The sequence below is a fragment of the Chelonoidis abingdonii genome, chromosome 2 (genome assembly GCF_003597395.2).
Source record: "Chelonoidis abingdonii isolate Lonesome George chromosome 2, CheloAbing_2.0, whole genome shotgun sequence".
Lineage (NCBI taxonomy): Eukaryota > Metazoa > Chordata > Testudines > Testudinidae > Chelonoidis > Chelonoidis abingdonii.
The window spans coordinates 152,319,523-152,459,747 of NC_133770.1; the positions used below are offsets into that span (position 1 = coordinate 152,319,523).

The 140,225-nt window shown below is 51.7% G+C and overlaps 5 protein-coding genes across 14 annotated transcripts in view; all 5 read left to right on the plus strand.

Moving 5' to 3' along the window:
* The first annotated feature begins 11,751 nt into the window (after positions 1-11,751).
* On the plus strand, positions 11,752-16,649 carry DUSP2 (dual specificity phosphatase 2). The gene is made up of 4 exons (XM_032763468.2): positions 11,752-12,214; positions 13,140-13,273; positions 13,959-14,178; positions 14,972-16,649. The coding sequence occupies exons 1-4, from the start codon at positions 11,827-11,829 to the stop codon at positions 15,184-15,186; spliced, it is 957 nt and encodes a 318-aa protein (XP_032619359.1). The 5' UTR covers positions 11,752-11,826; the 3' UTR covers positions 15,187-16,649.
* Positions 16,650-30,902: 14,253 nt separating this feature from the next.
* On the plus strand, positions 30,903-40,440 carry ASTL (astacin like metalloendopeptidase). Its single transcript, XM_032763428.2, has 7 exons — positions 30,903-30,951; positions 31,701-31,762; positions 35,602-35,692; positions 36,261-36,378; positions 37,495-37,676; positions 39,025-39,106; positions 40,263-40,440. The coding sequence occupies exons 1-7, from the start codon at positions 30,903-30,905 to the stop codon at positions 40,438-40,440; spliced, it is 762 nt and encodes a 253-aa protein (XP_032619319.2).
* An 8,779-nt stretch (positions 40,441-49,219) lies between these two features.
* Positions 49,220-50,669, plus strand: LOC142046217 (MAM domain-containing glycosylphosphatidylinositol anchor protein 2-like). The gene is made up of 3 exons (XM_075061954.1): positions 49,220-49,337; positions 50,121-50,248; positions 50,517-50,669. The coding sequence occupies exons 1-3, from the start codon at positions 49,334-49,336 to the stop codon at positions 50,637-50,639; spliced, it is 255 nt and encodes an 84-aa protein (XP_074918055.1). The 5' UTR covers positions 49,220-49,333; the 3' UTR covers positions 50,640-50,669.
* Positions 50,670-56,855: 6,186 nt separating this feature from the next.
* On the plus strand, positions 56,856-117,902 carry NUDCD3 (NudC domain containing 3). The gene is made up of 6 exons (XM_032763319.2): positions 56,856-57,255; positions 62,525-62,829; positions 93,292-93,424; positions 101,126-101,269; positions 115,677-115,865; positions 117,371-117,902. The coding sequence occupies exons 1-6, from the start codon at positions 57,058-57,060 to the stop codon at positions 117,479-117,481; spliced, it is 1,080 nt and encodes a 359-aa protein (XP_032619210.1). The 5' UTR covers positions 56,856-57,057; the 3' UTR covers positions 117,482-117,902.
* Positions 117,903-129,352: 11,450 nt separating this feature from the next.
* Positions 129,353-140,225, plus strand: part of CAMK2B (calcium/calmodulin dependent protein kinase II beta) — a 140,205-nt gene continuing 129,332 nt past the window's right edge. For 6 of the 10 annotated variants that reach the window (XM_032763266.2, XM_075062711.1, XM_075062712.1 and 3 more), the window contains exon 1: positions 129,356-129,473. In XM_032763266.2, coding sequence (XP_032619157.1) covers positions 129,409-129,473 — 65 coding nt within the window. In that variant the 5' untranslated portion in view covers positions 129,356-129,408. Of the gene's footprint in view, positions 129,474-140,225 lie in introns of all 10 variants that reach the window. The other 4 variants (XM_032763275.1, XM_032763300.1, XM_032763214.1 and 1 more) reach the window with 3 other exon arrangements.

A 140,225-nucleotide genomic window follows, 5' to 3' on the forward strand; every position in this document is an offset into this window, starting at 1 on the left:
GTTAATTCAAAGTGCTGTGCCCAGGGCTGCCATGAAAGCTTCCCTCTAGAGAGGGGTGAACTTGCTCCAGCTTGGGCTTGGCTGAGTCACAGGCAGAAAACAGGGTTCAGAAAAGAGTTTGGATCTTGGGGAAGTCACAGCAAGAAGGTCCCCATTTTGGCAGGGAGGAGTTACAATATTTGGGTTCCTTCTATCAGGAAGTCACTAATGGGGTCCCCTTCATAAGGGAATGAGATCCCATCCATCTGGCATGTCAGGGGCCATCTCCATTCCAGGCTCCCGTCTCTCAGGGGAAGCCCACAGATAGGCCCTTCCATAGGCTACAGTTCTTAGGGCACTGGCTCTTCCCCCTAGACACCAGGGATGGCATCACCTGTCAAACAGACAAAGCTTCTCTGCTGCCCTGGCCTGGTGCCCCCTCTGGTGCTCTTGCTCTTCTTGTTGGTAGGAGGGACCCAGCATGGGAGGATGCTGTGGGGTTCCCACCTCTTCCATGTGACCTGTGAGTAGCCTCAGCCACCCCTTCCTGGTGGGTGAAAAGCATCCTGGCCGCATCAGGCAGAGTCTCCCTGTCTTGTTTGCATCCCTGGGGCAGGTGAGGGCTTTTCGGCCTTTTCACCTCCATAGCTCAGACAGGGTTGCTAGGGAATGCAGAGCCCCTGGGGAGCAGGGAGGCGGTATGTGCAAAGCAACACGGGCTCATGTCCTCTTTGCAGCGGGGACATGGCCACCTGTCTGTCCTCTCCTCCCTCATAGACATGGAAACTCTGCAGTTTGCACAGAGGCGGGGACAGGAACACAGTGTGAAGCTGCTGCGACCGCAGCTGCTTAGATCCAGCCTCTGCACTCTGCCATTCCACGCACTAGGTGTGCATTATGCACCCACACGAGCAGTACGATGGTTCCTGCTCCCTTCAGTGCCGGGGCTAGGGCTAAGAGCGCTGGCTTCCTGCTGCCGACTCACCTCAGCAGGGAGGGCTTTGTTGGCTGCTACCAGGGAACGGGCAAACAGGAGCGAGCCATGAGACGCGGAGCACGGTGCCTTCATCACTGGCCACAGGAATCATTCCCCCAGAGGTTCTAGTGATGGGAAAGGGCTGCTAGGCCAGCAGCAGACCTGCGAAGAGGCTGAGTGCCTGCAGCTCCCTAGGCCCCTGGGCCTGCATACCAGGTGAAGAGCATCTTCTAAAGGAGATTAGTGGTTTTCAGCCTGTCCGATACCAGCCCTCCCCTCATGTCTTGCAGGGCCCTGCCTCCTTTGGGGGAAGTTCAGGGTGGGGGCCACTAGATCTGGGCCAACAACTGACTTTTTGGCTCACCTACAGTTCTGAAAAATTAAAAAAAACAAAAATGGTTCTGGTCAGAGAGGACCCAGGGTTCAGGGCCTCATACAGAAGCTGTTCCACATCCCTGATCATTTGTCACCTTTTTCTGAACGTTTTTCCACTTCCAGTATGTCTTTTTTTTTGAGATGGGGTGGCCACAGCTGCACACTATTCCAGAGGCGGGCGTACCATGTGTGACAAGTTGGACCCCCTTCTGGGGTGCCACCTCATAGACTTTAAGGTCAGAAGGGACCGATATGATCATCTAGTCTGACCTCCTGCACAATGCAGGCCACAGAATCTCACCCATCCACTTCTTTAACAAACCCCTAACCTATGTCTGAGTTATTATTGAAGTCTTCAAATTGTGGTTTGAAAACCTCAAGCTGCAGAGAATCCACCAGCAAGTGACCCATGCCCCACGCTGCAGAGGAAGGTGAAAAACCTCCAGGGCCTCTGCCAATTTGCCCTGGAGGAAAATTCCTTCCTGACCCCAAATATGGCAATCAGCGAAACCCTGAGCATGTGGGCAAGACTCACCAGCCAGCACTCAGGAAAGAATTCTCTGCAGTAACTCAAATCCCATCCCATCACAGACCACTGGGCATACTTACCTGCTGATAAGCAAAGATCAATTACCAAAATTAAGCTATTAAGATTCCACCACCCTTAGACATGGAATCCCACCAGCCTGGGTCCCCCTCACTCTGTGCTGCTGTGACAGGCTTTCAAGCCCCCTTCCAGCACAAACACAAGTAGTTTTTCCACAATGGCCTTAACTGTCCTTGAGTGATCCCTTAGCACCTCGATGGTCCAGTGGCCCCACTGGTTGTTTAGCTACTTCCTGCTTCTGATGTTCTTAAACATTTTTTTGCTATTTCTTTTTGAGTCGTTGGCTAGCTGTTCGCATTCTTTTTGGCCTTCCCAATTACATTTTTACACAAAGGAGTTTATGCTCCTTTCTATTTTCCTCACTAGGATTTAACTTCCACTTTTTAAAGGATGCCTTTTTTTCCCATCACTGCTTCTTTTACTTTGTTGTTTAGCCATGGTGGCACTTTTTGGTTCTCTTACTAGTTTTTTAATTTGGGGCCTACATTTAAGTCGAACCTCTATTATGGTGTCTTTTTAAAAAAGTTTCCATGCAGCTTGCAGAGATTTCACTTTTTGCACTGTACCTTTTTAATTTCTCTTTAACTAACTTTCTCATTTTAGTGTAGTCTAGGGTGACCATATTTCTTAAAGTAAAAATAGGACGGCCGGGCCCCCACCCCACCTTCAAGGCAAGCCAGAACCACTTCCACCACCCATGGCTGAGGCTAATCCCTCCCGAGCTGCCTGTGGCTAGGACCGGGGCTGACCCCCCCCGAGCACCCTGCCACTTGCAGCTGAGGATGCCTCCTGCCCCCCAAACTCCATGTCCCTGCTGCTTGAAAATGGGACATCTGGTCACTCTCATGTATTCCCCTTTTTGAAATTAAATGTTACAGTGTGAGGCTGCTGTGGTGATTTCCCCACCACAGGGGTGTTAAATGTAATTATATTATAATCACTGTTACCAAGCAGTCAAGATCTAGTCATCTCTTGGACCAGATCCTGTGCTCCACTTAGGACTAAATCAAGAATTGCCTCTCCCCTTGTGGGTTCCAAGACTAGCTTCTCCAAGAAGCAAGCATTTAAGGTGTCAAGAAACTTTAGCCCTTGCTGAGGTGACATGTACCCAGTCAACATGGGGATAGTCGAAATCCCCCATTATTGAGTTTTTTATTTTAATAGCCTCTCTAATCTCCCTGAGCATTTCAGTCACTATCACCATCCTGGTCAGGTGGTCGGTAATATATCCCTCCTGCGCATGGAATTACTGTCCATAGAGATTCTGTGGTACCGTTTGGTTCATTTAAGATTTTTACTTCATTTGATTCTACACTTTCTTTCACATATAGTGCCCCTCTCCCACCAGCAGGACCTGTTCTGTCCTTCTGATATATTTTGTACCCTGGTATTAGTGTGTCCCATTGAGTATCCTCATTCCACCAGGTTTCTGTGATGCCTATTACATCAATATCCTCATTTAATAGGAGGCACTTTAGTTCACTCATCTTATTATTTAGACTTCTAGCATTTGTATATAAGCACGTAGCAGACAGCTAAAAAGTGACAATTTTTCTATTACATGATGTAATTGAATTGGAGTCTCTTTCATTTGACTGTTTCTCATCAGATCCTACCTGTATTTCATCATCTTCCTCCTTATTATGACACAGAGAATCTCCATTAATAGATTCCCCCCTAAGGGATGTCTCTGTCCAAACCACATGCTCCTCTGCACCTGTCGGCTTTCCCCCAGCCCTTAGTTTAAAAACTGCTCTACGACCTTTTTAATTTTAGGTGCCAGCAATCTGGTTCCATTTCGGTTTAGGTGGAGCCCATCCTTCCTGTATAGGCTCCTCCTTTCCCAAAAGTTTCCCCAGTTCCTAATAAACCTAACCCCCTCCTCCCTACACCATCGTCTTGTCCACACATTTAAACCTTGCAGTTCTGCCTAACTGGGCTTGTGTGTGGAATTAGTATGAATTACTCTGTAAATAAAATGTATTAAAAATAAAAAACATGAAAAACTTTAAAGTGTGTTAAATCTGTCCCAATTTCATGTAACAATGTAATTCAAGCCCTGGTAATTCATAGGAGTAATGTGAAGGTGGGACGGTTCCCTTTTTGTGGGAGCAGCACAGGGCTGGAGTTTTGGCCACTTTGCCGTTCCATAGCTGTTTTTAACCAGTACATTTTATTTGATGTACACAGGGGTGGACCTTTTTGCCTTAGGGCTGCCATTGCAGGTACCCTTGTGCAGCCACCTCCATCTGCAACTTAAACTTGTAAATGTTGTCAGTAAAAGCTGTGCGCTTTGTCAAAGACAACTCCTGTGTCAATCTCCTGTCTTTTACAATCGTTCCCCAGGAGTGGGGAGGCCCACAAATATGTTTGGGGTCGGGCCCACAAAAGGTTAATCCAGCCCTGGCCAGGCATCAAGGGAGCTAAGCTCTTTGAACATCTGGCCCCTCTCTCTCCAACCCGCCATTCCCCAGCTGTAAATTGGGGCTAATACTTCTGTTCTCTCACCTCTGTCTGCTGTGTCTCTTTGGGCTAGGTTCTATCTCTTACTTTGTGCCTGTGCAGCACCTGGCACAATGGAGCCCCAGCAGGGTTGGCCTGTAGGTGTTACCGTTGTATAAATGTGAACTAATCCTAAAAATAATGGGCCCACAGACTTGCTTTGGCACTATTGGAATTCAGACAATGCTAATGATGTGCTCAGACCCTCCCCCACTGCCCCTGGGTGCACCAGGATAGCCAAGTGCTTTTCTGCAGCAACCAGATATCAACATGCTCCCCAGAGACAGCCAGGTAAAGTGCTTCTGTACCACAGCAAGGCATACTGGCTGGGTTATGCAAACACCCTTCCTGAGTGCATCTGGGTAGAGCAGGTGCATCCCAGGAATGGGTTTCTTCTCCACACCAGGAAGCGTGAGGCACATTGCGCAAACACATTTGTTCACCTCCCAGTGATGTTGTGTCTGTATTTCATGCAGTGGAATGGCCGTTCCATCAGCATTGGCCAAGCCCAGGCAGCAGCAGCTCAGCAAAGGTGATAACCCTGCATACTAGCTGTGCTTACCCAGAGAAGGTGCAGTCCCCAGCAAGCTTGTTCCATTATTAGTTCATGCCAGTTTCTGCAATTAACTGCAGCGCTATTTGCTAATGTGAAAAGCAATTATCTCAGGGTGATATTTTCATGGACACTGTCATTATCATTTCCAGCCTGCGGTTGCACAAGTCATGTTCATTCTGGGACCTGCACACTTCACCTGGGGTTTGTGTTTCCATCAGGTGCATGGAGTGGCTCCAGCATGGACCTTCTACTAACTCTGTCTTCCTGTGTGACTAGCTGGCCAAGACATTGAGACTAGGCCATAGAGCTGTTCTCCCCTAGACTATGGTTTGAATCCAGCCCAAACTGATGGGCACTGTTGAAAAGACATGTTCAAGGTCTGAGTAGGCCACGGGGTCTGAACTCCCCTCATGCCTAGGGAGGTCCCTCTCACTCAGGCTAGAGGTAGGGAGACCATATGGGGGGCAGCTATCCCTGCCTGTGCGCCACCTCCTTTGGGGCTAGGGGGCTTCAGGGTGGATAAAAAGTGAGTGTCATTTCTCTGCTTACTCTCCCCGTGCCTCCAGCAGCACACCGATGCCCAGCAGACCAGAATGGATTCCCGTGGACAGGCCAGCCTAGGTTGTGGTCCCCACTGACCCAGTCCTGCCCTGCGAGGGAACAGTTCATTCTCACAGCTGAGAGAAAGGGGCTTTCCCTGACTCCCTCCTGTCAGTTGCTTCCTTCCACTTTCTGGCACTATATTTACCCTAACACCCAGAGCTGCATCAGCCGTTAGCCCCTGTGCTCAAAGCCAGCCTACATCACCTGCGTCACTTGTGGAAAGGAAGGTGTGAAACCTGGGACAGCCCGGAGACCTTCTTCCTGACAAAAGGCCACTGGAGTCAGGGGGAGCCGCCGATGCCCAGCATCTTTAAGCCCTTAAAACGTTGGCTATTTGGCTACTGAAATGTGGCTCCTGTTATTCTGTGGCAAGGGGGCTGTGCCTGGTATTTGCCACCATGATGCCCAGCAACATGAACGGGTGGGCTCAGCCCACTGCTCCTCAGGCTGCCTTACCTTGGCTCCTAGTTCCCTGCATCCCTCAGTCCGTCTGTCTGTGCCCAGCTCTTGTCTCTTGGCTTCTGCTTGGAGCATGAGCTCTTTGGGGGCAGGGCCTGGCTCTCTGTTTGTCGGTGGGTGGGCAGCACTATCCCACTGATGTCCCACTAGCTCTCTGATACTTGACACCATGCAAGGCACTGCATTCAGCCGTATGGAGTGGAAATCCATCAGCCTCATGATATATACCTGCTCCTGGAAATTTCCACTACATGCATCCGACGAAGTGGGTATTCACCCACAAAAGCTCATGCTCCAATATGTGCGTTAGTCTATAAGGTGCCACAGGACTCTTTGCTGCTTTTACAGATCCAGACTAACATGGCTACCCCTCTGATACTAGGGGTAGCCATGTTAGCTCCTGAGAGCTACCTCAGCTAATGAGGCTTGCCAGGTGTCCAGTTTTTGGCTCTGGTCAGCACCGCTGACAATGCATCCCCACCTGCCACTCTCAGCAGAGCGGCCAGTGACTGCGCGGGCCGGGGGAGTGCATATCCAGAGAAAGCCACCTCTGCTCTGCCCTGGGGCCTGCACACGCTGAGAGATAACTAGAGCTCTTCAGTCTCCGGGGCTGCTGAGCCAGTGGTTTCAGGAAACTGAAATTAATATGATGGCAAATTCCATCCCAGGCCACCTGGGCAGCTGGAGGGACTGTTTGGAGACATCGCATTTCACAAGGTAGCGCCTGCAGGTGTTATGCACTTTCTAAGCGCAGAGAGGGGCTGGAGGAGATGGGAAGAGAGAGGCTTTATTCACTCCTAAATTTCAAGTCTGCTTGGCACAAAGGAGTGGGTCTGTTAGGAAACTAGCTACAACTTTCTGATGCTGTGCTGGCTCTGCCCTGATTTGAGTTAGAGCGGCCCAAGACCACAGGGCTAAGGTCTTCAAGTTCCACCCTACCGCTGTCCAGCCCTTGGCATGCTCCCTCCCTCCTTCCCCTGGCAGGGCCTCTGTGCTGGAAAGGTGAAGGCTGTTGGTGGGGGCATTAGTTCCACTACCAAGGGAATTCTGTGCTGGCCACATATGGCCAGAATCTGGCCCCTCCGTGTCAACTAAGCAGTGTCTGGGCCTGTGGGTGCAGACCATGGTGGTACCCAGGGATGTCTTTGCCCCTGTGTGGAGTGGGACAGCACTTGGAAGCCCTGTTCGTGCCATGTGGATACCCATGCTGTGCCTCCAGCATCAGTACGGCTCACTAGTGAGTCTCGTAGCCCTTGCCCCAGCCATCAAGGAATCACGAGACCAGGGTCCCAGGCATCAGGAAGCTGCCTCCTATTTCACTGCCTCCTGTGGTGCATACGGTAGCTAAATGCAAGGGGCTCTTGGCCTCTCCAGACCCAGAGTGTAACTGGGACATTGAAGCAAGAGGTGCCTGGGGCAGGCAGCAGCCACGCAGGGCATTAGCCCCCTGGACTCTGTGTGGCGATTCTAAAGGTAGCAGACAGACACAGATCCTCACTATGGGCCCGATTTGGCGCTACACACCACAGATTCACACGGGGGTCACTGAGAGCAGGTGGACACAGAGACTAATCCTGATTCATCAGCCTGACTCTTCCCTTTTTGTAGCGGTTAAGGCACCAGAAATATATGGCTCCCTGCTATAATTAGCACTCACTAGATGACCAGAAAACAGGGCATATGGTTCCAGTGACTGTCACTGCTGCAGGGGAAATCTTCTGTAGATTCCCCCTTCCCCTGGGCTGGCTGGGACTTTCCTTCCCCAAGAAGTGAAACTTCAGGAGGTGAAGACCTGCCAGAGGATCACACTGGGGTGTATAGGCAGCAAAGATTAGGGTGGGGGGGTGTGATTTGCATTTTGCAATCCGTGGTCAGTGGCGGATGGAGCAATGCTCTGGGGATGGGATGGTAGGAAGATGAGGGGGACACGAGAGGTTGGTATGTGCAGGGAGGGGTATGTTAATTCATGGGCTGGGGGAGGAGGAAGAGTCACTGCTGGGACATGAGGGGTCAGAGCTCTGGGGAGGTCTTGCCTTGGGGTGGGGAACAGAAGGAGCCAGTCTCTGCAGAAGGGCTGGAGCTGGCATCTTAACCCATGCTGGTGCCCAGGGACTGTGAGTTGGAGATTGGAGAAATGACAGATCTTCCCCTAGTCTTCCAGCCCCCTGGATTAAACTGAGTGCACCACCCTTGGTGGCAATGGGAGTCAATGGACATTGAATCAGGCCCTAGAAACCCAACCTGCTGCCACATGTCCTGGTGCCTGGGAGCTCAGCTCCTAATCCTAGTCTGCTCAGTGGCTGCTCCTGACCTTCCAGAGAGGATGAGTTAATGCACATCAGGTGTGCAGTCCCGAAACTCTACTTCAACTGCCAGCAGGGCAGGGGTCACCCTTCTTCCTCCTACGGCAGTAAAGTGGCTCTCCCCACAACGACTCCCAGGGTGCTTGTTGGAAGCAGAGACCTTAAAGAACAAGGCCCCATTTGCTCTGGGGGGGCGGGGTATCAAAGATGCCAGAGCATTTCTTCCCTGAAAATTGGTGTTTGCCCTGGTATTCTTGGCCCCAGTGCCCAACTCTGCTCACTCCAACGCTGGCTTTAGCAGGGCTGCGCACACAGTGGCTGATCCAGCTCCTACGCCAGTCAGTGCAGAGCCGACCCCGTGGGCAAATCAGGCCTGTAGATTGTAGAATGCACACTGCAGTGGGAAATGTGCGACTGTGTTCACGGGCTCAGCCAGACTTCTGCACTCACCTAATGCCAGGGGTATCACAACAGCCCCAAGCAGGGGTCTCAGCCTTCGCTAAACCTTCTCCCAGGTAGCTGTGACCTAGCCAAGACTCCCCTCCCACCTACCAATATGGGAAGGGCGGGTGGGGGAGGTCACAAACTCCTGCTACTTGGTCATGCTCACCACCTAAAGACCAGGGTAGGCCACAACACCCCGATCCAGATCCCCATCTGAACTTCCCTGACATGTCGTGGAAGTGATAGTGGCGGTGAGTCTGGCCTCCTTTTCTGCTCCACACTTGTTGCATCCATCTCAGCTGGCGAGAGACTGCCCTGCTCGGCTAGGGGCTGGGGGTGTGTGTGTCTCCATCATCACTGCAATTCTTTTCCGCCCCGCCCCTTCTCCCCAGTCATCCCTGCTAGAGTCACTTCTTCTCTCAACCCTTTACTTGGGAGGAGGTGGGTGGTGCATCACCTGCAGTAGACACCAGAGCCAGAGGCGGGATCTACAGTGGATCAGGGCTCCTCCTAGGTAGCCATCACCTTACCTGCTGGGCTTGGAGAGCAGCCAAGGCCACCAGTGCTTCCTCCCTCCACTTCCCATGCGGCTGCACCTTAAAAGCCAGCTGGGGAGCCGTGTCCCTGAGCTCGTTGTTGGCTGCAGCTACCCCTGCTGGTGGAAGGCAAGGCTGACCCAGTCCTGCTGGTTCCCTTCATCCCAAATGGCCTGGTGCCTCCCCAGTCTCCATGGGGCTTGCAGTGTGGAGAAATGGGGAAGATGCTTCAGATAAGTGTGCAGGCAACAAGGTAGAAGCCCCAGTCTTGACCTGGCCCGATCACTAGTATTCTTTGTGTTCTGGTAGCCCCTGGAGATCAGGACCCCACTGGGCTGGGTCCAGCACCCACGCCTTGTAGGAGACAGTCCCTGCCACCAAGGGCTGCACAGACCAAGGAAGGATCCCTACTCCCACTGCACAAGTGGGGAACTACGTGGTTAAGGGATGTGCCCAGGGTCAGTAAAGATGTCTGTGGCTGAGCAGGGAATTCACACCAAGTCTCAGCCTAGTGCCTAAACAAGGGGATCCACCCACACTTTAAGGTGGCAGGGTTGACTGTTAGCTCCACAGGGCAAGAGCTAGATTAAAGGCCATACCAAAGCCCTACCCCTGCTCAGACCCCAGAGCTGAAGACCGGTTTGCACCGCCCCCACTAGGAAGTGGCAGCGAAGGCTCCACTTTTCAGTGCAAAGCTGCTGTGTGTCTGTGACCCACACTCCTGCTTCCTTCCTGCCCTCTGCTTGCGGCTCGTCCACCTCAGCCCTGGCCGTGAGCAGGAGGGCCAGCCCTGGGCTGGAAGGGAGCCAGGCCTTGCTGCTGTCTCTGCTTCCTGGGCGTAGTGGGGTGTGTCAATACCAATTTTCTTTGCAGAGACTTCTGCCCCCAGCCCCGTGACTCACTGCCAGAAAAGGTCAGCCTGGGGGAGAGGAGAGGATGAGTCAAAGCCATGGCAGACCTGGTAAAGCCCCTTTGTAAAATGGGACCAGATCACAGGATCCTCATATCCCCCCCCATGTCACTCTGCCACCACAATTTCACATTCCGAGACTGGGGGCCCCATGTGGGAGGAAACCACAGAAGGTCCCCATGCCACTGACTAAAGTCAGCTGAGCAGCGCCATATATAGAAACCACAGGAAACCAGGTGCGGGGTGGGCAGGGGTTCCAAGGGAAATACATTGTCTGGGTTGGGAAGGGGCCAAGACGGAGCATTCATGGGGTCTGTTGAGAACCAGGGGAGCGTTTGGGGAGACTTTGGAGAGCCACTGAGAGCCAGGGAAGTGCTGGGTTGAAGAGGCTGGGGGAAGAGGTGGCTGCTTAGATACAAGAAATGATCGTCTGGAGGGGGAACTAGTTAGCGTTGGGAAGGGAGGGAGATTTTCCTTGGCTTCCCCGGTCACAGACAGGGAGATTACTGAGCTGTCTTTACATAGGGCCAGGAGCTTCATGTCCAGCCTTGTAAGCAAAACACACAATGCAACTCACATTGAGATACAGGCGCGTGCGGAGAAAGACACACGGAATGAGATACACACAGACTGTCACGCTCCCACACAGGCATGTGTATGCAAGATCCATACACATACAAATATACATACATGGATAGAAACACACACACGCGCACACACACAAATACATATACCCTGAGAGATACGCACTCACAAATATACATACCCTGATGCATCTGAAGAAGTGGGTTTTTTACCCATGAAAGCTTATGCCCAAATAAATCTGTTAGTCTTTAAGGTGCCACCAAACTCCTTGTTGTTTTTGTGGCTACAGACTAACACAGCTACCCCCTGATATTTGACACCGTGATAGGTACACATTCACACACACATCCTGGTAGATACACACACACACACAAATACACACCCTGAGAGATACACACACACAAATATACACACTCTAATTCACACTCACACCCACAGAGATAGACATGTGCACACACACAAGTACACACACCCTGAGAGATCCACACACTCTCTCACACACACACAAATATACACACCCGGATAGAGAATCTCTCTCTCTCTCTCTCTCTCTCTCACACACACACACACACACGCACGCGCGCAGTGGGACGGCATTAGCTCCTCTGATCTCAGTGCACGTGAGTGGAAGCTGCCCAAAAAAGGAGTTCCTCAGTGACACACACTCCCTTATATGGTTGCCCGGAGCTGGCCCCTGATCTGGGTATTTAAACGGCAGAGCCGGGGCAGGCTGCAGAGACATTGGAGAGTCCATCGCCCCGCACATCCAGCCCCGTGCGCCCTACTCCGGACCCTGCGCTGCGCGCACTGCCCGGCCGTGCCCCGTGCGCCCTACTCCGGACCCTGCGCTGCGCGCACTGCCCGGCCGTGCCCCGTGCGCCCTACTCCGGACCCTGCGCTGCGCGCACTGCCCGGCCGTGCCCCGTGCGCCCTACTCCGGACCCTGCGCTGTCCCCCGGGATTTTAGTGGGCGCATCCCCCAGCCCCAGCCATGGTGATGGAGGAGGTGCAGCAGCTGGAGAGTGCGGAGCTCGCCAGGCTGCTCCGAGAGCCCGAGGAAGCCGGGCGCACCCTGGTGCTGGACTGCCGGCCCTTCCTCGCCTTCTGCCAGGCTCACCTGCTGGACTCGCGCCCGGTGCGCTGGAATGGGCTGCTGCGTCGCAGATCCCGCGGCAGAGCCGGCGTCAGCCTGGACTGGCTCGTCCCGGACAGAGCGCTGCTGGGGCGGCTCCGCAGAGGCGAGCTGTCCCGCCTGGTGGTGCTGGACGAGGCCAGCGGCTCGGTGCTGGCTCTGCGGGCCGACAGCCTGGCCAGGCTGCTGCTCAACTCGCTGCTGCTGGAGGCGAGAGCCAGACCCACCCTCATCTACCTGCTCCGAGGTAAAGGCACCTTTCCCTAGGGACTTGCCTGTGGGGACCCAGCACCTCCCCTAGGAGAGCATCCCCCTCCCCCGGGACGATCCCTCCCCCAGGACAGCATCGCCCCAGGGGCGACACCCCCCACCACAGGACAGCATCCCTCCCCCCCATCGGAAGAACACCACCCACCAGGAGAGCACCCTCATCAACCCCCACCCCGAGAATGCGCGCACGCACATACACACACACACACCCACACACACCAGGAGAGCACCCCCACTAACCCTGGGAGAACACCCCTCACCAGGAGAGCACACACTCTCAGGCTCACACACAAACTCACTTCTATACAGTATCAGTACCACCACTTCACACACATAAGAAATGTCACACAAACACAATCTCATGCACGTGCACAGCATGACGCACTAACTAGCACCCTGCAAACTTACAGGCACTCACAAACTCTCTGGCACACAGCACCAACTTCCACTCATGCACACACAGACAACCAGAAATCTTCTCTGCCTCTCTTTCACACATACATTCAGATACACAAATTCAGAACCACACCTGCCGCCCGTCACGCACACTGAGCAGCTCACACTACTCCTTAGTGCTAGAAAAGTACACACAGAAGGGCTAAAGCAGATATGGTTAGTACATGGCTCCTGCCCAAGCTTGGGAGGCTCTGGAGAAAGGCCCGGGCCCCGCTTCTCCGGGCAGGTTGAGATTACAAGCTGCAGTAACAAACTCCATTTTAAAATGCATTTTCAGCACACAAATGCTGGCCCACTTCCTGGGCAAATCTGCACAAGACCTTTCTGCCTATTATTCCCAACGGCTTCAGTGCCTGGTTAGCTAACCTCGGCAACCTGTCCCTGCACATGTGCTGATTGGCGATGCTCTACCTGCTGATGATATTAACATGGTATGTTCTTTGCAGGGGGGTTTGATGGTTTCCAAGCCCGCTTTCCAGAACTGTGCTCTGAGCCACCGCCTCTTCCTGCCTCCTTGCCAGCCCTGATAGACTCCAAAGATGACAGTAACAGCAGGACCATCACTCCTTTCTACGATCAGGTAAGCTTTCCTGACTTCATCAGCAATGCAGCAAACTTGGGCTGGAAGGCTGCTCTTGACGCTGCCCCCCATTCCAAATGTAGACACCCCAGAGCCTATTACAGGGCCCAATTCTGATAGTCTTACTCATCCTGAATGGTCTCTTCAATGCTGAGGAGCCCGCTGACGTCAGTATTCATGGGCGAAGGTGTTACTCAGCTGGAGTAAGGGGATCAGAATTGGGTACCTCAATGATTAGTCATTAATTTTGTTTGAGGGTCAGTCCTTGATCCCATTTCAGAAAATGGCAGTTTTGCCAAAGCCTCCAACAGCATCAGAATCTGTCCTTGAGTGTATATCTGGCCAAACATCTGTCAGCAGGATTTATGGGGCTCGCAGATTAAATTAATCATTAGCTGATCTGGGTTTTCGGCCAAGGTCAAGTGCAGGGTCTATTGTCAGTTCACTCCCAGAAAAGTCATCGGTCCAGGCACTAATCTAATCTGTCCATCTGTCTAATCTCCTGATATCGTTGCTGGAGTAGCACTCCAATCCAGCAGAGATGAGGGGCATAGGGGTTCGTAGACAGATGCAACTCTACGTGATTGCAGGACGAACTGGGTGCATGTCTCCAAGGGAGTGTAAAGCTGTGAAATCAACCCAGAGGAAGAAGGTCTCACGTTGTCTTTATTCTTCTTGTTTCTAGGGTGGCCCTGTGGAGATCTTGCCATTCCTCTACTTGGGCAGCTGCTACCATTCCTCCAACAAGCAGGTGCTGGAGTCCTTGGGCATCACGGCTGTGCTCAACGTCTCCGCCAGCTGCCCCAACCATTTTGAAGGGCAGTTTCGTTACAAGAGCATCCCCGTGGAGGACAACCACATGGCCGAGATCAGCATCTGGTTCCAGGAGGCCATTGGCTTTATTGGTAAGCACGAGATTAGTCATTCAGACAGCATTCCCCCTTGCAGCCCTACTGACGCCCCAGTATAGAGGCTTTCACATTGGGCTCAGCCAAGGTTCACTGAAAGAAGCAGGAGCCTTTCCATCGACTTCAGTGGGGTTTGGAATAGGCCTTTAGTCTCTGGGCATGGCGCACTATTAAACCCCTGCAGCCCTTGCTCCAGTGGGAGAACTTTTGTGTGCCAGGATCCGGTCCAGCCATGTGGCACGGTTCCAGCCCTGGCAGTCTCATTCCTGGCCTCATGTCCTGCCCTAGGGCCAATGCCCCAGGGAAAGCAATGGCTCTTAGCCAGCGCCTTGAAGCCAAACAGGCCAGGGCCTGATTCCCCTCTCACAGCCACTGGAGCAAATCAGGAGTAATCCCAGTGACAATGGGGTAACACTGGTGTAAGTGAGAGCAGAATCAGGCCCATGAGCTCTGCGGGATCAGTGCATAGCAAGGAGGAGAAGAGTGAGTTTAGGGGCCGAGAGACCTACACTGAGCCTGTCCTGCCCTGGATTTCAGCTACTTACATCTAGGAACTCTTGGCCCAACCATCTCCAATGAGCCGCTCTGTGGGGCAGGCTGCATGGAGCATTTGGCCCTGGCTGTGAGGAAGTAAGATCTCCAGAGACACTAGTGGGAGAGTCTGGGCAAGGCCCGGAGGGTTTATTGGAGGGTTCTGAGGGCAAGTGGGGTGCAGTGCTTCAGAACAGGATGTTCTCAGCCCTGGGGTCCTGCTGGAGCGCGCAATGACCCTCTCTGCTTGCTCCCATAGATTCCGTGAAGAGCAGCGGCGGGCGAGTGCTAGTCCACTGCCAGGCTGGCATCTCCCGCTCGGCCACCATCTGCCTGGCCTACCTGATCCAGACCCAACGAGTGCGCCTGGAGGAAGCCTTCGACTTCGTCAAGCAGCGCCGCGGGGTCATCTCGCCCAATTTTGGCTTCATGGGACAGCTTCTGCAGTTCGAGACAGAGGTGCTGTGCCATTAGCTGCTGCCTAGCGGGCACCTTCCGCCCTCTGGAGCGGCCAAGGACATAGACTCACAGTGTGCTTCCGTTTACAGCCCCAAGGGGGTGCTCTACCCAAACAGTATCCCTCATGTATATTGCACTAAGATGTCAGAGGACACCCCTCTGCAACCTGTACAGACACCTCAGCCTCTCCGGGTTAAAGCCCCCATCCCCGTATGAATGCGTTGGACCCTTGAATGCGAAAAAAAGAAGTGAAGATGGGCAAGATGCAAAAAAAGGAGTGAAACTCTGCTTTTCCAGACTCACAGAGAGCAGCCAGGCGGCCTTGTTCCTCACACTGGGGCCATTTGAAGGCTATGTCCACTTTGCCAACCCCCCCAGCCTCTCCCCAATCCCGGTCTTAAAAGAACATGATTGATTTGTCCCTCTTGCTTTCCAGTGTGAAATCATGGCAGGTAGTTTCAAAACAAGGTCATTTACCCTGTAAATTAGGGCCAAGTGCTTTGCTGTTTTTCAGTGGGGCCCAATCCTGTTCCCATCGAGCAGGATCAGGGCTCATGTCAGGTAATTCACTACGTTGCCTGATCTTTTTATCCACAACTTTGCCCCCTTTCTGCCCCAGGAGACAGTAGGAAAGACAACAGTCCAAATTTTCTGCTGGGAAAAACTCCACTCAAGAACCCACAGAGAATTTGGTTCTTTTGCTACCATACCAGCAAAAATGAATTGCACAGTTTCTCCTTTGATTTCTCTCCATCTAGAACCCTGTCTGAACCATGCCACAGAGTTTAATGGCTGATGCAGTGGGACTGGATTGATGTAAGAAACCAGAGTTTGGGCTGTAGTGATAAAAAAAAAAAAGAGTTTAAACGTTTTCTTGGCCAGAGATCTTTCCTTGTTCAAGTCAGCCTCATTGACATGAAAAATCTACTTTGGTCCAGAGTGACAAATATACTGAATCATTCTGAGTGGATTATATGAACGGTGGATTGTGATTGTTCACCAGGCCCCAGCCTCACTTCTGAGAGCCAATAGCCATTCTTCTTTGCACCTGAAAACCTGCTGTAATTCACTCCCTGCTCATTTTTAAAATATGCTGTGGAAATGGGTTGAGGATACTTGATTGCAAATGATCCAATCCTTCCTCTTGGATAATGTGAGCCTTGCACAGCACCTTCTCTCTGTTGGGGAAGAGGGTGGGTGCCCACCTCCCAGCAGAGATCTCCTCTTTTGAATGCACTGAGGGACTCGATAAAACTTGCCAAGCCAAAGAACCTCCTGGAGGGCTGACTTCCTCAGCAGAGCTGTCTCTGACAGTGCAGAGCAATACAGTTTCATGCACTTGCACCAGGAGGCAAACCTCTTGCTTGACTGAAATTAATTTATAGAGCTGTTGGAAATGTTGCACTTTATATTTATATAATAACCCACCAAGTTGGTTTTAATGATGTTTCAATTAAATGCTGGTTTTTACATTGTTCTCCAAGTCTCTGAGCATCATTCTGCCGAGGCTATGGAGGGTATCACTGAACAAGGGGACATGGCCCCGATGCTGCATGAGAACAAGCACCTGCCAAGAGCGGGCCCTAAAGGAGCAAGGCCAGATGTGCATTCCCTGTGTTCCAGCACTTGGGGGAGTGGGTTTCAGGCCACCTTTCTCTCCTGATGGTCTAGGACCAGGCAAGAGCCTCTGTGTAAAGTAGAGCAGCCTCAGGGCTCTCACTGAGTACCTGCGTCTCTGCGGGGAGGCATTCTGGGTAGGGCTGGGTGTCACTAGGTACCCAGGGTTGCTGTGCAGTAGGGTCAGCCTGGGCATGGCTGGGTCTCTGCGCTGGGTGTCACTAGTTACCCAGCATCTCTATCCACGCAGGGGCCATCTGGGTAGAACTGCTTTTTCTTTGAGTAGTGATGTGTGCTCCACTTCCGGTGCACGTGCACCCCCTGTGCCTTTGAGCAGAGATTTTTGGTAGCCATGCTGGCTTAGCCCACATCTACTCCCCACTCATCCTCATTCCCCAATCCGGGCTTGCCAGGGCCGACCCCCCAGCACCTCTAGGCTTGGCAATTCATAGCCCTGGCACCACTGGGTTTGCCATATCAGTAGTGAATGCAAAAGAATCGCTTCAGCCCTGGCATCTTCATACCCTGACCCAAGGATATATAGGGCTGTGTGGCTGAATGGCCCTCATTCCCCTCTCCCCTTTGGCCTGAGACGGAGTCTGTGGCGTGCCCTGTTCTCTTGAATACGTTAGTGTTGTTAGCTAGCTCGTGAGTTAGATATAGTGGTAAATACTAGATAGTTGTAAATAGTGCCTTTGTTTTTCTCCACTTGCAGGGTCTCTTTGGATTCTTTATATCTGGATATGCTGTGAGTCCTATGCTTAGATTTCACTAACCAATTATCAAGTGTAAACTCTTCCATGTAACATGGAGTCACAGACAGTCCCCTTGGGTACTCCACTCTGTCTTGCCATCTGGGTGAGCCTGCCTTTGTGATAGATGGTCCCTTACACCAAGAATCACAGCAATATTCAGGTTACTCCCAGTCCGAAAGGACCAGTCACTTACCCCAGACCAATTGCACCTTGGATCTTACATCAAAGACAATGCTTGTAGCCAGTCCATGATAAGCTATATACAGATTTATTAATAGGAAAAGGAAATGAGAGTTATTTACAAGGCTAAAGCGGGTGAATATAGATACACAAATGAGTTACAATCTTAAGTTTCGAAAGATAATAAAAACTAAGTAGCTGGGTATTCCTTGCTTATGCCTAGGACACCTTGCCACCCAGAATGCAAGCAGTATAGAGATACAGTTCATCCTTATTAAGGGTTTTTATCCCCTTCCTCACTTGTGCTCGCAGCTGCAAATACAGCTGATGGGAGGAATTCACATGCATGACACATCTTCAGTGGGGAAAGGGCAAACAACAAATAGCTTTTGTCCTCTTTACTGTTCGACAATAGTCCATCTGGTGTTGATGGACCATCCCTGTTGGGCAAGACGTTAACACCTTCTGTTGGAGACCAGCACTTTACACTAGTTCTTGTCTTTCTCCTGTCTGGTGATTTATACAGTCACAGAAGCTCACAATACAATTGTTCAAAGATTACTTTACAATATGGTCTACAGATGTTATAAGTGAGATTAATGCATGCAGCAACTCACAAGCAGCCAAAATCCAAACACTAAACACATTCTTATAATCCTAATACCCATTTTAACAATGCTATCACACAGGAGAGCAGGACTGATTCCAGCTCTGCATTTGTCAGTGTTCAGTTGAGACATGGTGACGTTGGCATGAGCTGGCACCTGGTCTGCCAGCATCACACCCCATCCACCTCCAGATCAGGTCACCGAGAGCTTCAAAGGATAAGAATTCTAATACCCCAGTGTGGGGCAAGTGTGCCTTGTCCCTTCTTGGGGTGGGGTAATTACTGCCCTGCGGTTGTGTCATTACGACCACCCCTTGTCTTGGGGTGTGTGGATTAATGGTAAAAGTCAATATGGCCAGTCTCTCTCTCTCAAGGTTGTGTGAATCAAAGGCCAGAGTCAATATGTTATTACCTTGTACCTTATAGTTCGAACAAAACATCTTCATCCATTATCCTGTCATTCCATCCTTATCTTTAGGAGGGGTCCATGTATTCTTGTCCCATCCCCTCTGCAATGTCTTTATGTATTTACTTAAGAGGTCTGTGTGTTCTTGTACCATAGAATCATAGACTATCAGGGTTGGAAGGGACCTCAGGAGGTCATCTAGTCCCACCCTCTGCTCAAAGCAGGACCAACCTCAACTAAATCATCCCAGCCAGGGCTTTGTCAAGCCTGACCTTAAAAACCTCTAAGGAAGGAGATTCCACTACCTCCCTAGGAAACACATTCCAGCGCTTCACCACCCTCCTAGTGAAATAGTGTTTCCTAATATCCAACCTAGACCTCCCCCACTGCAACTTGAGACCATTGCTCCTTGTTCTGTCATCTGCCACCACTGAGAACAGTCACGTTTATTGCTGATGACGCAAGGTGTTAATGCCCTGGCACAAAGGTACACCAACAAGTATGCCCGTGACAATGAACCAGCTCAGTCAGTGGTGGGACTTTGCACTGCCCCCTAGACCAGGCGAAGGGTTAATAATGCAAGATATCCCAACATTAACAGACTGAGACAAACAATCTGGGATGAACAACGTACATATTACCTTACGTGTTCTATGACACATTTGTTACCTTCCCTTGTACTTTTACTCCTGATATTTCAGACAAAATAGCCCTATTCACCACTTTCGTCAAACCATTTTATCACGTGCTCAGTTGGCGTGTTCTTGTGCTGGCCTGCCGGAATGTGTTTATATATCCAGTGGTGTTAGCACGTAGGCTTGTTTGTTAGCCTGGGGTAGAATTTTGGGGTTGATTTTTTGATACTTTTATATCTTATACTAACACGTGTGAAGAACAATGAACAAAGACACTGTGTGTTGCATTTCCCACAACCAGATGGGGGCTTTCAGTACAATGAGAAAAGATATGGGACCGATGGCAGGTAGATGCATTGGTGGTATAGTGGTGAGCTTAGCTGCCTTCTGAGCAGTTGGCTGAGATTTGAGTCCTCGCCAATGGATTTGGGACAATCTCTACTCATTGATATTTTTTGCTTTCCACCACCAAATCTCTGTACAACTTTTCATGAGTGATGCACCCGAGTACTCGTATTCTAATATCTAAACTGTATTGTTAAATCTATTCACCTACATTTGGGTTATTGCTGATTATGCACTATATATATCTTATGACTTTAAAAACAAATTTTGTATTTGTGGATAATCTAAGCACTCTATCCAGATGTACAGATGCTCTTTTCCCAACCTTTGTATCCAATCATTTTTTTAACATTAGCTTTAATAACATTTTTAAATATGCGTATACACTGGAAACTGCCTGGCTTTTCTGTCAAGGCAAGGTCAAGCAACCAGTTGAGAGGTATGGGGGATACTGGGGGGAAAGTATAAAACACTAAAAGATCAAAGAAATGCCTGTCCCTGACTGTAGCACCCTCACTCCTTCCCTCTCCCATGGGGCACAAAAGGGGTGGGATGAAGACCCCAGACCCATGATCCCCCAAACAGACCATGACCATAAATGGCAAGGGGTGGCACTGTGGGTGTGCATTGCAGGTATATTTGGGCCTGCTAAGAAGAAGGAAGTGAGAATGGGGAATAGGGCCATAGGAAAGGCTCTGCGGTATCAGAGCTGGGAAGAGAGACATGGTATAAGTGATCTGTGGTGTCAGAGCTGGGAAGGAAACAGTGGGAACCAAGACTCTGCGGCGTCAGAGTTATGGGATACATATGCCTGCTGGAAACTAACCTCAATAAACATCGCATTGCCTGTGCTTTGGACTTCCGTTTTTTTGCGTTCTGTCCACGTGACAAGAGCCAGGGGAGGGAGTGAAGGGAAAGCCCTCTAACAAGTGCGTTGTAGCAATGCCAACAGTACTGGTGCTGAGTTTGTTTACCAGTCACTGGCTTCCAGGCAAGCATCTGCTTTTGACAGAGCCTGACTGTTGGTTGTAGCATAACTTCTGCTGACATTTGTTCAGGCCTCAGGCCCTGCACCAGGTTCATGCTTCAGGCTTTCTCTGTCTACTGCAATAAGCAAGTCACAGATCTTCCAAACTCAGGCTGGAAATTCCCTCCAGCCTGGAACCACCTCCCCTGTTGTTCAGTTTGTTCTCTAGTCGTGTTTCTAGGTGTTGAGTTGCGCGGGGAGTGAGGACGAAGGATGACGTCACTTCCCACTGTTATAGCTTCTTCCAGCTTGCTCGAAAGATCCTTTGCTAAGAGGTGAGTCAAACAGCCTCCATTGTGTAGGTGCTCTCTGTGAGCGGTTCCTGGGTAATACTTATGAGTGTGTATATTCCCCTTAACGGACCATTAGCAGTTTCCAGCTGCCCCACTGTTGTACCTGAAAGGCTGGATGTGGGTGTTTCCAACTTTACAACATATTTCAGTAACATACACACAGCAAAACTTCATAACTTCACTTACAATGACAGCGCATACATTCCAACAGGATATTAATGTTCTACAGATTCAGACTTTTAAAATGATACCTCACAAGGCAAAATGTACAAGTACAAAATGTATCATAATGATATGAAAGTGGTGAATATGGCGGTGCCAGGGTGTTGCTTTGGGGTATAGAGTGTCACACCAGCTTTATAGGGGCTGGGGGCAGTCAGGGTATAGCTGGATGCCACTGTGTACCCAGGGTCTCTGGGGCAGGGCTGTCAGGATATAGCTGGATGTCACTGAGTATCCAGAGTGTCTAGGGGTGCAGTTGGAGTAATTCTGGATGTCGCTGGGTACCCAGGGATCCTTGGGGGAGCAGTCTGGGTAATCCTGGGTACCCAGGGTCTCTGAGGCTGAGTTGGGGGTAAAGCTTCATGTCAGTGGGTACCCAGGATCTCTGGGCGGGAAACTGGGGTATAGTTGGGTTACCAAGAGTGTCAGGGGGCAGTCAGAGTATAGCTGGGTGTCACTGGGTACTCAGGGTCTCTGAGGGGGCAGATAGGGTATAGGTGGGTGTTGTAGGCCTGAGACCTGAGACCTCATCAACTGATCCTACCCCTCTCCCCATATTAAATCATCCTTGGGTGAGACTCACGGAGTTCACCACTAGAATTGAAAAAAGGCATGTTCTGCTGCTGATAAAGCACCCCTAGCTCACGAGTGTCCCTTGTGAGAGTTATACCCATCCAGTGGTAATGACGCTGGGAAATTAGGGAGGATACAGAACAAATGGGAAGATAAGCTCTGACCAGCGTTTTATGCTGACCATCTGCACTGACAGGGAAGGTCACAATTAAGTTACAACTGGGGCATGAACGGTAAAATGTAAAGCGCTTGGGCAGGAAGGAGGACACATAGGTGTCAATGCGTAACTGATTGCCATGTTTGTTATTTAGGAGTTGGGGATCATGTGATAGAGTTAGTACATTTGAAGGAGGGAGCGAGTTTTGCCTACCTAATGTAAATGACAAACAATGCTCGCCGGGAACCGTTTCCGAGCTGCAGTTCAACATCCTGCTGCTGGAACTCTAACCCCTGCCGTGACGTGCAGAGGCATTACTGGGAACCCGCCGATGAATGAATCCTGACTGGCCAGCGGGTGAAATTTGTCTGCACACTGGGAGTGGTGAGCATAAGAGTTTAGCTTGTTATTTGTGTTCTGTGTGTGTTGCTAATAAATAGATGGTTAGACCTGTGTAAGGCTGTGTGTAAACTGTGTAAGGCTCTTTGGCTGGGAAAAGGTTCCGCAGACCCACAGAGCCCCCAGGGAAAGGGCAGGCACTTACATTGACCAGGTTTCTTCCTGAACTCCATGGGTAGGGAAAGGAGCCTTACACCCTGAGCCCTCGGAAGGGAAAGGGTGGGGGTGCCTAACTTGATTGGGTCACGCCTTGAGCCCTTGGTAGGGTATGGGCGGGCTGCCTTAAACTGAGCAGGTAAGAGTGTCATTGGGTATCCAACGTCTCTGGGGGGCAGTCGGGTGTAGCTGGGTGTCACTGGGTACTGGGTTTCGAGGGGGCAGGGAGGGTGTAGCTGGGTGTCACTGGGTACCTGGGGTCTCTGGGGGGAAGTTGGGGTGTAACTGGGTGTCACTGCATACCCGGGGTCTCTGGGGGGCAGTCAGGATTTAGCTGGGTGCCACTGGGTACCTGGGGTCTCTGGGGGGCAGTCAGGTGTAGCTGGGTATCACTGAGTACCTGGGGTCTCTGGGGGGCAGTCGGAATGTAGCTGGGTATCACTGGGTACCCGGGGTCTCTGGGGGCAGCGAGGATGTAGCTGGGTGTCATTGGGTACCCGGAGTTTCTGGGGGGCAATCAGGGTGTAGCTGGGTATCACTGGGTACTTGGGGTCTCTGGGGGGCAGTTGGGGTGTAGCTGGGTGTCACTGGGTACCCGGGGCCTCTGGGGGGCAGTTGGGATGTAGCTGGGTGTCACTGGGTAGCCGGGGTCTCTGGGGGCAGGGAGGGTGTTGCTGGGTGTCACTGGGTACCCAGAGTTTCTGGGGGGCAGTCAGGGTGTAGCTGGGTGTCACTGGGTACCTGGGGTCTCTGGGGGGCAGTTGGGATGTAGCTGGGTGTCACTGGGTACCCGGGGTCTCTGGGGGCAGGGAGGGTGTTGCTGGGTGTCACTGGGTACCTGGGGTTTCTGGGGGGCAGGGAGAGTGTAGCTGGGTGTCACTGGGTACCCGGGGTCTCTGAGGGCAGGGACGGTGTAGCTGGGTGTCACTGGGTACACAAAATCTCTTTGGGGGGCAATTGGGGCAAAGCTGGGGAGGTGACAGTCAGTGGGTCGAACAGCCACTGCTGGGTCTGTGCAAGGAGCTGCATGCTGGGGGAAGCCGCTCTCGTTCTCAGAGGCGTGATGCTGTTGGGCTCCTTGGCTCATGTTTTTTTTCCGATGCCTTGCACAGCACAGCACCCGGGAGTTGGTACCTTGTCTCTAAGGCCATGGTCCCTAAACTTTCAGGGTCACATACACCCTTATCCTGTCTGTGTCCCCCCCCGACCTAGGCCTGGGTGACTAGGTACCTGGGGTCTCCCCCCACTGCATCCCCCCAAAACTTTCCTCCACGCCCACCTAGGGAGGGGTGCTCCAGATTGGGAACTGCCTCCCTAGAGGGAGCATGCCCCACAGTTTGGGGACCTCTGCTAAGGAAAGAAATCCCCTGCGCCTGCCTGTCTTGCTGCACAGGCTGCTGTTCTCAGCCTATTTGGCGTGGAATTCTACTGCCCCTTGGTGTCAGCAAGGGGATTCTAATGTTTGCATCAAAGTGCAATTCCAGGACATTCTGAACATCATAGAATAGGGCTGGGGGGCGAGTGGGGGTGTCTCTCAGTCTCTCCTGGTGAAGCTGTCCCACTTTGTATAAAGAATTATTTCTTCATTGGAGGAGGGGCTTGAAGCTGGGTATCCCACCCAAGTGCCCTGCCCACTGGGCTACTGAGTCAATCTCTCTGCTTGCCCTGGGATTTTCAATTATTTATACAGAGTGGAACAGCCCAGAACAGTTAAGCTGCTGGTGGCCACAGATCTGCCCTGGAAAGGGAGATCTGGGTTCACCTTCCTACTCGGAATCTGTGTCTCGCCATTCTGGAAGAGTGCGCCAGGCAGTGCTCCCCTGGGCCGCCAGCCAGGCAGCTCCAGAACTGCCAGCCTCATCGCCCAGCCAGGGGAGGCGGGCTCTGAGCACACCTGCTGCGTTAGGCCTCGCAGACAAGGCAGGCGGGGGATCACTGAGTCTAAGAAACCTACAGGGCCTAGGCATTAGCCAGGGCCCAGGAAGAGAGCAGCACGTGGCTTCAGGCAGCTTGGGCACAGCACTGGTGGAAATGTAGGGCTAGCTTCACAAAGGGACTTAGGTGCCTAGCTGCCACTTTTGGCACTTAAATCCCCAACTCCCAACTCAGCTGCTGCTGAACCCGCCAGTGCTCAGCCCTGGGGGGGCGCGAGATCAGCCACTCCTTGGGAAGGGGACAAAGTGGAAACTGAAGCTGTCAGTGACCGGCACAGCCAAGAGCAGGGGCACTGGTACCCTGGTCCTCCCAGAGCCAGGCCAACTCCTGAAGGAGAGGAGAGGGCTCCACGGGGACATATATGCGCTGCCAGGCCCTTTCCTTAGGGACATTCTGGTTCTGCCCTTGTGAGAGGCCCCTGGCCCGAGTCTTCCCTCTGCCTGCAACGGCAAAAGGATTCAAACAGGGGTGCATTTTGGTGTGTGTGCGGGGGGCTCCCTCAGTCTCGCCTATTGAAGCTGTTGTATGAAGGATAAATATAGAAAGAGTCAGTGGATCAAGGGGCCGGATCCACCACATCCCAGCTGTGTGCACTGACCACCCGGCTACAGAGTTATTCTCTCTTTCCTGTCTTTCTTTCTGGACCAAGACTTCTGGGGATCTTCCATTAGCCAGCTTAGGTGGGGAGCCCCCTCCTGTGGTGGCTTTTGTGATTTCCATTCTAAGGTGCCCATCTGCTTCCCTTCATTGGTCAGGGTGGCTGAGTGCCTAACTCAGATTTTGTGAATCCCAGGGATTTTCTAGGCACCTAAAAGTTAGCACTGCAAGGCCTGAGTCCCTGTGTGAATCTGGGGTGATCATCCTCCAGCTGAATGGGGATTTTGAGAATCTCATTGATACCTAAATGGTGGGCTGAGGCACCTTGGTTAAAGTTGTACAGGACTTTGCTAGCAGAGGTAGAAAATGAACCTCAGTAGAGGAGGGATAGGTCAGTGGTTTGTGCATTGGCCAGCAAGCCCTAGGCTTGCAAGTTCAATCCCTGAGGGGGCCATTTAGGGTTCTGGGGCAAAAATCTATATGGGGATTAGTCCTGCTTTGAGTAGAGGCTTGGACTAGATACCTCCTGAGATCCCTTCCAACCCTGATATTCTATTGTAGGGATTTCACTGCAAGACCACCTTTCCTCTCCAGGTACGTGAGTGAGTGAGCCAAGCTAGCTGAGTGTAAAAATCTGCACACGAAACATTTGCTAAATTAGAAACTGGGTTTCAGTTTAGTCTGTTCTTTCCCCTTTTTCCTCTATGTTTGGGAACATTCATACGAGCAGCTTTAAATGACCCACAGGCAAGGTTCAGTCTATACAGACAATCAAAAGGCAGAGCAGGTATGATACAAACGGAAGAGAAAAATCACATGAACCCCACAACCCAACTGGCTTGTCTACTGTGTGGGTCTGTGTATCTCTGCAGTGCTTCCAAGTGTGTGTTTGTATGCATCTGTCATATACAATATGTGTGTGTAAGTAAATGTGGGGGTGGGCAAATTGCATCATCAGTGATTTTGTGTGTTCCTGCCGTGCTTTTTGTTTGTGTGTGATTGTACCTCCAATAATTGTGCAGGTGTGTGTTTGTAGCTCTTCAGGAGTGTTGATTTGTTCCCCTGCAGTGGGTTTGTGAAGGTAGCTGCAGTGTACGAGGTTTTGCTTGCAGCAGTGTCACTTTGCAGTGTTTTTGCACACTGATGGATATGTGCAGCTGGACAAACAGATGTGAGCTGCCCATAAACAAACCTAGGGGAGTGAGGTTCTGGACCAGCCTCCCAAAAGTAGTTGTTGGAGACAGAGCAGCACAAATTTAGGAGTGTGATGGTAGGATGGGTACTTGTGATGATGGGAGGCAGGGTGCACTTCTGGTTTGTCTTATGTTCCTGAAAGCTCAGGCTACAGAGTTGCAGCCGGCCACTGGCAGAGGTCAGGAAGGGAAGGGTTTTTTAAATCTCTTTGCTCTGAAGCATCAGGGATGGTCATGGCTGGAGATGGGACACTGGACTGGGTGGGCCAGGCATGGAGCATTCTTTCTCTCCGGTGCTTGGCTGGGCTGGTTCTTGCTCACATGCTCAGGGTCTCACTGATTGTCAGATGTGGGACTGGGAAGGAATTTTCTCCCAGGTCATATTGGTCAGGATCTGGAGGGGCGGTTCACCTTCCTTGGCAGCCTGCGAGTGGGGTCACTTGGTAGGATTATCAGGGTGTATCTCCTTTAATAATTCTCTGCCATCGCAGGGACCTGGGGCACTGGGGCATGCCAGTCCCTCCTATTCGCTGCCTGGGGCACAGCACAGTCTAGTCTCCTGTGGGCTGTAATGCTTTAAGCTAATTTGGGTTTTTGGGTAGCCTGTGACCCACTGATGAGCAGACTAGATGATCTGGTTGTTCTTTCTGGCCTTAAACTCTATGGTTATCTCTGCACTGGGACCCCATGAGGGGGAGGGTCCCAGAGCCTGGGCTCCAGCCCAAACCTCAGTGTCTCCACCTCAATTTTACAGCCCTGCAGCCCAACCCCCACCCCACCAGGCCAAGTCAGCTGGCACTGGCCAGCCATGGGGGTTTAATTGCAGGGTAAATAGACCCTGGATATATTAGCAGTGAGTTTGCAGCTACAGGGACGATATATGCTGCTATCCCTGCAGTATGTGTGTAGCTGTCTCTTATTGATGTTAAATGGGCTCTGTACAACGGGTTAATGGATCATCCCTTAATCAGAGGGCCAGTTCCAGGTGTGCCTCTCACCTGTCCCCTATATAAAGATTCACAGGGGAGTGCTGCTCTGAATAGCTTGGTGCTAGTAGTCAGGTGTCTAAGTGTGTGGTGTGTCACAGTGGCTGCTGGTCCTTTGGCTTGCCTCCTTTGCCATGGCTTTGCCTTTTGGCATTTGGCCTATATTCATAGGCTTTATCTGGGTAGCAGAAGGTAAGGGAAAATTCTACCTCTTCCATAAAGCTGTTGGCTTTTTCCTGTGTCACCATTAACAGCTTCTGCTCTTGTGCAATTGAGGGTAGCTCTAGGGGACATGAGAAGCTCCAGAGTGTGTTTAAGGCTCTGCTTAAGCAGCCCCTGAGCTGTAAACCTGTAACTTCTGTATATAATGTTTGGAACCTCAGTGCTTTCTGCCTCTGTAAACAAGTAATGGATTAGCAAGGAGTGGGGGAAGAGCACACCTCCACAGTAGAGTTTGCTAAATGGCTTGGAGATGCACTGGTGTTTCTCTGGATCAGAGTAAATGTCAACTGAGAACTCCCATGTTGGTGCTGGGGCTACTCCAAAAGCTCTGAGTCTAATGGAGATGGGATCAGGAGTGGCTTTCTGCTAATGAAGTGACTCTCTCTACGGGGGTAGAGTTCTCAGCTTGCCCACTTAAACTGATGGGGAAGCTTAATTAGAGAAGCTGCTGGGCTTTATGGTGCAGTTTAGGGCTGCATGTCTGGGTCTGTGGCTTTAATTAAGGATGGTCTCTAACTTCACTCTTGGCTTTGCATAAAGAGTAAGATGACAGGGTGGCTTCCTTTTCAAAGGATCACATTCAATAGCTGATAGTATTAATAGAAGATCAGTACTATAGTGGAAGCTTTAGTCTTACTAGTGATCTCATCCCCCTCCTATTTTTGCAAGCTTGGCTCTATTGATTTTTTGCTAGGGCTTGGTTAAAGGAAACCACCTAGCTTCTTGAGCCAGGAAGCTGTTAAATGTCTCTAGCTAAAGCTATGGCTCTCTTAGCTCTCAACAGGTGGTGTATCTGCCGTGCTCCAAATGGGAGCTCTGAGGAATACTAGCCAGAGAGCAATAGCTGTACCACTTTAAACATCAGGGCTCTGGTCTTTTAAAGACTTTATAAGGGTGGGATCCATGGAGGGACTTGGGTACTGCAGTGCTGAGTGTAACCTGTGGGCAGCCTAGAGTTTACTTCATTGTCCTTCTGCTTAAAAGCCCAACTCCCATGGAAAAGCACCTGGAGACCCAGAAGTCAATCTAAGGACTTTCAGCAAGGATTGCACAGGGTCAAACTTCCTACATTCAAGTCCCAACTCCCTTCCTCCTTCCCCCCATTAAGTACCAATTTTACAAAATATGATAAACAAATAACATGGCTATTTTATAAGCAACATACTTTAACTTCTGTTTAGACTGAATTTGTTTTCTAACTCAGTAAAAAGAGACTCTATACTACCAAAAGCTTAGGTTGAGTTCACCTGAGTCTTAGTCTTTGATCACTAAATGTATAGATTCTGCTGAGTCAAAAGCAACATCTTCCTTGCATTTGCTTGTAGAAATTCTCAGCTGGAAGTCATGCAGACTCCTCCTCTGAAATCACTCTGAGCTAGTCAGCTGCTAACTGATTAACCAGCCACCTAGTTAATGATGTAGATTTTAAATTAAAACTTGCATGCAATATCTAATGTCAAAATAAATGACCCTTTCCCCACCCTCTCATTTAAATAAGAGGCAAGCTGGTGAATTGTACTTGTTGAGACCATTTAACTAAAACAGTTTGGCTAAAATCAGTCTTTCCTAGTATACAATTAAAATGAGGGAAAGCTTTCTGTAATGAACACTGCTAGGGCTTCCCTTGGGGAAGAGCTAACAATATCATTTAGCCTACTGCAAAGTGCTTCAGAGTTCAGGACAGCCCATGTCCTGCTGCTGGGCTCAGCTTCTCCCAGCCTATGCTAGGCACATGGCTGTTGGCAAAGCAGCTACCATGAGGGCGAGCAGACCCCAACAGCAAACATACTGGTGTACCCAAAACTACCATCCCCAATTCTGGAAACTTCTGAATGTGGTGAGTTCATTGTGCCTCTGCCTAGAAACAATGAACTGGCTGAACTCCTTCCTATCTCCCCCCCACCCCCCTGTCATAGAGGTCTCAAAGAGACAGCTCCCTATTAGGCCTGTGGGCTAAAGACCACTTAGGAAATCAAGGAACAACAAGGATCCACAAAGCCAAGAGAAGAGCCCAAGCTCTCTGGGTGATCTCTGGGGAGAGGTGGCTAAGAAGGGGCTCCACAAAGGCCAGCCCACTAGGTAGGGTGCTGCCTAAGCTAGCCAATGAGATGCTGATTACAGTGGTGCATGGTTCTGCATGAACATGGAGTCAGGTGGGCTTGGTCCTCACACAGCATGAGAGGTGTAGTGTGCCCCTATCTACCCTAACTCTTAGCCCAGGGGCTAGAGCCTTCTCTTGGCATGTGGGAGACCCAGGTTCAGTTCCCCCTTTGATGGTGGGACAGGAAAGCACCCTCTCTACTAAGCTGTGGAATGTCCCTCAGTCTCTCCTGTTGAATCGGTTTCGTCCTGGGAAACAAGAGTGACTGGAGAAGGAGACTGAGACTGGGCCTGGGGTCTCCTAAGTAGGCACCCTAACCAGCAGCTTGGCCTGGGGGTGGGGAGGCAGCTGAGCCTGGCTCTGGGGGTGCTTGGTGGGGGGGAGCTGGGATAACCTCCCTGAAAGGGGGGGGTTCACACACTGATCATGTAGGATTTGAACAAGGGCCTCATTTTCCTCCTCCATTGGCTAGAACTTGAATGGGGCTGGATCCAGTAAGCCACCTCTGAGCATGCCTTGCATGTGACGCCTGTCTTCCCCTGGCTTGTGAATTGCTCTAAGGTTTAGGTGCCCACATGCCTAGAGAGACAGGAGGCAGCTGTGCATGATTTGCCCTGAGGCAGAAACATGGGAGCTGAGGCCCTTATAGGGTTTGGCAGGAGTTTTGGGGATTATAGCGGTACCAAACTTGGGACTGAAGCACCTAAGGCTGGGCATTGAGATGCCCAAGTAGCCTTGTGAATCTGGGCCTAAACATCTGTCTCTTGACCAGCTGCCAACTTGCCTCTTGCTTATGACCTTGGTCATGCTGCTTAAGCTTGCTGTGCCTCCATCTCCCTAATGATGCTGAAAATGACTAGTGCTTGGGGCAATGGTAGATCCTAAAGGGGCTTTAGGAAGTGACTGAACATAAGGAGGAAGAAGCTTTGACTCTCTGGTGTAAAATGCCCTGCAATTGCCAAGGATTTCCCTTGGTAGTGCCACCATCTCAAAGGACCCAATTTGAGACTGCCTAGTGCTCTGAACCAGGCCTGACTTGGAGTGGGTGGGTGATCAGCACTCCAAATAGCTGCCCCCCTCAGATCAGGCACCCATGATCCCAAGTCACTCCTAAAACTGCAATTGGAGTGGTGGTGAGTGGGTTAGATGCTGCTTGGGGTGGAATGGATGTGAAATCATCTTGATGGTTGTCTCTGATCTACCCCAAGGCTGGAGTGGGAGTGAAATCTCCAATCACTTATTTAATCTCCCTCCTTCTAGCTCTCCCTACAGGAGGCCTTGGCAACTCCCTTCAGCTCAGAAATCCTCAGCAACATGCTATTGGTATGGCTGGGAATCCACCTGACAGTGATGAGATCCTCAACATTAACCAAGGTAGGAAATCCCCTTGTGCTTTGAGGCATTTGTGTCTGCAGATCCCTCTGAAATCCATATGTGCTGGAAGCTCTGATTTGCTGGGACCTGTTCTGCTGGGGTGTCCATGTCTCTCTGACCAGGAATGCCAGCTTCACACCAGCCAGTATATGCCCTGTACACTTGGGCAGGCTCCCTGCCTCAGCTGGGGCTCTGCTGAGTGTGGTTTATCCCAGCAAGTCTCTAGTGTCTTGGTGTGGTATGGTGCACCCAAGTCTGGGAAGCCTGAGAACCACTCTGCCCAGCCCATCTCAGGCTCGGATTAGGTGGCCCAGTTAGTGCACAAACCTTCTGACGTCGAGCACCAGCAAGAGCTGCTATGCTTTCCACACCCATCCCACTCCCCTCCAGACTTGGGAGTGGGCAATCGGATGCTGTGACAACACAAGCCATGAGAACAGTGGCCAAAAGAACATCAAACCCAATCTCCCATGTGGGGGCAAGGGCAAGAGTGTGTTGGGTGGGGGAGGAGGGGAGAGTGAGTGGCAGTAACTGCAGCTGTCCACTGCCCACGCTTCAATAGCTGTTTGGATGCCAAGAAGCAGGTCTATGTGACTCCTAACAAACTGGCTGGGTGGAGCTTCCTGTCATCAGGATGCAGGGAATATTCTGACTCTGGGCTGGCTGCTCACCTGGTGATGTAAGCAGGTGAGGTACCTTCCCCCTGAGGCATCAGGTGATTCAAATGATGGGGATTCTCCTACTTCCAGAGCTCATTCCTCCAGAAGCACCAGGGAGCAGCTTCCTGCTGGAGGGAGACATCGTCAAGGTGGTAAGTGACCCTCCAGGGGGCGAGGGGTAAATCCATTTGGAGAAGGGGTGGTTAACAAGGCAGGGTCATTGAGGCCATATCTGTTGGCAGATCTCGCACCCTGAGCAGGGTGCTGCTGGCAGAACTGGGTCAAGGACTGAGAGCCCTACTCGTGTTCCCAACTGTAGGTCCATGCATTTGCTACAGCAGCGGTCAAGCAAGATGCATGCCCTGCCCTGGGGAGAAGGGAAGCACAGAGTAGTCGTCAGCAGGGGCACAGACAGCCCTCTCAACTAGCTTAGTGTCTTGGCTTTCCTTTGCCACCACCACAGCTAGTGAGGTTTTAAAAGAGAACTAACTCAACGAGAAACTAGTTCCACTGATGCAGAGAGAACTTACCCACTTACCTATTGTTTGCAGAGGGCCTGAACAGCCCCACTTGTTTAATGAGTGCTAAATCAGCTATCGTGGTGTGACTTAGATATCAGCATTCACTATCTTCACTGCTCAGGGCACGTAAGAGAAGCAATACTGATGCTGGTGTTACAAAGCGCGGGGAGAATGACTCCTGGAGAGGTGGATGTGTCTGCTGTGCAGGGGGGTGACTGTTCATTTTTCTGTTTGGGAGGTGGGGGCGGGGTTGGCTTCCAAAAGTCTGGGCATGGGGCTCCTCTGAGCCCTGCAGTGGTCCTGGTAGAAGATGAATTGACATGAAATTATATCAAACGATGAAGGAGGAATATAAAAAACACAAGCATGTAGGGATGAAATTAAGAAGATCAAAGCAACTAACAAGGGGCATAAGGGTAACAAGAACATTTTACAAATACATTAGAAGCAAGAGGAAGACCAAGGACCAGGTGGTAAACAGATGCCTCAAGGAGGATAATACCAAAAATGCTGCATTGGCCAAAATGTTAAATGTGTTTTCACCCAAAAAAACTAGCAGTAATTGGATTACTAACATGGCAAACATAGAATATCAGGGTTGGAAGGGACCTCAGGAGGTATCTAGTCCAATCCCCTGCTCAAAGCAGGACCAATCCTAACTATTTTTTTGCCGTCAAGGATTGAACTTGCAATCCTGGGTTTAGTAGCTCAATACTCAAACCACTGAGCTATCCCCCCCAAACATCAGTGTAAATGGGGTAGAATCTGAGTCTAACATGGGGGACAAGTTAAGAATTACTTAAGCCAGGTCTACATTACAGACCTCGATCAGTAGAACTATGGCATTCAGAGGTGTGAAATCCCCCCTGGAGACATTTCTCTGAGCAGCTCTCCTGTCAGTGTAGTAGCATCTTCAGTAAAGTGGCACAGCTGCATCTGTGCTCCTGGACAAGCCCCAAAACAAGCTGGCTGTCTTGCATCCTAGAATACTTAAAGAATTGGCTGAAGAGACGAGTCATTAACGCTTATCTGAGAACTCAAGGAGACTGGAGAGATTCCCAGAGGATTTTAAAAGGGGGCAGATATTGTGCCCATCTACAAAAGAATGACAACGCATGGGATTGCAGACCAGTTAGCTTAACTTTGGTATGCAGAAAGATAATGGAGCAAATTTTCCTCTAGGTGCTTGCAAACCGGCTAAGTGATAAGTCAGCATGGATCTGTCAAGAACAAATCCGTCGAAGGATTTTAGGTGTTCTTGACAGGATAAGAAGCCTTGTGAATAGGGATAAGCAGTAATGTGATACATCTTGACTTTAGTAAGGCTTTTGACATGGTCTTGCATGGCCTTCCTGTAAACAAAAGCAATTTAGCCTAGACAAACCTACCATTAAGCACTGGCTGGACAAGTGCACTCAATGGTTCAGAGACCAGCTGGAAGGGCATATTGAGTGGAATTCTGAAGGGATCTGTCCTGGCTTTGTCTAATCAACATTTTAATAAATGATGCCATGGAGAGTACACTTAATTTGTGGTGGATACCACACTGAGGGGGGTTGCAAGCACTTTGGAGGACAGGATTAGAATTCAAAATAATCTTGCAAAACGCCTGAAAGAAATAGGATGAAACAGTAACAAAGAAGGAATGAATTGCCCCAAATACAAATGGAAAATGCCTGCCTAGGAAGTACTACAGCAGAAAAGGCTCGGAGTTAGTGGATCTCAAACTTAATGAGTCATGAATGTTTGTGTTGCTTTGTGCAGCAGTATTACATCATTCTGGGATGTATTGGCAGAATTGCTGTAAGCAAGACATAAGTAGCTTTCCACTTTCCACAGCACTAAGTAGGACCCTACCAAATTCATGGTTCATTTTGGTCAATTTCAGTCATAGGATTTTAAAATGGGAAATGTCATGATTTCTGCTATTTAAATCTCAAATTTCAGTGTAACTGTAGGGATCCTGTCCAAAAAAGGAGCTGTGGGGTGGTCACAAGATGGGGAGGGGGGTGTTACGGTACTGCTATCCTTACTTCTGCACTGCAGCTGGTGGCAGCACTGCCTTTAGAGCTGGGCAGCTGGAGAGCAGTGTGCTGCTGTCTGGGAGCCCAGCTCTGAAGGCCGAGCTGCTGCCAGCAGCAGCACAGAAGTAAGGTTGGCACACTGTGGTATTGCCATCCTTACTTCTGTACTGCTGCTGGTGGGACACTGCCTTCAGAGCTGGGTTCCTGGCCAGTAGCTGCCACTCTCTGGCTGCCCAGCTCTGAAGTCAGTGCAGAAGTAAGGGTTGCAATACTGTGACCACCCCAGCAAAAATAACTTGTGACCCCCTCCCCCCTGCAACTCCCGTTTGGGTCAGGACCGCAATTTGAGAAATGCTGGTCTCACCCATGAAATCTGAATAGCATAGGTTAAAAGCGCACCGAACAGACTCCATGGGGGAAGACCAGACTTCACAGGCCATGATTGTTTTTCATGGTCATGAATTTGATATGGTCCTACTGATAAGGCCTTAGCTGCAGTATTCTGGGCACTACACTCCAGCAAAGATGTGGACAAATTGGAGAGAGTCCCCAGAAGAGCAACAAAAATGAATAAAGATCTAGAACACATGGGTTTATTTCTTCTAGAGAAGACTGAGGGAGACAGGCCTTCAAGTATGTAAAAGGCTCTTATAAAGCGGTAGGCTGATAGTGTTCTCCTTAACACTGAGGATGGGACAAGGGGCTTAAACTGTAGCAAGGGAGACTTAGGAAGTTTGTCCCTAATGTCTAATCTAACTGGCAGGGTAGCTGGCTTGTTCCAGTGTTTACCTAGGGAGATTGTAGAATCTGTCATTGGAGGTTTTTAAGAACAGGTTAAGCTAACACCTGTCACAGGTGGTCTAGATAACATGAGTGCAGGGGACTGGACTGGATTGGCCTATTGAGGTCCCTTCCAACTCTGCGTTTCTGTGACTTTAGGGCTTGCCAATACTTCTCAAGCTGAGCAGAGGGTTTGCTAGAATATCTCCCATGAGATTCTGGCTGAAGCAGTGTTCAGATCCAAGGACTTGATGAAAGCAGCACCTGGTTCAGGTGTCAGCCATGTGAGCTGCATTGCCATGGCTTTATGGGGGAGTGTGTGTGTACATACAATAACCACTTCACAATGCAAGCACAGCAGCATTAGAGGGGGCTCTCACTGCAGAGGACATGAGATTGATTCTTTTTGTGGTTCACTCCATGTCCTTTCCCTCTGTTCCCAGTACAGTATGTGCAGCTTGCAGCAGCTAGTACGCTTAAACTGTATTAAGTGGCAGCCAGTGACTAATCTTGACTGGCTGGTAATAGGTGTTCAGGGAGGAACATAGTACGGGCACACTCAAACTTGGCAGGTTCCTCTAGTCTTGGTGGGACTACTGGTTGGAGAGTCCAATCCTAGGAACACCTGCCCACCTAACTAGCTTTTTTCTCTTCCTCCTGCTCCAGAGCCCGTTCAGAGCGTTTTCGTCTGCAAGCCCAAAATGGCCAAAGAGAAGAGGAACTGTCCAAATTCCCTACATCATCTCCTACAAATATGGTAGGTGGTGTCTAGTGCTCAAAGCCCTTTCCTGGAGGGCACGTTCCACGTCTGAGGTGACCAGCTCTAGCTAGAGACCAACAGGAGAATCCCTGGGGTGCAGGAAGATGCCTATAACAAGCTGTAGTGCCAAAGGCCAACTGCTATGCTGAAAGCCCAGAACAAAGTAACCACCTTGCCTATCTGGCTGGGGTTTCTCTCCCATCCAGCTGTAGGAACACACACTTGGTGCTGCCTGGCCCTCTCTGGGAGGGGTTTCACTAGGGACTAATCACTAACTTATCAGACTTCCTACACCAGTTTGGAGCTGGCTTGTTACCAGTTCCAGAGTGCTCCTGTCCCTCCAGGAACCCTGAGTGTTCCAGCTGGATGCTGGAAGTGGCCACTTGGTGTTTGAGCCACTTGTCCATTTACATGGCATTCTGCTGTCCCTGTCGCCTGACTGGAGTAGCTCCAACTACTAGAGGGAAAGCTGGTAGGGCTGGAGCTCCATGACTCAGATGGGCTGCAGTGATGCAGATGAGTCCTCTGGGTGACGTGACACTGAAGCACCTCTGTTCTCCCCCAGACAAGCCTGGTGTGAAGATCATCAAGGAAGCATTTGCAGACTTCGCAAGGTTCACATGCATCAAATTTGTTCCCTACTCATACCAGAGAGATTTCATCTCCATCATGCCAATGTCTGGGTTAGTATTGAGCCTGAGCAGTAACTGCCTCTGAGGTAGTGCAGTAAAACCTCTCGCTTGCTTTCTGCTCATGCATCCAGGCTTTACCTTATGGTTGTCCCATGCTGCCTAAGCAAACTCCTCTTTGGCTGGTATCAATCAACCCCTCATCTGAAAGTTTGATTCCCCTCCAGTAAAATTCCTGAAGCAAGCCCCAATTCCTCCTAAGAAGCTGGGGAGCAGCACAGAACTCTACTGAAGAGACAGCTAGCAGAAACTCACTGGTGCTGTCCTACAACCCCCTGCTAGCCAGCAGCAAGAACTTCACTGGGCCCTTAAGCACCAAAACATGGGCTCCTCCTACTTGAGCTCTACTAGAAGTTGTAGCCTCTTGACAAGACACTGGAGGGGGAAATGATGCTCCTAGCCAGTGTTAACATCCCTCTTCTCCTAGGTGAGAGCAGCGCATCCAACATGCTGGAAATATTCAAATTCAGCAGGGACTGAACTGGGGGGCTTGGCACTGAAAGCACAGCTGAAGTGACAGGTGCCTGAGCAGTGCCACAGCCCCTCCATAGGTGGATCTTCCAGTATCAGGGGTGATCCCTGCAGTCCTAAGAACTCGAGTCGAATCTCTTCTTCCCAGCACAGGAGCCCTCAGCAGTCTTTCTGCTCATGTAATGCTCCCTCCTCCTAGCCCCCAAGCTCTTGAGCAAAGAGCTTGCCAGCCATGTGACAGAGCAAGGCTGGCAACTCCAGCAGGTACCATGGATGGGGTGGAGGTGGCTCTGTTCCCTGCGTTGGGTCAGCAGAACTGCTACTGAGCTGAATAGCAAAGTTGTCAGATGGGGCAATTTCTCCAATGCCAGGACAGTCTCTAGCTTGGCACTGCCCCTTCTGGCTTGTAGAGATGCTACTAATTCTCAAACTGGACCTGTCTGAAGTCCAGATCCTGCCCTTGGTGGGATTTACACTGGTATAACCAAATCGGGGCAGTTCCTGATGAGTGTGAAAGCTGCATGGATGGGTTAAGTTCTGCAGCCTCCAGCTTTCCTGCCTTAGTCATGTTTCAGGGGCTGCTCTGCATGGCAGGGTGCCCCCTCCTTTCCCCAAACATCTGTCTCTTGTTCACACTAGATGCTTCTCCAGCGTTGGACGCACTGGTGGGATGCAGGTGGTCTCCCTAGCACCTGCTTGCCTCAGAAGGGGGAAAGGGGTGACTCTGCACGAACTCATGCATGTGGTGGGTTTCTGGCATGAGCACTCCAGAGCTGACCGGGACAAGTACATTAGAATCTCCTGGAATGAAATCTTGACTGGTAAGTCCTCCCCTCTGCTGCCTGAGTCTCTCCATTCCAGATGAGCTCTCCTGAAAGCAACTAGTGATTTGGAGAAAGATATTGCAGAACTTGGAAGTAGCTTGTTTCCATTCTGTACCTCCATAGCTGATCAAATGCATTCCTTTGGGGGAAAGCTAAAGGAGTCTCCTCTAAATCTCACTGCTAACAGCCCACATTCCCACTGCTGGACATTGGGGCTCTCCAGTGTAGGATGGTGATATTGCATGTAGAAATAAACTCCAGTTTCATTTGGGTGGGAGTACATGTGCAGAACAAATCCCCAAACCTGGAAACACATGAATAGGAGATGCTGGACTTCGGAGCCTTTCATTAAGAACCAAAGCCACTTTGAATAAGCATAGTCCCTCCTGGTATGTTAGATTGCCCCAATCTGAGTAAAAAAAAATTCATGTCTGCCAATTTAACTGCATCTCACTAGTCTTTTGTGTCTTGAGGGACCAGAAGAGCTGCAATTGGAAGGGCATCAGTTTTGCCTTGCAGTACCCTCTTGTCAAGGTTTCTTTCCCCACTCTGAACTTTAGGGTACAAATGTGGGGACCTGCATGGGCACTTCTAAGCCTAATTACTAGCTTAGCTCTGGTATACTACCACCACCTGGAATTCCAGTGTCTGGGGCACTCTCTATTCCCCCAAAACTTCCCCCTTGTTGCCTTGAGGGACTTCACCAATTCCCTGGTGAACACAGATCCAAACCCCTTGGATCTTAAAACAAAGAGAAAATCAATCAGGTTCTTAAAAAGAAAGCTTTTAATTAAAGAAAGAAAAGGGGAAAAACCGTCTCTGTAAAATCAAGATGGAAAATGCTTTACAGGGTAATCAGACTCCTATAGACCAGAGGAGTCCCCCCAGCCTTAGGTTCAAAGTTACAGCAAACAGAGGTAAAATCCTTCCAGCAAAAAAACCTTTACAAGTTGAGAAAACAAACATAAGACTAACATGCCTTGCCTGGCTAATTACTTACAAGTCTGAAACATGAGAGACTGATTCAGAAAGGTTTGGAGAGCCTGGACTGATGTCCCGTCCCTCTCAGTCCCGAGAGCAAACACCAACCAAAACAAAGAGCACAAACAAACTTCCCTCCACCAAGATTTGAAAGTATCTTGTCCCCTTATTGGTCCTCTGGTCAAGTGTCAGCCAGGTTTACTGAGCTTCTTAACCCTTTACAGGTGAAAAAGGCATTAACCCTTAACTATCTGTTTGACACCTCTGTACAGCAGCAGCACTTGTACAAGTCCCAGTCCATTCTCAATGAGGCTAGGGTACTAGGCTGTGGGAGTAGATCTGTTACACTCCTCTTGCCTTACAGGCTTTGAAATTAACTTCATGAAATCCTGGAACAGCAACATGTTGGTGAACTATGACTATTCCTCAGTCATGCACTATGGCAGGTAAGCACCATGCAAGCACTCAGGTGGAGTCAGGCCAGTGGCAGTGCTCCTGAGGCTGCCAGCTTGTTCTCCATAACTTCAGCTTTCAGTTTGCTCTGAAGGATGCAAGCAGAAACCACTCTTAAATGTGGAAGGAGTGTAAACCAATGCAGTGGTGCCTGCCTGAGCCTGTAGAGAGCCCAAAATAGTTGAGGGGCAAACTGCCCCATTCATCTGAGATGTTAATTCAGGTTCCCAATGACTATAGCAGTGCTAACTATTCCCAGGGGTGGCTCTAGACATTTTGCTGCCCCAAGCACGGGACCATGCCGTGGAGGGAGCTCTACCGGTCACTGGTGCCGTGGCTCCGGTGGACCTCCCGCAGGCATGCCTGTGGATGGGTCCGTTGGTCTTGTGGCTCCACCAGAGCCACGGAACCAGCGGACCCTCCGCAGGCATGCCACCAAAGGCGGCCTGCCTGCCACCCTCCTGGTGACTGACAGAGCGCCCCCAACAGTATGCCACCCCAAGCGTGTGCTTCATGCTGGGCCTGGAGCCGCCCCTGACTATTTCAGTGCTATCAAAGCATATGTCATGTTCTCTCAGCTGTGAGTGGCATGTCACATTAGTGTCACGAATGGGTGGTGCTTGGGAAGGAGCCACCTCTTGATCAGAGCCAGGAAGAGTACTTCCTTCAAGGTACTTCATGACCCTGATCACCATATTTGGGGTCGGGAAGGAAATTTCCTCCAGGGCAGACTGGCAGAGGCCCTGGAGGTTTTTTGCCTTCCTCTGCAGCATGGGTCACTTGCTGGAGGATTCTCTGCACCTTGAGGTCTTTAAACTACAACTTGAGGACTTCAATAACTCAGACATAGGTTAGGGGTTTGTTACAGGAGTGGGTGGATGAGATTCTGTGGCCTGCGTTGTGCAGGAGGTCAGACTAGATGATCATAATGGTCCCTTCTGACCTTAAAGTCTGAGAATAGAAGGAGAATGAGTCTAGACAGATGCTTCTGTCCACCAGACAGAATAGGGAAGCTTCTAACAGCCTCTCCAGTTACCTTGCCTGGTATTCTGAAGCTACCTTTCACCACTACACTCACTGTAGAAGATCACTGCTTCTCCATGAACTACTTGGCCTCCTGACAAATTATTCCTCACTTCTTAATTCTAGGTATGCCTTTAGTATGACTGGCTTGCCCACCATCATACCACTCTCCAATCCTTATGTTGCTCTTGGGCAGAGGTGGAATCTGAGCAGTTCGGACATTGCCAGAGTCAACAAACTATACAAATGTTCTCCAACTCTGAGAGAATCAGGTAGGAAGGAGCTGGGTGCCTTCTGTGCCTAAAGCCCTCCCCTAGGGGAGGGCCATAGTGCATTGTGGGGGCAGTAGCGTTTCAAAGCACTTTGGCACAAATCTTTTGTAAGTGCCTGGGGAGTGGGTTCTCCTGTGGGAACAGCTAGGTTTGGGGAGGTGGTAGGGCCTGAAGGGGAAGGGGTGGTGCAGGATCAGGGCCCACATCAGAATAGGGGTATGGATGCACTCTGGATTAGGGTGGGTAATTAGCTACAGAACAGATGCTACATGAGCCCATCTTATAGAAGTAGTAACATGCACTTGGCATTAGTGTACTGCAGCCATCCTTGGTATGTGGCATAACATGACAGTTGAGACAATGTAGGTACATGAGTGGATCTCTGCTAAACAACTTCTTTCCAGAAAGCCCAACTGAAAGTACTACCCAAGAGAATATAATGGACTTCCTCTCTAATGAGCTGGAACCTTGCCCAACAGAAGGGGAAATCAAAGTATCCACCCCCTCTCTCACTGCAGGAGTCTCCTCTCCAGGAACCAAACCCCCTGAAACAGTCCAATCTGCAAGGAGGCCTTCTAGACAAATGACAAGTGCACCTACAGCATGGACAGAGGAGATCATGGGCAAAACTGCAATGGATGGTGAAGGCCTAAATGTCCCTCTGGCTGAACATCCTATAATGGAGTCGGAGACATTTGAACCTACAAGGATGTCTACCCATGGCATAACATATCTGGAAGCTACTGGGAAGCCCCCTTCACTTCACATGGAAATAGGGACTGTAGGCCCTGAAGGGAAACGTCTGATTCCTACAAGGGAAGCTTCAGTCCTGGGAACTACATCCATTAAAGAGCCTGACTTTACTACAGTAATGGCTCCTCCTGCTTGGCTCTCAGAAGGGACAAGTCACCATAGGAAGGCAGCAGAGGGACTAAGTACTAAAATCCCTACAGATGCTCTTGCAGGGCTTGCATTCCCAGAACTGGTATCTCCTGCAAGAGTAGCCCCGGTGGAGACAGGGAGCACTAGGCCAAGTGATGTGGGAATAGCAGAGACTACAAGCATCCAAGGAAAAGAGCTGGTCTATCACTCTACCTATCTGGTACAGAAGGGGCCCTCTCCAGTATCTGAAGTTGAAGTGGTGACCTTGTCTTCAAACCAAACACAGTCTCTGGAGAGTCAAACTGAGTTGGCCACAGCAGAGATCACCAGCCCCTCGGAGAGTTTAGGGACCTATACAGCACATCTATCTCTGGGACCAACACGCCCTGAGCAAGTACATGCCACAGAAACCCCACATCCAACCAGCACTGAGAAATGGACCAGGAACTTAGCCAGACTGAGTGACAAATACATAACCACCATGGCACTCACCAGGACCAGGTCTGCCCTGACTTGGGAGACTCCCTCTGTAGAAATGGAGACTCGCACTGTGAGTTATGCTACAGAGCGGACTTCTCTGCTACCCCCTGTACAGAACTGGACCAGCAGCCCAACTAAGCAGGGAAACCAGTCTGCAAACAGCCAGGCATACAGCCCAGGGAGTCATGAGCAAAGCACCATTGCCATTCCTACCAGTGGCATTACAGAGAGTGAGCCCACAGAAGTGATGCAACCTACATCATTAACTACCTCCTTTGAGATGGTTCAGAACCACACAATTTACCCAGTGCAAATAAGAGTGCACTGGGCCACAACTAGGCATAAAAAAGGTATAGCCTTGTCTTTATCAGAAATGGAAACCTCCTACAGAGCACCTCTGACAAAAGCTACCACTTCCGTGGAGACCCAAACTGAGCTGGGATTTGTAGAAGGCACAAAAATCAAAGCCAGCTATCAACATGGCTCTCCTAGCCTAACAGAGGGGACTCGCTTTCCAGTGAGCAAAGTGAAAGATGCTGAAAATGCTACAGAAGCAGAGACCCTTCCAGTGGATTGGGGCTCCCAAGCCTCTAAACCAACTGAGATTGGTATGCAAGCAACTAAAACCAACTACAGAAATAAAGAGAGGGTGCACACTAATACATTATTTCCTGTTGGAACATCACCCACAGCAATTGGACCCACATACACAATACCCTCTCTGGAGGCTTCTGAAAACCCAGTAACAAACCCACCCAATGCAGGGCCTGCAGAAGCCACAAGAAGTGAAGCTAGAAACCAAGCTACCTTGTCCACCAAAAGCTCGCCTGAGATGGGGGTACAAGAAGCCAGTAACGCTCCTCCAAACAGAAGGAGAGGACTAACTTATACACCTGCTTCTATGTTAACATCTTCCCCAGCAACTGATCTTAAATTCATGGAACATCCTACAAGGGAAGTGTCAAGCCTGGAAACTCCAGTGGCTCAAGCCAGCAGACCAAGTGAGATGGTAATTACCGGAGTCTCTCCTGCTTGGACTGAAGCTAAAGACCAATTTAGCTCCCCTGCAACAAGGGAGGCAACACTATTTCCAATGAGCAGTGCTACAGAGAAGATGTATTCTCCTCAGATTATCCAGTCTGCCAGCCTACCTGAGATAGAGATAAAGGAACACAGAGTCCCTTCCAGAATGGGAACTGGACTAGTCTCATTTACCCCTCCACAGTCAAGGCCAAGGACTGCACTGGTGCCATCTATAGAAATGGTTGAGCTGACAGTTCCTGAGAAACTGACCCCTGTCCATACTGAACCCACAACTAACCAAGCCCAAACTGATGTAAATACCAGTCTAACCTTAGTGGGTGAGATGCCTTCCTTACAAACTGAGCCCATCAAAGCAGCGTATCCTACAGAGGGACCCTCACTGCTGCAGACTTTGCCACAGATGTTCAGCTCAATTAAACTAAGTCTCAAAACTTCAAGTAAGCAACAAATGCATGAAGCTGTGCATTACGGGGAAAGCCTGACACCCCTGGAAGGGATCCCTACAGCTTCCATTTCTGCATGTGAGCTGTGCCATTCTACAAATACTCTATCCACTCAAGCTTCTGAGACACCTAAACAGAGATCAGAGGAAGCTAAAGGAAAAACCTTTCCTCTCCTCATGGGATCAACACTGCCTGCTGAAAATGAAACTTCCATGGAAACTTCTGAGAGCCATGCAACTGAGCTACAAACTACAGATGTGTCATTATCTCAACTGCCTCACTCTATCCACATAAAAGGAGCAAGCTTTCCTATGGCCAACCCATTGGAAGCTGTGAACACTCCACTGCTGGGCATGTCTGAGACATCAACCACTCACTCCATTCTCACCTGGGAACCCATAGCCCAAGTAGAGTACAGAAAGCAAATGATGACTCGGTTTTCAAAGACAAGCCCATTGAATGCAGAGCATTTGACCAAAATAGCCTCTTTGGAGGCCACAGCTGAGTCTGGGCTTGTGGAAACTACTGGCACTGGCATGGAAGCTAAAGAACATGGTTCTCCAGCAGAGAGAACCTCCCCTCCACTGAGTGAAGCCCCAGAAGTAACATTCTCTCCAGAGACTTCCACAACCAACTCAGCTGAAATGGGTGTTCAGGAAGCAATAAGCACCCATAGAAAGAGAAGCAGATGGGCCAGTCACACGGCTCACTCCATAGAGAGACTTTCACAGGCTGCAACTGAACCCACATATGTAATGGTCTCTGAGGAACCTGGCAACCCAACAATCAGCCCAGACTATCAGACTGCAGAAGTGGTGAGCACTAATGCTGGAAACCAGCAGAGATTGTCAGTATCCAGCAGCAGAACTGGGATGGGAGCCCAAGAATTCAAAGATGAGCCTAGGAGGAAAGGAAGACCCAGCCCTACACTCCCTTCTGTGGGAAGAAGAGAGATGGCTCCACTTCTAGGGACTCTAAAGAGTAAAGTCATGCTCCTTCAGGGAAGTAGGCTCAGGAAAGGCCTGTTCCCCTTGAAACAAGCTCAACCATTTCTGGGAATGAAGTCTACTGAATCAGTGATGACCACAGAAGAAGCTCCTCTCCTCACAGAGACCTGGCAGCTGCACCAAGCACAGACAGGCCCGAATGTTCCTGCTATTCTTTCCCCAAGAACAGAGCAGGCCACAGGGGCTCATCCTGCTATGGAGGAGACTTCTCTACCCCCTCCACAACTGACTCCTGTCTCCCCTGAGTCAAACAAGCTTATGAGCTACAGAGAAACACATGCCACAAGCCTCCATGGAGAGGAGGCTGCACCAAGTCTCTTCCCTCTAGAGAGAGCTCCCTCAGCAAGAACTGCCAGTCACATCCCCCATCCTCTAAAGCCCTGGGGGAGCAGGACAAGCCACCCAGTTGAAATGGGAGTACAGGAGGCTGAGAGCTATAGAAAGAGAGGTTGTGAGTTCAGGCCTGCTCTCTCTCCTGCCAGGGAGAGAGCACCTGCAGTAACTGAACTGTCTTGTACAATGGTACTGGTTACAAAAGCAATAGAGGATCAAGGGATGGAGATAGAAACACATATGCAAGGAACAGAAAGTAGGGGGCAGCCTGCTGCCCCTACAACAGAGGGAATGGTACCCGTGGACACTGAAACAATAGGAGTGTATACCTTTCCAGAGGCACTTTGGGCTCAACACACTAATGTGACTGAGGTGGTGGGTACAAAAGAAGCCCCAAGTAGCTCCAGAAAAAGGAGCAGAGTAGGAATTCCTAGGCTGACTCCCACTAGAATACCAGCAGCAACTGTGAGCAACTTGGAACCTTCAAAAGTAACATCCACCACAGGGCACCTTGAGACCCAAACCATCAGCCCCACTGAGATGGCAAGGATGAAAATCCCATTCAGCCAAAGGAAAGGTTACTTGACGACAAAAGAAATTAACATGCCACTTCAGTCACTGGCAAATGGCCAATTCCTGGAGGCTGTGCCCAAAACCACTACTCAAGCTGTGCTGGGGCTGCAAGAAGTCCAGAAGAGCCCTAACAAGCAGCGTAGGGTGTCTGTAATGCCCTCTCTAGAGACACCCAAGGTCCCAGTAACACATCCAAACACTGGGACTGCAAATACTACAAGCATTGGTGCTAGTCTCCATGATACCTCACATGTTCTGAGCATATCAACTGATATGCATGTACAAGAAGCCACAAGCGGCCATGGGCCAAGAAAGGGAGGACACCCCTACACTGCCACTTCTGCTGGCACATGGCCTGTAACAAGGGAGTCGGAATATAGAGGGCATCCTACCAAGGAAACCCTTATTCAGGAAACGCAATCCCTCAGCCCACCTGGGAGAGGGGCTACAGAAACCACTTCCATGCAGACCAGAACCCAAAACTTCTTGAACACTGAAGAGGGAACACCCATTGCAGACACTGCTACTGAAGTTGTGCATTCCACCAGGGTGGTGGTGCTTCTGGAGGCTCCTGAAAATAAGACTGTTGGTCTAAGAGAGCTGGCAAAGGAAGAAACTACTAGTTACAGAGAGGAAGGTGGTCTGTCTACTATCCATCCTCTGATTTCAAATACCCTAAGCACTGAAACTGAGCAAGTGCAGTCTACGCAAGTAAATGAGCAGATGCTTCCTGAGAACTGGCCCACCAGTCACCCTGAACAGGGGACAGGCAAAGCCACAACTAATACAGCCCAAACAAGTGGAGAATATACCAGTCTAATCTCAATGGGTGGGGTGCCTTCCCTAGAAGCTGAGACACACTGGTTTGATCTTGCAGAGGGAACCTCACTGCAGCAGGCTTCACCACATCAAACTTTCAGCCCAATTGAATTGCAAATTGGATCTCTAAGCAGCCAAAAAACACCTGCAATGATCCTCCACCAGGAAGAATATGGCCAAACACCAACGTCCACAGAAGGGATGCAACCTGCAAAAATGGAAGTTTTAGAACTACAAGGGCTTTTTACCAAGTCTGTATCCACACAGTCTCCTGAGACCCCAACATCAAGACTAGAGGTCAGTGTCTCTTACAGAAAGAGAGGCAGAGGAAAACCCTCTCTCCTCTCTATAGGAACAACACTGTCTGCCGAAAATGAGACTTACTTGCTATCTTCTACCAAGATAGCACTTGGTACAGAAGCTTTAGCAGGTCAAACCACCAGCCAAACTGAGCTGGGAATTACAGAAGTTTCACTAGCACAACTTCTTGGCTCTCCTACACCTGCAGAGAGAACAAGCTTTCCAGGGGCTGAGGCAACAGAAGCTGTGAAAGTTCCCAGCAACAGTACAGAGACCAGGGAATCAACTCCAACAGCAAGGACTCCATCTGCAGGAACTGAAGTCACAAGACAGTCTTATTCCACTACAGTGAAGGCTACTGAGACCCCTAGCAGCCCAAGTGAGAGGAGGGGGTACACAGCTACAAGTGGCTACAAAAAGAAAAATGGAGAACAAGCCTATACCCATTCTGCTATTGGAAGCATGTCTTCTACAGGAAGTGACCCAACTCATAACAGTCCCTCCCTGTGGCCTTCCTACTACCAAACTGCACTGGCTTCCACAGAGCCTGTGAAGACTCAAATAGAGTCTGGCGCTCCATCTCCTGTTGGAGGAATTCCATTTGGAGAGGTGGAACCTACACATATTGGATCTTCCCTTGAGACCCAAACCCCAAGCACACCGGCAGGGGGCAATGGAGGGAAATACACCTCCATCAGAAGAGAGCATGTAACACCAGTGAGTCACTGGGATCTGGGAAATATCTCTGCCCCAGAACACCACTTGAGTTTATCTGAGAAATGGGCTATCAACACCACCAGACTCGCCAATGGTGAACAGTCAACCCCACAAGCACAGGCTCAGAGAGAGAGAACTACCATCCACTCTGCAGTGGGAGTGATGCCAGTCCCAGGCACTAAAGAAGCACATGGCATAAAAGTGACTCATCTGAAACGGGCTTTTCAAAAGCACCCTGGTGACTTGTTTGCAGTGGACCCAGAGCTCCTACACCTTGTTGGCAAGAGGTCCTTGCCAGATCTAGGGGAAAGCCCAGCCCCGCCCCATGACAGCAATCCAAATCTCAAAGTGATTACTCTGACCCATGGGGGGACACACATGCAGAGTCCCCTGCTCTCAAACTCTCTAGAAAAACTAAGGGCAAAGGTTCTAGAAGCATTCCAAAAGAAACACATCCTGTTGCCAGAGTTTCAAGTGTCCCCAATCACTGGATTATACCCAGCTGCCAAAGAGATCAAGAGTGTTCCTTGGCTTGAGACGAGTGCCGCCGCCGCTGCTGCTCCTGACCATAAGCATAGGCTCTACAGACCTAAAGAGCATCTCTTCTCAGACAGGAAAAAGACAACTAGCCTGACTCCATTCCTGCTTTCTGCTGAAGCAGTGCTGGCAACAGCACCTCCTGCCATGCACAAGCCTATTGCAGCTCCTCTTCCCAAGAGGCAGTCTAGCTCTGGTAAACGTGCCCATCACATCCTACCAGCTCAAAGGGCTACAGTGCAGCCTGCCTGGCAGGTCTGTGACTTTGAAAAGGACTTGTGTAGCTGGCAGCAGAGCGATACTGATGACTTTGACTGGATACTTGCTGGGGAGAGACCTTCTCCTAGATCAGCAATTGGTGGCAACCTCTCTGAAGAAACCCATTCTCCCTCCAGGGGTAAGTTCTGCTATCTCTTGGCAGGTCTCTGAGCAGTGGGGTGGGAGTAACTGCCATGGGACCCAGGAGTGACCTGCTCTCCACAAGGGCTGGTTAAGCAGGTCAAGTACCACAATCTTATCAGCTAGGTCCATGAAGCCAAACACCAGGGGAGTTTCCATTGGGACAAACTAGTGTCCAATGCCATGGCAGCTTTCCCTTCTGGTGACTGGCAGTCTACTCCACAGGAGGAAAGGAGCTATGCCAGACTGAGCATGCTGCCCTCCGATCAGCACTGCTTGGCTGATTGATCACAGGGAAAGTTCCTCTTGCAAGGGAAAGGCCCCTCTTGTATGAGGTCTGGAAGTGCCCAGCCTTGCACTTGGTTTTAGGCCTGGGAGGACCAAAGTAGCTGGTACAACTCAGTCCTAGTCTCTCTGACCTCAGTCCTGTCGTGTGTGTGGTTTTTTTCTTTTTGCAAGGGTGGAAGAGCTGAGCAATGGGAATAGAAGGGACTCTAACAAAACCCTAGAGTCAAGTAACCCAACTATCCTCTGACTCCATTTGGAGAACAGAAGTCTTAAGACCACACAGTAGAAAGCAGGATGTGGAGTCTAACTTCTGAGACTTTCCCAGAGGGCCCCTGGCAAAACTAGGGTAACCAGATGTCCCAATTTTTATAGGAACAGTCCTGATTTTTTGGAGCTTTTTCTTATATAGGCAGCATTACTCTTCCTCCACCCTACCCCCAGTCCCAATCTTTCACACTTGCTATCTGGTCACCCTAGGCAAAACCAGTGAAGATCAGTGACTAGCAGAGTTGGTATTCCATCTCTAAGTTCTGAGGCTTTCATGCATCCTAAAGAAATGCAAGGCATGAACCATCCCCTAACTTCCTTTGCAGCTCACTTAATAGCTAAAACTTAGTATCCCTGGGGAACAAGCAGTGCTAACATGGACAGATGCCCTCTATGGGTGTCCACCTCTCCAAACGGAATGGGACTTCTACAGTATCCATATACTCAACCCACCACAAGCCAGGAACTAGACTCCTGGAAGTCTAACCCTAAAGCCATTTGGAGGATGCAAATTCGCACTTCTGGGTTACAAAACCCTTAATCCCATACATGGCTGAATTACCAGCTCTTCTATGTGCCTCATTCAATCTTGTATACATGCACTGTCACCTGGCCTGTCTGCCCCTCCCCTGTTAAGGGAATTTCTTCCTACCATGGTAGCAAGCAATCAGGGAGGATTACTACATTTTGATTCAACTTGTCTTCCACCAGGCAGTTACATCTCCCTGAAGTCCCCTTCTGCCAGACAAACCACAGGACATAAGACTTCTCTAATCAGCCCCATCCTGCATAGGATTGGATGCATCCACTTCTGGTACAGCCCCCTGGGCTCTGTCATGGGTAAGCCTGGCCTTGTGCCTCTGACAAGGCTTGAGAGAATGTAAAACTGACTAAATCAATACACTGGCAGCAACCTTGGTCTTAATAAGCACCTGCTCTACCACATCCTGGCTGAGGGCTCCCAGCTGGGGAAAGGAGGTGGGGCAGGACTGGCCCCTGAATTCTCAGCACAGGACTGCATGGCTTTGTCTGGAGCTGTAACAGATGTTTCCCATATTAGGCCTTTGGAAAAGCTCCCCCAGAGGCCTAAGCCTGTGTCTAGATCAGTGGCTTTCAAACTGTCAGGACCCCGGAGTGGGTCACAACTCCCTTTTTAATGGGGTTGCCAGCACTGGCATTAGACTTGCTGGGGTCCAAGGCTGAAGCCTGAGCCCCACTGCCTGGGGGAGAGCCCAAGGACTTCCATCTTTGGGTGGTGGGACTGAGGTTATAAGCCCCAACCTGGGGCTGAAGCTTTGGCCCCTTCCTTAGTCTCAGTTGTCAGATGGGGGTCACATTGCAATGACATTTGAGAACCCCTAGTCTAGGTGATCATGTGTCCCATGCACATGATGGCTTTTTGGTGTAAGCACATGGTATGTCTAGTGGTGGCCACTATACTAGCTAAACACTTGCTGTTTTATACCTGAGCTACAACATGGTGGAAGTGACTATGATTAGCCCATAACTCTCATCTGCAGGGGGCTTTAGGGAGGGGACAGAGACCACATTTGGTTTGTTACTGGCCTTTATCAGAGTCCATAGCCTGTTGGCACTAGTTGTTTGCTTGAATTCTCTCACCAGGCACAATAAACATCTATATCAAGTTGGCAGATGCCCCTGAGTGGCACAGAATCTGGTCTGCCAAGGGGAAGCAGGGCAGAGACTGGCATCAAGTAGGTGTGGAGACGTCAGTGTCACAGAAGCTGCAGGTGAGAGCCCTTCTGGGTTGGTCTTAAGTCTCAGCTATCTCTGGGTGGGGAGGGAGGAAGCCATATAGCGGTGGTCAGGAGGCTCTTTAGGAAGATGCCTGGTAGCTTCAAGGGGAAAAGTTGTACCCACTCTGCTGCCACTTACAGATCCTTAGCAGAGAAGGCTGTGGGAACTAGGTATGTGCCATAAACACACAACTTCCTGCTGTTGGCACTCATGCAGCCCAACTCAAAGCCATTATCCACTGACATCTCTCTCCTCCTGCAGGTGATGGTGGAAGGCGTCATTGGCCCGGATGCAGGGAGTGACGTTGGCATTGATGACCTGTCTGTCTGTGTGGCAGAGTGTCAGGGAGGCTGTGATGAGCTGATTGCTTTATACAAAAAGTGAAATGAGCAACCAACTAAATAAACCTTTTTAAAATGCAAAATGGTCCAGAATCTTACATGGGGCTGGACTGATCAAACCTTGGTCAACTTGGGTGCTGGCACATGGGACATCAGCCCTGGAGAGGTTTGTGTGCTGACTGAAGCTTGAGTTTCTGATGACTGGGTGGGTGTCCCTGGGAGGAAGGACAGCTGGACTCTTACAGTGGGGAGGTGAAGCTTAGGCACTCAGTTGAGTGGCTTATCTCCTCAGCAGTGGGGGAGTGGGGGTGGACTCATTGCTGGCATAAGAGCAATTAGACCTTGTCATGGCATCTAGCCCCAATCTGAACCTTAGAGTCCAAAAAAAAAAATGGGGTACCAGCATGAATTCCTCTAAGCTTAATTACCAGCTTAGATCTGATAAGCTGTCTCCAACCAGGACTTGGCGTGCCTGAAACTCTGGTCTCCCCAAAACCTTCCCTGGGGACCCCTAGACCCAAATTCCTTGAGTCTCACAACAAAGGGGAATAAACCATTTCCCTTCCCCCTCCTTTCTTCCTCCCAGATCTTTCCCTTCCTGGGTACACCAGGAGATCACTGTGCTTCAAACTCCTTGAATCACAACACAGAGAAATCAGGTTTCTTCTCCCCTCCTCCCAGGCTTTTCCTCTCTGGGTTATCCTGGAGAGAGAGACAGTGATTTTAAGTCCTTGAATCTTAAAACAGAGGGATTCCACCTCCCCTCACCCAGAGGCAATACAGATTCAAGCTCTGTGAATCTAAAACAAAGGAAATTTACCTTTCTCCCCGCCTCCTCTCTCTCGCCCACCAAGTCCCTGGTGAGTACAGACTCAATACCTTAGCATTAACAGGGGTGGTAAATCAATTAGGTCTTTAAAAAAAGTTTTTAATAAAAGACAGAGTAAAGATGATCACTGTAAATTCAAGATGGAATATTACAGGGTCTTTCAGCTTATAGACACTAGAAAGAAAACCTCCTCCAGCAGAAATACAATTTAAAATACTTCCAGCAAACTACACATTTACAAATAAAGAGAAACAGCTAAAAAGACTAAACCCCCTTTCTACTTGCACAGAAAATTAGAGAGCCTGTAGTACATCTGGTCACTCTCAGATCCCAGAGAGAACAACACAAAACCCAAAAAACACAAACAAAGGCTTCCCTCCACCGAGATTTGAAAGTATCTTGTCTCCTGATTGGTCCTCTGGTCAGGTGTTGCAGGTCACTGTTTGTTAACCCTTTACAGGTGGAAGAGACATTAACTCCTGTCTATCTGTTTATGACAGACCTGTTTCAGCTTTTTCCATTTCACCCTTTTCACAAAGGGGTCTTCTCAAACACAGTACTATGTGGGGGGAGAATCTTCCAAAATGTTCAGGTTTTCGAAGGGGTTCGAAAATCAACACACTCCTGCCGAGTGCCTCAGTTCTACTCAAACTGAACTTTGAGGGAACTGAGGAGACAAGAACTGGCCTCTTCCCCAGATCTAGAGCTGTCTTGGAGAGCATGGGCAGCTAACCTAGCTTCCAGCCAGTCATGTTGGAGTGGGACCTGTCAGAGGCAGACTTGGCTTCTCCTCTGCTCAGAGCAGTGAGATTGCCTGCAGGGGGTGGGAGTTTTGGCTTAGCTTACATCCCTCTGCCATTGTTCAAAGCTGCTGGCACACAGTGATACTCTGACAAAATCCAATAGCCCTGGCCTTGTCTACACTCCAGTGGAGCTAGTCACTAAACAGGCTAGTTAAATCAAGGGACTGGTACCAGAATAGCTACAATGTTTTGAACCGTAAGGGCCTGTTTCTCAGCAGGGTTTGTCTAGATGGGGTAAAGTGTTGGAGTTTGAGTGTTCCTAGTTTGTATTAACTAACCCCTGCCCACGTGTCTGAACTAGCAAAGAGTGACTGGCTTTATGGAATAAAACAAGGACGCTGACCTGGTTTTAAACTCTCCTTCCATGTAGACACAAAGCTAGAATTTCTGCACACTGGCAGGAGGTGAACCCATACCAACAGCTTCAGGTTCCCCTCAACCCCATGCACTGTTGCATCTGATTAGCCCTCTCCGTGCTAGGGTCTTAAACACCTTAGCTCCCATGTTCTCTACTATCCCTGGTCTACTGCAGTGTAGACATGCGGGCTTGGGCTGAAGCCTGGGCTCCAGGAGCCTGAGAGGGTTCTAAGGCTCATGCTCCAGCCCAAGCCTGCATGTCTACACCCCAATCAAACAGTCCATAAGCCTAAGTCAGCTCACAGGTCAGCCATGGGTTTTTAAATGCAGTATAGACATACCCAGTGTAAGAACCTCTGGCTTAGCTCAGGAGTTAGCTCTGGGGCAGGAGCACCCAAGGGGAAAAATTAATGGGTGCTCTGCACCCACTGGCAGCCAAGCTCCTCTAACCCTCCCACTTTTCCTCCCCTGAGCGTGCAATGTCCTCACTCCTCCACCTACCTCTCAGCGCTTCCTACCCAATATTAGCATGCTCTGGGAGGAGCAGCTTTGGGGAAGATGTAGGGATTTGGGGAAGGAGTTGAGGCAGGAACTTTGGGGAAAGCATTGGAATGGGACCAGACTCAGAGGGAGGTCAAGCACTCACAGGAAAGAGGAAAAGATGGTGCCTATGCTTGTAAACATGCTTATTGACCAACTTTGATCTTGTGCACATCAGTGTAAATCTAGAATAAATGCAGTACAATCCAGTTTTACACTAGGATAAGTCAGGGAAGAATCTGGCTCATTTTCATCTTCCCTAGTAGTATTGAGGAAACTCTAACGGGACTCTGCCAGGTGCAGTAACATGCATCCTGCACCAAGGGGGATGGGCTTGTAGTCCCTCCACTTTCTCTGGTACCTGCCAAGATTTTCTTTCTCACAGTGGCACAGGTATAGCTGGCTCCCTTACAAGGTCAGATCTTTCCATGCAGGAGCAGTGGGTGTTCCCTAGAAGTGGGGGAGGGCACACTGTGCCCAAATCATGGCCCTGGCCCTGCTCGCTCCTCTCCCTCCCCATCGCTTGCCCTTACAGTCAGTAAAGAGGGAGGGTGTAGCCCTTCCACTTTTAAAAGTGATGGGGTCATGGCCCTCTAGCCTGCTTCATTCTGGCACTCCTGTTTCAGTGCCCATGTCCACAAAGACAAAATTGTTCAAACCCAGGTGCCTAACATTAACTACTTAAATAACAGCCATGCTGGGTCAGATCAGGGGTCCATCTAACCCAGAGTCTTGTCTTCCAACAGTGGCCAGTGCCAGATGCTTCAGAGGGAATGAACAGAACAGGATCAACACTCTGTTTCCAGTCCCAGCTTCTGGCATGCAGAGGTTTAGGGACAACCAGAGCATGGTGTTATACACAGGGCCAGTGCAACTTATTAGGTGACATAGGTGGTCACCTAGGGCACTAGGATTTGGGGGGCAGCATTTTCTTCAGCAGTGAGCACGGTGGCTGGATTTTCGGCCCCCCGGTCACCGCTGGTATTTAGGCAGAAGGAGCTGGGGCAGGGGAGCACGGGGAGGGCTGCCTGCAGCAAATAAGTGTGGGGGGGGCAGCACGCAGGGGAACTCTCATGTCTGACTGCAAATTGGTGGTGTGTGCAGGACCCTCTGAATTCCCCAGGACCGCACCTGAGTGGACTCACTGTGGGAAGCGGACGGAGGGGTATATGCAGACCCAGGAAGGTGAAGCCATATGAGCTTCTTGCCCTGAAGACCAAGGGTGGCTCCAGGCCCCAGCATGCCAAACGCGTGCTTGGGGCGGCAAGCCACAGGGGGCGCTCTTCCGGCGCTGCAAGAGCGGCAGGCAGGCTGCCTTCGGCAGCGTGCCTGCGGAGGTTCCACTGGTCCCGCAGCTTCGGAGGACCTCCTGCAGGCACGCCCTCGAAGGCAGCCTGCCTGCTGTGCTTGGGGTGGCAAAATGCCTAGAGCCACCCCTGCTTAAGATAGTCTGCTCCAGGGGAGAGAAGGGTCCCCAAAGTCCTGACTGGCTCTGTGGGGAGCAGTTCCAGAGTATCATCCGGGGACTCTGTGACAACTGGGCATTATGTGAGGATGTACTTAGGTTTGTTTTAACCCTAGGGTGGGGACCCTGACCCACAGGAACCCTAACCCTAGGGTGGTGAGCCGTACCTAGAAGGGCCACCTCCTTCCCCCTCTCCCCCTGCCAGGGGCACATAGTGATGTGCCAGCTGCTGGCCACTTCTGGAAGCGGTGTGGGGCCACTGCCCACGGCATGCAGGCAGCCTGCCTGCCTGCGCCCTGCTAGGTGGGAGTCGGGGGCAGGTTGTCAGATATTTGTCCTGCATGTTGGGGGGGCTATTGTTGGGGGGCCCATGCCACCACATGGTTTGTTTCATGGTAAATCTGTTCCTGACCTGGGCTGATGCCTCCTTGGATCTTTTAAAGGGTATGAGGGTGGGGGATCATGGCGTGGCCCACATTATAGCTAAGCCAACTCCTCCTTGCCTTAGCAGTCTGGGGGCAGCCCAGGAAGCTAGATAAAGCCAACTGGGTGGGGTCCCAGCAGGCTGCTGTGCAGAACCACAGGGAAGGCCAGGAGAGGTGTGGCTAGGTGAGAACTGTTGGAGGGGGACACCTAGTGAAGCTGCAGGAGGGAGATGTAGAGTGTGGGGAGACGGCATCAGCTGGAGACTCACATGGCTTGGAGGAAGAGTGGCTAGAGCACAGTCATGAAGCTATAGCACAGCGGCAGTATTCCAGCTGGGGAAAGGAGTGACCATGAAGCAGGTCCAACAGGAAGGGCCTTGAGCAGTCAAAAGGGATCAGTAACGAACCCAGGCTGTTCTGCCCTTGATGGGATAAGGCTCCAACCAAGAAGCTATTTCACCTGGGAAATGGGTACCAGGGCAAGAAGTGACAGCAAACTACAGGCCAGTGGATTGGGCCGATGGGAGCGGGGCTGCACAAGGAGCAATGGATGGGGATACTGGGCCATAGCAGGTGGGATCCAGAAAACAGGAAGGGCTTGTTGCTGAACAGTCTGGAATCCCCCATCGTTGGGGATTTTTATGTTTCAGAGTTAACACTGAGATGAATGGGGAAGTTCCTGCCTCTGTGCCTTGGGAAGAGCCGTGCTATGTGAAAAAAAGCCATTGCGACTCCAGCGCTTCCTTTCATCTTCTACCTCGCTGTCTGCATAGGAGTAGAGCTCAGTCCTCATTCTTGACTGTAGGGCTTTGTATAGCATCAGTTGTGTCCCCCAGGGTCCCTGCCCTGCAGCAAGCCCAGCAGAAATTTGTGGGCAAATAAATAGAAAGAGAGAAACAAAGTTTCAAAGGCATTTCCGAGCAACAAAGCCGTTCTGTGTTCTCATTTCTATAGACTTTGTTCCAGAGTCAACACATCCATGGACAGTGATGTGGCAGGAGATGCGCATCAGAGCTACTGTTTCAGGCTCTCTGCAGACTCAGGCACAGGCTGGCCCTGTCTGGGGCGGTGCCTCGTGGCAGACCAGTCTGGGATGGGGTGAAAAATGACACCTACAGAATGAGAGTGAAGCTGGGAGGCAGGTGCAGCTGGGGAGAATTGGGGGCCAGGCCAGCCCTGCTTCCCCAGGTCAGCCCCATCCCAATGCCCTCCCCTAATGCCCCCAAAGCAGCCTCACCCAATGCCCTTTCCCCCAACCTCCAGTCCACCCCCCTTCCTACGCCCCGTCCCCAATTCCCTAGGCCATCCCCATTCCAACAGCGGCTCCCAGCTCTAACCATCTAGCCCAATGGTTCTTAAACTTTTGCCCTAGTGACTCCTTTCACATGGCACCCCTCTGAGTGCGACCCACCCCCCTTATAAATTAAACACACTTTATATATTTAACACCATTATAGATGCTGGGAGCAAAGTGGCGGTTGGGGGTGACCAGTTGCGACCCTCCCCCCCGTACTAACCTCATGCCCCCTGAGGGGTCCTGACCCCCAGCTTGCAGTCCCTGAGCTAGGGCACCCACAACCCGCCAGGCCACCCCTCCCATTATGCCCCGCCCCCAGGCCAGCCCCTCACAATGCCCCGCCCCTACCCCCAGGAGAGTGAATCCCTGGAACCCCGCCCCTGCTCTGCCACTATCAAGATGGCGGCCAAATCGGTCACGCGCTGCTGCGACGCTCTAGCTCGTCGTCTCAACTCTATGATCTGCGGGCGTGTCCCTATGACAACGGCATCGGTTAGCGGCCGGAGCGTTTAGCGAAAGGAACGAGCGGAAGTCGCTGCCGGGACGTGTCCAGCGAGACCGGAAGTGCCTGGCAGGAGGAAGCTGGGTTGCCCTGGTAGCGGAGGAGTCTGGCCCTGAGGAGCCTCCCTTCCCCGCAGCGCCCCAGAGACTCGGCGGGGCCAACCCCGTCCTCGCGCTTCCGGGTCCCAGCCCCTCCCCCCCCGCGGGGTCCCCTCGCTGCTCCCGAGTCCTGCGGGGCCCCGCCATGGACCTGGCTCCTGCCATGACCGACATGTACGACCAGGCGCTGCTGGGCATCCTGCAGCACGTGGGCAACGTCCAGGAGTTCCTCGGCGTCCTCTTCGGCTTCCTGTACCGCAAGACGGATTTCTACCGCCTGCTGCTGCGGCCGGACGACCGGCTGGGCTTCCCGCCCGGGGTGGCGCAGGGCATCGCCCTCAAGGTAACCCGGGGCCTTGCCAGGGGCTCTCGCGGGGCGCAGCCGTGGTCCCGGCTTCCCTGCAGCCAGGCGGAGTTTCTGGCTTCCTGGCTGTAAGAGGAGCAGTTCGGCCAGGGGGTCACTGACGTCTGAGTCTGCAGGCAGCCCGAGACAATGGATCGGGCAGGTGTGAAGTGGGCCATGCCTGTCAATAGGGGGCTGAACCCTGAAACCAACAGATGGTGCTAACGTTAACCATTTCACTGATCAATTTGGCACAAAGATCCAGCCAAAGTACTTGTACCACAGTCCTAAAGGGCCTCCCACCCCTTTGCAAGTGCCCCAAGCCCCTCTCTGTCCCAGCTGCTAGAACTTCCAGCTTCCCCATGGTGACTTCACCAGTGTAGTTCTGCCCTGTTAGTCCAGGATGAACCGAGAGAACTGACAGGATAGGGACAGCATTGCATTAATGACTCTCTCACATCAGAATCTGAGTGGACCAGCATAGATCCTTGTCGGTTTCCCTCACAGAGTATAACTGTTGTTGTTCATGACACTGCCGCCTTGAGGGTTGGATCAGCCCTTCATCAGTTGTTCTCATGATGTATAGTGGTGGTTAGTAAAAGCAGCAAAGAGTTACATGTCACCTTATAGACTAACAGACATATTGGAGCATGAGCTTTCATGGGTGAATACCCACTTCAGTCAGATGCATGTGATGGTGGTGGCATGTGATGGTGGTTAGTGGCATTCTTACACCAGAGCCTAAGTGGGGCTAGCTGTATTACATGAGCAGTTTGCACATGGCCAGTGACTCCCTAGCAAAGGGTGGAGTTACTATTTGTATTTATTTCTCAAGCTTCTAAAAATGTTTGCAACTCCACAACCAAATAAAAACCCGGGCCTTGCCCTGGGGAGCATACAGTCTGTGTGCCATGACACAAGTGAGCACTATAAACACCCAAAGGGGATGGTGAGTGAAGGGAAAAGGGAAGGATGATGGTGAGATTGATCAGTACAGTGATTGTTTAATTCCTTTGTTATTTGCAGGTTACGTTCTTCTGTCATGTCTTAGAGGTTCCACATCATGAGGTTTTGGGAGGAATTGGAGTGAGGAGAGAAAGGTGTGTGGGCAAATAGGTTTGGGGAGAAGAGACGAAGGGAGGATGATGGTGCTGCTGTTGGAGAGGAGGGCACATGAAGGATCACTTCAGAGATGTGGGCAAGGGCAGCGTGATGGAAGAGGATAAGAAGTTGGAATGTGATGCACAGTACAGTGGGGAGCCATTGGAATGACACCTGGTGGATGAACTCTTCAGAGGAAAGGGCATGAGAGAGGATATTGACAGTAACATTTTGCACACATTGGAGGGGATACGGTTGGTGTTTAAAAATGCCTGACAGGGAGTGATTGCAGTAGCCAAGGCAAGAGGAGAAGTCAGAGTGATATTGACAGAGAAGGAGGGGAATTTAAGAGAGACCTTTGGAGGGAAAAGTGTGTGGATCTGACCATAGCTTGGCTGAGAGGGTGGGGTCGAAGACCTTTCCTCTAGGTTTCAGCATTTGCTTTCTATTTCTAAGCCTTGCTTTTCACACCGAGCTTCTCAGCCTTCTCATTTTGTGTTGAAATGCGCCTTGCTTGGCCTCAGCCTTTTGGCTCTGGAGTCTACGCTGATGGGCACATTGAGAGCAGGCTTTCTTTGGAATGCTTAAAACAAAAATGGCTCAATGGGTGATCCGAGTAAGGGAGATAGGAGAAGACCTGGTTGGTTTTTTACAGTCTAGTTTTTTTTATACTCAAAAAAAACTGGTAGCTTACATTTTAAATGTCAATTTGGGGGCATACATAATCAATCAGGAGTCAATATTTACCAGTTGGTTTGAAAGGTTTGTTGTTCATACAGCATTACAGAGCTGAGCTTGATGTCTTAGAAATCAATAGTCTGTAAAAGTTCCCTCACCCAAGGCTATTTCAATCGAAGTAAGATTGAAAGGAGTGTTGGCTAGTGGTTGGAGCCAAGGGCTATGGTTCAAGAGATTTGGAACTGGATTCTTGGCTCTGTCACTGACTTGCTTTGTGGCCTTGAGCAAGTGGATTCCCTCCCCTGGTTAAAATACAATCTTAATTATTTACCTTGCAGGCGTGTTGTATGGCTCAGTGCATGTTTGCAAAGGATTCTGGGACTCATAAAAGCCCCTAGAAAAGTGTCAGATATTAAGTATTTCTTATCATAATAACGTTTTAAGGAACTGGAAATTGCCTGCTACACATGTGCATTAATTTTCAATTAACAATTTAGTGCTGAGTATAGAGTTCCAGTGAAGTGCAGGGCAAGCATGCCTTATCTGGAAGTGCACATTTGAAATAAACACAGCCCCATTTAGTATGGTGTTTATGTGAAGGCATAAATGCACAGACACTAATCTAAAATACCCAACCTGCAAAGTGGCCAAGTCAGTGATGCTGTGGAAAGTTTGAATCACCTTGCTTTAGAGAAAGCTCTCTCTGCTTGGAGCTGTACTCCAGAGCTGCAGGCAAAGCAGCATAGAAGTGAACTGCAGAGAGGAGCAAAAATGGATTTGTGTCTTATTACTGAGTCATGACAGACAAAGGAGACCTGGAAGTTATTTTGTTCCTTCTTGTTTTTAAGGTTGAAGCCTTGCCTTCCTTGCCTTTTGCTGGAGGACCAGAGAACTAGTGTGGGAGTTTTCTCATCCCCCAGTGGAATGGACAGGTTGTATTTTTCAGGGAGAGCGTTCACTCCAAGTGTTTCACAGGAGTCTACATTAAATTGGTATAAACAAAAATAGAGGCAAACTAACGAGTTTTAAACAGTCTGCCTAACAATCCCTTTCCCTCTCAATTGCTCAGGTTATGGGTCTCTTGTGATGTCGTAATCTCATTAGTTCTCCAAGCAGTTCTCCAGGAAAACCAGGGAAGGCAATGTCTGATATTTCTAATGTTCAAAAAGACAGTTAAAAAACCCAGGTAACCTCCTCTTTGAGTAAACAGTTGGCTTTTCAGGGCTTTTGGCAGCATAAAGAAGCAAACAAAACCCATGCCCATTGTTTCCTTTGCAGATCATGTTTCAATAAACAGGACCGTAATGAGGGGGAGGAGCCAAGGGGCATGAGGGGACCACATAGGCAGTGGGCTTATACTAGTGTTGATGATGGTGGAGTGCACAAGGAAGCTGTGTCACTGTACTTCTGTGCTTCCCTGTCCAGCTGCAGTAGCCACTCAGAGCAACTCACTCTCTGTCCTCCTAAGGCCGCTGCCTCTCTCACCACAGCAGCTTGAGAGCAGCATCCCTGCTTTCCAGAAAATGGAGCAGAGTGCAGCTGCCGTTGCTTTTGACAGAGCACTGAGATCTGCAGAGACCTCGGGTCCTAACATCATGCATTGCAACTTAACATTGCATTATGGGGTTCAGATCCTGTCTCCGCTGCTTTGATGGCAGAAAGGGGGCAAAACAGCCCCCTGGGGAATATCTTCAGTACAGTGCTAGCATAGACAGCCTTCTGCGACCCCCATGTGCAGCCCCTGCCATAAGAGACTGCTGGCGAGTAGCCAGAGATGGTAAGGGGAGTCATTCCAAGAATTCAGAACTTCAGAGAAGCCCATCAACAACCGTAGCCAACTTCTGTAAGTTAAGAGCAGACCCTGGGGATGTCTTAACTCATGCTAGGGGCTGTTCTGTCTGCAGGGGCAGCCCAGAATCCTGTGTGTGCAAAGGAGATATAAAGCCCCCTTGCCCTCCCCCTGCTTGTCCTGTGTGACCCAAGGCAAGTACAGAATCTAGTCCCTGGACTTGTAGCCTGTGAGCGCCCAAAGGTGAGGGTGCCTGGAGACTCCACTGGAGAGCTCTGCAGCCTGTAATAGGAATTAGGTAGGTAAGTTGCTGTGCACGTGGAGCAGCAAATGAGGTGACAGACTAGTAAGTGTTACACATTCTCTCCTCAACAGGCCGTATCTTCTAAATGAGAAACTGTGTCATGTTCCCCCCTGAGGAATAGCTCAGGTCTAATGACTGTGTGAGTACAAACCACTGCACAGTAGCCTAAATCTTAATTTCCCCAGAGAGAGGCCATTCTGGGCTCCGGCTTCAGTCAATTCCAGGACATGCTGTTTCTTTCCACTAGCCATGGGCATTCAGAGCTGAGACACTGCTCCCAATGGTACTGTGCTGCAGACCAGTTCAGCGGTCACCCTCCCTTCTCAGCTCAGGATTTTGGGTCCTGTCCTGATTTAAAGGGCACGGTCTGAGCCTTGTCTCTGAATGCTCTGCCTTGGGCTGGTTTGTGTTTCATGATTGAAATGCAGCTGGCCGGGTGGGTCTCTATGAATAGCACATGTGAGTCACTCGCTGGGATTCTTTTGGAGCGGCAGTGCCTGGTTTCAGACTGTGGCTGCACTAACGTGTTCTTTGCCCTAATGCTTCTCCGGAGGAGCTGCTGGTGGCAATGTCACTCCTTTTGAGAGAGCTCTGCCCTTCAGGCTGAGTCTGCCTGTAGCCTGGCTCCTCCGTCCAGTGTATATTCCCAGAACTGCTGACTTCTCTAGAACTGTTGCTGTGTTACTTTCGTCAGCTTTCTGCCAGCCTGACCAGGCAGCAGTACTAGCAGGTATGGATTTCAGAACAAAAGCCCAGTGAGCATGTGAACTGGGGAGTTTGGAGGGGAGGAACCAGTGTGGGGTTAGGGTAGGGGTGAGGTGGTACAATTGGAGAAGTAGCCAAGACCAAGTGGGTTGGGGAGTGGTGAGATTGCACCTGAAGACGAAGGCAGGCATGGTGCAGGTTGGAAGCTGCTGACTTCTCTAATCACCCCTCCTTTGGCCTCTCTTCTGATCTCCCATCCTCCCCCAGTGGCCTCCCATTCTGTTTTCCACACACACAAAGCAAACCCAACCCATTTCTGTTTTAGATTAAAAAAGAGAGAGAACCAATGTAATGTTGTTTGTGTGAGAGAGAGCACGGTGTATGTGTCTCAGGGTAACTGCAGCCATGGTGAGCTGCCTCAGAGCAATGACCCCACAGTCCGCAGAAAATGGAAGAATACGTTTGCTTATTCCTGTGTCGCCTAAAGAATCTGTCAGCTCACTGCTCCAGGCAGGCCTGCTTTCTGTCACCAGTTTCCTATTAGAAGCAGTGCTATAACTGAACTATATCAGTGCCTCTAGTGTCAAGGTGCAAACCCTGCACCACGTCTACTTCTGAGATACATGCATATTAGCTCTGGATTGATGGCTTGGCTGCCTGCTTATTTGCTTGATTGGCTTTATCTCTTTCAGGCATTCAAGAGCTTTGAACACCTGGCCCGTCAGGATGATGAGAAGAGGCAGCGGGAGCTTGTGGAGAAGATGAGGAAAAGGGAGGAGGAAGGGGCAGCAGAGAGGACAAACGTGCCTGCTGTAGCTCAGGAAGTTGAGATCCACTCGGCACCAGAACCAGTCCCTGGCTCAGATGATGGTGCTGCGGCCAGGCCTCATGAGCCCACTGCAGCAGAGGAGACAGCTGAAGTGGCAGAGGGCTCTGTGGCCTCAGGGCCACCAGGAGCAGCTGCCGCAGTGGAGTCCCAGCCATCAGCATTGCCCAAGTAAGGGTTTCTTGTTATGGTACTTCCCTTGTGTCCGTTGCAAGCCTAAGCAGCTCATTCTGAATAGAGTCTAGTCCTCAGTCCTAGCTCACAAGGTGATGGGGTTGCGGGAAGGCTGCACTTCCCCAGGGTGGTGTTTAGATTCTCCCAACAGAGATAATTGTGTTGTGTGGACACAGGGCAGCCCCAGCCTTGTCAGACCCATCAGTCAGAGGAGGTGACATGGGTTCACAGAAGCATAGCAAAGCCTTCAGATTCGGTTTCCTTTGCTCCTTTTTGGGCACTTCAGTCTATCTGCTCTCTTCTTCCCTCTAAGCAGTGGAGGTGGTCTGTTAGCACCTCCCTCTTCACAACATTGCAGTACAATTGTTTGCTCAGCCAGGTCGCTAGGCCTTCCTCCCCCACGGTCAGGTCACACACAGTCGAGACAAGGCCACAAAGCATCTTTTCTTCCAATATGGGATGTGGTGCTACCTGTGCATCTCCACGGACTCTTCTACTTGACTGTGATCTGTGCATTCAGGGAAAAACTGGGCAGCTGTCTCATAATGCCTTGGGAAGTTAGGTACCCAACTCCCATCGCTTTCAAACTCCCTCAGTCCGCTTTGAACACTCTGACTATGCACTGAGAGCAGACACACATGGGGCAGTGCACTCTGGGAGGTTACCATGCAGAGAACTGGGAGCAGGGAGGACCAGCCAAACTGGTTATACCAGCGCAGTTAGGGTCCAACTGCACAGCAAAACAAATGACCTTGTCCCAGCCTAGGCTGCAGGCCTGGGTGCACACCAGCTGAGTAATCAAACCATATATAAAGCTGATTGTTTCACTCCTTCATATGAGCTGCAGTGTCAATGGGACCAGAAGGTCAAGTTGTTTTCTTTTGTTCCTTGGGGTTTCTCACTCCCCTGTGGAAGATCGACCTGGCTCAGTCCAAGGCCAGCGCATACATTCCAGAGCAAAGCTGGAATCTCTTCATTTTTGAACTGGCCAGTTTTTAAAGCCTCTGCGCAGACGTCTGTTACACTTGTGTGAGTGAGGAGCATTCTGCTGGCCTGGGATCTCCTAAAACAATGGCAAATGACCCTTTGCAAGGCTAAGTCAAAGTGTCACCCCTTTCCTAGAGTGATGTTGTGGGGAGGAGCTGTGTCTGTTTCAGCTGGGCTCTGCTCCAGGTAATACCCACTTGTCATTCTGGAGGCGCTGTTCTAGAATGTTGAATGATCTAGAAGCACAGCTACTGCTGGGAATATATCAGGGCAAGTTCTTTGGATAGCTGGCTGCCCTGCCCTGCCCTGCCCATCCCATACAAACCACAAAGACCATGGGATGTGAGGATGGTGGAGAGGGATTGGATGGTACAGGGAACAGATGATGGCATACAAAGCATTTTGCCTCTAGATCAGCCATTTAGATCTAGAGCAGATTAATGAGTGAAAATCGTTACCAGCTGGTGGCTCTTTAACTGCCTTTGCGAAATGAAATTCAGTATGATAATTAATGGACAGGTGTCCACTTCATAACGGGGCCTGTGTGGTCCCCTTTACTGACATCCCCCTAAGAGATGCCAAGGATTGAATGGGCCACAGCAATGTCAGGCTGGTTAGATGGGGGCAGTTTGCACTTCTCTTGCCTGGGCTGTCCCTGTGACAGGGGCTGTCAGTCTCCGGTATCCATTCAGTAGCTTTCAGCAGCACTAAATTAATGGTAAACAGCAAAGAAGCATTAATAAGACACCAGGCTAATGAAGTATTAAAGGCCACACATGAGTCTCTCTGGGCTGAATACTTCCATCTAATCCTCAGAGATGGGAATGTTCCATGTTTCTCTCTGGGGAGACAATGCCAGAAGAAAGAAGAACGGAAGAAAAGGATTACCATAACTCTGTGTTTTTTGGCTCTTATAGTGGGGTATGTGTGTGAGATCTTTTATGTACCTTTCCCGTGGTTTGAGAGACCTGCTGTATGGGTTGTGGATCCGGAATGTATAGCCTTCCCTGCTTCTCTAGTTACTTTATATTGTGTCTATTAAAACGTTATTGGGGGTGGAAGGCAAATGTCCAGCTCCTCATATCATGGCCTTGTGCCCCGCGTCCCCAACCCAGAGCACACGGACCATTTCATTCCTATGAGTCTGGGGGTGCTAAGAGTTCAGAGCTTAGCAGGCTGGGCTCTTTTTCAATCCCCTGGCATCCCTCAAGAGCAGAGCCACCACCCAAAGGTAGGCCAAGGGTGATGGAACACTACCGGGACTCCCAGAGATGGAGAAGGATGGTTCCCCCCGCCTTGGCTGTGCTTTTTCTTCCTATTTCTACCCAAGCAACAGTGTGTTTGGCAGGACCATCCCCTCATCAGCAGATCAGAATATTGCAGGCAAAGGATTATGTGAAGTCCTTGCATCATTGTCTCCAAATGCTATCTCTTTGGTAGAGGAAAGGCATGAAAAGCAAAAGGCCTTGCATTGAAGTAAAGTCTCTCTAGCTCCCTCCTATTCCCCCCACCTCTGCTTATTGCAGGTTGAAAAGCTGCTGTACATGCACTGGCTGCAGTGGAGAGGAAGCTTCTCCAGCACAGTGGGCTGTGTTGATTTTATCCGCTTCCAGCGTGGCACGGTTTTGCAGCAGGACTGGCATGCGTGTAACGAGGAAACAAGCTGAAAGGGCTGGTTGTGTTGATGAGTGTCTGGAGTGGCTTTCCTTTTAGGAGCGCTACAGATAGGTCTGCGGAGCCTTTTGGTGCTTCAGAATGGGGCAACTGGAAGAGTGTGTTTTTGTCAGCACAGTCTAAGTAGCTTGCATGCTGAGTTTGTGCAGCAGCCAAGTGGAAGAATGGGACAGAGTGATCCCTGGGAGCTGGAACCAAGTCACTGAGCGGGTTGGTGACAGCAGTGAGCCTTCCACCTCTAGGTTTCCTGGGTAAACATGATGTATGTCGGTAATGAATGAGGCCAGTGAGGAAAGGCCATTGGAAAGAGAGAGGCTGATCAACTTGATTCTAGTGAGGAGTCTGACTCAAGACATCTTTGATCCACAAAAAGAACCAGGTGGCCTTCTGCTCCTGGTTGCTAGGACAGAGGATGTGAAGCAGGAGTGCACCCTGGGGGCTGCTGGGTTATTCCCATGTGGGACCAAATGCAGTAAGGATGGGAAGATTAGAAAGGAACACGAGCTTCAGGGAAGTAGAAAGAGAACGGAAGAAAAGAATGATGTTCTGCTACCAGAGTTATAGTTCTCCTGTGCATAAAACCTTCATTCTCCCAGGCTGTCAGTCTGGCACCTTTCGCTAGCATGAAATTTACAAAAAAACCTATTAGAATTGGCAGATCCCTTGAGCCTGCCGTGCAGCCGCTACTCTGGCTAGCATGGCTAAAACTGACTTTTTCTAAAAATACATTTGAAAAATTAAATCTGTGCAAAAAAGACCTGAATGCAAGCTACTAGCACTCAGGTTTAATTTCAGATTGATTGTGTTAAGTCTGTAGGACTAAGGTTTGACTTTCTGAGTTGTCCTCTTGCTATAAGGACAGTAGTTGCTGGGAGTAATGAGTATTTAAGGGTGGGCGCTTAAGGCCCTGTAAAAAAAAAAAAAGTCCTATGAACACATGTCTGGACTGGGGAAAATAAACAAGATAAATTAGAAGCGATACTAAGGGAAGGAGATTGACGCAGTGGGCGTAAGATGCATCTTGTTGTGGATGTGTGTGAGCTGATGGGTGCAGTGTCTGTTGGAGAGACAAAAAGAGCAGGCCCACACCTATTTAGCTGAGAGGCTTGGAATGAGCATGCTAAAGCTGGGTTCTGTGAGCAGCACTGATTCCAAGAGCAATTGAAGTTGTTGGCTTGAGTGTCTTAAGTCCGATAGTGTGGGAGATCAGGGACAAACTCTCTCTGTGCAACCTCATGACGTCGAAGACCAGCTGTGTCTCTCCTGTTGACCGCCTGATAAATTTGTGTTCAAGGGCTGGCCCTGGAGCTTCCATCCCATATGGGACAGTCAGGTGTTTAAACAGTGTGGTTGAGCTAAGTATCCAGCAAACGAGCTGGGCTGTCTAGTGGGTGCTGTAGTTTCAATGCCACTGCTATGAAGGAAGGCTGAAAGAATTGGGTTTGTTTAATTTGGAAAAGAGAAGACAGGGGACATGATAGCATTTTTCAGGTATCTAAAAGGGTGTCATAAGGTGGAGGGAGAAAACTTGTTCAACTTAGCCTCTAAAGATAGAACAAGAAGCAATGGGCTTAAACTGCAGCAAGGGAGATTTAGGATGGACATTAGGAAAAAGTTCCTAACTGTCAGGGTAGTTAAACACTGGAATAAAATGCCTAGGGAGGTTGTGGAATCTCCATCTCTGGAGATATTTAAGAGTAGGTTAGATAAATGTCCATCAGGGATGGTCTAGACAGTATTTGGTCCTGTCATGAGGGCAGGAGACTGGACTCGATGACCTCTCGAGGTCCTTTCCAGTCCTAGAATCTATGAATCTATGACCTGGGCTGAGCCTTCAGGATCTTTAGGGAACTCTACAGTAGAGCCAATGAATTTGTCTACAGCTCCTGGCTGGTGTGAGGTCTGCGTGGCTAGTGTTACTACACTGACTGAGTGTGGTTAAGCTTGGAAGGGAACTGATTTTGTAGGGCTTCTCCAGCGTTGTATTTTCTGAGGCTAACTGTGGTGGGTATTGTCCTGTTTGTTAAAGAATGACTCAAAGTGAAAAAAGCAGGAAGAGAGACAGCTTCTTTCAGTACAGCCTGCCCCTTCAGAGGAGTGACACTTGGGGCAATTTCAGGAAAAGCCACTCTTTCAGGGATGGGGAGTGTTGGCAGACATGGCGTTGCAGTATCTGCGTTGGAAATTCTTTTAGCAGCCTGGATCTTCCAGTCCCCTGTAGTGTGTGACGGGGAGATCCAAGAACAAGGCGGCCTTGTCATGAATACCTCATCCTGTGCGTGGTCCCTGTAATGGGCATCAATCGGTCACACTTGTTGGGAGAGGAATATTCAGCTGTCTGTAGGGAAGAGTACGAGATGCTGGGCTGCCATTCTTCAGCCTGCTCTCACTCTGGAAAGCCAGGCTTTGCTGAACAACTTTTCTGCTGACATTGCTGAGTGAGAAGGGCTACTTCAGGGCAGTCACCTAAGGAGCAGTGTCTCTGCAGCCCCTCTGCCAGCTAGACTGGATCTCCTCCTCTTTCAATACCCAGCCCCGAACCCATTGAAACCCCCTGTGTGACAACCCTCTCCCCACCTCCTCTCAAATGTGTGCATGGCTGTGTCATTGCAGGGATCAGTAGAACCGGGTGAGGAGCGGCAGATTCACTGGATAAGGGCTCACAGGCCCAAAGTCCTGCAGGAGTGCCCGCTGCTCAAAGAGGCTGCTCATAACTGGGATCAAGATTCCTGGCTTGCAGAATCTGAATAGGGCTGTTTTGCTAAGCTGATTGTAGCTAGTGCTGTCTGCCTCTGGGTGGCGCTGCAGTCACCTGAAAGAATGTCGAGGGCTGGAACGTGCGCTCAGATAATGGCTGTTAATAATTTAAAGAGTGAGTTCCTTCTGCACACACACCCCCGCCCCCTGACAAAATTCAGCGCCACCAGCCTGGTTAGTAGGAGCTTATGAATAATGCGCATCCCCAGCAGCTAGCTGAATGCAAAAAATGAGATAAAACACAAATATTTTTCTGTCTTCTCAGGGGGAAAAATAAAGAAAAAGCCAAACGTGTTAGTTCCCCAAACTTTAGTGCCGTGTAAAAGTAGGGCATTTAGCATCCCGGCTGGATGAGCCCCTGGGTTCCTGGGCTTGCATCCCGGTGCCTCTTGTAAACTGCCTCAGTATGGTCGTGGCTTTTACGTGGCTGCTCTCTGGATAGTGTCGAATAGGCGCTTGCCAGGGACTGTGTGGACAAGAGGCTTGGGCAAGTCACTTAGTCTCTCTGGACCTCAATTCCAGTGGGGGTAATAGCTGGACCCTTCCCCATAGGGGTGTGTTTGTGTGTGTGAGTACGTACGTTAAAGATGATGAGGTTCAGATACTGTGGGAATGGGGGCCAGAAAAGTACTTTGACAGACTCTGTTATGATGAAGGTGTCTTCAGTGCAACTCTTATCCACCCACGTATGCAGGCCATTCCCAGCCCCACTGCAGGGCAGAAGTTTCCCTGGCACTTCTGCCTGTGTCTACCCACCATTCCAGTCCATGGGTATCTCGTGAGCACGTCTCCTGTCAGTTACTCTCTCCTAAATCTCAAGCCACTTGGTACTCCCACCTCCTCCCTTTCGGTTGAGCGTGGAATGACCACATCTGAGGCAACGTGGGCTTTGATCGCGCTCATGCAAATAAAGCGCTTAGCTCTGCACTCCCCCTTGGCAGTCCTTGCAGCAATGAGATGGGGTAGCCTGGCTGCAGCCACCTCTCATTAATCAGGATCAGGCTCCCTTGTGCCCCATGTCCTCACTTCACCGTGCTCCCATGCAGCAGTGGGCAAGGCCGAGCCCTTAAGGGACAGAACCAGCACCATCTTAGGCTTAGTCAGTGCAGGTGACAGAGGGCATGTCCATCTCCCCAGCATGGGCCTGCTGATCCCTGGGGGGCTTTGTCAGGCATATGGACACTACCCCACCCATGATGAGGTGTCTCCAGCTCCTGTAGGATCATAGCAGGGGAAAGAACACTTAGTTTGCAGCCATGTGGCTTGCACAGGGTGGTGAATTCCCCCCTCCCCCTTCTTTGCAAGCAATTCCCATCTGCTCCGAGAAGCCATTCTCTTCATCATTCATGCTGCTTGAGTTCAGCTCCTAATTTTGAGCATCTCCCTTCTCACCCAGCCCCCTTCTTGGATTTGGCTCTGCATACATTTGCCACATAGCATTCAAAATAGTGCCCGGCTTCCCACATGTGCCGCAGTGCAGTCTGGCCTTTGAGTTCTATTTATGTTTCTTGACTCTGGCTCTCAGTTCTTCTCCAAGTGCTTCTTTCCAGGAGACTGAACTTTAATACTGACCTAGTGCTTCATCACTGTGCGGTGGGCTAGACGCTCTTGAGAAGAAGCTGCTTCCCAGTGTTTTCTGGGAATTAGTTAATTTCCAGAACCACACAGCTGTTTGGAAAGCCATAGAGACCCAGCAATGGCCGGAGGATGAGTGAAGTGAATATCATTGGGAGTCTAAATATGGTTCAGGATGGTGGGTGTCTCATCTTCCCTCTTATGTATTCTCTCTCCGGATAGTTATACAAGAACGGCCAGACTGGGTCAGACCAAAGGTCCATCTAGCCCAGTGTCCTGTCTTCTGACAGTGGCCAATGCCAGGTGTCCCAGAGTGAATGAACAGATCAAGTGATGCATCCCCTGTCGCTCAGTCTCAGCTTTTGGCAAACAGAAGCTAGGAACACCTAGTTCCCCCTCCCACTCTCGCCTCCACACACAGCACTGCTTCACTGGTGCCTGCAGAGGGGCAGCGTCCAAGTGGGTCCTGGTCAGTTTCACAATGCTCTTGCTCAGACAGGGAATTACTCTGTGCCTGAGCAAAACCAGGTGGGTCTTGTGAGTGTGGAAGGAGTAGCAGCAAGTGAATCTCCCACCTGCTCTGAGCAGCCGTAAAGCTAGAGGCTCGCACCAGTTCTGCTCTTGCACAGAGCACGGCACCTCTGGCCCAGCAGCCTTATGTCAGTTCCATGCTGGGGGCTATGCTTAATACTGGGAGCACCATTCTGAGAGAGGAGGCTAGTGCGAAAGGGAGCAGAAGGGGAGCTTAAGTGAGACACGTGCAGGAGGGATGGGTGCACACGCAGTGGGGAGGTGTGATAGGTTACCAGCAAGCAGAACTCAGGGCTGAGCTTGCTGCATGGCTGCTGCACTCCATCCCACTGCTCTCGGGCGCAAGGATGGAGCAGCATCTACCAGGCTCAGCTAAACAGATGGTCTCCACGCTACAGGATCTATGGAGGATGGAAAGACCCGTTTAAAGATGAGAGGCTTAAAAGGAGGAGATAGAAGAAGCAGAAGCTGGTTGCTGGCTGTGATTGAAGTTCAGGGAGCAGGTGGCAGTCAAAGTCTTTCAGCTTGTGCCACAGTAGCTTGTGGGATCTGGAGCCTCGTGAAGCTCAGAAATCAAGCCCCAGCTCCCTGCAATTTGAAAATGTTGGGAGATGGGGTCCACACTTTCCTTCCCCTGGCAGACTGAGAGAACCCAGCACAGCTCTTCTTTGTACCCTGGGCAGCCCATGGCTCTGGCCCCACTCTGATGTGAGTCCAGGGTTAGTGAGTTAAATCCTGTGTTACATCTTGAGAGGTATGTGCTCTTGGCGAGGAGAGGGACTAGGGTGGTGGCAGCCTGCGTGGGCCCAGCAGCGAGAAATACCAGGCTCCCACAGTGATGGTGGCAGCAGCGGGGAGAGGCCCTGAGAAAAAAGATGACCAGGGCCTCTAACCACCAGTGGCCAGGGCTCCTGCACTGGCTCAACTCATGGTGACTCTACCCAACTGTTATCTCCCTTGTGGGCAGCAGGGAGTACAAGAAGCCACAGCTCTCAGCGCTCTTCCTGTGTTAGCGGGGCACGTGGCAAAGAATGGAGCAAACCAGTCAGTTCGGAGCTGCCGAATCTCTGCACCTGTGTGACCCAATTCTCACTCACTTCCTTTTCGTAGCTCATACGTGGCTGGAAACTTTCCAAGCCCCAGAATCAGAGCAGCAAAACAGACTCCCGGTGAGACTCCTAGCAGAAGCCAAGGGAGCAGTCACGGTGCCTTATTGCTTGGGAAAGGTTTTCCAGCTGCAGCCCGAGAACTCGTAATGCAGTGACACGTGAATGTCACCCGCAGGTCACTGATCCAGAGCAAAGCAAAACCCTGGTCCGGGGGGTTCTGCAGCAAGACATCTGTTTGCTTTAGAAAAGCCCTCGGAGCTATAGGGGAAACAAAGGATTGTAGAGATTTAGAAAAGAGCTAGACCAGTAGGAATCAATATTGTCGAATGGTTAGAACGGGGGACTCCTAAGTTCTGTCTCAGCTCTCCCACTAACTCACTTTGCATATGCTACACTGCCAATTGCTTGGGCTTGAACCTGAGCAGCTGAAGTTAAAAGCTGAGTTGCTGTGTCTTCACTGCTATTTTAATCCACATTAGCTAATGCAGGCTAAGAACCCACCTTTGTTTTTGCAGGGCAGACATATCTCCTGTGACGTCGGGGACGCCACGTAACTTCTGTTCTGTGTCACCATCTGTAAACCAGGGATCATGGAGTTGCCCCACAAGTGAGCCTTAATCATTGACTGTTAGGAAGGGCTTGGAGACTCTTCACTGAAAGGCTAGATCGTGCTTCCTGTCATCCGTCCAGCCAACCAGGCATGTGTCAAATCCCAGCTCCCTTAGGCACAGCCCCCGCAGCCTGACCTTTGCCCCTCTCCTGGCGATGCTTGTGATGTACTCGGTAAGGCCACTTTCTGAGCAGGTAAAGTTCACTGCTGTAACTTCCCAGTAACTAGGTGGATAGGAACGGCGGTGACCTACAAAATCACTCGTTGCTCTCCAACTCCCTGTCCCTAGCGAGAGGCAGAATAAAGTTGAACTGAAACGTGTTAATGTGGTGAGCTCTCCCAAGAGTGAATGCTTTTATTCCTGGAGGCATCTGCGTGAAATTAACTGTTTCCAGGGCATGATGGTTTCAGTCCTATAAAGTTTCTATGAGAGTCTAGAGTGCTTCAGCTCAGGAACAGCCTGGCCTGCCTGAAGCTGAACTGACTGTCACAAGCGCTTGCAACATCAGCCGCTCTAGAAGGGAAAATTGATCCATGTGGAGAAGACCCTTTGTCCATTTCTCCCTGTGCTCTTAACAGAAGCGTTGGGGGTTCTACTTCACTTGGTACTCTTGCATGGTAGTGAAGTTCAAATGGCCATCCCGAGCTGCTGGGAAGGGGAGAGAAATGAAGGCAAGTTTTGCATTGACTCATTTAGGAGTGGGATTGACCGCAGCTCTTTACTGTTAACTTGTTGTAAAGGGGACTGGCTGTAGGCTGCCCAGATTCCTGTGTTGAATGGCCCATTCTGCTCGCTCTGGCATTGCACAGTACAGAAACCAGTTTCAGCTAATACTCATTAATTTCCCCACTGAAGGCCCTTTGATATTTCGGATTCACCGATGACTCACAAATACCCGACCATTACAGTTACAATCAATGGTATATTTCGGTGGCTCCAGGCTGACCCCAAAAGGTCAAGGGACCGCAATCAGTACTGCAGGGCAGAGTCTTTGTCCTGTTGCGTTCTCTCTTTGCCCTGTTCAGGCAGCAAGTTCCCCTGCTGAGCATAGCAGTGTCCCCCTGTTGTACAGGAGCCTGCTCTGCGAGCTCTCCTGCACCTTTCCTGTGGCCTCTGATGCCTGGATCCTCTCTTCCCCCAGGCACCTGGTATGCTGCAATGGGTGGAAAGAGGCCCTCTCCTGTGATGGTGAAGTTCTGAAGTGTTTTTCAAAGAGGATAAACACTTGTCTCTAAGACAAGATTCCCTCTACCCTCGAGTCACCTGTGTGCCAGAGCTCTAGCTACGGCTCAGGCTGGCTGTGCAGTTACGAGCCCTTCACAGCTGTTGTGAAATCACACTCAGGGCGCGATTTCTAAATACTTTAATCGGGCATCCAAACTGCGCACTTGGTTGCTAAGAGCATCCGGAGTTCCAGTCCCCTTGGCATGGCCTGTCACTAAGGAATTTGGGTGCCTGGCCTCAAAAATTAGGCCCTGAAACAACCAACCTCCACCCCCAAACCTATGAAATTTCTGTTGTTTCTCTTCAACAAGCAAAAAAGTCCCTGGGCTGGAGGCAGAAGGAAGAGGTGTACCTGATTTTAATAAAACATAAGTGTCCTTCTTAAAATATCGATGCTCATCAAAATAGAGAAATTCAATGTGGAAAATCACCAAGCAGAATTCAGACCTTTTAATGCCATATTCAAGTGGTGGGGAAATTCAGACTAGGTCGCCTTGTGCATGGCTTAAGGGTCTACAGGTTTGAAAGGCCACATTTCCTTGGAATTGTAGGTTTAAACCCTGTCAGGAATTACTTGGTCCTTCATCCTTCAAGGGAGCTAAAACTGAATCCAGTGCAGTTCACTATGTGGAGGTGTCTCAAAGGAGACCTTTAAAGCCCAAGCATGTGTGAGCTCTGTGTGATCAATAAAGATCCCAGGGGACTTTTCCTAAAAGTAGCATGTCCTGCTATCCTTGACCTAAATTTCCCAGCAGTAGTGAAACCCACTGACGACCAGGTGGAGTTTTTCTGGAAGCTGGCGGTGACATTTTAACTAGTTTAATGTCAGTACAAGTCGACTCTGCTGAGCCATTCCATAAATAACTTGAAATCAAAGCAGAAGGGTGGAAGACCACCTGAAGAGAGCGAGAGAGCGTGTTTCAAAAGAGCAAATATCTGACCAACAGAACTTGTTGGGGGAGAAGAGGGAAAGCTCCTGGCACATGGAGGAAAAATCTCTCTCCTGAATCTTTGCAGTAGCTAAGAATCCTGCAAGGAAAAATCTGAATCATGGCCTCTAGCTCTTCAGAGGGCCCAGTGGCTATTGACCAGAGCTGACAGACACAGTGTGCGCGCCTGTAGTTACAAACCTACTATGGGCAGGGTTGATTGCCCAGGATCGTTGCTGTTTCAGAAGGCTGCACCTGCACCTGCAAACATTGTAGCGGTAATTCCCCACAGGTGTGCAACTCCACGTGCAACTGTTGGTGTGACCAGGCTTCTGGCTTGGTTGTAGCATAGAGGGGACACTGGTGACTTACCATAGGGTCATTTAACCTTACTTACGTAATACATAGTGGAAACATGCCTAAGTAATGCTCACATTGCAGCTTCCATCCCGGCTACTGCTGTGGTGATGAGATGGCTTCAAAGCTTGCTAGTGTAGGCAAGGTTTATCAGCATGGTGGCCACTAAGGGCTTGATCCAAAGCCCACTAAAGTCAATGGGAATCTTTCCACTGACTGTGATGGGCTTTGGGTCAGGCCCTGTAACAGCATTGGTGCGTTTGTTTGGGGAGCCGAGAGGTTTATTGACAGGTTTTTGGGCTAGTTCGTGGGGCCTTTTGTCACTGGTTGGTGAGAGCTCTGGGCACTGGCACATTCTGCGAAGTATGCCTGTCTTGTTTGTGGAGTGTGTGCAGAGTTCCTGTGTCCGTACAGGAATGGGCATTTTAGGGGAATTCTTGAATCAGGGCAAATGTTGGTTTGGTGCTATGAGACAATAAGGTGGCTGTTGCATGAAATGATGCTGAAATGTAATAAACTTTTAGCAACTTAACTCAACCACTTCCTGGTTCTCAGACGTGTTGGTGGGACACTGGCCATCTAAGTGATTGGAGAGCTTCTACTAGAAAATTAAAGAGGAAGAATGGCTCATTGGTTAGGGCACTAGCCTAGGACTTGGCTTTAAGTTCTGTTCTGTGACCTTGGCCAAGTCATTTAGCATATCTGTGCCTTACTTTCCCCATCTGTACAATGGTAATGATGGCATTGACCAGCCTCCCATTTCAGACTGTGATGCACTCAGATACTATGGAAAGGGGGCAAGTTTGGGACTACAGATAAGTAGTGTTTGTGCTTACAGCGGACAAAGAAGCTCTGGAAGGGATTTTTTAAACAGGAGTTTGAGTTGGTGTCTCTCCCCCCCCTCATCCCACCCCCAGCTTTTTTTCGGTTTCCTTGGTCCCATCTAGGCGAAGACTCTCTGATGCAGGGGGCTAGTGAAATGATTGGAGCCAGTGAGAGTTGATAGCTCTGACGCGGGGAAGGGATTTGTATTTGGACTGTTGAACACTTTGTACGTCAGTGATTTCTAGACATTTTGTATTAAGGATGCCTTTGCTAAATACCCAACACCTCTTCAGTGGAGGTGTTAAGAGCTCAGAATAAGCATCTCCTGTGCCTCCCAGTAGTTCTCCAGCTAAACTAGGGAAGGTCAGACTTTACATTCCGGATATTTTGATGCTTTAAAAAAAAAAGGGGAAAAATCCTTTCCAAGAATCATCAAGAAGCGGAAAGGGCCCAAGCCCCATATTTTCAAAACCTCTTTGCAGCTCACAGGTAAAACATCATCTCTCCAGAAGGCTAAACTTTATGCGTGTCTTTGTGTTTGACTGTTTTAGCTCACCCTGGTGGACATTAGGCTCAGGACAGCACAGGGCTGCAACAGCCCTGTTCTGAAATTCAGTTTGCAGAGGCCTCATATTGGGTTCCAGGGAGGGGCTGGGCACAAGCTCCTCACTGCTAGAGGACCCTCCCCTAGCCTGTGGGGGGGATCCACAAGGTCCAGGAACTCTTCCTGTGCAGTATTTGTTTCTAGGAAGGGCCCTAGTTGACCTTTAGCCATCTACCCTTGAGCAACGGGCAGGCAAGGTCTGTGGGGAAAATGGTCCGAAAGTGGCTGGCTTCATCTCTCCTGAAATGTGTATTCTAGCACTCCTAGCATTGCAGATGGCTTCCTCTTTCCAAGGCGACCGACTCTCCCTGGAGAGGCAGGAGAATCGTTTGCCTAGTTAACAATTATTTGCCTAAAGGGGCTCTTTAGGTAGCTTGAATGGCAGCTGAAGAAATCCTTGCTGTAGAAGAGAGCAAAGCTGGTATCTAGAAAGTAAAGCCTCTTGGTGAGAGTTAAGGGGATTTCCAGTTGCAGAGGTGACTTGCATGTGGAAGTGATCTGAGTGGCTTGAACAATGGCAGATCAGCTACCTCTGTGCTGGGATCTTCTGGTACAAGGCCCCCTTTAGAACAACGTTTCCCAAATGATGGCTTCTGACTCTCAACCCACCAGTTGATCCCATGTGCTCCCATGCTCTCACTTCCCCTGGGTGGCAGGCAGCAGTGTGAGGAGTGGGGTCTGGGTGGCAGGGGGGCAGGGACAGGCTGGTTTCAGACTGACAGCCGTGTTCATCTGTATCAGCAAAAAGAACAGGAGTATTTGTGGCACCGTAGAGACTAACAAATGTATTTGCGCATAAGCTTTCGTGGGTTAAAACCTACTTCATCGGCTGCATGCAGTGGAAAATACAGTAGGAAGATGTATAGATAGATACACAGAAAACATGAAAAAATGGGTGTTACCATACCAACTATAACAAGACTAATCAATTAAGGTGGGCTATTTTCAGCAGAAGGAAAAAAAAACTTCTGTAGTGATAATCTGGATGGTCTATTTCCAACAGTTGACAAGAAGGTGTGAGTAACAGTAGGGGAAAAATTAGCATGGGGAAATACGTTTTACTGTGTGTCATGACCCATCCACTCCAAGTCTTTATTTAGGCCTAATTTAATGTGTCCAGTTTGCAAATTAATTCCAGTTCTGCAGTTTCTTTTTGGAGTCTGGTTTGGGAGTTTTTTTTGTTGGAATATTGCGACTTTGAGATCTGTGATTGAGTGACCAGGCTGTTCGCTGTCTAGCTCCGGCTGCTTCCTCCAGGCTGTCACCCCCCTTGGGCAGCATGCAGCAGAGTCAGAGGTGGATTAGGGATTTGTGGGGCCCTGGGCCAGAGCAAGCGGGAGGCCCTCTCTAGCCCTTTCACCTGCAGTTCCTCACCCCCTGGCGCTCCTGCCAGGGAAATGGGGTCGGGGTGCGTAGCCTTGCCCTGCTCTGCTTGCCTGGCGTTTCTGCTGTGGAGCGGGGCAAGCCCCCAAGCCTGCTCCCCAGCAGGAGCGCTGGCTGGGTGGAGCTGGGCAAGCCCCCAACTCTGCTTCCCGGTGGGAGCACTGGGTGCGTGGGGCGTAGGGGCACCCCAATTGGCCATGGACCGCATTGGCCCAGTGGCTAATCTGTCACTGGGAGCCAGATCTGGGCAGCAGGAGCAGCATGGAGGAAGTGTTTGGAGCCAGCAGCTAGTGGACAGTTACCAGCTCAATGGCAATTGCAGCCTGGCTGTGGCCTAGCTGGGGCTGCGGAAGGGAGCAGGGGAGGGGAGCAACTTGTTAGAGGGCTGGGGTGGGGAGGGGGGGATTAGAGGTAATGGTGGGTCCCCAAACAGCCAGAGTGCCTTAGTAAGAAGGTTGGGAACCCCTGCTCTGGAGCACAGAGCTGGCCAGTCAGTTCAGGTAAGGGGTTGCTTTGGGGTTAAGTCCCAAAGGTGGTTTGGCCAAATTTTTAGAAGTATGTCCTTTGGGACAGAAATCGGACTTCTTGTTGAAAATACCACCTTTCCTGAGCTCAGTGAGTGGCATGCGAAGGAATTGCAAGAGGCAGAGACTAGCAAAGCCTGACTCAGAATCCCTCCTGTGCATGCTGCCCCCTTACATCTGCTGTTCTTCCAAGCCTTTAGCCTGTCCCTTAGCACTTTGACTTGCTTGCTAGAGGGGAGATTTCAGCTGGCCTAGCAGCCTGGGGAAGGTGAGGCTGCGGAGCTGGTCTCAGGCTGTTGGAGGGCATGCAAGAAGCCAGAGCCCTTAACTGTGCCATGGCATCCAAGGGAAAGGCTGCACTGCCGTCCTGGCTGCTACTCAGAGGTGGACACGTAGGCAGCAGTTGGATTGTGAATGCAAAGGACCCCTTGCATCTGCATCCACCTGTGCCCTGCTGGCTTCTGTCACCTTCGCTCTCCCTGAGTTGATTCCAATCAGGTAACTTGTGTTCAGTAGATGGTCTAGCACAGGGGTCGGCAATCTTTCAGAAGTGGTTGCCGAGTCTTCATTTAATCTCTCAATAATTTAAGGTTGCGCGTGCCAGTAATACATTTTAACATTTTTAGAAGGTCTCTTTCTATAAGTCTATAACATATAACTAAACTGTTAAGTATCAGAGGGGTAGCCGTGTTAGTCTGGATCTGTAAAAGCAGCAAACAGTCCTGTGGCACCTTATAGACTAACAGACGTATTGGAGCATGAGCTTTTGTGGGTGAATACCCACTTCGTCGGATGCATGTAGTCACCCATGAAACCTCATGCTCCAATACGTCTGTTAGTCTATAAGGTGCCACAGGATTCTTTGCTGCTTTAACTAGACTGTTGTATGTAAAATAAGGTTTTTAAAATGTTTAAGAAGCTTCATTTAAAATGAAATTAAAATGCAAAGCCCCTGGACTGGTAGCCAGGACCCGAGCAGTATGAGTGCCACTGAAAATCAGCTCGGGTGCTGCCTTCGGCATGCGTGCCATAGGTTGCCTACCACTGCACTAGCCTTATTAGTACTTAGGGGACTGGGGCTGCTTGTGTTTCTGCGTCGCTCAGCAAATGTAGTCCAGGGCCTTTAGAAAAGCTGCTCAGGCCAAACACTTGTTCGGAAAGATGCTGCAAAGGAGAAGTGCTGAAATGCCAGAGTGTGGCTGAGCATAACAAGTTCCAGTGCCTGCCTGAAACGAAAACAATCGGACTCATTGACATTTACGGAGAGGCTGCTGGACCTGCCAGCTCTGTGATGGATGCCCAGGTTGGCTGGCATCTGGAATCGGCACTGGTAAGTGTCTGACTTGCCAGCCAGTAGTTGGCTGCCACCTCCGCAGGTCAGGCCAGGGCCAGAGTGGAGGGAGCGTTTGCATTCAGGAGAGGGCTGCTGGGGAGGATCAAATTGGATCATCCAGAAGCTTTATAAATAACAGGGCTGTTCTCCTGCCATTAAAAACTGCAACATCATTTAGTTCTAGTAACAGCTCAATTCCCTGACTGCTCTGCTCCCATTAGCTAGGGCCTATGTTATTTGCAAAGGCTTTAAACGAGCTGATTTTATTTAATGCTCCCCTAATCCATTGTCTGGGTTTGCTGCCTTTGCCACTTGCTTGGCTGCCAAGTGCCTTGCTTGAGCCAGGTGATGATGGCTATTAAATGATGCTAGGGTCTCACTGGCATCAGCTAGTATCTGAGAAGGACAATCATTGGGCTGAGGTGGTGCCCCATCTCCCTCTACCTTCATGCACAAGAATGGTTAGACTGGTGCCTTCCCTCAATCCCTCGCCTTCCCTGGTGTGACGCGAAATAGTGGAGTAGCAAGCCAAAGCATCCTTTTGCTGTGCTCGGGCTTTGTTGTGGGGAGGTGTCAGCCCTGGTGAAAAGCTGCTGGTGCAAGGAGAGCAGCTGACTGCGTTTCCAAATGCTGGTCGAGGCAAGTGCTAGCTGGCACAAGCAATGGCTGCTGAGGCAGGGCCGGCAGTTATCAGATGAAAACATAGGCCCTCACCCGAAAACATGACAGAATGGCAAGTCCAGCTCATTGCACAGGTTCCCTTACCCTGGCGCGCTGCACAGCACCTCAGGAAGTACAATTATCCTGCGCTTGATGCACTCCAGGCCTGCTGCCTGCCAAAATGCTCATGTGCCAGCTTCAGCATCTCTCATAAAATCTGCCACCTCCTCCCTGATTCATCCCCTTGTTGTCACAATTCAGTGTTTGTGAATTCACAATTAATTACTTTGATGGACGCCTCTCGCTCTAGGCCGCTGTCAGGGAGAAGCGGCCTTTATTTGACTGTATAATTATTGAAATAAATGATTTGATTTGATCTGTTTGCACATAGTGCATCTCTGAGGAATGCCACACTTGCTGCATCCTTATGTGATTAAGGGGTATGGATGCATCAGACATCATCTTCCTGCTAGCTTGTTACTTCAGTGTTGTCTAGTGAAATTGTTTTGTGTTCAGCAGGGCTCTTGAGCTTGAAAAATGCTTCACTTGTCAAAAAAGGCACAAGCTAGTGCTTAGGGCACAGGACTAGCATCCCCCCAGATCCTCTTGCCACACTCTTCTTGTGTGACCTGGGGCAGTACACTTCACCTCTCTCTGTTTCCTTTATCTGTACCATAGGGATAGTCCATATAATGGTGAGGCTTAAGTCATTGATTGTAAAGTAGGATGGGGGCCTCTTATGAAACTTACTGTTGATGGCAAAGTGTTCATAGTATGTGAAAATTGTAATGCCCCCTCCATGTTCCTGAAAAGACTCAACAGATTTTTCTCAGCATTTCCCACCTTTTGACTACGAACATTCAGAAATTTCATCCGCAGAGGAAACCGTTGGAGAAACACTATGTTTGGTCACTTGGCTAAGCTAGAATTGGTCGTTCAAGACTAAATGCACTTAATGTTGACGACAAACCAGTGATCTGCTCTAAGCTCAGGCTCTTTCAGCCTTTTCCTATTACCTCTGCTAGGAAAGTTCCTCACCTGTTGCAGGAGAGGCAGAAGAGCCACAATCCCGATGGCCTTCTCTTGGCTAGCACAGGTATGGTTCTTGACACTCCAAAGGGTAGCGGAACTGACCTGATCAGGGCTGTCCATGTCTCAGCACACTGAACGAGAGCATCTTTCTCCATCCCAGCGTGGTGTCCCTGTCAGGCTGACTCCTGAGAGGGTAGAGAGTGAGAAGTCTGGTGTTTGTGAGCAGGTGTCCCAAATCTGCCAAGAGAGGTCCAAACTGAGCTATCTGATGCCCCTCCATTAACCAGGAACCTGTGCCAGTGCTTAACAAGAAAGGTTGTGGAATCCCTGTCAGTGAAGGTTTTTAAGCACAGGTTAGACAAACACCCATCAGGGACAGTCTAGGTATAATTAATCCTGTCTTGTTGTGAGGGGGTGGACCAGACGACCTTTCTATGATTGTATAATTTCATAGAGCCATTCCTGAAGCTTTAGTTTCCAGGAGTGGGGGATCTTTTGAGGTGGGAGTCTATCGAGAAGAAAATTTCTTCTCTGTGATTGTTGTGGGATGACTTCCCACTCCTTACAGAGTTGAGGGTTCATTCCATCACTTTCTGTGTGTGCCAGTAACTTCACTGTCTGCTCTGGGAGGAGCTGCTGTGCTTGCATTCCACAGCAGGAACTGGCACAAAGCTTGCCCTTTGAGCCTGGAATTCCTATCTAAGGCCTGGGCAGAGTTGGGACCCTGTTTTGACTAGATCTCTAGAGAAGTGGTTCTCAAGCAGGGGCACACATACCTCTGGTAGTATGCAGAGATGTTCCAGGGGGTACATCAACCCATCTATATATATGTATGTAGCCTATTTTACAACAGGCTACAGAAAAAGCACTCGCGAACTTACTACAAACTCAAATTTCATACAAACAGCGACCTGTTTATACTGCTCTGTATATCATACACTGAAATGGCAATACAGTATTTATATTCCAATTGATTAATTTTATAATTATACGGTAACAATGAGAAAGTAAACAATTTGTCAGTAATCGTGTGGCTGGGACACTTTTGTATTTTTATGGCTGATTTTGTAAGCAAGTCGTTTTTAAATGAGGTGACACTTGGGTGTATGCAAGACAAATCAGGCTCCTGAAAGCGGGACAGTCATTTGGAAAGGTTGAGAGCCTCTAGTCTAAAGAACAACAGTTACAGGTAAGTAAGTCTCCTCCCTTTTTTCCTTGAGTGGCCAGCACTTGTAGTTGGATGGTAAGTTGACCTCCGGGTCTAGGTGGGAGTGGGTCTAGGCATTGGTATTAATGACAGCATAGACATATGTTGCAGTCCATAGGAAGGAAAAACAGATTTACTGCTTCTCAGCGGTGCATTGTTAAAGGTTTCACCTCCCCCAAAATGACACATTGTGAGCAAAAATAGAGCAAGACAGAACACACAGACCCACCCACACCATCCCCACCACCAGGCAGCCAAGTGCAATCAATACCAAACCCTTTATTTTAAAGCTGCTGCTTCTTCACTCTCCCTCTCCTCAACCCCACCACCATCTGCTGCCAGCCACTGCTAGTGTTCCTGTGCCCTAGTGCACTGACCAGCACAGCAGGGGGTGCTAGTCATTGACAGTCTTCTGCCTGGAGACCAACTGCAGATGTTCCTGAGCTGGCTCCATGAATACTCTGTCCCCTGGGAGATAGTCAGTGGGAGGGACTGTTGTTTTTGCTGTGTGATGGCAGGAAAGGCTCTCTCTGGAGGTGGAGCTGGTGCTACTTGGTGGCCCTGTTGAAGCAAGACTGTCTTCCCATGAGCACGTCCAAGCCTCAGCATGGCAGGCGGCAATAATGGAAGAAGCTGCCTTAAGAGTCCTCTCTGCCCTGGTCACTTTGAAACGATGCAGCCATCCCAGTATTTCTGAGGAGAGGGGATCAGCTGTTTTCTAGCCTATCTTCCCACTCCAGCTAAGACGCTCTAGCCAGTTACCTTATGCTGCTAACACAAAGGATCATATAAGCCCAGCAGGGCCAGACGAGGGCAGTGTTTGGATGGGAGACCTCTGTGGGAAACCCAGGTTGCTGCAGGAAATGGTGTTGGTGAGTCAGTGAAAGGTGCCATTTCTTCTGGGTCAGTACTGAACCCAGTGCCCTCCTGTGGTGTTAGCAGGAGCTGTGTTCAAAACTGAGGTCCTGACTACTTCTTTCATTAAAGAGCCTCTGTTGCCCCTGCACAAGATTAGGATGTTAACCTTACTGCCTTGGTAAGTTTCCACTTGCGTAGTTCCATCCTGCCTCTCTAAATCCCCCAATTTTTAATGTCCTGGCCCAAATTCTGTGCACTGTTGCTGTACCTTGAAAGACAGCCACCCTACTCCACCCCAGAAGTGGGTTCACAGATCTCTTACCTGCATTTTGAGGCGGAAAGATTCTGTGGAAAGACAAAGCATTGCCTAGTTTGGAGAAGTAATTAGACACTGATGATGAAACTCTGTTCTTCCTACCACTACCTGTGTTTCAGCCTTGCTGAGAGGGCTTTAGCCATCCGGGGAGAGGACCGGAAAGTGGCTTGGGACAGGATTGCTGTTAACTTCCACTTGCCCTGTTGCTGGGTTAGATGGGAGCAGGGGAAGAAAATGGTCATTCTTTGCGTTCCTCAGTCTGTAGCATCCTTGTTATGTGAGCCTCTCTAGGAGGCAGCATGGCTTGGTGGCATGAATGCAGGAATGGGAGGGGCTTTGGGCATGTCACCCTGCCTCAGTTTCCCCATCTGTAAATAGTGGGTAATACTGGTTTACTTCTCAGGGCTGTTGTGAGGCCCAACTCATGGCTGGGCTGCAAAAGTGTGCTCCAGCCAGCCCTAGGTGAGCATGACGTGTCAAGATGGCTTCCTTCCTCGGGACAGTTCGGCTCCAGCACAGTAGCTGTGTTTTAATAAATTGAGAGATACCTATCTCATAGAACTGGAAGGGACTTTGAAGGGTCATCGAGTCCAGCCCTCTGCCTTCACTAGCAGGACCAAGTACTGATTTTGCCCCAGATCCCTAACTGGCCCCCTAAAGGATTAAACTCACAACTCTGGGTTTAGCCAGCCAATGCTCAAACCACTGAGCTATCCCTCCCCCCAATGTTTTGATGAGCTGCAGCGTATTTGCACAGTTTTCCCAGCAGAGACCAACAGCCTGTTCTTTCCAGGCCTCGCAAGCCCTTGTTAAGACTGACCTTTGCTGCAGGAGGGTGACCTCTGAGCACTCTCCTTCTCATCTGCCTTGCAAAGTGGCTGGTGCAATTAGAAATGCAGAGTAGCCCTTTAAAAAGCAAACCGCCTTGTCATGCAGGTTGGGGTGCAGAAACAAAACCTGCTAAGTGGAAAGAGAAATGGAGCGGCTGGAGGTTTCCTAACAGCACCAGTTATAAAGGGAAGTCATTCTGAAACCCTTGCTTGTAGATTAAAACGTGATGCGAGCTTTAAGTGACCCGGTAAACTCTCCTAGAATACAGTCATGAATAGCTATTCCTCCAGCTTCAGTTTGTGAAATAAAAATCCCAGCCTGCCTTTTGCTAGCTGGTAGGAAGCCCCAGACATTGATCCATTAATTCTCCTGATGGCCCACCTTTCTGACGTTGCTGTCTTTGGTGTATGTTATATAAATGACAATAATACAATTGTGTTTTATGAGCTTGTGACGAACTGGGAATGTTCTTAATGTTTTCTCTGAATACTGTGTTGGTCCCTCAGTGTCCCCTATGCAGTTCTTAAGTATCTAGGTGGTGGAATAAGGGTGTGTGATTGCTGCAGAGCAAGGGGCCAGTGCACCTAAATGCCTGGCACTCTGTCTCCTAGTAACTGATGGCCTGGGCCCCTCCTCTGCAAAGGTGCCAACTGAAGGTGTTGGAGACAAAGAGGTCAGGTGACCTCCTGGCCTGGGAAAGGAACTGAGCAGAAGAGGAGGGGCTGAAGGGGGTTTGGGAGTCTGGAGCTGGCTGGGGACGAGGAGTGAAGTGCAGATGTGGTGGTCTGGCTCACTGTCCCCCAGAATGGACCCGGCCGAGGGGTTCGGTTTGCAGTACCTACAAGCTCAGTTTTAGACCCTGTTCCTGTCATCGAATAAGCCTCTGTTTTACTGGCTGGCTGAGAGTCACATCTGGCCGCAAAGTGGGGGTGCAGGACCCTGTGGCTTCCCCAGGACCCTGCTGGGGTGGGCTCGCTGTGGGAAGTGCGCAGAGGGGCAGAGGATGCTGAATGCTCCAAGGAGAGACCCAGGAGGTGAAGACATGTGAGCTTCTTGCCCTGAACATGTCTGCTCCAAGGGAGAGGAGGCTTCCCAAAGTCCTGACTGGCTTTGTGGGGAGCAGTTCCAGAGCATCACCCGGGGACTCCATGACAGAGCTACGTAAGTCCCCAAGTAGATACCCTGAGAGGCTGAAGGGGGAAAGCTGATTAGAATGAAACAGGACTGCGGTCCCATTACTTACACAGCCATATGGAATTAAGGTGAAAAGGGTATGCCGCCTTTGGCTTTTTTCTGATGCATAACGGAAACCTGGAATGTTTGTTTGCTTTTCTGCTTTTATTTTAGAAATACCAGGCACATCAAATTGTCTCTCTCCTGTTTTTGTGGGATGACTCTGTGGAGGACCAGAGAACTGGAGCAGCAGCTTTCTCAGCCCTTAGTTGGAATGGAGGTGTTGCATGTTTCACAGAGAGCTTTTTCTGCCCGCTGTTTAAGGGTCTGAGTTAAATAGGCACTAACCAAAAAGACCCTCTCCTAATTTGAAATTGCTTGACCCTTTCTCAATAGCTCTTGTAATGTCCTCATTCCATCAGCTCTCACCCTTCAGCAAAGCCAGATAAATTGAGATCTGATTATTTCTGCTGGAAACAAGCAAGCAGGACCCCTACTTCTTTTTAAACCGCTTCGCCGCCCCCTCTCCCCTGGGCTGCCTTTATACTTCAGAGGGCCAAATGTGATTCCCGCCGTTTATAAAAAAGCATTGAGACTGGAGGAATTGATTTGGGTAATGCAGAGCCTGACTCTGGATATGGGGGATCACCCCACAGATTGGTGGCTTATTACAAAAAGGATTTAGTTGACGAATAACCACTGCTGTTTTCAGTAACTCTTAAGCAGTGCACTAGGTCTCTTCCCTCATGAGTGGGTGAGAAGCATGGGTCTCTCTATATACCTCAGATACTTTTATAACCACCCGTTGACATAGTATCTGAGCCCCTCATGATCTTTAATGCAGATGGAGACCTGAGGCCCAGACAGGCTAAGTGACTTGCCCAAGGTCTCACAGGAAGTCTATGGCAGAGCAGAGGAATTGAACCTGGCTTTACAGCCCAAGCTAGCATCCTGACCACTTGACCATCCTTCCTCTCCCCATGAAGCATGTGGGTATATGGGGTAACCATAAAGTGCTTTTTCAGACAGTTCTGTTGAGGCATTCTGCTTGCATGGCAACATGACAGTTCAGAGTCACATCTGTAGCAGTAGCTGCTGCTGACACCAGGACCCTGAGTTGGAATTAATTTTTGTTTTATTCACGCTGTGCAGGTATCTGAAGTGACACATGGCTTAGAAATCATTAGCCAGTTTGCCCTCCCGAGATGACTCTGCCGGTCGTGGGCGAGGATGTTGTGGGGCGTCTGAAATCTTCCCCTGCGCTTTCATTTTCTATTTGTCCCCCAGTGCTTTCGGTTCCTGAAATCTGTAGGCGGTTTTGGAAGCTGGCAGCTGGAACCAACCAGCAAGAACGCTGGTTCTCTGCTGCCATGCCAACCCCGTCTCCATGGAAATGGAGGCCCAATGGGTGAACACCAGGCAAATCAAACTTTGTCAAAGTGTTTCAATACCCTCCTTAAATCTCTGCTCTGGTCCATTTCCACAGGGACAGGACATAGCAACTAGCAGCTGAGCTTGCAGAGCTCAGACCCCTCAGCTGCTGTCTTGTGTGTGCCCTTTGGACCTAGTGCTCTCGTTTGTTAATTTCAGCAAGTGGTTTCAAAACCACCTACAAAAAAGGGGCTTTAATAAGACTGGTAAAATCTTATTTTTACCCCTTGAATTCTTTTTTTTTAAAAAGCCTAATTTAATTAAAATCTGTCTCTCTTATATAATCTTCAGCATGCAGTTCTGCTGGAAACCACCCATACTGGCCTAGCAGTGCGTGGGTGCTTGCATAGGGGATAGGTCCCTTGGGTGTGCCGTCTTGTGGGCCCATTACATTACCTGTTACATAACTCACTGCAGCCCTTGTTTATATTAATCAAGATCGAAGACTAGGTACGTGTCAAAACATTTTAAAATAACTCAGACTTTTGTTAGCACTGCAGCTATGTTTAGAAACGATTTTTAAAAAAAACAACCCTTCCTGTGAGATTAAAATGAAAGCGATTTTAGTCTGACAGTGATTTAAAGGGACGCTTACAAGTTAGGAATCACTTTTCCAGCTGGAAATTCTATGGATTACTGTTATAAATACCCCCATAAGTTTCCTATGGCTATGAAAACAATCGTTTTTTTTTCTTTAGGCCTTAGCTACACTTGCAGGTGTGCAGCGCTGGGAGGTACAGCTGTCTTCGTACAGCTGTGTAGGGAAAGCGCTGCAGTGTGGCCACATTTGCAGCGCTGTTGGGAGTGGTGCATTATGGGCAGCTATCCCACAGAGCACCTCATCCCATTTTGGCACCGTGGGTTGTGGGAAGCAGGCAGAGGGTGCGGGTCATTCTTCCTGTCCCAACGCCCCGTGATACATCGCTTCACATCCCAGCAATCCCTGTTTTTCCGTCCACGTTTGGTGCCATCTTGATTCTCTCAACGGTTTCTGTGCAGCGCGATTTCTGTGGGAAATGGAGCCCAAACTGCTGAGGAGTATGCTGACGAGTCTCGCCAGCACATCACGTTTGGCAGTTGAGCTATTCCTTAAGATCCAAAGTGATGAGGAGTCCGACGATGATTGCGCGTCGCCTGACGCGTACGACACGAAATTGCTTCTGGCATTCACGGAAATGCTCAGCACCGTGGAACGCCGCTTTTGTGCTCGGGAAACAAGCACTGAATGGTGGGATCACATTGTCATGGAAGTCTGGGATGACAAGCAGTGGCTGCAGAACTTTTGGATGAGAAAAGCCACTTTCATGGGACTGTGTGCTGAGCTCTCCCCCACCCTGTGGTGCAAGGACACGAGATTGAGAGCTGCCCTGCCGGTGGAGAAGCAGGTGGCTATTCAAATCTGGAAGCTGGCAACTCCAGACAGCTACCGATCGGTCGCGAACCAGTTTGGAGTGGGAGTCGACTGTTGGATCGTTTTGATGCAAGTTTGCAGGGGCCCATTATCGCTCGCTGTAAGCGTCCCGTGATCTGGGTCGCGTGGGGAGTGATGGCTTGTGCACGATGGTTTCTAACTGTGGAGGGTGATCGATGGGGATATTTTATTCTGGCACCTCACTAGATCGGTACGTTAATTGGAGGGTATTTTCTTGGTTTTCTCAGGTGTTGTGGTCCCCTGGACATTTCATTGACTTAAACAGGCGCCGGGAAAGGTGCATGATTGCGCACTTCGACACTGGCTTTCAGGAGTGCAGGCAGGGGCTTTTTTCCCGCGGAGATCGCAGTAGGGGACGTGAACTGCCATTGTGATCTTGGGATCGCTAATGTTAATCCTTGCTATGACATTACGGTGACAGGGAGCAGCCGGTTCACTCAGGCTGGCTGGTGCGATGATTGCTGGTGTGTTTGCCGTTTTAAGGGGCGTTGGCGGATTCTGCTATGGGAAGTGACTTGGGGAGCAGCTCCTGTGGTTATTCGCGTGTGTACCCCTATTATTTGTGAGGGGGTTGAAACATTCATCACATGGACCTGTGAGTTCGGCTGGAGGCTGGATTTGACAGCCGGGGGGGTTGGAGAGGCCAGACAGGGCTCAAGGTTAGGATGTTTTGAGGGAGGATTTGAGGCTGAAACCAGTAATGTTGGTGCTTTGACGGGAGTGAAGTGCATGGTTTCTGTTATTGGATTGTTTTTCCTAAGCTGATTTGCAGTGCCTGTTTCTTTCCTGGGCTAAGGTATCTTTTTACTTTCTGCAATAATAAAGACTGTTTTCAAAGCCAAGAATTCATTTATTGAAAAGAAAACAACTTTACTGACAGACGCACAACATTTTGGGAACCTAAAAGGGCAGGGGGGTGCGGTGGGGCACTGTACAGTCACAGGTTTGAATATGTCCTGTCTGGAGTGCTGTGCAATGACTGCTGCACTTCAGGATGCCTATACTGCATAGTGATGGGGGTTGAGTGCAGGGGGTAAGGGTCGTAGTTCTCAGGGCTGGTTGGTGAACATACAGGTGTTGGAGGCAGCTGGTGGTGGTAAGAACCTGGATGCTGGGGAAGTGGATTTTGAGCTGACATTGGGGCACAAGGGAAAGAGCTTTGGGACGGGGGGGCCCGGCATGGTAGTGCTCTGCCTGCATGGCTACGAGCGCCTGGATAGAGTCCGCTTGGTGCGCCAGGATGCTTATCAGCTGCTTTGTGCTTTTCTTCCTGGCCGCTGTGTTTCTCTGGTGGATCCTGCTTTCCCTTTCCCTCCAGTCCTGCAGTTTTTGATTATCTCTGGCAGAGTGATCCATAACTGCTTGCAGCAGGTCGTCTTTGCTTTTTCGCGGCTTCTTCCAGAAGTTTTGGAGTCTTTCAGCTGTTGATAACACGGGCACCCGAGAAGTCAAGGCTGCTTGTAGAAAGGCAAAAAAGGCAACAGTTAACGGAGGCAGCATTGTTTATATGTCAGACAGTTGTTCCCACACAGTGAAGGAGTTTACAGTCTTCACAATAGCATAATTTTCCCATGCCAAACAGAGCGCACATAACCCACAGGAGTCCCGAAATGGTGAGTAAGGGGGACTGATTGCTTCTGGGCTGTACTGGGGTTTCTGTGTGTTGGGGAAAGCAAACAGCTGCAGGGGGCACCTACACTGAACAGTCTCCCAACATTTTCCACAGGAGTTGATCCTGCAAGATATCTCACTGCTGCGGGTCACCTGGGAAGAGCCGGGAGGGTCTTCTACAGCAATGCGGATTCTGCCCTGCCCCTATGCAGCTTGCCTGTGTGCAGCAATGGTCCCCCTACCCCTAGCGGCACAGTGGCGCGGATGCGTTAGCCTGACTGGGACAAGGACCACAGTGGCTCTCCCAAAAAACTTCCGCAAGCGCATTGCCCACGCTCTGGCTGAAACTTTTGAAGAGATTACCGAGGCCGATTACTGGGATATGGAATAGCCCATTGATGTGGTCTGTCACATCTAGGCATGCATGCATGCAGCCCTAACCCTCCCTCCTCTCCTGAAACAATTCTATCCTGAAAATACAAGCCACTTACCGGGAACCAGCTCCTGTGCTTGTCCTTCACCAAGTACCGGCTGCTGCAACTGGCTACCTTCCTCCTGGCTTGCGAAAATCTTCTGGCTGCATGCTTCCTGGGACTCCGGGGTGTCTCCCCTCACCCCAGTACCCTCACTCTAGGTTTCCTCTTCCCCTCCTCCTACACCCCCTCCCCCCCCACTCTGAAGTGTCCATCGTGGTCCTCAGGTTGGCGGTGGGGTCACGCCCAAGTATTGCGTCCAACTCCTCGTAAAAACGGCAGGTCGTGGGGGCAGCACCTGAGCGGCGGTTTCCCTCACGGGCTTTGCAAATGGCACTCCGCAGCTCCTTCACTTTAACCCTGCACTGCAGCGCGTCCCGGTCATAGCCCCTTTCCAGCATGGCCTTTGATATCTGCCCATAGGTATCGTAATTCCTACAGCTGGAGCGCAGCTGGGACTGCACAGCTTCCTCCCCCCAAACACTGGTAAGGTCCAGCAAGTTGCCATTGCTCCATGCTGGGGCTCATTTGGCGCGTGGAGGCATGGTCACCTGGAAAGATTCACTGATTGCACTCCACACCTGGCTGAGCAAACAGAAAGGGGATTTTTAAAATTCCCGGGGCATTTAAAGGGCGGATCACCTGAGGCCAGGGCAGTAGAGTTCGAACTGATGAGCAGAGTGGCTGAACAGGCATTCTGGGATACTTCCAAATGCCTCTGGAGGCCAATAACAGTGCTTTTGGTGGCCACACTGGTGGAGCAGCGCTGCATCACCAGCACTGCAGTCGTTATTCCCCAGGCAGAGGTAGAGTATAGCCAGCGCTGTAGCCAGGGAGATACAGCGCTGTATGTGCCTTGCAAGTGTGGACGGTGTGTGAGTTGCAGCACTGTAAAGCCGCTGCCAGCGCTGCAACTCTCCCGTGTAGCCAAGCCCTTAGTGTGTTCCCCTTATGCACTGGCAACTGTTTTGCATGGAGTTATTTTCACTGTTTTGTTGGTCAGTTACACGTCCTGTCTTAGCCACTAGCTGATCTCACCACTGTGCGGCCAATCCCATGCCTGCTCTGCTTTTGAATGGGGTAGAGGGCTTGTGTGGATACATACTGTGCCCCTCAGACCTTGCGAAAGGGTGTTTACCGGTAATAACAGCTACAAAACTGAAACAGAGAAGTCGGCAAACAGGCCTGTGCCCAGAGAGAAAGGAGAAGGTGCGTTCAAGCATATTTGGTGCTGCCACTCTTCCCTGCTGGATAGACCCTTGAAGCAGAAAACACCTTTTGCAAATCAACGTTTTATAAAGGAATTTAGGTAAATAATTGTTTCCGCATTGTTTAAAAGGGGCTCATCAGAATCTTGAATTGTTTTAATTGTCAGTAGGAATTTTTTAAATGTACCGGTGTCCATTTAGACAGGTAATCCTGAGCTACAGGTCCCAAAATGCTCCTCTACTGCACCAGTTCTTTAAAAAACCACCACACAACAAAGCTGTTAGGTCAGACTGTGACAACTCTTCAAGCATCTTACTAGGCAAATCTTGCTGTTGTCTCTATATTAGAAACCCATCAGAGTCAAGGCACTTAACGTTTGTTTCCTGAACACTAATGTCCTCATATGACAGTTAGCTTTAGGGTTAGTTGTTCTTGTTAAGGTGAATGCAAAAGGAAAAATAAGACCTGAATGTAGTCCAGATTCTGCTGCCGAAGCTCCTGTCTGTCTAACCGGGCTTGGGGATGGGCTGGGGGGAATCAGGTAACCCAGATTCCATTAATCTTAAAAATCCTCTTTCTCCCGCTGTGGAATTCTCCTGGTACTTCCTGGCTCAGCAAAATGATCTCGGAACGCAAGACCGCAAATACCAGGTGCCTTTTTTACAATCTATGGCATTAATTATGTCAGAGTGAAGCATTCTGGGATATCTTTACTGAGCCCAAGGAAACCAGCAAACAATGTTAAAAAGTTAGTCAAAGTTGGTGCATGGGGTCTCTGCACTAGATTCTGGGTGGGCTTCTCTCATTCTTCCCTTTTATTTTGCAGTTCCCTTTTGAGTAACACAGAGGAGAAATGTTTAAAGGGGCGAGACTGTAGTCATGTTTTGGGGGAGGGGGTCTAGCTGTAGACCCCGTCAGCCATGCATTGGCTATACCCCACCTTCTCTTTCCAGCTGTTCTCATACTGCCCAGTCTATTTCCTTCTCGCCAGCTACCTCTGTGAGCACCTCTCTCTGGTCTGGCCAGGGCAGGCCAGTAGGCTGCGTGGACATGGTGGCTGCTTATGTACCACTCTGTAGAGTGGCGGCAGGTCAGGAAGGCTGTGCTAAAGGACAGCAGCCTGTGTCCACCATTGTGATGTCTCCCTTGTCGCTGGGTTTGTCCAGTTCAGCACCTTGTAAGTAGCCAAAGGAAATCTGAATATTCCTTAGAAAAATCCCAGTTTGCCTCTGTTCACCAGTTCCTCTCTCCTCACCGGGTTGTCAGGTTCCCACGTGTGCTGAGGTCACTGGGTCAGGCTAGACATGCCTTGACTGGTAATAGTCTTTATCTGGAGGCCACACGGAGGTTGGAGACAGAGGGGCTCAGCGTGCCTGGATGCACTGCCTGCTGATCCCTTTGCACATATACAGTCATTCCTTCCTAGGTTGGCCATGGGAGTTTCTGCTGCAAACAGAAGTGGGGAAGGCACTGGTGCTGGAGTCATTGAGTCTACCTGGGCCGTTAATAAGCAGCAAACTGGCAAGGCAGGTGACACCCCCTCTCCGCACAAGGGGTACTGGGGCTGGGGAATACCTGGGGAAGCCTGAATCAATTAAAAACCTGTTCCCTTAGCAGGTGTCCCCAGCGAAGAGTGGACAGCGGAGTGCCTGTCAAGTCGCTCCTCGGTGCGCCTTGCTCTGCCTCCAGGTAGCCAGTTACAGGCACGGCACTCTCCATCTGCCTCGCCCAGCGTGTCCTGGTGTTTCCTGCTCTCCGCGTGCCGAGCCACTTGACACCTGGCGTCTTGCTCTTTCCCCTCAGGAAGCAGGAGCAGTTCCAGACCAACCCTGACAGTTACAATGGAGCCGTGCGAGAGAACTACTCCTGGTCCCAAGACTACAGCGACCTGGAGATTAAAGTGCCGGTGCCCAAGCACATCGTGAAAGGCAGGCAGGTAATGAGCACCCATGCTGTCAGCCTGTGACGGGTGACGAGTTCCCCATCGCCCCAGCCTGCCAGTGTGTTGATTCTTAGCAGCTCTAATTGCCTGCAAAGCGATGCTGAACTGTGATGGAGCAAGCGTGCGCATGCTAGGGGGTGCTTGGCCACTGGAGGCCATGCCTGATTCCCTTTCAGTGCAGCAGAATGCAGCCACACTCACACACACACACACTCTCTCTCTCTCTCTCTCTCTCAGACTGCCCCATTTTGTGCTGCTGGAAGAGAGTTGCCAGCAGGGTGGATTCAAACAAGTGCAGTTCAGGTGACTACAGCTGAGGCATGCGGCAGTGGCCTGTTTCATTTCACCCCAGACTGTTTTCCTTGGACTCACAAGGGAATGGGAGCTGGTTTTAGTGAATGAGGCAGATCCCTTTGACCATCCGATCCCCCTCCCCTGCTCTCCCCACGCGTGTGGGGAAGCCCTGCCTTTTTGAATATGAATTGATCTGACAGTATTGTCAGGTGGGTGGATGAAGGGTTTTGTTTTTGTTTTTGTTTTTTCCTGGCAGAGACCCACTGGCAAGTGACCTGCAGGAAAATCTACAGGTAGCTGGAGCTGCCCTTTCTCCTCCATGTTTCCTGCCCTGTGCGCATCTCATTGCTGGGCTGGACCATGGGTTTGGGGTAGCTAACATAAGTTACACCCCTCTTTGGTTTGTTCCCACTCTGTTATCTTATTGGTGGGGGTGAGTTCAGGGAGGGGTACGCAGACAGACTAGCTGTTAGAGCCAGAAGTTTATTTTTACTTTCTGTTGTCCTGGAAGTCTTTAAAGAGGCCGCCACTGACTTTGTATTTTTCCATTTGGGAAATACGTTTTTTTCCCCCTTCCCCTCTGTTTTCAGGGCAGCTGAAATGAGCACAGTCGGTTTTGTTCACCAACTTCAACCTACGTAGCTCTGTATCCGAAATAGCTTTGTTTGTGCATCAAAGTAATTGACAGTGGCAGCACAGACCTAGGGAGCATATAGTTTGCTGCTGCTGCTGCGGGGCCAGCAGGGGGCACCCAAGACACCCTTTTTCTATAGGGTCTATAAAATGAAACAGAACCATTTCTTGCTAGGTCTGAGAAAACAAAACCTGCTTCTGCCTTGTTTTGCAGTGAGGGGCTTTTCCTCTGCGGGAAAAGCCTTCAGGCCAGTGATGTTCTGGGCCTGACTTGAAAGCACAGTGCTATCTGCATACAGTGCCAGCTCGAAGGAGCAGGGTCATTCTGGTGGTGCTGGATCCTCCAACCCCCTTTTGCATCATGAGCCAAAGGCCGCTGGCAGCTAGAGAAGGGCAGGAGAGCGAGAGAGGAAAGGGTCAGTGTTCACTCTGCTTAGAAGAAAGAGGGGCAGAAATAAACCTCTGGCTTGTTGTTCTTTTCTTTGTCTTTTTCGCTCCTTTCCTTTTAATGAGCATCCCAGCATGATCTTGGGTGTGACCCTGCTGTCCCTGGCAGCACAGTTTCATGGCTGATGTAGTCACTTCATGTTATTTTTTGAGCTCCGTTTACATTACTTCTCCTTTCCCTGCATGCAAATACATTTGCCAGATGTCAGCCCGATTCCACTGCAGAGACTAATCTTGGTAATCAGGAAACTGAATTCGCTTAAAGATGGTCTGTCTCTCCCAGAGCTGGTTGGCTAGATTATGATTAGGAAAGCCCAATGCGACCTGCTCACACATGCTCCTGTCTTGTGCCATGTTCTCTTCAGATCTCATAAACTAAGCAGGATCGAGGTGGATGGGAGACCACCTAGGGTCTGTAAGAGTGGTGTTGGTGACTTGTTAGGGGTGGTCTTCCCTGTGAGTTGTTTGAGTCAATTCCCCAGCACAATGCAGGAGGTGCTGTGTGGCTGAAGGAGCTGTCTTTTAAATGAGGTGTAAAATTGAGCTCCTGATGACTGCTGTTCCTTAACGTTCCCAAGGCACTTATTGCAAGGGTCAAGGTGTAAGTGTCCTGTCCAGATTCCACTCTCTTTTTCTTCTCCAAACACTCCTGCAGTTTCAACTGGATTTGAGCTCTCTTCATTTATTGTCCTACACAATTGTGTAGTGATGCCGTATGCTGTTAAACAGCTGACCTGGCCCACCACAGAAGTGGCTGCATTTCAGTGGTGAGTCAAGTAATCTCTGTTTTCACCCTCATCTACCCCATGGAGGATTGAATCTCCATGAACGTTTCCAAGTGTTCTGTCGCTTTTGGAAGAGGCTATAGTTTACGGCACTTGGGCCTGGATGGAGTTGTACTCACGCGGGTAGCTGTTCTACAAGCTTTCCCACAGCACCGTGCCGAGGTTTTGGGTGGGAGGAAGGAGTTCTTACTCCTGCAGAGGAGAATATGCCTGGCTGGCCTGCTGCACAGCCCTACAATTTCACGTTTCTCCTCGCCAATAGCATTGGCAAGGCAGCATGTGTGTGACCACAAGCATGGCCCTCTGCTGCAGGAAGGGGTGTCCTGGGGATAGGCAGGGTTAAGAAGGGATTGGCTGGGGAAGGGAAACAGGAAGTGACGCCATTCGTGTCTTTTCATCCAGTCTTTCTCTCCCTCTCCTCCCCCCCCCCCCCCCCGGCGCAGAAACTGCAAATCTTTCTAACTTGCAGTATCACCACATTCCCTGCTGTGGGCAAAGGCCCTGGGAGCGTTGGAGTGAGGCCACCATTCTGTGAGCTGTGTGGCTGTGAGCTGAGCTGTGAGGCTGTCAGCTAAGCTGTGGCTGACCCCGGCTGTTGAGGAGGAGACAGTAACATCTGAATCATCAGTCGTGGGTTTCTAGCATGCACTTCCCTTGTCAGGCGAACGCTGTAGTGAAGGGGTTCGCGCACATGGTAATGTCACCCTCTTTTCCATCTATCCAGTGTCATGGAAGCAACTACATAGCTAAGGTTGCAGCTGAGTTTTCATTTAAACCAGATCTTGACCCACTCTAAAAGCCACAAAAACGTCCGTATCTCCGTCAAAATTGGTAGGTTAGGTCAGGGGTCAAAGTAGAATTTTTTCTACCAGATTTGAAAGTAAATGGACATAGGATTTGTGAATGGCGGCATCTTGCAAACTGGAAGGGTTCACCCATGTTCTATAAATAAGCTTACTCTTTTCCTACTTGGTAGCAAAAAAACCGAAGTAAAGTGAGATTAAAATGCACTTCACTCGGCTTTCTTGGCTGTTAACTAGTGCCCAGCACCAAAGATGATTTAAAATCTCATTTTAAACATGATTAACTTTTGATTTAGGATGGTTGCTATGGTGTTTTGGCTCAGGCAAGCTTAAATTTAGCTGTCCCTGGACTGTCCCTGGAGGAGCAGCAGCAGGAGATTGGGAGGGTAGAGGTTCCTCTCTCTCACAGTGAACTCTGAGTGTAACCCCACTCCATCACATTTGTATGAGTGCCTACCCGGAACTTGAACATAGAAGTAATGACAATCTTTCTTCCTTCCTTCCTAGCCTGTAGGAGAAAAGGCTGGATTAGTTCATAGTTTTTTGTTTGCTTGCTTGCTTGGTGTGGATGTATGTGGGTGTATTTGTGTGTGAAGAAATTATTGGGGCTGAAAGCGACACGGAGGAGCTGAATTCTGAACTCAGCAAGGCCCACAGTCATTCTGCTCTCTTGTGGGAGTTGGTTTCATAGTCTAGGTGCAGCTCCGGTGAAAGTTCTGTCTCCTGCACCCTTGGGTCCCAACTTCCGTGAGTCCAGTGGAATGGAGTTGGCATGGAAAGTTGTGGTCATGGGAGGAGAGGCAGCTAGGGCAATCCAATGGGGGACTTTGAGCATTAGGGACAGAGACCTTGAATCGCTCTCTATATTTAATGGGGCGTAACTGCAGAGAGTGGAGCCAGGAGGTGATGAGATCATGGTGACCTGAATTGCTAAGCAGACTGATTGCTGTGTTCTGTGTTCGTTGGAGTTTCTTCAGGCTATGTGGCTTCATTCTGGATATGAATTGCAGTCATCAAGCCTAGAAGTCTCCAAATGCATGAGTCACTGTGGTCAAGAGAGTGCGTGTTTGGATGGGGCACGATCATCTGGCCCATCGCAGGTGCGGCATTTCTGCAGCTACTTGGACATCCATTAGCCCAGAGGAGCTTAAAAGGGCCCCGAGACTCTGGGCCAGTTTAACAATCTGAAGGGCTGATGCACTCAACAGTGGGGGAAATCTTAAAACCACAACTTCTTCCCACCAACATCGCTTCAGTCTTGCCTGGTTGCAGTTTAGCAGCTGCTCTGAATCAAGGGGCTGGTTTTGGCTAAGCACTGAAATAACTGGGAGGTGGGGGCTGCAGGCCCTTCAGGAATGTAATCATGTATTTCTTTTCTGTCAAGGTGGCCTCCTTGGTAGCCATCACCTCCGCCCAGAAGGCGTCAGACTGTAGGGTCTGATCTACTGAGGAACGCTACTGCACATTTGGCAGTGATGTTCTTTGAACAGTGTTGGGCTGTATCCCAAAAATTAACTCGTTGAGCCTAGAAAATTGTGGTCCCTGCTTTGTCCAAAGCCATCTTGCCGAAGAGACCAGCTGGTCTGGAGCCCTCAGGAGCTACATCCACTGCACATAGGAATCCCAAGTTCAAAGCTCTATTTATTCTTTACCATCTGGCATCTACAAGGAAAAAGAGTATAAAAATCTGCTATTTCACGATGGTTAAAATGGTGCGTCCATGAAGCCTAAAAGTCAGTTTGTCTCTGTCCAGCAACCAGCATCCAGACCTACTCTCTGAGAGTGATAGCAGCCTCTGATGCACCACGCTAAGCCGCAGCAGGTGCTGCCGTTGGTAGGAGGGCGTGCCACATTGCGCCATCCCAGGAGAGAACGAATTTAAAACCCTGTAGTTCTGTTTGCTCTGAACCCTCCGTGAAGGTGGCCTGCTACAAAAATCCCATTCGTTAAAGGATCTGTGCAATTAGTGGAATAGGAAAACTTATTCTGATGTATTGAAAATTTCCTTTCTCTGAGTTCCAAGGTCTACAGAGCCAACCCTCCCTTGTTTAGAGTATTTCTTTGGCCTGTTTGGCTCATTGATTAGTTCATGATGGTGTGCTCTGCTGTTGGAACTCAGTTCATTGCTACTGGGTATAAGCTTGTTTGGAAATTTCAGTCCACAGGGGGTATTATCCTGTGCTGTGAAAACAGTCTCAACTTGTGCATTCTTTGGTGTGGCTGGCGAAGCCCTCCCGTATCAGGAACTGACAGGTCTGGTTTTGACCTATGTATATTCAAGCTGAGAGCCCATTGGGTTAATGGGTCTGTGTCCTTGTAACTCAGAGAGAGGAAATTTTCAATAAATGTTCCTATTGTGGGAGCCTAATTGTGTTGTATCGGGGTGTCTCTTGTCTTTAGCCCATGTGTGCTTATAGATCCAGAGCTCCCCCAATGAAACAGCAAGTCATGTCCGTCTGGGGAATCCTGGTGCCGTTATCGCTTTACAGATCAGCTTGGAATCCCTCTCCATCTGCTCTGGGTCTGTCCCCAATCTCAGCAAACACTCCCCTCAACTGTACCCCCTGCCCTATAGTCTCTAATAAGTGTCATTTCAAATACGAGAAGCCATACTCCACTGACTTTATTAAAAATAATACTGCTGTTCTGGCATGCTCATCACCTCCTGGCATCTTCCTGAGTCTGATCTTCTTTGAAACATTGCTGTAAACTTCTCAAATCCTGGGCACACTTATCTTGGCCTCGTTACTGCCCAGTGTCTGGTTGTTGCAAAGAGGTCACTTGGAGAAGTACATCCAGCCTCAAGTGGCTTCTTTTTTAGCCAACTCAGACTAAAGAGATTGCAGGCTTGTTTAAGGATTCATTTGTTTGCTGAACTGTGGCTAAATCACTGGCCTCCCCTTTGGAGGCTGCTGGCTTATTCTGTGCCACGCTGTGGCAGCAATACCCTGCAGCACTAATTCTGCTTAGAAACTGCCTATGGTTAAATCTCTGACAGCTCCTGTCTTCTCTCAGCTCTGGGAGTTACGAATGAACGGGGCCAGGCTGAGAGCCCTTGAGGCTGAAGCCCTCTGTCCACGGAGCAGCAGCCAGGCTCTCCTCACAACCCCCTGCCTTGGAGAGGCTCGTCTCCAAGGGTGAGATAGGAAGCTGACTCCGTGACGTGGCCTCTCTGAGAGGCTATGTCTGACGTGGATTCCCTCACTCAGTTCACAAAGGCCCACGAACATCGGTCAGATAGAAATTTGCTTCCAGTCATGTCTGTCCTGGGCTGGATCGAAACAGGAGACTTATTGCTGTTACCAGTCCCTTGAGCCAGCCAGTTCTCCCAGTTCCTTTGTTCCTGAATTTCTCTTTGGGCTCCTCTCAACGGGCCTTTTGTTTGATTTAGAGACTCCACTCAGCTTACACGTGGGTATTTTAGATATATCCGTCTTGCACAGTCTGGGTTGAGCAGTATTTAAGCTTAGTGGCTCTTGCTTTCCCTGTTTTCCCCTCCATTGTGTGTGCTGGGTGTTCTCAGGTCCTCTCCAAAGCTTGACAGGGACCTGTCAGAAGTGGCTCATTTTTTTGGTTTTACCGCTGTAGCATCTATCAAATACAATTGTGGTACAGTCCCTGACTGGAGCAGCTTCAGTCTGTCTCCTGCCCACACTGAGTCACTAGAAATCACCTAGGTAATGGATAATATAAGAACATTTCAGATGAGAACTGCAGAGCAAAATCTGGGGAAACTCTGAGTGTGTGTGCAGGCAAATCAAGTGGTAACCCCCTCTCCTCAGCGCTAAGGCAGTGTTTGAAAGATGAGGCAGTTCCCTTTCCTGAATATGTTTTTATAGGGGGAGAGCCAGGCTCCCACCAGATCCCGTTCTTCAGTGACTGCAGCTTGAGGCTGGGGACGAAAGAACAGATGGTCTCTTCTGAGACTGAAAGTAACACCACTTCATGAACCAAGCCAGCAGTTGCCTCCACCTCCTTTGGGAAGAAGCATGTCCCCTCCACAGCAGGTCTGACCAGGGTCTCCCATATGGCAGCACTGCTGCTGTGTGAGGGACCTGGCCTCATTCCTGTAGAGAGCATGCCAGGAGTAAAACCTTGCTTGACTTTGCCGTCAGCGCTGACTCTTTGCTTTCATTTCCTGCCCTGTCCTAATCTGTGCCATGTTCCGCCCCACCCCCGTGACCCACATGCTCTCCAAGCCCTACCACGTATGCAGCAGGAGGCATAGGGCCAACCCAAGATCACAATTTTCATGCTGTTTTTTGGGTTAATTCTGGAATCTCCATCAGTTGCAGGTGTCTATGTTAAAGCACATGCCAAGCTCTCTCCTCCCCCGCCCCCACCCTCAAACCCAGCAAGTACGCTTTGTCTTTAGCACGAGAGTGAAGAATTCAGGGAGAGAGACACTTCAACTCTGTGGAATCCTTTGCAGAACAGAAATCCCCTCCTCATTCCCCCTGTTCTCAAAGTTGTTGAGGTACGCACTCAAACTGCAGCAACAGCAAAGGGCACATGAAGAAGTCCCCAGTAGAGTAAATGACTGCACATACATGGTTTTCCATCTCCCTGAAGCTGTGGCAGGATTCCCAGCCTCTGTGCTCTATAAAGAACTGATTGCTTTCCTTTCTCTCATCCCCAATGAGTGCATTCGACGCACCCCCTCCGCCCCAGCAAACATAGGGGAGAAAGCAGATGGGAATGTCCCTTTTGATTTCCTTGTCTCTTGCTTCCAGGTGTCGGTGGATCTCAGCAGCAGCTCGATTCGCGTGGCCGTGCTGGAGGGGAGCAGCCAGCGTGTCCTCATGGAAGGGAGACTCACCCACAAGATCAATACGGAGAGTTCCCTATGGAGTCTAGAACCAGGGAAATGCATCTTGGTAAGAGCGGCGTCTTTTGGGCACCTGCTTCTCGCAGTCACCCAGCAGGAGAGAGGGAGCGACACACCCGTTGGCTTTGTGTCTCCTTCCCCCTTGACCAAGAAGCAGCCATCTGCAAAGCCAGGATGGTAAAGCCTTTGCCAAATCAAGGGGCCTGTCTTGGCTCCACTAACAAAATGCTAAATCTCTCTCTTCCCTCCCTCTGCAAATGACTCTCACTTCCACTCCCCACCACATCACTTCACTGGCTGCATGGCTGTTCCGACAGCAAGTTCGAACTCCCCATCCCTCTGTCCTGGCTTCTGCTGTCTCTTCTCTCTTGTCCCTGAGCTCTGCTTGCTCTGCTCACCTCGTTGCTCTCCTTTTCTGTGCCTGGAACCCCAGCCCTCCTCGTCGTTGTCCTTCAGCTCCCTCCTTGAATCCTACTGGCTCTCCCCTCTGCTGTCTGCTCCTGTGTTGCCCGACCTCAATCACCCCTTATACGTGTCTCTGTGATCCACCACTGTGTAATGTGAATCACGTGATTCCTTCCAACCCTCCCCTCCCTCTGTCTCTCCCCCGTCCTGTCCTGTGTCATCTTATTTAGACTAGAAGTTCTTTGAGGCAGGGACTGTGACGTGATGTGCACAGCTGTGGTGTTTTACTAATACTTAATGGAGATGAGCATTAGTTGGCACAAGGGGTGGGAGCTGTGGTCCCTGCTAATCCGGGTGGTCTGAGCTCTGCCCGTTTATTTCGAGAGCCGTAACTGAGCAATTCTGCAGACTTAACCACCCGGCAGCTGATGAAAGGGATGACTTCACATTGTTATCACATTTCCAGTGCGTACTAGCAGTGAGTGCCCAAACGTCACCGCAGTGGTCTTGCTTCCCAGCCTGCAGCAGCCTCGTCCAGAAGAGGATCCCCAGGGCCCTGCCCACATGGCAGTTTTGTCAGCACTTTCTTGCTTAGTCTTCTATCTCGCTGCCCATCAGTGTAATACGTGGGCACCTTCCACATAAAATCCATAGCAATAACCAAGTGCGTAGTGGGTTTCATGGAGTCTCTGGCATGTCTCCTTTCTGGGATCAAAACTCTACTTGGAGGAGGGATTTGCATTTGCTTGTTTACATTTTATTAACTTCTTTTTTGATTGGTTGGGGCATAGGAGAGGAGGAAGGGGTGGAGGTGTGGGAGGCTGGGGCAGGAAGGGGGTTGGGCAGGGGCTTAGGGGCAGGAGAGGGGGGTGGGGTAGAGGCATAGGGTAGGGGAGCCAGTGTTGAGTCTCCTTACTGTCCCTGATATAGTTTGTAGCTGGCTGGTTCTTGTAGATTGTCCTGGAGCTGAATGACTTTTGCTGCAATGTGCTGGCCTGTGTCGGAGTGACAGGAGCTTTCCTTTTTCAATGGCCATTGAAAATCATTGTTAGCCTGGGTGAACCTAGGTGGAATGGAGATGTATCCCCATGTAAAAAATTGCTGCTTCTTTACGAGGCATGCTCATTACTATCCATTACCAGTTAGGTAGTTTTTTGATCGCTGTCCACACCTGTCCTGTGCACCGTTCAGTCAGAAAACGAATTTACACCTTACCTAGCAACACTCAGTGATCCCGGCAGGCGCGCCCACCGGAGATGGCGTGGCCCGCATAATGGTGCCGATATATACCCTGCCGACGTCAGCGGCCCGATATCGCTCTGATCAGATTCTTTCTTTAACCCTCGCCCGTGTCGTCGTTGGAGACAGGGTGAAGGCGGCACGCTTAGGCTGACCTCTGCTTCCCTTACAGTACTCGTAGGTTCTTGTGTGTTAGATAGGTATATCCTTTTATATATTAAATATTATTTATGAATAACTATGCGTTTTTTTTCTTTATAGCAGTTAGTTAGTTATAATAGTTTAGGGGGTTCGGGAAAAGTAGCATTCGATCCTATTTCCCTCACCATAGCCGCCCAAGCCGGGTGCGCGGAGCACCGAAATGCTCCGGCCTGCACTCGTCTTAAAGCACACCTGGCTGTTTTTTTCTTCCCGACCATCAGGCGAAGCAACGTTGCTGTACAGTAATCCACACAGACAATCCCTCTTGTGTACGGTGGCCTTAATGTTCGGGGATCGCTTTCATCAAACAGCTATAAGTGCCCATTTGAAGGCACGCGCGTCGGTCTGAATATCGTTTAAGCAAATCAGAGAAAACGGAAGCCGAAGCTCTACTCACAATTTTTTCCCCCCCGCACTTCGGCAAGACGCCGACACCGGCCCTGGCTCACATCCTGCAAATGCGGAACATGTAGGTATTCGAAGTCGCGCGATAGCCGAACTTGTCGGGCACGGAACTATGCTCACACTGGCACGCACTGTGCGATGCGAGGCGGGCCATCACGCAAACCCCTCGTCCGGAGTGTCCGAAATTTCCGGCAACCCAAATGGCCATGTGTATGGCTCATCCCACGTCTCCAAATCAGAGTAGCTCCTCTTGCGAGCGTGGAGGGTGAAGGAAGCCCACCTCCGGTAGATACGATCTGGACAGATACTCTTTCCGGCAAGTTCTGAATAAACATTCAACACGCTTCCAAAACAGCTCCCGGCACGGCGCACGTGGTTGAGAGCTTCCAGTGCCTGCCCTGCGGCTAATACTGTTGCAAACTGCAGAACCCGCGTCCTAGAGAAAGAGACAAACAAGCTTTTCAGTAGAGAAAAAAGCATGGCGCGAGTAGTTAGTCTCTTCATATTTAGCTCGGATCAGCCTAATCGCTGCACCACACCCTCACGAGGCAACTGAGGAATGCACAGCGCTCATACATAGGCCAACATTGATACCGATATCGTTGATTCCGGTTCCTTCCCCTTTCTGGGGACTTGAGGAGCGACCGTACGAAATCACAGTGCCCTCCGCTCTCCGGCAAATGCTTACGCGCCGTGGTAGCTTATTCCCTGGCTTCCCATGGCCCTAGCTGCGGCGGAGCTCCGCTGTGCCAATTACTGTTTGGCCACACCGCAGCGAGAGCTCAATCTAGTCCGGCTATGTCGCGATCACCCGGAACCGGTAGCCATCGACTCGACGTCGATAAGGCACCATGCCGGCAGCACCGACAAACGAAATCGCGGCACCGACCCATGAGTGTAAGGCTACTTCGGGTCGATCCCAGTCCCGCAAGGCCGATAGTCGATCCAGTGCCAATCCGATGCCTCTGTCCCTTGGGCAAGGAAACGACATCAGTGTGGAAGAGCGGCGCCACTCCAGGGGGTGCCCTGCCGACCCACCGAGTGTTGCTAGGGTAAAAATCTTCCGACGAACGTGCACGCGGCGCGCGCACACCTAACTGGAATGGATATGAGCAACACATCTCGAAGAACAACAGTTACAAAGGTGAGTAACCGTCTTTTTCCCACCACTGATCTTGATCCAGCAGAAGTTGTGGAGTGGGTGGGATGTTACTGGCCCTATCTGCCCAAGGTGAAAAAGCTGCTCGGCAAAGCCTGGATGGGGACACTTGGAGCGGCTAGTATCAGTGCTCTACTTCTGCATGCACCAGCTGTCTCCCATACTGATTGGCTGCAGAACGTGGGGTGTAATCATTAGCTCAGGGCCAACTGACTGAGGGAGGTCTCCCATGGCTTCTCCTCATCGTGGATGGGAACCGACAAGTGTTGCAGCCACATCTGGCCAGCTGGTCCTCCTAAGTCCCCCCCTGCTATGTAGCGGAAATTAGTCCAAAAAAGCCCCGATGCTAGGAGAGAGCAGGCCAGGTGGCATTCAAGGTGTAGAAATAAGATGTGGCCACCCTGGGCTCAGACTCTGGCACAGAGGGGGCTGCGCAGGGAAGGAGTGCCCCAGAGTTAGAAGAAATCTGTACGACGGGACCATGTCATTGTAGTTAGTTTGTTGCTCAAGTGGTAGCAAGTGGCAACGTTAAATCTCTCTGCCAGGAGAACAAGTGACCTTCCTTGGAGCCTGGTTGTGCTGGTCTCTGGGAGGAAATGTACAGTGTGTGGCCGGCTCTGGCACCAGGAATAGCAGATGTTGCACAAATGTACCAAGTGCCCCTTTCTTGAGTCTCTGCGTAGCTTTCTGCAGTCTAGGGGAGAGGATTATTTTTGCTCCATTGCTCCACCAGGCTTTGGGTCACTAGAGGGATACCCCCCTCCCCAAGGAGCTAATGGAAAATGGTAAGCAGCCAGCTGGAGGGCAGAGGAGACACCTCAGTACCATGACATCCACTAGGGACAGCATTGTTGCGGATGGTGGTACATGGAAGACTACGGTGATGGGCAGCTGTATAAAATCCTATGATAGGTCGTGCTAAGAAAACTGGAAATTAAACAAAGAATTGTATAACTCTTGGATGGCTTCTGTGAGAGAGAACCATGTCTTCTAACCTGTCACCTCCTTTGGAAAAGGTTAAAAGTAGCAGATAATAGTGATGTAATTTACTTCGATTTTCCAGAAAAAGTTTTAATAAGGTCCCTACTAGATGAATAAGGAAAACAAACAAGAAATAAAGACATTCTGTAGGAGCTTTACAGATTGTGCAAAGGTTAGTCGTGGGAGTTCCCAGGTCAGTAAGAGGACTTTTTTGTTAAATAACAGTGATTTGGAGGAGGAAGAGGACAGTGAGATGGTAAAGTAAGATCAAGGGCCTTCTCCAGCTCCCGTTGGAGTCGACGAGAGTCTTTCATTGCCTTGAACAAGCTGGATCAGGCCATCAGTGAGTGAAAACGATGGAGGGTTGTGAGAATCTCCAGCTGGCTTCTAACATATTGATAGTGGGAGTGTGGGGTGCAGGGCAATGAGGCGGTAGATGAAATTACACTTTAAGGTAATTGGAGAATAGTGAGTAATTCTCAAGCAGGACTGTCTCCTTTGCTGCTCACGGAATAGACACGAGTGGTTTGCTGGTTCCTCGGCTTCATTCATTGTTTGCAATTCGACCGTTTGTTAATGAATTGTTGTAACTCTTGCTTGCGCACAGCTCGCTGCGAGCGTTTGATATGTGAGCTGTATGGGTTAGGTAAACCGCCTGGTATTGTTTCTGGTTTGCAATTGGTTAAGCAACACAAGCTTGTCCTTCTGCAGCACTTGCCCATTTAAAATCCAGTGGTGATGACTTTACGGCATTGCACTCTGAAGTTTTATTTCCCACAGATGTGTGTGCTGACCAAACTTGCTGTCACCGCCACACTCACAGGAAGCAAGAGCAGCCAAAGCAAACTCGTAACACGTCAAGTGACTGTTCATGGGGGATCTTTGCAGCGTTCCCCGCAGCTGGCGCATTGACAGCAATAGTCCAACCTTGTCCTGAGTGCTCCTCTGTGGGATCATTGTGGAGAAAGGGTTAGGAGTTTCTGAGATCGGTGATGAGCGATTGCCCACTGCACAGAAAACAAACAGGTGCACAGCATGCTATTTGAGCTGAGCACACATCAGCGCAGCCCCACGCACAGAGCTGCTTCTGTGCGCACGCAGGCTCCCAGCAGACATGTACCTGTTGTCAAGCTGTCCATCTTGCAGACATTGGGAGCAGGGCCAAGATTGGTACGAAAGGTGGCTTCTAGATGGAGGCAGCGTTGTTGTAGCAAGGTTGGTCACAGGCTATTAGAGAGACAAGGTGTGTAAGCTCAAAAGTTCATGTCTATCCCCAATAAAAGATCTGACCTCACCCACGCTGTCTCTCAGATGGCTTCTAGACAGACCATAATTGAGGCTAGGGCCATCTGCCTATTCAGGGTGGTGATGTCTGCTCTGCTCCCAGCAGTCTGGCTGTACTGAGGGGGTCAGTCTGCTGTGCAAACTGATTTCTTCAGTTGAAATCCAGCATTTTTTATCTTAGTTTGAGAAATTTCATCTCTCTCCTGTCCAGGCTCTCTCTGTCTTCCACAATCCCATCTCAGTTTTCCAGGCTGTAGGTATGTCCTTTCCCTTAGCCCATGGACCCTGCCATGCCCCTCTAATGGCACGCCAGGTAAGTGTGTAAGCAGAGAGTTGCAGTGCTCCCTGTGCCCTGCAGCTCTTTGATTATACAAGGGTGTCTATTCGGCTGCTTCTCCAGCGTCCTTGTCTGCGCCTTCCAGCTCCCTGCTGCTTGTCTGTCATCTGTTCCTCATCTCACTTCTGGCTTCCTCACCCCATCCTGCACCACGTCTCCTCCTTCCGCTGCTCATCTTAGTCAACGTTTATTTTCTCCTAATTATTATTATTTATTATTATTAAATACAAACAGGGCTAATCGGGTTAATTTTCCTTGTAATCCATCCACCCCATCCTAGCGGCTTTCCTGTACTCGTCTCTGTTTCACTGTTCTGTAGTTTTTGTCCCCACATGCCACAGTCCACCTGTTTAACCAATTTGTCCTCCAGTTTCTTAGGCTGGTTTCCTCTGCATTTATCCTCCTCAACGCTCCCTTAGTCTCTGCCTAAAAGGAGCACCACTGCAGTGTCTTGTTTAATTACGTCCAATTTGCAGGTGACCAGACTAAAGATCAATGTATTTTCCATCCTCTCCTCCAGCATGTTTGTGAAACACATTAGAGTCTTGGTCCAGCAAAGGAAGAAATCCAATGGCTGTAATTTCCCAACCTAATTCTCTACCTTTTACCATTTCTTGATGCCTTTTAGTGCTTGGATGCTAGCTGGACCTGTGCTCTCCAAACACCTAAGCTCAGTTTTTATTATCTCTCCGGCTTCACTGTCCTAGCTAGCTTGCATCTTTCTAGTTTCTCGGTGACGTGTCATGTGACACTGTGTGAAGTGCCTTTGCTAACTCCTGGTCCTGCGTATAATCTCTGCGTTCCCCTTCTCCATTACACCAGTTAGCTTGTCAAAGAGTGAGATTAAAATAGATTTGCATGAGCTGTTTTTAGAAACCTGTGCTTGGTGTTGTGTATAACACCCCCCTACCCCCACCTCATGTTTGCTAGACAGGCTGTTTTGAATTTGATACAAAGTCCTGCCTAGAACAGCTATGCAAGAACTTGTCTGCATAGCACCCAGGGAGCTACTGGGGCGATGTTAATAATTGGTCTCTACTTCTCTAGATCTCCTCTGATCCTGTGTCGAAAATCGCCCCAACACCAGTGACCTCTCCCGCCTTCCATGAGCAGTTGGCAACGGCTCCAAGTTAATTCCTTTAATGTCCTTGAGTAGGTTCCATTGGAGCCTGCTGATTTTCAAGCAGGCTTCCCACCCTCCCGATATTCCCTCACTTGCTCTTGAACAATTCTGCTGCTTCTCTCATTTGGCTGTTCACCTCCTTCTCTGCTACCTGATTGCTCATTACTGACATTCTTCTCTAGCTGGAGCTGAAGTAAAGTTGGCATTTAGTACTTCAGCCCTGTAATTTGTTCCCCTTCTTACCTTGTTCTCTCCCTCCCCCTGGGATGTTATTTTTAAAGTCTTTTGCTTCCTCCCTCCCGTTCACATCCCAACACAGCAGGTCTTGCAGGATCTGGACCACTGCGACAAGCTAACCAGCGTGGGACCCAGGCTGTGCTTGATGGCAGACCTCCCACCTATGGTAAACCCTCTGGCTCTTGGGGCAGTGGGTGCTGACCCCAGTGCCCCCAGGAGAGAGACTCTGCTGCAGGGACTGGGTGCAAGGAGGTGGTGCTCTGCCCTCCTGAGTTGTGTCCCTTCACGGGGCAGCAGGCTGGTGCGCTGTGTCTGTGCTGTCTTTCGACTGAGACAAGCAGAATCAACATCAGCATCAGGCTTCTTGGCCTCATGTTTTGCCCTCCTCGGTGCTTAGCCCCCATCTACCTTCAATCAGTTTTACGCCTCTATCCAAGGCCTCATTCCTATTTCTCATCTCATCTCCAGTCCCATCCCGTCATCCTTGGAACCTCTTCCCTCACCCAGACTGACCAGGCTTCCCCCTCGGCTCCATTTGTTCAACTTACACCTCGGTCCTCTCAGCAAGAGTCTTACCTGAATCCCTGGTGACACTGGTCCCTCAGATCCTCAAAGCTGAGGTGCCTAGCTCCCCTGGACGTCCATGGAAGTTAGGCACCTCAATGCCTTTGAGGATCTGGGCCCCTGTGTCTATTACTTTCCCTTACTTACAGTCCAGGTCCTTTCCCTGGCTGCCTCATTGCTTTGTACAGCTGAGAGCTCACCGTGCTGTAGCAAGAATACATTCCACACCAGGAGGGGATAAGTCCTGCAGCCTGCACAATATCGGCTCTGGTAACTTTAGGGGTCCTTTGGGGCGGCAAAATGAAGTTTCAGTTCTAGAAGGTGCCCTGCTGGTTCCCTCTTATAAACCAGTCCAGCTGCTGCGTTCTTCCTCCATTTCAAGCAGAGGTGAATGACCCTTCTAAAAAGCCCATAAGGGGTTCTGAGGCCCCTCTGATTAAAAGGCATTCTAGACACATCAAGTGCTGGCCAGTCATTCTAGACGTTTCAAGTGCTGGCTGGTCAAGGCCCTGTATGCTCAGCAGCAATCTGAACCTCTATCCTGCAGAATGACCCATGGTTTCTGGGGCCCTGAAGTACTGAATTCAGCCATCATCTGGAAGTCATAGAATCATAGATTATTAGGGTTGGAAGGGACCTCAGGAGATCATCTAGTCCAACTCCCTGCTCAAAGCAGGACCAATCCCCAAATCCCTAAATGGCCCCCTCAAGGATTGAACTCTCAGCCCTGGATTTAGCAGGCCGATGCGCAAACCACTGAGCTATCCCTGCCACCCTCCCTGTCCTGGAGCAGCTTCAGAGAAGTCCCATGGTCTGTGTTCTACAGGAGTCAGACTTAGGTGGTGACAATGGTCCCTTCTGGCCTCAGGGTCTAAGAATCAGTGCACAAAGCTTTGATTTGTATTGAATTCAATAAGGAAATGAATATTGTGGATCAAGTCAGTATTTCTCTTTGCAGTGCGATTCGGTTCTCTTGATGCTGCCCCAAAAGGTTTGCTGCGGATGTGCAAAACCCATCGTTTGGGCCATGTGTGCTGTGGTTTGCGGGGCGGCGGAGACTACAGGATACTTCTGTTCTTTGGGGTTTGCTGGGTCGGCTGCTGTCTGACTGCTCAGCCCCATCTTAACTCAGGCCCCTTCAGTGTCTGCATTACGATAGTCTTCAATACATGAGCATGTGCTATTTTTTCCACAGGACCCCACTTCATTCAGTTGACAGGATGATGGGACAGTGCTCAGGGAATGATTTAGGATTGTGTAGGAAGGAGGCACTCCTCCCTCTTGAACCCAATGGCAAAGCTCCCTCCTCTTTTTTTATAGTGAGACAGGATCAACCCTTAATGAAGCTGTTGTCTGTGGCAGTGGTTCTCAATCGGGGGTCCGCAGGGCCCTGCGGCTGAAACCCAGAGCTGCAGAGCCACCCGCAGGGCTGAAGTCAGGAGCTGGGGCTGAAGCCCTGATCCCTAGTGCCCCCTGTGGGGCTGAAGCGCTGATTCCTGGCGCCCCTCGCAGGGTTGAAGTCAGGAGCTGGGGCTGAAGCCTCGATCCCTGGTTCCCTCTGTGAGACTGAAGCCCTGATTCCTGGCACACCTTGTGGGGCTGAAGCTGACAGGCTCAGAGCTGAATCCCGGAGCCCCAAGCCCTAGTGCTCCCTGTCGGGCAGAATTGGGAACATGGACGGCATTGCTCCTCTCCCTCTCCCCCCCGCCAGACTGCAGTGGAAGAGTCCAGCAGTCCCAGGAGCAGCTCCACCTCCCCTCCCCCCATCTCCTCTCTCCACCCTCTGGCCAGGTCAGAGGCGGAAAGCTGGTGCCATGGAGCAGGTAGCCGCAGCCTTCCCTTGTCTCCTGCTGATGTCCTGGGTTGAAGCTGCTCCTCAGCTCCCAGCCCCATAGCTTCCACAGAGGCAGCCAGTAAGAGCCCCCTGGGTGGGGAGACCCAGCTCCGTGGCTGGCAGACCCCTCCAGGAACGGGACTGCAGGGGAGCTCTCCATCAACACACAGCCCCCCTCCCTGCACCGTGAGCTACCCCCTGTCTGCACACAGCCCCTAGCTACCCTCTTGCTTGCATCCTAAGCTGTTTTCAAACTTTTTGAGCTAAGCTCCCCACCTTTGAGTCATAATTTTTGGTTGCCCACCCCCCAACCTGGATGCTGGGTGGCCTGCTTAGGTGAGTCAGGGGGTGGAGATGGCACTCCCTCTCTGGACCCTGCTGTGCAGAGCTGGCTCGAGCCCGGCTGCCCGCTGACCCTGTAAAATAGAAGTCAAACTATGCCTATGCCCAAGGCCCCTGCCCCAAGGCCCTCCCTGCCCCCACTGGGCCATGGAGTTTTTAATAGCATGGGGAGGGGGGGCTCAGAAAGAAAAAGGTTGAGAACTCTTGGTCTGTAGGACCCCTGCCTTGCTTGTTGCAGAAATAGGAAGGTGTGTAGTGAATCGAGCAGGCGACTGCAGGAATATAGCCTGGCCCTGTGGTTTAGGCAGTTGAACGCTACTTTGTAGAGATGGCTTAATCCCTGCCTTTGCTAAAGAATTCCTGTGAGATGCTGGGCAAGTTACTTACTCCCCAGGTGGTCACTCCCTGTGTTCCTCATCTTCCAGGTGCCCAACTTGAGATGCTGGGGTCTGATTCACAGGCATGTTGGGCACTCGCAGCTGCAGCTGAAGTTGCTGGGAGCTGCGCTTGGCACGCATGACGGGCTCTATAATGCTTACTACTTTCGTGCCATAGACACCTCAGATTGGGCACCCCTAACGTCCTTAATCTCTGTGTGCCTCAGGTCCCCCTCTGTAAAATGGGGATAATGCCCCATGGGCACACACATGGTGTTTGTGAAGCTTTCAGCTCCTGGAGTGAGGAGCACCATAGAAAAGTCCAGGAGGGAATGAATAATTCTGCCTTCAGAGTAGGGTTTGATTTTGGAGCTTAGATTCCGGAGCATGGTTCTGCAGCAGATGTTATGGCCTACGCCAGGCCCCGATTGCTGCTCCTAATGCAGAGATCCCTAATGGAAGGGAGAGTCCAGCTGTACCCGGCTTAGTCACCTGTAGGTTGGTAGCCTGTGCTCACAGTTCAGCAGTCTTTCCTCTGTCTCTAAAGCCGAACTGTGCAGTGACCAGGGGAAGGAATGCACCAGTTTGGCTGGAATCACCAGCGCTATCTGTGTTGGAATATTTTCCTGGCTCCTCTTGCCCAGAGGGCTTGATCGCAAAATGCCCCCTCCTCTCCTCTGTTAACTGGCTTCTTTCCTTTGCTCGGGAGAAAATCTCCTTGCTTCATAACTTTAATAGCTGTGCACTTCTGCCCATGTTTCCCCTCCGGAGCTGTTGAGAGCATTGACTAAATTGCATTGTCTGACTTTATTGATGATCTTGCAGAGGTGCCAACACATGCCATATATCTTCTTCACTGCTGAGATTATTGTTAAAATAAAAAACACACTGGAAAAAAACCCAAAAAACAGCTCGGCTGGCCCCAGCACAGTGGGCAAGAGAAATACTGATTACTAGGAGCTAGGAGCTCCTATCTGTATTGGATTCCCCGCTTCTGCTTCCATGTTTGTCTCAATGTGATGTTTACACACGAACATTTCTCCCTCATCTGGCTCTGCTGTGTCATCTCCCACCCCGCCCCCCCACCAGCCATGACTGCAGCCCAGGACATTGGGCTCTGGCCCGGCCTGTTGAAAGCGTTATAAATAGGGTGACCAGATGTCCTGATTTTATAGGGACAGTCTCGATTTTTGCGTCTGTTTCTTATATAGGCTCCTATTACCCCCACCCCCATCCTGATTTTTCACACTTGCTGTCTGGTCACCCTAGTTATGAAGGAAAATCTTCTGCCCCCCCCCCCCCCCCCCCCGTTCTGCTGGCTATGGGCGGAGCTGCTCGGGCTGTCTCTGAAGTTGGTGACTGTCTTCACATGGCAGTGAGGCTCCCAGGCAGCCTCCAAAGTGCTGTTTTCCCCTCCTGATAGCCGTTCCTGGCCCCGTCTCCTGTCACAGAGCAGGTTCTGCATCACACACGCCGGGGCAGGCGTTCCCACCAAGCAGGGGCGGCAGCTAAAAGCATGTGACATTTCAGCCTCCTTCCCACCCACACTTGTGCATGGGAGATGAGACTGACGGGAGCTGAGGCAGGACTCTTTTCTGGGTTAGTGAAATGTGAAATCTCTGTGCCAAGGGCTCCTCTCTGGGCTGCACACTAGCAGAGTCGTCAGCTGGCTCTGAGAGGGTCTGAATTCCTTAATCAAGTGGTGCGTTTGACAGGTCCCTCCGTTCTGAGCCTGTGAGTGGTTAGGAGCGAGTCCTGCTCGTTCTGCATCACCTTCCAGCCCTGGAAGCACAAAGTTGTCTTTTATCAGCTCTCCAGCCTTTGCCTGGCATTGGGTTTAAAGAATAAGCCGTAACCCCATTGCCAGGTGGTTCTGGCCCACCTCAGGTGGGGCTGCACCACGACGGCAGGCATTGAAGCCAGGGACCATTCCCAGTTCAGCAATGGCTATGAAACGCACGGTCTCTCGTCATGACTGTTAAGAAATGGAATCTATCCATTCAAATAAAAGTCAGGGCCTGCGAATTATTGGCCTCACAGACCTGGGGATGACATCACTGCCAGCCAATCAGGAAGCTTCAGTTGTGCCCCCAAGTTCTTGAGCCGTTTCTTAATTCAAGATTTGATGTGTCTGCTGTTGGACTGGACTTGGAGGCATGCTGAGCTGGCTCTCCAAAGGGACACCTGCCTTGCTGAGAGTGGGGAGGGTGGAGACTGCGGGCTGCATGTCTCTTTGAAGGAGAATCGTGGATGTCCTGCACTGCTTGGCTGCAAAACCAGCTGGCCCTCTGGTGAGGTTGATCATTAAGAATTGCTATGGAAGAACAGGTTAAAAAACTCACCATGTGGAGTCAAGCAACCCACCAGCTTGTCTAGTTATTAGAACAGATTGGCATTGGTTGTGAAGGGAGACACCACTCCCCGCTAAAGGGCATATGCAAGTCAGCCCCTCCATTCGCTTTCCTACTTGTGGGCTGGGTTGCAGAGAGAATCTGGAATGGTTAGAGCGAACCCCCCAGCCCACAGATGCCAGAGGCCCAAGTGGGTAGGGGAGCGTTACCTAATGGCTAGAACCAGGACTCTAGCATTCCACTCCCATTGCGATCACTGACTCCGCGTGACATCGGGTAAGTCTGGTCCCCCCCCCCGTGCCTTAGTTCTCTTCGTAAAATGGAAATACTAGTATTAAGGGTGGCAAAGGAAAGAGAGAGGAACTCTGGGTAGATCCAGTGCAAGGAACCAGAATCCTGGATTAAGCAGCGTCTGAAGGAAGAGCAAATGAGACAGAGGTCTCCCCCGACCCAGCCCTCCTGGGCTATGTGGCAGTGCATAGCGTGGTAAATCCCGTTCCCTCTGTCGCAGTACATAGTGGGGGGGCACACCCTGGCAGCCGTGTATGTTCCCACTGGGTGGCAGTCTTTGCTGGCATGGTAAAACGTCCTCCAGGGCACTGCTTCCTGCTAGCATGGGGAACGTCCCCTTCAGTGGGTAGAACTCCAGCTGGTGCAGCGATGGTTGAGCAGAAGCCGCACAGTGAATAGTTGTTGGTGTGGGAGGGTATAAAGACTTGGGATGGGCGCATAACTCATGACAACAGTCATCCTCTCCCCCCCCACCCCCCCAAATGAGTGCCCATAAAGCCTTCATCCTCCTCACACGGTGCCGCGTTAGGCCAACGCCCAGAGTTCCCTCAGGGCAATTTGACAGCGAAGAAAACATGCACCATCTCAAAATGATGTAAGTGGCTTTTCAGCACAGAAATGTGGTGTTTATGGCCAGGGTGTGAATCCATTGTCCTGTGACCCCACCGGAAGGCTAGACTCTCCCCTTTCTAGCTGTATATAGTACCCATTTCGAACCCTCGGGGGCCATTGTCAAATGCCAAGTATTCCTTCTCCTGAGCCTTGGGCTGGTCTATCTTTGGGAACTAAATTCCATGTTTGGGAGGGAAAGGAGGAAGTCAGGCACACGGATGTATCCATTGATGCCAGCAGTAGCCCCAGGGTAGCGGGTTAGTGGGCAGGGTGCAGGTGAGGGGATCAGTGGTGGATGATAAATGTAGTTTAGCCCAAAGATTTCTGGGAGCAGGGAGCGGTTTGGAACAGTCATTTAAGTTGATTTCCTTGTGTGTATTGAGACGCTCTGGTTGCAGCAGAACTTCTGTTGCTCTGTATTTATTTGGCCCCCTGGACTGGGAGCTGCCAGCCAGTTGATTCATTGGGGTTAAAGCATAGCCAGTGAAACGCTGTTGAGGAGCTTTTACAGCTGCTGCTTCTGGGCAAGCTCCGGTGCCCCTGCTTCCTACAGGCACCGATGCTCCGTCAGGAGACCTCATTTCTTGCCTAGCCTGCTCATGCCTCACCTAGAGCAGTGACTCCTGGACTGGGCTCCCCTCCAGACCCAGGCCTGGCTGGCTGGCTGCACCTTGTCTCTTGGTTGCTGGGCTGACCGTGCTTTTATGTCCCCAGATCAGCCTGAACAAGGTAGGGGAGTACTGGTGGAGCGCCATCCTGGAGGGGGAGGAGCCGATTGACGTCGATAAGATCAACAAGGAGCGTTCCATGGCCACAGTGGACGAAGAGGAGCACGCCGTGCTGGACAGGCTGACCTTCGACTACCACCAGAAACTGCAGGGCAAGCCCCAGAGCCATGAGCTGGTAGGTTGTTCGCCGCTTGTGGGGAAGCGGGAGGTTGGCTGGCTGGGCAGATCCTTGCTGATCACTTTGTTCTGACTCCGCGCCCCAGGCGCTGAGGGATGGCTGCACCTGGTTGGACTGAGAAGGGACTTAGCAGCAAACGCCATCCCTCCTCTTGCCTGGTGTGACTGCCGGGAGCCGTAGACGTATCCTGGTTGCCTGAGGGGCCCCAGCTGCTCTGACTCGAACAGGTCCCTCTCCATGAGCCATCTCTGGGGAGCTGAGCACCACCATCTTGCCTGCCATTGAAGTTTTGTTAGCGTAAACAGCTGCATACTCTGATGTGCACCCAGGAGAGCCATTTGCTGCTTGGACCTTGCATCCTGTGTGGCAATGCTGACTCCTCCATCTCTCACATCCACCCCTACCCCACCCACCCACCCCGTTGGCGCTCGGCAAGCATCGGAATCCCCACACGCCTCTCCCGCACCCTCTGTGCAGGCGAGCCTCACGCCATACCCTCCCAGTCCTCACAGCCCACCTGCCGTGCGTTCCATAGTCTGCAGTCCTCTGAGAGCCCTGCCAGCCATTCTGGAGAGAGCTAGGCAAGGACTGACAGCAAGAGGGGGTCTTGTCCATCACAGCTGGGCATGGGGGATAGGCAATCGCCCAAGTATGCAGGTCCTAACCTGCTGAGCTGCACCCAGAAGCAAGCGGGTAACAGCTAGGCTGGCCTCTGCCGTCTGTGAGTCGCAGCCCTGCCTGGAGCACGAGCCTGCAGGTGAAATGGCCAGGATTGCTGAGGGTGGCCAGGAATGGTCCGTGTCCTGCCATCTGGAGGTAAAAAGGGACACGTCACTTCTGCTGCCTTCCCCCGATATCCAGGGAATCTAGACTCCACAGGCTGGTGAATGGCTTTGCATCACCACAAAGCGAAGCTGGCGTCTCCCATCATCCCAGTGACCCAGGGTCTGTTGGTAGCAAACAGCCACCGATGCAGAGTCGGCTCCCACTCACTCTCCCATAGCAGCAGTGGCCCAGCAGGGTGGCTTTTATCAGGAGTGGAGGGGGCGCTGTCTGAGTGCCATCTCACTGCCCCAGGGCAGGCCTTGGGTGCAAGTCTGTCATGGAGCCTAGCTCAGTGGCTCTGAGGCAGAGAGACTAAAGCAGGAGGCACCTTTCAGCTTGGTATTGAAGTGCAGAGCTCTCTGGGAAATGACCTGGTGCCTCTTCGTTCTCTGTTCTTTGATGCAGACCCTGAGCTTAGCCACTCCCTGAGTCTGCAGGCTGCTAGGAAGGCCGGGTGCGGAGCTGGCTTGGGGGAGTTCCTTAAACTCATTTCTTGGAGACAGCTGTAAAAGCTTGAGGGTTTTGAGGCACTCGATTGAAGAGAAGGGGTGGTGGCCCCCAGCTGGAGAATGGCAGAGACCAGTGGGGCATTGAGACCAGGCTGGGGTGGCAGGACCGTGTCTCCGTCAGCTGTGTATTTCCTCAGTACACTTGACTCGAGTGCGTTGCATTTTCAGAAGGTGCATGAGATGCTGAAGAAAGGCTGGGACATGGAAGGCTCCCCGTTCCGGGGCCAGAAGTTTGACCCCACCATGTTCAACATCTCCCCTGGGGCCGTGCAGTTTTGACGACGCTCAGCGAGGAAGGAAAAATCACATCCACGCGTTGGATAGGAGGCTAAGACCAGCACCACTGTGTGTAACCAGCTAGCGCGGGGGCAAAGCCTGGGCTTCCCCTCTGCCTGCTCCCATGAGTGACGTCCAGCCGCCCCTTTATCCCGGCACTGCCACCGGGGGCTGTTTGCAAACAGCCAGCTGCCAACCGGCTGGGGCGGGGTATGGTTTGGGGGGGAGGGGGGAGTGCCAGGTTGGCGCGTTTGAGATGCATGTGGGGCAGGCCTAGCAAATGCAGAACTACGTCCTCTGTCACCACGGCAACCAGCGGCTGAGGTAGCATTTCCCTTTCTCTTGCTGGCGATGGCCCCGGTTGCTACTGGGGGGGCATGGGCGGCTGTTGTTTTTCAGGAATAGATTATGCTTGTTGAGGTGACTTTGAAGTTTGTCTTTTTTGCTTGTGGGGAGCGCGCCCCAGCCCCCTGTGCCTGAGCCCCCGAGATGGCAGCCCTGCCTCCATTGAAAAGTTGCCGGTCTGTGGTGGCCGTATCTAACTGTGTTCAGACCCCCAGCGTGCTGGCAGCGGGAGGGAAAAGCTGCAGTCTCAGACACCTGGTGGCAGAGACGGCACAGACCATGCTATGCTCCAAGCGCTATACACCTGCAAAGTGTCTGGGCATGGGCCCAAGTGTGGCACTCTGCCTTCTGCGCCCACGGATCTACCCACAGGCGTCCAGTTCTCCGTCCGCCATGGCAGCTGGGGCACTGAGAGTTGCTGGTTACATTAACAAGGGTTTGGCTCTGGCAGAGATTGAGGGGCCAGGCCTGCCCTGTGCCTGTCTTTGCAAAGATAAGCTTATATACACAACCCCCTAGGGCTCACATTGTGAAGTCAGCCCAGCTTTGGGTGCCTAAAGCACCTGGGGGCTGATTTCCAGAGGCAGCAAGCACCCGCTGCTCCCGCTCTTTGCTTGGCTTGGGAGTCTGAAAACTGAGCCCTAGCGGCATCTCATTGGGCACTCAAAACTAGCGACCGCTTTATTGAGCATCGTGTCCCCAGCTACTGAAGGGGTGTCTATGCTACAGCTCGGAGCGAGCCTCTCAGCCTGGGAGCCGTGCCCTCACTCCGTTCAAGGTCTCGCGCTAAAAGGGGCACTGTGGCGGGTGTCTGTCTAGCCAGCGTATTGGCCAGCACTGTTCAAACCAGATATGGTCAGGCTGGTCTGCAGATGCTCCCCTCTGAAGACGTTAAAGCCAAGCGCTCAGACCCATCCAGGTCACCCTCTGTGCTGCATCCTGTGTCCTCTGCATCGCCAAGAAAGCACACTGATGCCCCGCCCTTCTCCCAAGCGGCTCAGGGCCTGGAAAACTGGCCACTCTCAGGCTGCCAGTGCCCACTGTAGCAGCGAGCCCCATGGGGAACTCAGAAATAATAGCATGTGACCATGTCCTTAAAGACTGTATCCTAATGCGCACACACGGGGTGAATTAAGGTTGTCTAGGCAACCTTCATTTGGGCATTTCCTAGCTTTTGATTTGCAACCTTAATCATGTTCCTTGCACCTGGGGCCGGGGGTGGGTGTGTGTAAGTAAAACTTCCTAGGGTCTTAAAAGAACAAGTTGGAAACAAGCCCAACAGGAATTCCAGCATGTGGAATCCCATTGGCACCCCGTGGATCATCAGCAGGGTTGAAACCTGTACATCCTGCCCCCAGATCTCTGCTGCTTGAGCTAACGGACTGACCCATAGCAGCAGTAGGTTGTCATCCTCGCTGTGGACCAGCACAAGAAGGGGATGGGATGCTCAGCCAGTGGGTTTTACAGCTATTTGCTGACAGTGGAGGAATGGTGAGACTCAGAACTCCTGGGTTCCAGGTGCAAGAGAGGAATATTGTGGGCATAACTTATTTTGCCTGCTCTGTCCCTTCCAAACGGGCCTTGGCTCCAGCCTGGCTCTACCCTGCCCCTGGTCCCACTCTCCTCACCCAGCCAATCCAATCTTCACTCCTCAGACTTCTTATTACAGCCCCAGGCTCTGTGCCCAGCGAGTTCTCATCTGCCTCCAACTTCCAGTCTATTCCCGGCTCTTTGCCCCTCAGCTCCTTGCCCAGCCAGTCCCAGTTGCCCTTCATCCCGGCTCCTTATCTGTTCTCTCTTCTCCCTCCATGATCTCCAGTTGCCCCCTCCCCACTGGCGCCCAGTCCCAAGTTGTACCTTCCCCACCTCCCTTGCAGGCTTCTGCCCAGCTGATACCAGTTCTCCCCCTGCATACCTGTCAGATCTCTCTCCTTCCCCGTCTCACTGGCTCAGTCCTAGGTTTCTTGCCCAGCCAGTCCCCTGCACCCCCAGTTCCATGTCCTGTTGCAGTCTTCCCCTGTTCAGCCTACTGACTTCCAGGCCCTCCCTGGCCCCTCATCTGTGCAAATCCCCAGCCCACTTACCCTTCCTTCCCCGACAGCACCCACCTTTGGCTCCTTATGCCGTTCTGCTGCCCCCTGCTGGTCTGGCACTTGTTCCCTTTGCATATCTATTGGGCAGCTTCCTCCTCCATGCTGTGTGGGCCCAGCCCTTGGGGTCATGACAGGTGTGTCTACAGTACAGCAGAGACCAAGCCTCCCAAGTCAGGTAGACACGTCGAGCGGCTCAAGCACAGGTCTGTTCCGCTAAAACGAGCTGGGTGGGCACGGCAGCTCCAGCAGGGTTGGGCCTGAGAGCCCCAGGCACCATGGCCACACTGGTTTGCTGGCTCGAGTCCCGCTGCAGTGTATTCGTAGCCTGAGAGGGCAGGCAAGTCTCTCTGCTCTCAGATCTGATGCACGGACCTGACACGGCTCCGAGCTGCACTTGCCACGCTGCTCAGCTTGGTGGGACTTTAGCTGCTACGCTCTTAGAAGTCTCTACTGAGCGTGTGAGAGCTGTGATGGGGGGGCAAATTAGTGTGTCTTTTAAGGGGGACATGAAAACATAGATGCTGTGATCTACACGGACCCCCCTCCCCCCCCCCGCAGGGCCCGATTGTGGCGGGTGGGGGCTTGCAGCTCTCCCCATAGCCATGTACTTGGATAGCGCTGGTCACTAGCCATGGGCAGCTGCAGCTCTGCTACTCGTGCTGCTAGGCTTGCACCCTAGGCGAGCCCAGCTCAGCCTGCCCTGGCCCAAAGCCCATTCCCCAGATCCTGCTGGCTTATCCCTGCCCCTGCCCCAGCAGGAGTGGAGCAGCCCAGCCAGCAGGGCCGGCTTTAGGCCAATTCCACCAATTCCCCCGAATCGGGCCCCGCGCCTAAGAGGGCCCCGCGCCCAGTAAGAATCTCTTCCCTGGCTGGAGGTGCCTTTTTAATTTTTACTCGCCTGGTGGTGCTCTGGATGTTTGGTGGCACTTTGGTGGGGGGTCCTTCGCTTGCTCTGGGTCTTCAGCGGCAAGTCCTTCAGTGCCACTGAACACACCTGGAGCGAGTGAAGGACCTGCCGCTGAAGTGCTGCTGAAGACTGGGAGTACCGCCCAGTGAGTACAAGCCTCGTGGTTTTTTACATAGTCATCCCTGCTGGGGCCCCGTCAAAATTGTTCGAATTGGGCCCCGCACTTCCTAAAGCCGGCCCTGCCAGCCAGCCTGGGTGTGCCCCACAGGACCTCAGCCTAGGAGCTCAGACCAGTGCTTCTCAGGCTGGGATCGACACCCCCTTTCCGTCAGTGCCTGAGAGCCACCCCCTAGAACAGCTTCTTGGCCTAGACTCTCTGCCCCGTCTCCATCACAGCTGGGTCTCCTGCTCCTTGGGTAACTCAGTTCCTCTGCCTGTGTAAAGGAGCCCAGCCCATGTGTTCTGCTGGCCAGCTCCCCTCTCCTTTAGGGCTGGTTGGGTCAGTGGTGTAGCTTCTCTCCCTCAGCCTGGAGGCTACCTAGTGGTTATTCTCACTTTGTTCTTGTCTCCTCTTCTGCGGGACTCTTGCAGTCCGGGGTGGCCCACAGGCCAAGCGTCTCCAGCTACCCAAGCTGCTGTGGGCGCAGCCTGCTTCATTCTCGCAGTGCGGCTCAGAGGCTGGCAGGGAAGCAGACAGCACGTAGGAGTCAACGCCCGGCACCCCATGGCCACTGCATGCAGCTGCACTGGGATTTGTCTGCCTCCCCCTTGCTTTGCAATAAACACGTTTATATCCCAGCAACTGTGTGCACACTTATGTGACTCCGTGTGAGGAACCCCCCCCTCTGGGGGACATGCATTGGGCTGGATCCGGCCTCCTGCTGCTTTTCTGGGACAAGGACACTGGGAAAGAGTCAAGGATCCACCTGCCTTGGGGTTGCTCCCTGGATTCACCCCAGCACGGGTAGTGCTTAAAGCCGAGCCATGAAGCAGAGCAGTGCCCAGCAGCCACAGCTAAAGCTAAAGGCTAACCCACCCTGGAGGAAAGAAGTGGAGTTGGCTAGATCCCACTGAGGGCGAGGAGACACTCAGCCATTCCAGGAGCAGCTAGGGCTAAGGTGTGTGATCTTTTCCACATGGCCGCTGGATTAACCCTTTAGCTCTGACCCACAGCTTCCCACCAGCTGCTTCCTTTTTGCAGCCACCTTCTGGGTTGCCTGCTGTTCCCTGGGAAGCTGAGAGTCCAGTCAGCTGGGCATGGGGAGGGGAGGGTTGGATGGCATGGCAGTATGGTGGGGAGAAGCCCTCCCCGGCGGGAGGTTGTTGAGGAACAGAGGGGGCATTTCAGGCTGTGGGGAGTGGCCCTGTCACTGGCTGGGGAGTGAGTGGGAGTTGGCTACAGAGGTGGCTCTTCCTCCCCAGTCACTAGTTTCCCTCTCATGCCCGGTGGCCTGGTCCAAGGGCACCCACGTGCAGCTCTACAGAGAGGGGAAGGGTCAGGGCTGACGGAGCCAAGGGGAATGTCCCTGATCCCACGAGGAGCCAGGCTGGTGAGTGCCGGCACCATGCACAGAGCATGGAATGCACCAGGAGCGGCCAGGAACCAGCGTGACTTGCTCTTTGTTCCCACCTCTCCCAGGGGTTCATCAATTCGGAGTTTAAGGCCAGGGGGGACCATTGTGCTGCTCTAGGGTGACCACCTGTAGAACACAGGCTCTGAAATGTGACCCGGTTGCTCCCGGAGTGAGCCCAACAGCTTGGGTTGGACTGCTATCTCTTGCAGACAGGGACTCCCCCATGTCCTCTGGGAGATCGTTCCAGGGGTCAGTCACCCCTGCTGCTAAGAGGCTGCCTCATTTCTGATCAGAACTGGTCTGGTTTCAGCTCCAGTAAGTGGGTTTTGGTCTGTCTTTCTCCCCAAGACTGAAGAGCCCTTTAGCACCGGGACTTTCTCCCCATGAAGCTACTGAGGCACTGTGCTCACGTCACTTCTTGATATTTCGATAAGCGGAAGCCAGGCTCCTAGTACCCCCAGGGGCCGTGGCTGCTCTCAGCTGGAAGCCACCAACCAGCCCTTGGTCTCCTCCAAAGCCTGACTCACGCTGACGTGGCCTGCAAGCAGCAGGGTGCTCCAGGAGGAGAGATCCTATTTTCACACCAATGTTCCCGTACTAGGGGAAGAGACGTGTCGCAAACAGGAGTGAGAGGCCGACTTGGCCGAGCCATGTCAGCTGCTCTGGGAAGGTGAATGTCCTTCGCCCAACCAAAGGCATGGTGGGTGGGGAGCTGGGCTCTTTGGGAGTGGGAGAGAGCTGGGCTCACCACCGCCTCAAAGCTGTTCCTCCCTGGCACTTTCCAGCTGGCAGCAATGGCGCAGGCAAGCAGCTGGCTAATCACCAGAACTCGCACTCGTAACTAGGAAGCAAAACTTAAGCCTGCCCACTTGGCATTTGGGGCTATGGAGAAGAGTGGGGTGCAGCCCGAAGGGTGGGGACACCAGGCCGGTGGGAACCATGGTACAGGGCAGAAAGAGGACATAGGGTACAGAAGACAGCACCACACTCTCTCCCTTTCTGTCCCAGGGGATACAAGGAGCGGGCCTGGGTGGGGGCAGTGGTGAGGTATCGGGGCTGATGGGTCCTTGGCTGAAGGCTCTAAGAACTTCCCCGGGGTTAGGGGAGAAACATGCACGAAATGCAGCAAGACTCAGCATGGGAGGAACTCCTGGGCCTGAGCCACCGGGCAGTGCTACCTCTCCATCTCAGCTTGTGCATCACTTCGATGAACCCACCGTCAAACAGTTGGCTTGGCCTGAAACCTGATGAGCAGGGCCAGGGCCTGGGGTGGTGGATGTGGATAGAAGGGGGATCTCAACATGAAGCGCCCTCAAAGAGGAGTGGTGCCAAGGGATTCATTCCTGCCATCACTTTGCTGCGTCTCCAGCACTGGCCTCCCCTGGTGCCCCTCTGCATGTGGCAGCACCAGTGTGGGCACCGATTGCTGCAGGTTCACTGAGCTGCTACCACCTTGTTTCCAGCTGCCCCATCACAATTAACAAGTCAGCGTTGCAGCTTCCTACCACGAGTTTTCCTGCCAGGCTGGGGATGCAGCCTCCGGTCTGCGGGGTGTCAGGCTGTGGAGGGCTTTTCCAGGTCACCTGGATGGTGTGGGGAGGCTGGAACTGACAGTATTTCCATGGTGGCTGTGGGGGTAGGGAGACTGTAGGGCTGCAGCACCCCATCCCCATAGCGTATGGGGAGTAGGGGATCAGCAGAGGTCTTAATGCAACCCCGGTGGGGCTGTGGGGGCAGCTGGAGTTGGCAACATGGCTGGGGCAGGCGCTGGGGGCAGGAGACCTGGGAGGAGAGGCGGCCACAGGCTGCAGAGGGAAAGCGCCCTCGGAGGAGAGCGAGTGCCAACACTGCAGAGAGCGGAGATGATGGGGCAACAGGAGTCAAGGGGAGGCCAGGTGGAGCTGGACGGTGCCTGAGGAGGGACTGAGGGCTCTGACATCGAGCAGGGAAAGGGCCCTCCAGCACCAGTAGTTCACACGGAGTTGGTTTTTCACCCCCAGGGTGACTCCTCTGAGCCCCACCCAGGCAGGGTCTGTGGTGCCCACCCCTGGAGTGTCCTCACCACCCCCATCGCTGGAGTGACACTGAGCTCAGGCTGCAGCTGCCTCTGTCTCCCAGGAGCCGAGTGACAGTTTCTCTCTGGAGAACAAAAGCGCAAATGTACCAGGGCTCTGTGCAGCCCCCACAGCCACCCCCGGTGCCCATGGGGGTAGCCGCACCCTGTTGTGCTGTCCCTTCCCCACACCGCTGACAGTCTAAGTAGGACATTGCACTGTGAGTTTATAAGGCCCACTGGCTATATAGGGCGGCATCCCAGGCTAATTGCAGCCTAGGCAGGTTTCTGAAGATGCAGCCTAGTGGTGGTAGGAGCAGATGCAAGGGACACGTGCAGGGGAGAGACCGCTAGCTGGCGTACTGAAGGGCATGAGCGATCGGGGCAGCCCTGAGCCGAATGTGGCTGCCAAGCTTTCTGTTCTCTGGGCTCGCTCTGAATAGGGTCCGATGATGCAGCAGCCGGCGGAGACCGTGAGTTCTAAGCTCCCCTCCACGTGCTCCTGTTTGTTTCTGTGCCCACCACATTCCCTGCTCCTGAGCAAGGCCTTGTGCTCCAGGAAACGACCCTTTTCCCCAGGAAACGTGCTGACAGGACGCACAAGGGCATTCCTGCTAGAACTGGGATTAGAATTCAGATTGCTCATACAACGAACCTGAGTTCCAGCCACACTGATACTTAGAGTGAATATGCCAGATCTATGTACGAGTCACTGCTGGGCTAACCACTAGACATCACTCCCCTCCGAGGGCCAGAATAGATCCCAGGAATCCTGTCTCCCGCCTTGCTCCTGCTGTCTACCAAACAGCTGCTTCACGCCCTCTAGTGGCTGGTCCCTACAGAGGACAATTTAGGAGGCCCTGTCTGTCCAAGAGGGTTGCAAGGTTTTAACTTGGACCCGTTTAGTGAAGTGACTGGCTTTGAATTCGTTTAAATCAATTCCCTAGCGACTTACGCTGAACTGAAATACACCTGGATCCAGACACATTTAGAGTCCAGATGGCCTTTGGTGCCGGTTTAAGGAAATCTGGTTTCAATCCTATTTTTAGTGAAACTAGGACAGTGTTTGAATGTACTCAAGGCTTCCTTTAGCTCCAGTGGGAGAAGCTGTGCTAGGGATCAACCAGGCTCTGGACAGACCAGCTGCTGATTCCTGGCTGCATGGACTAGGGTTTCTATTTTACCTGGGGAGTTGGCTTTTAAGCAGCTTGGTAGTTAATTGACACAATTAGAAACCATCTTTAGCGCCAGGTTTGGGAGTTAAAAACCATTAGAATCTGTCAGTGACAGTGTCACATGCAACAAAACACAGGTGTCCTATGTGTCAGCCGCTTATTATTAATAATCATGTTCATTACTGGAGTGCCCAGGGACCAGCTGCGATCAGGGCTCCATTGTGCCAGGTGCCTTCACAGAGCAGAGCAGACAGTCCTTGTCCCCCACACTTCCAAGGAGGAAGAATGGCTCAGTGGGTAGAGCCCATGGGAGAGCAGTGGTCATATTTTGCTCTGTCACGGACTTCCTGTGCCCTTGAGCAAGTCATAGACTCATAGAATATCAGGGTTGGAAGAGACCTCAGGAGGTACCTAGTCCAGCCCCCTGCTCAAAGCAGGACCAATCCCCAACTAAATCATCCCAGCCAGGGCTTTGTCAAGCCTGAGCTTAAAAACCTCATTCAAAAAGGCATTTAGCCTCCCTGTACCTCAGTTTCCCATTTTACAGATATTAACGCTTCCCTACTTCCCAGGGGCGCTGGGAGGAGTAACAGATCTAGTGATGGAAAGGGCTATAAAAGAAATAGACTTTTATTATTAATCCACGAGGCAAGACAGGTGCAGGGTAGATGAACATGCTCATTCAGTGGCTTCTGTCACACAGGGTGAGATGTCCAAGCCGCATCGATGGGAATCGTTTGGCTGAAAAACTTCCGGTGCAAACAGCATCTCCCGTGTCTGGCACCCAGTGAAAGCACACAGGATCCCGGAAAGAAGGCAGCCTGGCCCCCATCCTCAAAGGTGCTTAGGAGTCTGGCTCCCCTGGAAATACCCTGAGGACTCAGGCCCCTGTGTGCTGAGTGACGAGGCTGCTGTGTAACAAATAACGGGGAACACATCCCGGGAGCGTTCAGGGCATCCCTCCACACAGAGGGAGGCTCCCTTGCTTTGGGCCATGCCTCTCATCTCAGTTCCTTTGGATTCTGTTGTGATTGCTGCTGTGTTTCTTAAAGCCCCAGCTCCTGGAGTCAGGTGACTGCATGAGACTCTCCACTTTAATTTTTAAAAAAGGCAAGCATCTCTCTCCTAGTTGTGGAGAAGAGCTTGCAAAGGTGACCCCTCCAGGCTCTGTGCCCAGGAACCCATTCGAAAGACCCTCTAACATTGTCATTTAAAATCTCCTGGTTTTTAAGCTGATCTCATGGTACTGGGGAGGGCTGACTCCTGGTTTTAAAACCTAGATTGGCATGACCATGGACAGGGGTGCTGGAGATGAAGAAGCTGCTACAGCTTGCTCATGAGGGGGTGCACCAGCTGGTGGGTGACCTCCCCGCTCCACAGGGCTACATGGTTCATCAGACTTGTGGCTGGGGGGCTCTGGGCTCCATCTCAACAGGCACGATTTCCCCCTGGAGTTTCCAGCTCGGCTAATTCTGCATCCTTCATTTCTGGTTGCACGTTCTGCTCCGGCTCCATCTCCTGCTCCAGATGATGCTGGCAGGATGCCCCTTACGCAGCATCACACTCACAGGAGGGACCCCTGCGCTGGGTTCTCTGGAGACACTGCTGCTCTCCAGCTATGCTGGCCTGGCCTTGGAAACCAGCTTGCCGCACAGGGGTTCTCCCTGACTGGGATGTCCAGCTTGGCCAAGTCAGGACGTGCCAAGTCAGGAGAGGCCGCTGAGGTGCTGCGCAGTATTGTGATCAGCCCAGGAGCTTTTTCTCCTTCCCTTGATCATGGACACGGACATCTCCTAGGTCTAAAGCCAGCAGTGTTCCCTTGAGCCCTGTCACAGAAGCTATAACAGGAATCTGCCTTCACACCCTATGGAGTGTGAACACTTCTCCCCACCCTCCCTATCACCAGACATGACCTGCTGTTACTGATTAGCAATGATGTCCATGCTGAATGGGGGCTGATGCTGGACAGAGCACTGAACCGGAATTTAGGAGACCTGGATTCTCCTCCCAGCCCTGCCACTCCCCTGTCGGTGACCTTGGGCAAGTCACTCCCCTCCCCTGCCCTCTCCATGCCTCAGTTTCCCCATCTATAAAATGAGAATAAGGATCCTGACCTTCTCCAAGCACTTTACCAAGATCTACCAATAAAAGTGACGTGGGATTAGTTCAGATTTCTAGCAACCAAAATGATGGTTGTCTATGGGTCAAGGCGCAGCCCAACGACTGTGGTCTCCACCCAGGGCAGATCATTGGCTCTAACTCAGTTCATTGTGGCAGCCGTGAAGATGCCTCTACCCCTTTCACAACTAGGATGGTGCAAACCCTTGGCCAGAGCCTGGAAACAACTGGGACTATGGGGCCTGGTCACGCAGGGCTAACTAGCGCATATAGGCAGAAATGTGATCACACCTGTGCCTGAAGAGCGAACTATTCCCAAACCGATCTCGGGGGATAACTCAGCTGGCACTGGTGCTGGCAAAGGGGTTCTTCACCACACTCATTATGGTAGGATCTGAGCACCTCCCAGTCATGCTAGAGGACACATCTGTGGGGGTGTTTGCTTCAGCTGTGTATATCTGTTGGAGGAGGCAAGGTCAAGGGAATGCACCTGGCATTTGGAGCAGAAGTGGGGACTTCTGGGCATGGGGGGGGCTCTGGGGTGGATGTTGAGGAGTAGGGGGCTCTGGATGGGTCTGGCAGCACTGCTTGGGTTCATGGAGGGGGAGTTTGCCACACAGTCAGGGACCAGGCCCCAGGGCACCCCTGTCGCAGGCACTGACCTTGCTGTGTAGAGGGTCCATCGCCCGGAGCTCTACCGTGACCAGGTGAATCCCCCCCCCCCCCCCCGTAAGGGCCTATGAGAATCTGGATGGTGGTCCTGAAATATCCTTACAGCCGTGGGACCCCTGGCTCCATTGCTCACTGGCTCAAGGTGCAATGGGATGGCATGTGGCGGTGCAGGGTGATGGGCCCTGTGTGTCCACCTCTCTCAGGGCAGTGGTGCTATATTGCGCTTTAATGGCCCTTTATCACCCAGCCCATGATCTCTGGATCTGGGGACGAGGGGCTGATGCGGAAGGGAGGGGCCCTGTCCCAGGACAGAACCAAGGTGCCCCCTCCTTAGCAGAGGTCCTGGCCCTGGGCAGACCCTGGCCTATATTTTTGCCTGGCTGGCCACAATAAGAAACAGAGAGGGGTCAAGCAAAAACCAGACCACATTCACCATCTCCCCACAAGCTCCCCTCCCAGTGGAGCCCAGGTCCCAAACACCAAGGGGTCTGAGTCTCCCTCCTTCTCCGGGAGGGGGGCTCTGGCTCCCTGGGGTGGGAGTGGAGAGGGGCTCTGAGACTAGAAACTGTGGGGTCTGGGGACTCTGGGGCTCTTGGGGGGTACTCTGGAGGGGGGGTTTTAAGGGGGGGGCTCTGTGTATGGGGAGGCTCTTTGGCTTCTGGTTGGGGGGCCCCTAATGATGTGGGGCTGGCATTGCCCCCTCCACTGGGGGTAATGTGGGGTGCCCCGGGGGCCCCTGGGGGGGGGCCTGACACCACCCCATACCCTGGGTGCGGGGGGTCGCTGGGCTGGCCGTACCACTCCCCGAGCTGCGGGGGTCCCCGAGGGGCTGGCACTTGCTTCTCCGCCGGGGTGGGGGGACTCGCCGCTCGCAGGGAGCCTCGGAGCGCAGCGGGCTGGGTGGCTCCTGCCCCCGCCCCTGCCAGCCCCTCCCTCCCCCGCTGCCAGGCGGAGCCGGAGCCCAGCTCATTGCGGAGCGAAGCGGCAGCCGCGATGGCAACCACCGTGACCTGCACCCGCTTCACCGACGAGTACCAGCTGTACGAGGAAATTGGCAAGTAAGGAGCCGCGTCTGGAGCCAGCGGCGCGCCCGGGGCAGGGGCGCCCGGGACGGGAGAGCTGCGCCCCTCGGGGGTGGGGGGAGCTGGGGGTCATTCCCCTCCCCTGTTACAGGGCCTGATGGGAGGATCCGGGGGTGCTGCCCCCCCCGCCTAGCACGGATGCTGCGGGGCAGGGGGTGCGCTCTCCATTGCGCCCTGGGCGCACGGGCCGGGGGGGGAAGCCCCGCGGGGGTGGCTGGAAGGTGGCTGCTGGCTCTGGGGTGCCACCGTGCTGGGGGTTCCCTAGTGTGTGTGTGCGGGGGGGGGAGCCTGGCCCAGGCTGCTCTGGTTGCCGGCTGCCCCTTCCCCCCGGCGGGGCGTCCTACTACTTGCCATGTGCCGGGGCTGGTGGCAGCGGGGGCTGGGGGCTCGCTTGCCGGCCGGAGCTCGCAGCCATGACGCATGTTGCAGGAGGAATGGGAACCATCTGGAGAATGGCACTGGCCCTTCAGCGGGTCCCTTGTGCCAGAAACCCTAGACCCCCCCCGCTCCCCTGCGGCGCTGGGTCCTCCCCACCCCCCTCCGGCTCGGGCTCGCCGCGTATTTATAGGCTTCTGCAGCCGCGCCGGTATTTTTAGGCAGCCGGTTCTGCGGGGCTCTCCCAGCCACCTCACCCCTACTGCAGTGGTTTGTCTGCCTGGCCCGGCGCAGCCCCGGGGACCGGCCCTCCCCCCGCCTGCTCCTGCTCCTCGGTCATTAGTTGCACTTAGAAGCGCCCCCCCCCCAGCACCACCGCTGATTTTTGGCTGGGGGGCGCTCTCGGTGATGCCCCAGGGCTGTGGAAGGCTCCACCTACTCTGGCACCCTGCCCCAGGCTGGCAGCAATCACCCCTCTTTGCATTCAGGGCCATGTGCTGGCGCTGGAGAAGGGGAGCTGGGAGGGGGGTCCCCCCTCCAGGGAAGATCAGTGCGCCTAGGGCTCCAGAGTAGCAGTGTCACAGAGTGGGCAGCCCGTGGGTGCTGGGCAGGGAGAGGAGCTGTCCTGGCAGATTGGTTCAGCGTCTCCCCCCCCCCCCCCCCGTGCCTACAGGTCACTAGTGCCCGGCTGCAGGCTGGCACAGCTGCCCCTCTAGTGAGTAGGGGCTGGAGCTGCCATGCTGGGGTCTGGGAGAATGCACGATGTGGGCACCCTGCCATCTGCATGCCCACACTGGGACCCAGCCTCATGCCAGGGGGCCGGCGCTCAGTGCTGCCTACTGAGGGGGCTTTCCCCACCCCAGCTGCCCCCCAAGAGGTCTGGCTGGTGAGGAGCATCTCCCTCTGCATGTCAGTGGCATACATTTCACACCCATGCTCCATGGCTATCAGAAGTCACTGCTCTTTTGGGGCATCTCCAGTCTGAGACCCCTTAAAGTGGCCTGGGTTTCGGAGAGGTGGTGCTTGGCGCTAGCTCAGACTCAGGACCTCTTGGAGTGTCTCAAGCTGAGCAGTGAATTTGGGGTGAATATCTCCCCAGCTGGGATAATCTTGGCTCTGCCGTTTCACAACCGCTGAAAATATTCCATTCCTTGCAAATTGCTCCATCTTTAATGCAAGCCTGGCCACCCCAATACAACCTGTCTCAACGCCCCCCTGCATGCATCCCTTCCCAAAGGCCTGCAAACAAACAGGGGCTTTGAAGCGTGCCTGGAAGGTTTAAACATCCTACAATAATTCTGCTGCCCCCTCCTTCGCCACTTGGCTGAGATGTATGGATTTAGCTCTCACCGTCTTTCCTTATACAGCTCCCAGCCGCCTGCGTTGCTTGGCTGGGAACTTCTGCCAGTTTTTCTACATCTGCTACTTGGACGGCCGGTGCTTTGGGGTGGGGAGTCTTTTGGTTCCGCGTCTGTCCAGTGCCTGGCACAACAGGGTCGGGCTGGGACTGGAGCGCCTAGGCTCTCTGAGAATGCTCGTAGTAGTCGGGCACCCAGAAACGAACACGAAATGCCAGGTAGGCTCTGCCCAGAGGTGTAGAGAGAGATTGTCCCCTCCTTGCCAGTGGCTGGGTCATGGGGGGGGGACTGGAATTGGCATCTGTGGAGTGATGCTCTGTGACCCAGGGCGAGTCACCCCGTCCCTGTGGGCCTCTGTTCCCATGTATTCATTGGGGATAACAGCTCTGCCCTTCCCTCCAGAGGTGGAGCGAGGAGGAGAAACAGGCTGAAGATTGTAGGGTGCTCAGAGACAGTCACAACAGTCCCAGATGTTGAATGTGTCCTGGAAGGGTGCAGAACATGATGCGTCTGGGAGAGACGGAGCTGAGGGCACGTGCTGGGGGTATGTGTGTGGGTGGGGGGAGGGTGTTTTTGCCAGAGCTGTATAGCGAGGGACCCTCCCTTCCTGCTGCAGAACACGGTGTCTGCAGCCCCGACCGCTGGGTTTCCACATTTCTCTGGAGGCTCTTTGACAGGCGTGAATTCGGCAGAGTGAGGAGGTGGCGTGGGCACCGTAAAACAGAACAGGGCCTGCAGAAGGGCAGCAGTGGGACAGACTTCCAGGGCCTTGGAAATGAAGGTCAGGAGCCGGCCCCCATAGGACCTGGGAAGTGTTGTCCGAGGAGAGCCGGGCACTGCAGGGCTGCTCCAGAACTGGCTGGCGTGCTTGTCGGAGAGCCTTCCTCCAAGCTGTCAGCGAGCTGCCGGGGAGGCGCCTGGCTACGCCCCCAGCTTCAGAACAGCCTCCTGGAGGAACCCCTTCGATGTGTCAGATCCCAAGGGGGGCTCACTGTGCCTTCAGGTTAGGCCACGTGGCCTCGCAGCCGCCGGAGTCTGAGCCCCAGAGGCTCCTGCACTCCTGCTTCGTGCCACAAGCTCCTCCTGCCAGTCGCACGGAGCCAGGCTCCCGGGAGAGATGGGAACACTCTGCAGGGAGAACGCACCTCACCCGGCCTTTGCAGAAGGCGGGTTTGTTAGTCACCTGGACTGCAGCGCAGGAAGTCCTGAGGTTGGCCTAGAGAAAGGAAGGTTAAAGTGTAGCCCATCCGGGTCGACCCAGAGCAGACCTGTAGTGAACTTCATCCCTGGTGTGTGTGTCTCTCTCTGCCTCGGTTCCCAGGTCAGCCAGCGCTTCCCCTGTTCATTCCACCTGCATTTATGTCCCTTAGTCTTCCCTGAGAGCAAATGTAATCCTTCCTCCCACTCCCAACCAGGTAGCCATCCAATGTATGGGGAAATTGAGGCACACCAGGCTCATAAAAATTCTCACTTTGGCACGCTTGGTGTGTCCAGGCCTAAGGACTAAGCCCCCCTGCAGGGACACAGCAGTTTCCCCACGGGTGCTGAAGTGGGGCTGCTCGTGGACCATGGTGGAGCTCAGATACTAGGGTGATGGGTGTGTTCGAAATCACTGAGCAGATCAGCAGCGGCTGCCAGTCTGCTCGGAGCCCAGTGCAACGGGGGTCTCTTTGTGAGCTGGGCCCATCCTGCTTGGAGAGCTGACCCGGCTCCCTGCTTCTGGCTACCTGTGGCCTGCTCTTGATCCCCAGGACTTTCTTGGTGAGGCTTCTATTTACCCATGCCGGGGGTGTCTCCGCTGAAGCATGCCCCCTGCTATCCTGTCCTTTGGGTGCACGGGGATTTAGTCCCTTGGGGGACCAGGAGGGTCATTTTGCACAAAGGCCCTTTGGTGTGGAGGGGCTAGCAGGTGGAGGCGGGGCTATTGGGCAGCACATAGCTACCTGCCCCAAGGCAGCTCGGCCAATAAACGATAGCCAACCTGGGCTGCAGGGTGTGTGAACGTGGGCTGTTCCCCAGCTGCTGTGCGGAGCCCTGTGGAATAAACAGCAGGTGACTTCCAGGAACCATTAGGGACAGGCTGGACGGGTGAGCTGGGGCTGCTGGCCGGGGTGGTCACCTGGCTCCTGGGGTGCAGACCTGTCTGCTGCCCTGACGCACGCTTGGGGGCCTAGAAGTCAATGAGGAGCCTTGGGCTCGGAAAGGAACATGGCCAAGGGAGTGAAAAGAAGCAGCTGGGCCAGCGAGGGGCATTTATGGGACCAGCACCTCTAAGAGTATGAAGCAACGAATGCCTGGCTCAGACGTCTCCCTCTCCACCAGTGGCTTTCAAAGTGCTTCATAGATGGGGAGACTGAGGCCCAGAGCAGGGAAGTGACTTACCCAGGGTCACCCAGCAGGCTGATGGCAGAACCTGAACCCAGATTTCCAGAGTCCCAGTTGAGTTGCTCTAGGCACTAGGCCATGCTGTCTGTCTTAGAGTAGAGAGGTCTGTGAGGGCTGCTGCCAGCTGCAGGGCCTTGTGGTGATGTCTGACTCCTCACCCCAACTCCCGAGGCATGAGAGGGTCTCCTTCGCCAGCTCTGGGAGCTCATCCGTCAATGCCCGGGTGGTGCGCAGGGAATCAAACAGAGCATTGGGAAGGGATGGTGGCAGACATACTGCAGCGAGCTGAGTGCCACTGTCAAGGCCCATTCCAGTGCTCTTTCTGCTACCTTCGGGGCAAAGACCAATGAATGATGCAGGCGCAAGACACAGGGGTCTAAGATAGAGCAGGTGCGCCAATGTTTACCTTCATCATAATACAAGGACAAGGGGCCGGGAAGCGGGACCAAAAGCCAGCTGGCTGAAACCAAGAAAGAAAATTATTGCACATCGGGTAATTAGCCGGTGGAACTCACCGCTGCAGGATCTGACCGAGGCCCGGAGCTCAGTGGGGTTCGCGAGAGGATTGGACAGTTAGCTGGACAGTGAAATAGACAGTTCTCAGTTACTGGCATTAGTAGTTAGGTATAAAAGAAGGGAGTCTCATCTAACACCCCAGCCTGGCCTCAGCATGGGACCCAGTCTCTAGGGGGAAGGTCCTCATGGGCAGGTTTTTCCAGAACTGGTGGCTACAGGGTGCCAGTGTCTGAGACAGGAATGGGGCCCCATGTCTGATCTGTCCTGGGAGTGACTCTAGGGTGAGACCAGTGGACAGCGTGGGGCTGCCATAACTAGCCCCAAACCCTCTGGTTGATTGAAGTGCCAGCTCTGGGCACTGATGCAAACCCAGACCCTAGCAACCCTGGCTAGGCCCCGGCACCTGTTTAGAAGCTCGCAGCCTTTCCCAGCTCAGGCTTCCCCTCCCCACCCCAGCTCACCCTGCCATTTTTATCCTATCCCTGGGCCGTGGTGCCAGTCAGACCGGCTGGGAGGTGCCATCCTCCCTCTCATGCAGGGCTCTGCCAGCTCCGGAGCAGATGGCTGCTCCAATCACCCTTCCTTTGCCACTGCCCATCCTCTCTCTGTGACGGCTCCCTGCCGGGACACCTGGCATCTCACTGAACTGCAGCGGCTCTGGGCCCCTGCTAGCCACAGGCAGGCACTCGGCTGCGGGCTTTGGGAAGGGGTTTAAGACTCAGCCTTGGTTGCATTGCCCTGAGACGCTGGCAAGGCCCCGTCCTTCCCTTGCCCTCTTCCCCACTCAGCTGAAGGCTTGTTAGCCGTGTGGATCAGAAACAACAAGGCAGCCAGCCCAGAAGCAACAGCAGCAGCGGGGGTGTGAGCAGAAATGTACTCAGTGCCTGGCTGGGCAGTGCCTCCGGGGGATGACAGCACTCTCATGGGGGTGGGGGTGTGACGAACTGGGACTGTTCTTAATGTTTGCTCTGAATACTGTGTTGGTGCCTCAGTGTCCCCTAGGCAGTTCTTAAGTATCTAGGTGGTGGGCTAAGGGTGTGGGATTGCTGCAGAGCAAAGAGCCAGTGCACCTAAATGCCTGGCAATTCTGTCTCCTGGCAACTGATGGCCTGGGCCCTCCTCTGCAAAGGTGCCAACTGAAGGTGTGGGACAAAGGGATCAGGTGACCTCCTGGCCCGGGAAAGGAGCTGAGCAGAGAGGAGGGGCTGGAGGGGTGGTTAGTCTGGAGCTTGCTGGGGACGAGGAGTGAAGTACAGACCTAGGGTCTGGTTCACTGCCCCCAGAATGGACCCAGCCAAGGGTCTGGTTTGCTGTATCTACAAGCTCTGTTTTAGACCTGTTCCTGTCATCGAATAAACCTCTGTTTTTGCTGGCTAAGAGTCACATCTGACTGCAAGGTGGGGTTGCAGAAACGTGGCTTTCCCAGGACCCCACCTGGGGTGGGCTCGCTGTGGGAACACACGGGGGGCAGAAAGGATGCTGAATGCTCCAAGGAGAGACCCAGGAGGTGAAGACGTGTGAGCTTCTTGCCCTGAACAAGTCTGCTCCAAGGGAGAGGAGGCTCCCCAAAGTCCTGACTGGCTTAGTGGGGAGCAGTTCCAGAGCATTGCCCGGGGACTCTGTGACAGGGGGGTCTGCTGTTCTGTGGGGGGAGAAACTGGCCATCGGGAGGCTCATCCAGCTCTGCAGGGCTGGGAAGCTGTGGTTATAGGCCACACCAGGCCAGTGCCGTGCACCCCGGGTGGTGCATCCATGGGGGGGCCTGGATCAGGGCGTGAGTGTCTGCGCTCCTGCAGCTAACGGGGTCATGGAGCCAGAGGACCCCCAGGCTCTGTCGGCCCCGGGGGAGTTGGTGGTGGTTCTGCCTGCCAGGCTGCGGGGAGCTGGGGAATCCCAGCAAATGCAGGGCGAGGTTAGCGCTATCAAGGAGATTACAGCCAGGCCATCATGATGTGCGCCAAGCCCCAACGGGCTTGGAGCAAGGGCGGCGCGTGGATGATATGGCCCAGCCAGCGATGGAGTGGCACTGCCTGGTTGGGTTATGCCATGCTGGGGAGCAAAGGCGATGGGCAGCTCAGCGGTGGGGGATGAAGGCGGCAATGAGCGGGGATTGAAGGGGGAGCCTGGCCTCGGGTGAGATTTGGAGAGGTTCTCGGGGCTGCAGTACAGAGGGCAGGAATTAGACACCGGGGAAACCCTCCAGCGCTCGCCATTCTGCAGGGCCAGGAGCAGGGTGGGGCCTGCAAGTTGGAGGCCCCCTGCCCCTTCCCCAGCAGAGCATCTGCAGGCAGCATGTGGGGCAGAACAAACTGGACCCCAGGGAACCTCTGCCGGCCCTCTCTGCTGGCTCAGCTGCGTGCCCGGGATGGGGCATCTTGCTCTGCAATGGAGCAGAGTGTGCGGGTCCCCTGCCCCCGACATGCCAGCTGCCGGGTGTGGAAACGGGAAAGCTGGCGGGCGAGCCAGGGCTTCATGCAGAGGCAAACCAGTGCTGGGGCAGGATGTGAGCCTGTTCCTTTCCATCACTGCGTCCCCCAGGTAATAGGTTTGTTTCTGGATGGAGGGGGAGGGCTGTCACTTGCTGTGGCTGCAGAGACGGCCCTGGCCCAGCTGCAGTGCTGTGCCCGTGAGCAATGCTGCTGAGGCCATTCCTCGATTGCAGCTGGCTCTGGAGGATGGTCAGGGCCCCTCTCATTCCACCCAGAGGAACTCCTCACTCCTGCCATCCTGTGCCCCTGCCCGTGCTTCCCCCACCACCCGCCTCCCGTCTTCCCACCCACGCTTCTTTCCTCGCCCCCTGCAGCAATCCTCAATCCGGGGCACCCAGTGTTTCCATGGCAACAGACTGCGCTGGCAAATACAGGCTCATGACGGCACCGTGTGCTGAGGCAGCTGCTGCTGCTCCGCACTGTTCCTGCCCTCGCTTGCCAGGTTTTCTAATGCAGCTGGCCTAGAGCACCACACATGTCGCTGCAGTGCCAGGGCCCCAGATCCCCTGTCCGCCTGAGAATATCCCCTAGCTCTTAGCAGTACAGAGACTATGACACACAGGGAGGATCCTGAAGTAGCTGACTCTCTCCAGGAGGAGGCAGTGCCCCCCTGCCCCTGTTCATTGCCAGGCTTGTCAGTCATAATCCTTCCCCAGCGCTTTCCATCCACAGGCTGTGCCTTCCTTAGCGTTAGCGCAGCGCCCTGCAGCGAGGTGGGTTTCATTACCCCCCCTTTACTGAGGGGCAGAGCAGGGACGCCGCACGGGTGACGTCAGACCTACCCAATGGCAGAGCTGGGGAAGAATCCAGGAGTCCTGGCTCCCAGCTCTGTGCTTTAGCTCCCGCTTGACCAGATCAGAGGCATCAGGGACACGGGGGCAGTTCCCTCTTCCTCTTGTTCTTGCCAGGGTGCCCGTGCTGGGGTCTCTGACCCACTGCTTGCTGCCTGCCCCATTTTGTTGCCCCTGGTCCCCATGGGAGCCTCACTGGCTGTGTTGGTTCTGAGCTCTCCCCAGGCACTGTCCCAGCCCACCGAGAGCCTAGTGTGAACGTCTGCCGGGGCTGGGTTCTCTGGGACAGCTGGTGCCATCTTTGCAGCAGGTGGGGCCTGGGTGCCAGTGGGGAAGGGCTGTTAGAGTGGCAGAAAGGGGGAGCGGGTCCCCTCGCAGGCCTGGACTGTGTCCAGTTCAGGGGACCTTTCCGAGCTAGTGTGGGCTTTTAGATTTGGGGGAGCAGATGTGCTGATGCTGGAGAACTGCTGGGGGACACTCTGAGCCTGCCTTGCCTGTGGAGGGTGCTCAGAGGGGTTGCCCTGCATGGACCTTGGGGGCAGGGGAACTTGCTCAGAGCCAGAGCCCCATCGCTTTGGCCTCTTATCCCCAGCCGAGCCTCCGCTTTGAACTCTGATTGACGGGATGGGGATGCCAGATCTCCCCACTCCCCGACACCGGATCTCGGGCACCGGGCTGGCGGCCATCACACTGACCTGTACTGCGCTTTCCCCTCTGTATGCACCTGTTGTCTCTTGTCTTGCTTATTGGCTTTCCGCGGAGGGGAGCGTCCCTCTGTTCTGAGTTTGTACAGCCCCTAGCACGATGTGGGCCCTGCTGTGACTGGCCAGCGTAGATGCTCTGTAGTTCACAAGGCAGTAATGTGCTCTGGGGGATCACTGTTCTCAGCATTGTTGCTTCTAGTTATGGTGGAGGGAGGTTACCAGCTTTTGTGGGGGATTCCTTCTGTGACGAAGTGGGAATGTTCTTAATGTTTTCTCTGAGTGCTGTGTGGGTGCCTCGGTTTCCCCTATGCATTTCTTGAGTGTCTGGGGGTGTGTGATTGTTGCAGAGCCCTAGAGGGCCAGTGTGATGGTGTCTGCACAGAGAATGGCTGATGCTCTGTCTCTTGGCAACTGATGGCCTGGGCCCCTCCCATGCAAAGGTGCCAACTGAAGGTGTTGGAGAACAAAGAGATCAGCTGACCCCCTGGCCCAGGAAAGAGATAAAGGGAGAGGAGCGGTTGGAGTTTTTTCAGTTTGGTGCTAGCTGGGAAAATGGAGGGGTGCCCAGGCAGGGCTCTGGCCTCCCTAGCCCCCACCCAAGAGGGACCTGACTGAGGGAGTCCTGTTGTCTGTACCTGCAAGACCTGTCTTGGACTGTGTTCCTGTCGTCTAAATAAACCTTCTGTGTTACTGCCTGGCTGAGAGTCACGGTGAATCACAGGAAGCCGGGGGGGCAGGGCCTTGTCTCCCCCACACTCCGTGACACCTTCCATGGAGGGGGGCTGCAGAATTGGGCTCTGCTTCTGGGCACTGGTGCCTGGCTGGTGGTGAGGGCAGAGAGGAAGGGTGGCCTAGTGGCTAAGGCCCTAGCTCAGCCCTAGACTGACTCCTGGGGGGCTGTGGGCTAATCACCGAGGTCCAGAGATTTGAAGGCAGTCAGGTGCCTAAATCCCTTTGGGAATGAGGTGTCAGCTCCTAAACCCATTAGGTGTTGCAACGCTGAGCGTAACGGTGCCTGGAAACCATTACAAACCTGGCCTTCGTCTCTGGGCCTCAGGTCTCTCCTGACTCCAGTGGGATTAGCAGGCCTGCCCCGCCACCTGGGGGCATGGGATGATCCAAATCTTGCAGTGTACTGCCAGGATGGGGCTGGAGGAGCAGCCTGAGAGACAGAAGGGGCTCTGATAAAGACCCCGTTGCTGGGTGAGTGGCGGTTTCTATGCTTTAATATGGGGGAGGCAAGGGGGTCTCTCCCTAGCTCTCTAAGGGACAGTCTCTCTGTTCAGTCCATGCAGGCTGCTGTTTCTTGCTGACAGGCCAGAAGCGAGAGCTCCTGGGACAGATCCTTCTGCACCTGAAATGCTGGGTGCTGACCAGGGTTTGGGCGGATGGAACTGTAGTTAATTGCTAGTCATGGTTTTGTCCGGGGATTTCACCCGGAGCAGCCAGAGACGGGCTCTGGTTAGTCCCCGTCCATCCACCCCCACCCTTTCCTTGCACGCTGGGATTGGACCACTCCCCTGGGCACAGGACTGGGCTGGGGCTGGGATCAGAGCAGTAGAATGGAGGTGGGCTGGCCTGAACGCTGAGTGGAGCACACAGATCAGAAGTGGGGTCGGAGGGCTGGTCAGAAGGTCTGTGAGATGGATGAAATAGGAGCTGGGGTCTGCATGTCTAACTGGATTCAGGAAAGTCACCAATGCCATCTGCCGAGCAGTGACTGTGCCTCCCGTTGGTTCTCAGGCCACAGATCTGGGCGCTGCAAACGCTGATTCAACACTTAAACTGGCCCTTTCCACCATGGAAGAGGCAGTAACACCACGGACATGTAGGCTACAACTGCCCTGGCAATATCAGGACCAGGAATTGTCAACGGGCACAGCTGCCCTGGTGTCTGCTGTAGTGTAGACAGGACTCCGGCGTTTCACCTTTGTGTTGTCTTAGAGCCAGCCTTGTCTACATTACAGCTTCTGCCAGTGGAGCCATGGCCTGGGGCAGTTTGGGGGCCCAGTGTGTGGTGCAGACAAGGCCTCTGGCAGGCACAGCAAACCTGGCAGCACAGCTGGCCAGCACAGTTTGGGGCTCTGTACCAGGAAGGATCAGTCACAGA

Excerpts from the sequence above, each read along its gene's own strand:
- DUSP2 (XM_032763468.2), top strand. The coding sequence starts at position 11,827 with ATGGTGATGGAGGAGGTGCAGCAGCTGGAGAGTGCGGAGCTCGCCAGG. Across the intron at positions 12,215-13,139 it reads CCTCATCTACCTGCTCCGAG|GGGGGTTTGATGGTTTCCAA; the intron begins GTAAAGGCACCT and ends TGTTCTTTGCAG. Across the intron at positions 14,179-14,971 it reads GGAGGCCATTGGCTTTATTG|ATTCCGTGAAGAGCAGCGGC; the intron begins GTAAGCACGAGA and ends TTGCTCCCATAG.
- ASTL (XM_032763428.2), top strand. The coding sequence starts at position 30,903 with ATGGCTGGGAATCCACCTGACAGTGATGAGATCCTCAACATTAACCAA. Across the intron at positions 31,763-35,601 it reads AGGGAGACATCGTCAAGGTG|AGCCCGTTCAGAGCGTTTTC; the intron begins GTAAGTGACCCT and ends CTCCTGCTCCAG. Across the intron at positions 36,379-37,494 it reads TCCATCATGCCAATGTCTGG|ATGCTTCTCCAGCGTTGGAC; the intron begins GTTAGTATTGAG and ends TGTTCACACTAG.
- LOC142046217 (XM_075061954.1), top strand. Across the intron at positions 50,249-50,516 it reads CAGTGTCACAGAAGCTGCAG|GTGATGGTGGAAGGCGTCAT; the intron begins GTGAGAGCCCTT and ends CTCCTCCTGCAG.
- NUDCD3 (XM_032763319.2), top strand. The coding sequence starts at position 57,058 with ATGGACCTGGCTCCTGCCATGACCGACATGTACGACCAGGCGCTGCTG. Across the intron at positions 57,256-62,524 it reads CGCAGGGCATCGCCCTCAAG|GCATTCAAGAGCTTTGAACA; the intron begins GTAACCCGGGGC and ends TATCTCTTTCAG. Across the intron at positions 62,830-93,291 it reads CAGCCATCAGCATTGCCCAA|GAAGCAGGAGCAGTTCCAGA; the intron begins GTAAGGGTTTCT and ends CTTTCCCCTCAG.